The sequence below is a fragment of the Aptenodytes patagonicus genome, chromosome 2 (genome assembly GCF_965638725.1).
Source record: "Aptenodytes patagonicus chromosome 2, bAptPat1.pri.cur, whole genome shotgun sequence".
NCBI lineage: Eukaryota > Metazoa > Chordata > Aves > Sphenisciformes > Spheniscidae > Aptenodytes > Aptenodytes patagonicus.
Genome location: NC_134950.1, coordinates 37,234,482 through 37,368,894, shown reverse-complemented (window position 1 = coordinate 37,368,894; position 134,413 = coordinate 37,234,482). Strand labels below are relative to the sequence as shown.

Genomic DNA, 134,413 nt, shown 5'->3' with positions numbered 1-134,413 from the left:
AAAGAAAGAAAGGTGGAAAGCGTCTGCATAAACCCAAATTAGAAGACTTTCCTATCTGTCTTTAACTGGTGTTACAGAGGCAGTCCACAAATAAATGTAAACATCACCTTATCTGTAAAGCAGCAACTCAGTTTTGTGGTATTTCAATTATAAATCTTTTTCCCAAAATGAAGAAAATAATCCTTTGGACCAGAAGTCATTTTCGGAGAATAACAGCAGGCTTGTTACTTTATTTCTGAGAAGAACAGTAGGTTAAGCAGACCGTGAGATAAAGTTTGTTTCTAAAATGAGACCTTTCAGAAGACACCGCCCGGCATCACGCTTGCCCCATCTCAAGTGATTGTATCCGAGCAGTTCAGATCTTCCCTACAGAGCTGAAAAGCACTGAGAGCTCACGAGCAGACCGTACCTGAAGACCGATAAATTCCTCCTGCCCCGCAACTCTTTGCTCTCCAGCCCCAGACGCTCGCCCTTGGCGAAGCCCTGACAAATAGGGCTCTGGATGGGACCCTGCTGAGGAATGTCCCCTCTCCAAATGGCTGTCACCTCCCGTTGCTCTCAGCGGGTCCCAGGCCGATCCCAAAGATGGTCACTGCTTCTTTTGATCTATTTTTCACCGTCCCTTTCTGTCCCCTGGCAGGACAAGGGACACATCCTCTTCAGAGGGCACCTTGGCTTCTGTCCCGCGAGGCACGAAGGATGCGGTAACTTGTGGAAGATTAGCATCTTAATGCAAGAGAGCCACACAAGAGTTCCACGGAGGGAAATGCTTAATGACACCGCTCCGCAGGAAGGGAAAATACCGTACAACGTGTCTTTAATAAAAAGTGTGACTTAGTCAGGATTCACAACCTTAATCAAACTGCAAGGAGGAGCAGCCCTCTAATTGCTGGCGTGCCTTAGGTAGACCTTCCTGTGTTTCATTAGCCTTTCTTCTGCCTTCTCTGCATTTCTGACGCTTCACTCATGATGCAACATCCCTGTAATATATTTTTTTTCTCCCAATTACTGATGAGCGCTTTGAGATTTCTCCATGGTTTTCAGACAAAACTTCTACCAATTTTCTATACCTGTCAGTGTCTTTTTGGCTGAAAACATTCAATAGCCTTATTAGAATAAAAGCAATCAAGCTTGATTTGCGTTACCCACTTTAGCAATATTAATACTAAAAGAGAAGTGAAAATACACGTTACGCTTTTATTTCCTGTTACCCTCCTCCCCCAAGAACTGGAGAAAATTATCGTCTTCTTTTTCGCTTGCTGCTATCATGTCCACTGACTAATCCAAGGAAGTGATAATAAATGCAAGTAAAAGTTTGCACACAACTTAAAATGCAGAAGAGCTTATTTCACTGAAGACTGGATGTTTACCAGGAAACGAGATGGGCTCAAATTGCCCTTGTGATTGCTTCAGATGTATACTCATTAAAGATACCATTGAAGCAATATGGAGGAGGAAATAAATTGTTTGAAAGGATAGTGCCAAGACTGGCAAATGTAAAATTTACTACACAGACATACGGAAGCTATTTTGGGAGCCACAATCACCTCTTGGAAAAATAAACACATTTCCGCAGAACAGCAATTCCGTATGTTGCACTTGGCCATCTTGACTGAAGCCAATGGGGTAATGACTTTTACAAGTGGCAAAAACCAGTCCCTTGGCAAAAGTGATCCCTAACTTCATGAAATACGGAACTATTTTGTTAAAAGAAAAACAACACTGAAATGTGTTTTTTCCTAAATCTATACCTAAACATCTATATATATAGTTGTTGCTTATAAGAAAATTTCTGCTAGGAGAAAGATAGTAAATCTACAGTACACAAACTCTGACACAAACAATCATTGACATAAAAATGCTGCTTTTGTGCTGACCGGTGGTTTTCAAAAAGAAACCAAACCTAACTGCTTCACAAAAATTTGAGACAGATTTTCAAGAAATTCTCAGTGTCATTCTGAACAAATTCTTTCCTGATTCATAGCAGTTATCTGTTTTAAACAGTATTATTCATATACGATGCAAAAGCACCATAAAGAAACCAACCACCTAAACACACAGAATATATCGTAGCTGTGACTGGGATGTATCCAGAAAGCCACGTGTGCATGTGTATACACATATACACATATACATACACAGAGTCTTTTGATAGGCTTTTCTCCTACATTTTCTTACCTTTCATTTTGCTTTTCATTTGTTATGTGGCTGTTTTTTGATTTATTTATATATATATATATTTAAAAAAATTAAATTATATATATATAAAAAAAAATCTCAAAAGCTTTCCATTTTGCAATGGGAGCATGGCAAAAGACTGTAGAAGAGCTATGGTTCGTCTCGGTAACCTGAGGTAAGGGCCATGGAAAATTCCTGTTGTGAAAATTAGCCCTCATATGGCTACGTAGGCTCTTAAGCTAAGCAGTGCCATCTTAAGGAGAGGGCTTGGTGGAATCTAGAGCCTGAGCACCGATTTGGAGAGCCCTCCGTGATTTGCAATAGAGCTGCCAGACATAGCAAATACTATGTGATTTCATAGTATAGGACCAAAAAAACCCCATGGTACACGAAAAGCACAGGGGACAGCGCTTTTCTGTTAGGAACAGGTTGCTTTTCTGGGGGTTGGGCTGGATACGTGTGAGTGAATTGCATTACTAAACGGATCTGTCCATGTACAACAAATCTGACACTAGACTCCCTGTGACCAGTGTGAACCTTCATCTTTGGCGTGATGAAGCCAACCTGATCCACTCATGGAGCATGTGCCATTTAACCACCTGGGGTCTCAGGTGCCCCCGGACTGTGGTCAAGAATTTAGAGGTCCAAGGTCTCTAAAGCCCTTTGGGTGACCCCGTTACTGGTCTTAAATATGAAACAAATTAAAATTCTTATAACTTGAAGGTGGGAAAAAATCTCTTTTGTACAGTAGGCTACAAAGAAATGTGGCTGAAAGCATATACCGAGTGAATGGCACAGCTAGAGTCCCTGTCCTAGCTAAATGCTTTGTGTGTTACACAATATTGTTTCCTAATACTTTCACAGTCGCTTCTAATGCTTTTCTGCTAATGAGCTCCAAATGCTTCACAAAGATTCAGACATTTCAAAAAATCATTACCGTTTGAGTGTATTTTTCTGTGAACCCAAGCTGAAATCCTAAAAGGAGCATTTAAGAAGTTGGCCTGGCAGTTAGTGCAACAGACAGGCACCTTGAAGGCAGCTGGCATCAAGAAGAGTGACAAAAATGAGGGCATTCAAAAGCCCTCAGCAAGTTTCAAAAATCTGTGGCCTGTGAGTCCCATTTCCTGCATCTTTAAGACATAACATGTCATCGTTCAGCATCAGAGAGCGTCCGACTGCAGGTGGGAGCATCACTGATACCAACCACTTGGTATCATACACTTTGCCAGGTGTATGAACCTGCAGTTAAATAATTTTATCCCTAGGTCATTCTTTGAGTCAGTTGCAGTGCAGAGGAGAGGTGCCTTTCCATCACCTTGCTGACAGCTAGACCCTCGACAGATGCAAAGCACTCATCTTTCTCTCTACCAAAAATGAAAACACTCCTTAACATGGAATTTCCTTGCTATGACAAAACTGAACTTCTTTTTTTTTTTTTTCAGTTTACTGCAGTTTGAAAGGTCCTATCAGTCTACTTTTATGAATATTCTTAACATAGCCTGGGCTGCAAGTTGATCAACACAAATTAAAAGGACTCTAAAATGAAAGAGAGATGGAGAATAATGTTTTACCATTGTAACAATATTTTATTAACATCACCTCTTGAGTGAGGCTGATGCACTGCACAGGAATCTGGGCTGTTTTGCTGTAAGTGGAAAGTTACCCAAGTAGGGTGTCTCTGCAGAGATGAAGGATGCAGCAAAGAGGTGGAGATTTAAAAAGCCACACCTGCTTCTCAGAAAGGATACAGCAATGTAAGAACAGGTATAGGAATTTGGAGACTTTTTTTTTAGCTTCATACTAAGTGCTTTTAGCTGCTATGTTTTTATTGTTTTTATACCCAGTATAGAATCAACTCTTCAGCATTTAGAGCACTAGAAGACCTGGGAAACCTTAGACAACTGGAAAACTAAAACCAAAACCAACACAAAACCACCTGAAGCAGTATAGCTATGTTGATTAACTTGGAATCCTAGGTAATAAATCCCATCAAATCTAAGATCTCATGTGGGGACCCAAACTGGGACCCAAGAGGGACGCAAAGAAAGGTAAAAGGAGAAACAAAGGGAAGAAGGAAGTTTGACATAGTGATAAAACATAGGTCTTTGTTAAATTCCCAGATCTACTCTGGGCAAGGTGTATTTTGACCTACTATAGGCTCCCAGTGTGTGCAAGAGGTGTAATCTCCAAGCCAATGGGACATTATGAGGCTTAACACCAGCTGTTTGTTCCATTGGTGTTAATGTACAAAGTAAGATTATATACTTGGGAACATGGAAGATTGGAACAAGAAGAAAACAGGCAAAACTATATCTAACATTCATACAATTTCTACAAGCTTTTGCTCACCTAGGACTAGAGCAGAGGGCAACTCTGTTCAGTGTGCTTTTGAACAGCAATCAGAGATCAGCTAGGATAGTCACAGTATTAAAGCAAAATAAAGATAAATAATGAAGTGGGCAAAACATCCAGCTGACATTCGAACAACATGTCTAAAATGAGTATATCCAGAAGTACCTAGTGGCTGGGGAAAAAAAAATTCCCTGTTTTTGCATTACAAGTCCTATTTTTAGATCACTGGTATTTTAAAAAGGTTTTCAAGAAGAGTGTTTTTTAAAAAACAGTCAGAATTTACAGAACGAGACCAAAACGTGAGATGACTTTGGGTGAAGGGAAAGGCTTTGGCACAGGCATCTCGGCAAGACAGCCTAGCCCAGACTCCTGGCCAGGCTCCAGCTTTGGAAGCTGTCCTCAGCCTCCTCCAAGATGACTATCGGCTCCTCTTCCTGCTCGAAGCTGTTGAGCAAGAAAGCTCTGAGTTGTCAAACTGATAACTGCTCTTTCAAGCAGAAGTGGCTGTGATTCAGTCATCGGTGAAATAACCCTCCTGATACTACAGGAGGGATACTAAAACTCCCTGAGCCCTACTGGAATTAAAAGGGCAATTATAAATACAAAGAATTTGTTTTTCTAAGCTTTTTGGTGAATATTGGTTTGTTATTCTCTTTACATTTGTGATGTCTCGTTAGTAATGACTGACCACATGCTACTGGAAATCTTTCACTACAAACAGCTATAAGGTTGTCCACAGCTTCATTTTAGTAGCATGAGCAATATTATGAAATATGTTTTTATTCCTTCATCGTGTCATCTCACTGAAACAAGAGAAAAGAGGATGTCTGAACACAACAGAAGCACTTAAAGTCATGGGACTGGCAAAGCTGAACTTGAAAGATCCCTCCTCCCCCCACGGAAGCACTGCTCTCATCATGCTAACATTTCTCCAGCATCCCTAAAAGTGAACTGGGATTTCCTCTGAGCACTGAAACTAACTCTCTCTTGCCTGTCACCCACTCTGTGTGTGTGTGTGTTTGGTTTGGGATGGGTTTTTTGTGGTTGTTTTGTTTTTGTTTTTTAAAATTTGTTTGTTTTCCAGTGGGACCAAAATGTTGCACCTGTAACGTTTTATTTTCCAAACCAAATTCAAACTTCTGGTCACCAGCACCTGTACCTCGGCACAGTCTCTCTTTCTTGACCATTCCACTAGAAAGAGTTTCCCCTCCATAACATTTCCTACATTGCTAAAACATTTCTGAAACAGCATTAATCCTTTCCACCTTCTCCAAATGATGCTGTCAGGAACCTTCTAGGGGTGTGTTTGTGAATCAAAGATAGTATTTCATAGAGAACAACAAACAGTAAAAGTCTAGCTTGCCTCTATCTTTTTAGAAACCAGTATATTCATGCAACGAATGTAACGATAATAATCAGGAGATCTGCTCCTATTCTCTTTTTCTCCCTCTCACCACTGCCTTCGCTATGAGAATGAAAGCCACACTATGATGCCTGTAACAATATCAGTGACCAAGGGCACAATTTCCCTGGTCCAGTGGTGCTGGAGGGGATCTGTGTTTTCAGGAAAATCTCTGAGACATAAAAACTACCACAATAGTTTAGTTTCCTACACATGGACTGTAAAAGAGAGAACAGCAACTGAAGTAACCATGTATCTCCGAAGCAACCAAGCTTCCATGAGAAATGATACAGGGAAAAATAATTAATCAGCAAAACAGCTAGCAAGAGACATAAAACTAGCTTTTGTACAAAGGATTTTCTGACTAAGGCCAAGTTTCTCTACTATATCTATGTAAAGAAAAACAGATCAAGACTGCCCAGTCTTTCTGATTTAAAGCATATTCTCTTTGTATTACAAAAAAGCCTTCTTCAGGGTACACCCATTGGGAATTTCCAACATTTTTGGTCATGTTGGCTGTCAAATACGCACGTAGAGCTTTGTTCATGGGAAGGACCATTTTCTGTTTCCAGGCTCAGACTCTTATTATAGCTTAGATCAAACCCTGTAATAAAACCCTCTAACAGCCGCCAGTTCTACCATACACAAATACTAAAACTTCTACTGAATCCTCTAATCGACCATCTATTCTTACTAACCCTGAGAATATTGCCAAAGGTGCATTTGTTCCTCATCATTTCATATTCCAGGCATGGCCAAAGTGTAAAATTCAGTCATCGTGTTCACCTTATAGCAGGAAAAGAACAGCCTTAACATCACAAGCAACAAATTCAGATACGTTGTTACTGTCTGAAAACTGAGTTTTGAACTAACAGACCCTCATGGTTTTGTTAGACAACCCCTGTGCAATCTTGGGAAGAGCATGGAGCAAGCACTACTAGGCGCACTTGTAAGAACGCAGAAAACAACCCCCCCTAGATCAAGCTGCCCCTGGCCCTTCCCTTCACCTCCCCAAAAAGACACAAACTCCTCCAGAGGAAGAGGACATTGCTGGGTTGTCCAGAGGCTGCACCAGGCTAGCAGGGGCTGCTGCAGCTATGCTGCTGCAAATACCTGTCATTTCTCATTTTTGCCGGAGAAGAGAACCCATGAACAGTGACAAGGCTGCTATTAAGAGAGCAATGTCGCAGTATTACAGCAGCTCTCTAGCCTGCAATCAACAGGAAGATACATCAAAAACCAAAAACCCCAAGCGAGAGCCATTGCATGAAAACAAAATGCAAAATGGCATGTAAAGAAAAATGAAAGACAAGAATGGCAGCATCATTAATTTGTAACATCACCTTTAAACTTTACTTAAGCCTTATTCATTTGGTAAGTCAAGAAAGTGCACATAGACTCTTTAGGTGGAGCTGGGATGAATACATAATGATGGTAAAGAGGTTTCTGTTAAACCATATCACATATCTGCTCCCAGATCACTGAGGTTTTTTTTTTTTATTAAGGGGCTAGATAAGGAGGCAGCAGGTGGTCATCTAACCCAGACCGATATCCACCATGTGGATACATATAGCACCCATTTGGTCATACCTACAAGATCTGAGGATTTTTAGGACTGGCGTGAGGCCACTTCCCAGTCTCAGGCTCACCAGCCCTTATACCTCTTCTCCTCCGGAGAGCCACTTCCTTCCCTGCAGCAGCCAGGGACGCCAGCCCTCCCTGCCAGCTTCTCACCACGGGACCTCGAGCTGAACAGCAGAGGACTTCTCCTTCCCATCCCTTAGCAGTTCCCTGACCAGCTGCAGAACATCCTTGCTCCTCACCCCTCCTTTCCACACTGCTCTTGCTTTTTCTCTTTCAAGCTTTGTACCTCCAACATCTCCCCACAGCAACCAGCCGCTTTCCACCTGCTGCTCCCATTTTGCTTTGTTTTATGACTGCTATTGCATAACTGGATGTATGTTCATTAGCCTGTAGCTGGTGGAGGTAACCAGACCCCCTTCTTAGCCCTTTCGGCTTCCACTCTGCAGGTGTTTGTATCCCAGCTCAGGAATCACCTAATAAGGTGGCCAGTGTCCAGGACTAATAGATTAGCTAGTATATTTTATGGGTTAAAAAAAAAAAAATAGAAAAAAAAAAATGCACCAGCAGCCTGCAGCAGCCAAAGAGAGTCATTCGCTTTCTGAACTCATTTGCTGTTGAGTAAATTATGAAATAAAATCATATTTCCAATTGCTGCCTCCAAGGGAGCAGAAGGGAATTGGAGAGAAAAGCATAGCTCTGGAGAATCAGGAAATGTGGCTACAGTTTTCAACTCTACTAGAGAAATCCTCTGACATAAGCAATATCTCACGCAGGCTGTAGGTTCAGCATTAATTAACCAGGGTACAGTGGATACACTCTGTGCAAAACCACTTTGCAATTTTCAGGTGAAAGTTGATGTAGTTGGAGGTTCATAATCAACTATGTCGCGCTTTATGCTTTTTACTTAACATTCTCTTTATCATGCACTTCGCCAAGAGACGTAGAAAAACGAAGACAGAACAGCGATAAGAACGGAAAAGAAAGACTTTTAACCTTGTAAATAAGTGCTAAGCCTTTCTAGTGACAGCAATGTTCCAGTGAAGATAAGCATCGCTCCCTCTTGTGGCTAAAACTAACTATTGCTAACTTAGCTGCACTTCAAATCTTTTCATGAAAATTCATTGAAGAAATGATTATTCGCCCAAATTTGCATCTCAATGCGCAGTCACATACATGTTCACACATGCGAAAGTATGAGTATGATAACACACCGTGCACAGAGTTCATATCGGATGTACAATTTCACCTAGTATCTCTGTGTTAAAAGGCTACCCCCCAAAAAAATTTAGCTCCCTCAAAAGGCTGATAAAGCCAGAAAAGAAAACTCACCAGGGATCCGATATGCAGAAATCTACAACTCCATACACAAAGGGCTGCAAGTGATGGAGTTTTTCATATACAAATACTGACTGAACTGTGGCCCCCTAGATAACGAAGAGTTAAACTCACAGACTAGCTTGGAAATTAAAGATGTGAAACTACTGGATTCCTTCACAAGATTAACACACACCCTTAAATCTCTTCTCAGGGTGTGCAGAATCCTATACAAGACTTTCTGTGAGCATTTCAAGACTTCGGTGGGTCCAGAGACCTCAAGAATTTAGTTTTTAATTCACCTGAATGGCCATTATAAGTCCAACATACAGTGTAATGACCCACTCCCTTACCATGTGTAAGTTACATACGAGACGTGTTATTAATGCTGTTTAATAGAGCTGTACCAATGCACTCTAATGGCTTGAAGCCCCCTCCTTCGCCCTGGTTTCCAACTTGATAGCAAATCAGGATGCCTCTCATTTTGTCTCAAGGCAGTGGACCCTTCTTTATGGAGATTTGCATAATAAACTTGCATAAACAGGTCCCCAAAGACAAAAAATAAAATAAACAGTACTCCTTTCAGTCAAGCCGCAATTGAATCAACAGAACGATGAATTATTTTCTATGCTTTCATTGCTAACAAATCACAATTTATATAAAAAGCCAAGTATATTAGAATTTTTATATGAAATACCATTGTACGATAAATCCCCCCCCCCAAAAAAAAACATTGCAGTGTGAAGATGGGAATAGAAGACTATGGAATTACTAATATTTGTGTTCTCTTTTAACTCAATAGTAAGTTAGTTGAACAAGAAAGCATTATTTCATTATACAGAATGAATAATACGGTTATTCACAGGAGTAACAGTTAACTCAGGTATTTCCAGCTGATATCAGGAAATGTTCAAATTTATCTAAAATACATAGCTACTGTTATTTGTCGCAAAGAATGGTTGGAGATGAAGAATTAAAACACCTTGAACATAGGACATACAATGTCATTTAATCCCAGACAAAAAAAAGCAAATGTGCGCTCTGGGATTTTTCCACCCCACCTTCTGTAAATCACTTTCAAATCGTTTGTTGCCCTCAAATGTCCTTGAAACAGAAAAAATAAAGAAAGCACAAAGGTGATATTTTGGGAGCAAACTGCAGCTACGTATGTCTATACTTTCCAGGAACTTGCAGCTGCTTTTTTTCCTCAGTACTGGCTACGGCTGATATCGTTCTTTTAAGAAAACTAGACCTATTCCCTACAGGAGTTTCCCCTCAGACGGCCTCCCCACCCTCCCCCATCATTAAGGAACCATAATTCAAGCTTAAATACTTTGGAAAGAAATTCATTTTCCTGCAGCAAAGGAAGACTGATGCACAAACATTAGAGCAATCTAATTTTAGATCATTCAGACAATACGCTGGATCCTTACGCGCATTTATTTAAAGCTATTTATAGTCCTCCAGTCGCTGGTGGAAGTATAGTCATCCATTGTGGAGTTACTCTGCTGTACTCCGGTTTGGGAGGAAGGGGGGAGGAGGCAATCAAGAGTCTGATTGTTCTAGGGAACACAGGTATGGAGGTGTTAGATGAAGTGTTCATTTGCAGTCTGAACGGAGACCAAAAGGTTCAGCCGCTTACCAACTCTGCTGCTGCCAAAAACCGTACGGGCACTGTAGAGTTTGGAAGTCCCAAACCACACCAAATTCAAACCACACCAAATTACAGGCCCAGATAAAAATGCCGCTCATAGCTGCAGGCATGGAAAAGGGACCGTGTGCCAGGGCGGGGGGAAAAAACCCTGAAAAAGTTTTCAGTCCTCTGGGGACACTTCTGGAGCAGTATAAATGGCTATAATGTACCTCAGAGCCTGAGTGTTGAAGTCAGCAGCTCCCTCGTAGGCATGTGACTTCCAGAACAAAGTTCTTCTTTTCGTTGTAGGCACTTGCAAGCTCATCTAAACGTTGGCACTCCACAGTCTCCAGGGCTGGGTTATCAGAAGGCCTCCCAAACCCCACGCCTTCTTCGATTCTTCTTTTTAGTTCATTTTTAAAAAAAAACGAATATAAATACCAACATATCTTCTGGCTTCCGATGAATTTTAACAATGCACCTAAGGCAACATTTCCAATGCACGCATCCAGTGGTTGAACTGTAATTCAGGCTCGGTTCCCCATGGTACCACAGAAGCCTTTGGCCCATCAGCTCAGGTGGTTCTGCTGTAAGATGAGAACATGCTGCTTCTCCAGTTCACCTTGTCTGATACATGGATCATCTTTTATCACATTTAGATGCAAGTCCTGGGGCCGTTAGCTATTCTAGAGCAGACATGCTATTTTAACTCACGGTGTCATTCAGATATCCAGGTCAAAGAACTCTGAGTTCTTTGCATGGAAAATCCAAAGCGCTACAGAACAGCATCTTGTTTTCATCACAGTGTGTCTTGAGTAGGAAAATCTGCTTTTGAAGTTATTGGTGATTTTTGACAACCTTCCCCATGAAGCTGAATCACCAGGCTATGCAGCACCCAACGCGTTTCCATTTTTCTTTAAAGCAGCAACTGCGAGGCACAGCCGATAAAATATATTTCTAGGTCACAGATCCTTAAGTCAGTGTCCTAGTATCTATGTGAGCTAAATATGATTCACTATTTAAAGAGAAACAGGTAGAAAGTTTAAAATGACTAGTTCAAGGTTCACAAAAAGACTGAGATAGATTCAGAAACAGAACTTGTCATGGTTTTCAAGTTAACGCCTTAACCGTACTATGCAGCAACTCAGTTTGGTATCAGATCTAAGTCCGCCCTTGGAAGTATTAGCAGGCTGATGTTGGGGTGGTCAAACCATGATGCTCTGAACTCCAAAAGATAGTTCCTCACTGGAAGAGAACAACTTTGCATTTTATGAAATTACCACAAACAAAGATGAGTAACTAAAAAAATGGGAAAAGGACAGAACAAGCTGGCATAACAGCTAATAAGGTAGCTCTATCTTGAAGATTTTTGTTTCTAAAAATTATGTCTTGTGATTAGTTATGACCCTTTAAGAACTACCTGATCTCCAGTGAAAGAAGTCCAAGGTACTCGCAGCAACATGGGCAGACCAGCAGCACTCCTGCCAAAAGGGGTTAATTTGTTACGCTGCCTTTTTTCAAGACCTCATGATCCCAGACCTTTGACACGTCCAGTGTTTGCTATTGAAATATTGCAGGGCTAAGGTATTATGGCCAGTTTAGCCCATACGCTTGCATACAAATGCTACTGTTGAAAAGCATTTTCCTGAATCATTTGAAAAATGTTTTAATAGCATCAGCAAGAACAACAACAGAGAACCACCACTGCACGGGCACTACGCTACAAACAAAACCAACAGGCCACTAGAGAGTGAGCACGGCCAAGGAAGACCGGGCTGCGTTCAAGATAAAGCCTTTCGCTTCCGTGTTGGCAAGTTACTGTTTATTTTCCTTGTGAGGAACTATTGTATCACTGATCAATGTCCTAAAATAAATATTTCAGTATCTCACTCTTCTAGGAATATAGTTATGCAACTCAACTAACACGTAAATGCATGCAGCAAAACCAGCTAAGATGATGTGAAACACGTATCAGAAAAATGGGGTTTAAGATTAAAAAAAAAAATCAGATCTAGAAGTGAATGAACTGTTAGGAGCTACTTCCTAATAAACTTAAAATAACATATAAGCCCCAAAATGAAGCATTTAGGTGAACTAGGAAAGGTACATAAAAGATGCACAGATAATCAGATGTACAGAACAGTTTCTGCACAAGAAAACACTAAACAGGCTGGGAACCCTCAGGCTTGAAACAGAGAGGTCTATAAAATCATGTGTAGTATGAGAGAGATGAAGAGGGAGTGATTAATCACTACTTGAGACTCACACAAGGAAATCATCAGGTTTAAAGCACAAGCCAAAAGAAATACTTTTTCCAAACAAGGCATAGTTAAATTGTGTAACTTATTGAGTGTTGTGGATGCCAAGTATTTAAATGGGTTCAAGAGGGATTATACAAATGCATGTAGAATACTTCCATTGGTGGCTATTAAAAAAAAAAAAAAAAAAAAAAGCAACAACAGTTTTGATGCAACCAAATGCTTCGTAAGTCCCTAAGCTGATGACTGCCAGAAACTGGGTGGATGAAACAGGATGACACTTCTCTCAGTCTCGTGTCCCTTCCCTAAAGGGCCATGAAGGCAAGACACTGGAGCACGTGGTCTTCTGGGTTTGTCCGGGACAGCAGCTCTTTGCAAAGGAGCCTTACAGCTGTGGAGACAAGAAGTCTGCCGGGCTCCCCTGTAAGAGGAACCTCCAGGGTTAACCATAGTTTCTCTCAGCCTTCACTGCGGCTCGTTCTCGTGGCTTCACTGACTTGTGGGGCAGCGAAGGGGAAGAGGGGAGAGTGAGAGAGCCGGAGCAGAGCGGGTCAAGAGAACTATGGCGCCATTCATGCCGCATCTAGAAACTACACCAACGTTTCCTCCACCTTCTAAAAAATTTTCCTCTAGAAAGCTTCTGAGAGTTTTCTTGACAGCACAGACAGTTTACAATGTCTGAAAGTTTTTTTTATGGCATGCTATGACCAAAATTTAAATACCAGTGCCAAGAATTAGAATGATTTACATCATTCTCTCCAGGGTGGGGCACACTCTATCCTCTATTCAGTTAGAGGCTCCTAATATCCCCCATGCTGCTGAGCTGCATTTATCGCTATAAATTAAAAGGTTTCAGTTTCAAATCTCCTAAGTTCTCGAAGCAGGGCAGGCTTAGCGGTGGGGAAATGGGGGTACGTATTCAAGTCCTGAGGGCATCAACTGCTTCCAGCACAACCACAGCTCCTGGCTCCCGCTGTATTCCTGCAGGTCTCAGTGCAGCCATTCAACTCAAAAGTGACAGCCAGAGCAAGAGGAGAGTGCTCAACATCGTACCTTCTCAGTGTAAAGCACTGCAAGCCTTGCAACCCGTTTTCAAATGCACTTCCATAGATCTGGAGCCACACAAATTGACTTTTTGCACAACGTCTGTCGCAGGTCAGCGTAGCAATACTGAGCTGATGATCAGGCCAGTCAGACACTCAACCTGTCGCTGGCAATTTAATGAATTACAAATCAAAGCACATTCACAGCTCATAACGTGATTCAGCTAGTTTGCCATCTCTTACCAGGACTACCCAAATCCAGATGTTCAGGAAAATTTTGCCCAGACTCCACCAAAGTCCCAAGACATTCCTGAAGGAGAGCCATATTTATTATTATTCTTCCAGAGCTAGATTACCCCGCACTGCAATGCTTTCCGGCATCGAAAGCAACCCTGCCGGGGCCCAGAACAGCTAAAGCCAGCGCACAATGTTTTTTTCCTGGGCAGACTAGGGTAAAATTACCCCAAATACAACAACAAAAATTAGTGTATCACACACTGTTTTCCAGTGCCACCCCGAAATTCTTTCTTCTATATAAAAGGGAGCATATGCTAAAGGATATTATTAAATAACATTTCCTTATTATTGAAGACAAAATCTATAAGCTGCAAATTTTAATTTCTATTTTCTGAGAAGTTGCTTTAACTGCTGCAGGCAAAGTTTTCATACGGCTCCTGCAGCATCTAAAGGGAGATGTCCATAAGCAACGTTCCCACAACATAAGGGTCTCCTATTGGCAGATAAAAGCTGAAATTTATTTTCAGTGCAGGAAACCATTTTATAAGCTCCTCTAACAAGAACTTTGTTTTGAAAGCATCAAAAATTGGTGGAAATAGAGAGCAGGTTTTCTGTACTCCCCCCCCCCCCCCCAAGGATTAAGCAAAGAAACCAGCATCTGCCACAGCACCGCGTACTTGCCTACAAAACTGAACACAGCCAGATGTAATCTGAGGCTTACTTTGCATTCTTAACACTGGTTTTAATCTAAGATGTCGCACTTTTGGGTTAAGATAAAGCTTTAATACTGGAGGTCTACATCCTGCTCTCTCAACTAGAAGCGAGGAAGTAGCTTCTGGCCAAATACGGACATCTTCTTCCAAGCCCTGCAGAATGTAACATGGGTTTTATTACTATGTCGCCACCAAGATCCAAAACTACAAGGAGTTGTGCCTAATTTAATTCAATGTTCTGTTTTCTGAGTTACAACAGAGATGCTCCTTAAAAGGAAACAAGTAATTTTTGCTGAAAGTGCAGCAAAAACACGGGCCTCTGGATGTATTTTTGCTGGCTACCAGACACCGAAACTCAAACACAGCTGACAAAGACTGCGCTGGCCTCTAGTGGCTGTTTTTCCCCACATCCCAAACTCATCACATGATTTGGCTCATGAGACTGCAGCTGCTCCACTTCCCATCAGTATCTGCTAGGTCATTCCAAAAGCGGCAGCAGGGCGAGATGATGATTTTGAGAGGTGCAGCAAGGGAAAGTTAAGGCAGGACTTGCTGCCATCGTCCTAGATGCCATTTACGTATCAGTATCTGCCCGTCCTCACCAGCCATGGTTGAGTTAGTTGCCTGACAGGTATACCCATTGGTAAGGTAGCTCTAGTTCTTAAAATTATGTGTTTTCCATTGATTTTCTAACACAATTTCTTTTTAAGCTACAGTTTAAGCTACGCTGTCTAACAACGACGCCAAGAACCAGATGCGTCTTCATGGAATACTAATTTTCACTTAACATTTTCTTTCAATTGAGGATTTTCAAGTTACAAATGCACATTTTAAGAATGATTAAGTAGTTCAATAGTTCTTAAAAACCAACAGTCTGATGTATCTTGAGGTGAACTGAAGACAGAGATCCTGGCGTCTGTAGTCAACCCCTCCACCACGTAGCAAGTCAAACCCATGGGAAGGTAACATTCACAGTGAAAGTTTCCTAAAAACAGTCCAACTGTCCCTAACTCGGGTAACAGTCCTCAGTCCCCTACCATCTTGCCTAGATCACCAATGGATCAGTGTATAGGTTCAATTTCAGATCGGATGAAATTTTACTCTTCCGTATCAGTGAAGCTGAAGTCTATGAAGGCTTTAAAAGTTGCTTAGCTGAAGAGTGTGGAGACGCTTGAATAGTAAGCTCCCAGGCCACAGCAGACACTGCCCAGTGCAGTTTTCGGTATTCTCCAAGTTCGTGGTTACCCTCTCAAGCTTGAAAGCACTACTCAAAGGATACAAAACACTGCACAAGCGTGGCACCAAACAAGCCCCCCCCTTCCCGAGAGGGAGGACCAATGCGGTTTCTCAAGTTAACAGAAGGTGAGGAACTCAGTCTTGAATTCCTGGTAATTTTGTGCAAGCTCCAGCTGTGGCCCGAGTTACAAGCCATTTCTCTTCAGCCTAAGATGATTTCCTGGCTCTGTGTTCATTGGGTCAAGTGAATATCCCCAAACAAAACACTGTATTTGTCTTTGACCAGTATCTCTCTGCTGCTGACGCTGCTAGACTGTAAGCAAGGCCAGATGCAATTTATATTCCTCCATTTTTGTAACAGACTATTCAAGCACAGTTTTAATTCGATACTCTTTATTATGATATCCAGGAAAACAATAACAAGGTGATTGCTTATTACAGCTTCCACAGACTGGGGCTCCAGGCCTTATTATCCCGGGTACACACGCGCGCGCGCGCACACACACACACACACAGAAGACAACCCTTGCCACAAAGAACTTACAGTCTAAATAAACAAAACAAAGATAATGATTAATCAAGGAACAAAGAGGAGGAATCACCTGCGTGAGAACACTCGATAGTTTTGGCTTGGCTTCTAGTCTGGAGTTCAAGAGTTGAAATTCCTACCCCGTTACAGTATTCTTATAACCATGGGCTGAATTTTTATCTGTTCATTACAATGCAAGATACATTCTTCAACATTTATAACCTATATAAGGAGACACAAAGCTCAAGTTCTAGACCATAATTTGTCAAGTTGTATACAGCAAAACTACAGCCTAGAGATTCAGATATCTTAAGTGCCCGGTTTCCTAAATGAGAAAGGCAATAATAGCGAACTGCAATACGAAAACCAAAACCATCCAGGAATACCAATTTCTGCTAAACCAGTCAAGACTTACTAATATATTTTTTCACTTCAGTGTATCAAATTGCCTAACACTCGTGTGTGTGGAATGAAGTAGTAACAACTGTGTTGTGCTGCATGACAATGCCTGACCTTCAATGTTAACCACAATAAATAAGGACAGAGAATGAATACTGAAAAGCTATCAAATTATAAAGCTACACTTCAGCTGCTCTCATTCTGCAAAAAGTTTCAAACACAAAAAGAAGAAAAAGGAGTTGTCATTTCTGGCACTCACATCACAGATTTGCCACCCTTGAGCTGGATAACAATAAAGTATTTGCGGAAACCTAAAATAAAAGTGACAGGACACATAGAAAGAGATTGAGAGCAAGTGTATTGGATTCAAACCTAGGCAGTATGTTGTTTTTTTTTTTTAAACCTGAAAGAAGAGTTGTTGCCTTTTGTCTTGTCAACATTAAAAGAACTTCTCTAAAAGGCAGAAAGAAGCCTACTGCAGCTGCAGCCCAGCACTCCTCACCCATCGTTCACAGAAGGGGAACTGACAGTTGTAGATGCTCATAGCAGTTCCATTTCACCCACAAAGGCACTTGCTATCTGGATGCGAGCTATATCCAAACACTACATTGCAATATATCATTGTTGTATATGATGTAGATGATGTTGTATCACGATTCATCCTGAAGAGTTTCAGTTCCTGTTAAGTGGGTTCTGATGACACCTGACGTACCCACGTGCTTATTTCTTACACGTCTGATCCAGAAACACTCCGGCACTGCTTCTATTTCAGGTCTGAAGAGCACGCCAAATTCCTTACTGTGTACAGAACGAGGCTTATCAGATCCTGAACTGAGTAGTTCAGGGAGCAGTGAGAAGAGGGGATGCCCACCAGACATCCACCGCAACAACCCACAGTATAAAAAAAACCAAACAAACAAACCACCCTAAAACCAAGCATGGGCTAATCCAGTGCTAAAGATAATCCACAACTAACAATGTGAGAAATTACAATACGAACAGATGATAACTGACGTCAGTCCTTTGAAGAGTCCTGTTCTTTTTAAAGGATCTCCTAAATTCTCCCCAAGCCTTAATTTTGCAGGACATTCTTGCACCCTGTGCAGGAAGTAACCCAAGTATTTGCATAACAAGATGACTATTACTACAGCCTCCAGGCACCAAACCACAGCCCCCTGGAATGCAGTATCTCTGTACGCGGGCTCTCCTTGGCCTGTAAACGTTGCAAGTATCACGACTGTCTCCCTCTACTTAGTGTTCAAGTCCCTTCAATACTGACATTTTCCACAGAGAACAATTAGGACAGCAATGACCAGCACTGCATAGGGAGCCTATTGAAGCTGCCAGTCTCCATCTTCTACAACGCAGGCCCAAAGGGCTGAGTCACAAATGGAACCAAACCCAAGTATGACCTAGGAATCAGCTGGTGAACTTCTTGAAAACAGGAAAACAACGTAAGAGAAACCAAACAACCCTCCCCTCCACGTACCTAGACAGGCATACAGTGCAATTCTTGCAAAGCTCTTTGGAAGACCTACTTCAAGACATAAAGGGTTCATGCGGGGGAAAAAAAAAAATCCCACACCGAAAAAGCAAAGCAGCTGTAGTTTCCTGGCTGTTAAGGAAAGTAATCGTGGTTTTTTGATCCGAGAGAAACTACTTTTTCAGAATTCCTATTTCTACACCACCAGTATCATCTTGCACTGCTTGGAAACCCCGAAACTGTGACAGATAAAGGCTATCTCAGCAGAGTAAAGCACATTGAGTATTTCCCCTTCCCCCACAATATCTGACAAAAATCCATTAACACTTAAACAGCTTGGCATGTAGGAGCTACCAGAGAGACCAGCTCCCTTCTGGTATTGATGACGGGAAGCCCTTTGATGAGATCTCCCAACTCACACTGTAATCTACTGTAATTTTCAACCAAATGCGCAGTTGAAAGGGGTAGCTGCCTTAGAGCTCGATTCACCTTTTCCCTGCATCTTTTCTTCTTGCTTATACATAAATACTTGTGTACCCCCAGGATTACTATCGGGCAACTAATCCAGCGGAAAAAACAACGAAGCAAACAAGCTAGTTTTCAGCTGCACCAGCTCCCTGCTCTAGCTCACCATGCAACCAGAAAGGCCTGTGCTAGACAAGGCAAGGGACAGAACCCCAATTTGGGCAGCAACCTACATTACTTTCAGCTTAGCGTGACCATGGAAATGCTCCCTTCCCTTTAATATCAAGTTTTGCCCCCGACAAAATCACCTCAGATGCAGTTAGTCAGAAATCTGCTAAGAGCAAAAGGACTGCAGATGTGTATTAACCCTTTTTACAGAAGTCCGATTACTTGTACCAAAGTACTCCACTGCTTATTACAATTCTGGGTGATGTAACTCCATAAACACAACTAAAATTTTCGAAGAAAAAAGCATTTAGGAAAAATATCAAATGCTTACCAATAACTACTGAATTTCTAAATGCATTATCCCAACACACAATTTACTTTCAGCATATTCTAACGTCAGTAGAAATAGCCTATGCATTTTCTCTGCACGGCAAATCCCTTGACTGGGCACGGGATGACTCAAAAAGCAGTATTTCCAAAGAGCCGCATTCATGAATAACTCTCACAGGAGAAATCAATCTTTGCAACTAGTCAAGAGGAGAAAGTGTCCAGATAAAAACAAAAACTGTGAAAATTAATTTCCGCTGCTTTGCATTCCTTGTTTGTACTTTGAAGTTACATATAATTTCCTTCATAAAATACTGGTTTTGATAGTAGATTCTGGCTCATAAACCAAACATACATTGGGGGGGGGGGGGAGGCTTGAAATCATCTGTTGTGAGTCTTGAAAAGTTCTGACAAGATGGGGCAGGGAGGAGGGGGTTTAAGAAAAAACCCAAACCCACCAAACCCTATCCACAGTCTGTATGAATTACTCAATTCAAATCCCTCCACACGGACAAAGCCTTCTCTTTGTGGGACCTGGTAACTGACCAGGATAAATTACTGCAGCCTAAGCAAAAATTATTTTATTAGGCATAGGAATATCATAATGAGCTCTTCAGTCATTTCCATTTCCAATTTTCCTGATTCCATAATTAAGAAAACATGATTAGACAACTCATCTTCCAGCTTACTGAATCCCAGATTACAAACAAAACGCCAAAATGCAGTAACGTTTGAAAATCAGTTTTAAGCAATTTTAAAAAGTTATCCAGGCAAACAATGATCTTGTGCCAAACCAAGTAATATCAAACGGGAAACGGAAGTCTCAAAATCTTCTAAATTCATGGAGGTTTCCACCCCAAGGTAAAAGTTAAAAATTACTGCTTTTGCCTCATCCCAAATGATAAATACGTATTTTTAGTTATGACATGAGACAAAAAAAAAGATACTGACTTTCAACACTATCCAAATTCTAGAACAACTGAAATTATTCTCTATTTTTGGCAGAAAGCAACAACTCCTATAAGGCAAGGATGAAGATTAAGCCATTGTGGAAACAAAAGTGATTTTTTACAAGTCCAAAGGCCAAGAACATCCGTAAGGCCCAAAGGAGGCCAAAAGCAATGTCAGTATTAACAGGCAAGAACATACTCTTTTTGAAGTTTTTGGAAGTGAACCTGAAGTTTAAATTTCAAGACTACTGTGCCAAAGAATGAGGTTTACAAGAAACAGTTTGCCTTAGGGAAACAACTATTACAACCCTCAGACTCCAGTAAGTCTTAAAGACCTCAATAAGTACCTTAAACGCTCCCTTCATAATTTGTTCCTCCACCCTTCGTGATTTTGACAGCCGCAGTACAACCAGATATCACAAGCAAACTCATTTAGAGTCAAAGTACCAGACCAGAAACTTTAAAACTTTGCCCTCTTTGGCTTAAGGTACAACTTGAGAGGAAGGCACACAGAATCTGTGAAGGTCTTTTTAGAAACATCAGACATGAAACGTGATTTTGTGCAGCGAGTATTTAATGTATGCAATTCCCTCAAGATTTCTGAGTTCCAATTTTCCAGTTTCATGGTCAGATCAGATAGATCCACAGTTTCACCACTTGAGTTTTAGTTCTTCAAATCAAGACATGGTATAGCTACTTCCACTGAAGCAGACCGGGCATATTACAGGGCATGCTGCCCCAGAGCTCTCAAGCTAAGCAAGTCCAGGTCTGTCAAGTCCACTTCAGGAGCTGTGAAGCGAGTACTCGGGAACTGTGACTGAAATTAGCCGAAACATATAGTAAATTATACTGCAATAACTCTAAATAGCACTAAACAATTGAAGAACGGATAGTTACTTGCAGTGAAGATTTTGTACTAGAAACGTTTATTCTGTACAGTAAGCAACTGAACTGTAGAAGATACAGAATGCAGATTTATTATTTTGTTGGGTATAAACTCAACTATAACAACAGTTTTTAATTAGAACTATTTTATTTATCAGCTTGATTGCTCATAATTACTCCTCTCAATCAATAAGCAGTCCAATACTTGGGTTAACTTGAAAGACTAATTTAGCAACTTCTTCTTAAGACTGAATTAAATCTCCAACTCATTATCAAGTGAAATGGGTTGCATTATACCCATTACAAAAGGGTACAGAGGAAACATTAACTGCATATTAAGCTGGAAAATTAACTGGACAAAGCTTCACATTTAATACAATTATGAAAGACAGAGAATGGAAAAATTCTTAAATTAAGATTTTTCCAGTTATAGCAAAGGGCACAATAAATCAGTTTTAAGAAGTTGTAGCTTTTAAATATTTTTTCATAAAAATATATATAGGAGAAATCAACCTATTTCCTAACAGAGGTGAAACAAAGCAAAGCAGTTAGAATAAGGGAATGTTTCTCATAACTTGATCCATTTATCTAATAAATTCCCTCTTCATGGAGCATTAAATGCCTCCTAAAACAAACACAACACCACATTGTAAGAACCTCCACCCTCTAAAATCAGACAGACAAGTTTTCAAAGAAGGTCCAACGCACACTAATTCTCCAAGATACCTACACTTTAAAAGCACAGACAGGAGTTAACACAGTGCTACTCAAATCAACTCTTTCTACGACCATACACGCTCCCTTCTATTTTTCAAGTGCTAAAGCTATATCTCAAAAAGGTTTTTTGTTCCTCGTAAGAGATTTCTAACCAACAAACAATAAGACTCTGCAACATTTCCAATTAGTTCAGTTTTGTTTTAATGACATGGGGCAATTCTTAGAGCAGACATAGTGTAGCTAGTAACTACAAAATAAAGAGGTTTATTGGTGTGGTCTTGGAATCCCAATTTGGACTGTATATTTGACTCAAGGTAATTAACTGAAAAGCCAGAGTATCTGAAAATGCATACTAAGTTTTTACTTCAATTTTGCAATATTTCTTGAAGAACTTGGAAAAAGTGAAGTTGGTAGAACAGTATATATCACCAAGATTACAAAAACTGGAGGAAATAATACATTGCGACAGTGATCCTCATTAAGTGAAGTTGTTTCATCACAATAAGTGTTTAAAAAAGTGTCAATGGTATTTAAAAAGTGTTGTATCCCACCCACCCAAGTATTTGAAGACAGATAAACCTTTTTCCTTAGTCAAAATGGCTTTTAAAAAAAGTTTCTCAAAACAACAGCAACAATCAAAAACCATGAATTGTATTTTCTTTAATCCATAACATCTCTAGTGCTGAAGGGCCATCCATGTAGAAAGCAGATTCTTTGGGGACATTAGTCAATTAACTTAATAAAACCCAGTTTTACGAGGATTTATCCTTCCTGCTACGAGGCGAGTCTGCTCCATTTGAGGTCACTGTTCCATTTATTCCATTTTCTAGAAAAAAGAAGAAAACATTTTTCAAATACAATGAGACGCTTTATATTTTATTACATTTTTGTAGGTCCTATTCAGTCTTTTAACTTCTTTTCTAATGTATCTTCTTTGTTAAACCTCCTCCTCATCATTCATAATGCAACAGTATTAATGAAGCTTTTACAAAGTGCAAAATTTAAAGTTTACTACGATAAAGTCCGGTTTCCTGACATAGCCACTGAAATGTGTGCACTATATACATCTAGACTGAAAATGAAGACCAGCTATAATATTTTAGATGATATTCTCTTAAAAATTAAAATACTCAACTTGTAGATGAGACTGTCCTGTGAAATTTTGGAGACACACAGTATACACACAGTTCCCCGGTACAGGTCTTTATTGTTTGTCCCACCTATTTCATATTTTAATTCTTGCTAAAATTACACTCCTTTGCTTACCTTTACAAGCTTTTCATATATATAGGAAATCTTTATACACACACACACACACAATTTTAAGTATATACTTTAACATACAGAATTCATTTATGTTCTGATGAAGAAATTTACGTAGATAAGATGGACAGAAGTAAAACACTAGTTAGATTTGAGATGAGTATGTGTACATGGAAGGAGTTCAAGCACAAGACCAGGCACCTATCTGAGAATACAAAGCAAGAACGTGTTACCAGCTGCAACTCTCTACTTCTATCCCACTTCTGGGCCAACTTAAAGGTCTCAAGAGTTTTAATCTGTGTAAGTACCACAGTGACTATTTAATAGCAAAAGTTTGCCCTGGAACAGTGACCCACAATCTATGGATTTATAATGCCCACAACTTAGAGTAAAATGGAGCAACATGATACCATTGTGAATTAGAAGTATCCCCTTTATTCAGTGTCACCCCAGCCCAAGGAAGCAGAGATGTTGCCTGACAGTAACCATATTTGTAAAACAGATCTGAAGAACAGAGTGCATAGCCAGCTATAATGCTTGCTGCTTAACATCGGTGCTCTGACTTACAGTATCATTCTGACTTCAAGCAACCGTTGCAGTTTTTTTTTTAATACAAATAACTGGTTAAATTAATGTTTTCCATCTGCAGATGTGTTGCAGATCACCACAGAGTGTGGCCAATCCGCAAAAACAACTGTTGAACTCCCTCTCTCCCCCACCCAAATGCTCCCATTTATGCAAACAAGCAACTTAAAAAAAAAAATCATAAACATACATGAGAATGAGACCAGACACAGGCCCAATTAGTGACACAGGAATAGTCAAAGTCTATCCAACATATTTGGTTGTAAATGACACACTGTTTTAAGCCTACGTAAGGTGGTCTTTGGATACTTTTCAAAAAGTTTGTGTTATTCTGAAATCAAGAAGCTTACAAACAATGAGCTAGACCCAAGCCAGCTAATTGAAATCATATTTTCTTAAACAGTTAAGTCAAACCGAGTGAAAGTAAAACAAAGAACAAGAATCAGCATGTGTCTGGGTACCCACCCACATCACCAGGAGGATTTTCCTACTGTCATTTCTTGCTTTTGGCATAGTCTAGAAGTAACGCATTTTATTGTGCCCTGGCTCCCAAAAATCCATCCAACCACAAAAAAAAAAAAGAGAAGAAAAGAAAAAAAATAGACTGTTTTAAACAGTTTAATTGCATATATTACTCTTTCCAAAACAGTGTCTTGCTGCATCCTGTGTGAGTGTTCTGAACAGATAACATTACAGGAATCTTCAAAACAGAAGAATCTGAAGCAACACTAACCTTTTGGATTTTAAAGTTCTTTTCTTTCCATTTAAAATAAGCTGGAAAATTCCCCAGTCTTTAAGACAGGCATAGCTCAATTATTTTGTAATTAAACCACAAGTCCAATTAACTGCCTTTTTCACTATTTGTTTACCACTTGCAAGTCTCCACTGAAGTTGGGTGAAAACCAGCAAATTCACCAAATTACATGAATGAAATAGTTTGAGAGATTTAAAAAAGCTACTACATTTTTGACTCTGATTAAAATGCCGTTTAAGTTTATGCTTTAAAAATACTTGTCATATTAGATTTAAATTAATTCCATAAAAAACATAGTAAGACACAATGAACGTGAAGGTCTGATTAAGTAGGACACCTACACAGGAAACGACCTTCACTCAAAAAAGTCCAACTGGATTTTCTGATGAAAACAGAAAACTCCAACAACACACAAAAGCCAAGTTGTGATAATTACAAATCATCAAGAGGGAGTACAGAAATACTCTAAAGCACATGATTTTAATAAAAAAGAAACCTGAAAAAAAAAAAAAAATCACTGAATTGATCTCTGACCACAAATCTCAGTTCTCAGTTCAAATGGTCCTCACATACATCACATTCAATAGATCAGAAAGTGGAACAGGTTGGCAATACATGATGGGTAGCAAAGGATCATGCTGAAATAAGCTTTTGAAATGACTCAAGCAGTTTCAAAAAAGTGCAGAAGTTATTCAAGCTAGCAATTAAATACACAGAAATTTTACTGTTGGTACAACAGAAATACTGAAGTGTGGGGATTTTTTTTTTTTTTTTTTTCTTCAACGGAGCACATAGTTTTCCTTGAAGGAAAAAGCATTCAGGTCATCTTTCATGCCCTTTCCATAAAAAGAGTGTGACATAATCAAGAAGTCAAACCTGGAGTCATCAGTTCATTTCCAAATGCTTCTACACAGGTTTAGAGTAGTAAGTAGTTATTACCTCCCCTTAAAAGAAGTATCAAAATTATATTTTTAGTAAAAACAGTCCAATATAAGCTTATTTACTGGATCATGAAACCATCTCCTTGCCCTAAAACCTCGGAGTTTAGTGGCAATGAAAAATAAGCTTGAAATTAATTGCAAGAAAGATTTGGAAGTAATTGATTATGTGAACAGATCTAAAAATGTGTCTGTTCCCTTTCTGTAAGGGAACAAAACATAAGCAGGACATATTTTGCTCAAGTAGTAAAATTAGACATAATAAAAATCTCATGTTGCATTAACTAAAGAAATGGCAATTCCTTCATTCAGTCAATTAGAAGAGAAAAATCAAACAATTAATATATAGTGAATTTTAATAGAAAAACCCCAAACAAAAAAGCAACCCACAACAATATTCACCAATACTGTTTTTGTAACTGAGCCATCTCACTTGCAAGAGAAACATAAAATGTTTCTTTAGCAATAATATTAAAAAAAGGTTCTCCATTACCTAAAGTTGTTTTTGAGAAGTCAAGGCAACAAGAAAACTGAAAATACAAACCTCTTTCTTTTCTGGAGGTCTTTCCTTTAGGTGTTACAAACTTCTTTTTCACTGACTGAGGCTGAGAAGAAGAATGCTCTCTCCACCTCCGAAGCTGGAAATTAATGAACTTCCACATCATAAATGCTTGAGCCATGCAGATGGAGGCCAGCACACTGATTCTAGAAACAAAACAAAGGTAAAGGTTTACCAGTAAGTTTATCTCATTATTCAAATAGAAAAGGAAAGTACACCACCACCTCAGGTATTTTTTCGTATGTCATAAACTGCCTTTTTACTCAGTCTCCTCAAACATATTAGAGGATTCCTTCCAGATAACATGAATTTGTAAAAGTTCAAGGTTTGGTGGGGTTTTTTTGTGTGAGTTTCCCTCCCTCCTCCTAGTAACACCCATTTTATAAGCCATGCAAGAGTTAGCTCATACGGGGTGACAGGGCTTAGCACAGCTGAACAAAACTAGATATACAGTCAGAGTGAAGTCTTTGCCCCTCCATCAAAACTGGGAAGTACTAGATTTCTTTCCTGCCTTCTCCTTTCTCAGTATTACTCTCAAGGTATCAGGTAGTAACAGCTGAAAATGGTTTAAGAGGGTCTTGCAGTTCTGAGTATCAGTTCTGCAGGGTAATGCTGACACTGGCAATGTTTTACTAACTTCCTTTTCTGGATTTAATTCATAAAAAGTCTTCAACCAGGACCAAAGATGCTCTGGGCATAATGCCTTGACCTCTATAGATAAACGCGCTGCAATTGTATCTAGAATTCAATTCACTAACTCTAAAACATTTGAAAGTAATCTCTGTAATTGGATACTCCTTTTAATTCTGTTTTTTTCTGACAAAAATGAGTTACAGATTTCTCAGCTGTAGACTGTAAATTCTTCAAATAATTTCACTGTGCCTTACAAGTTTGTTACAGAAGCTATTCCTATTGATCCTATTGGTTGCATGAAAACACCTGACCATTCAGAATTACTAGCATTAATACCATACCGTTTATATTGTGTATTTAACACAGGTTTACAGCTCGTGCTTAAAAACCGTTCCAAGTTTACTATACCTAACAGCCAGGATATTAAAGTTTCCAGTACTGAAATTCAGCTGCTGATCTTCTGCTCTTGCCAATCCAAAGCCAAAAGTGAGGACTGAGAGAATCAAGGTGAGAAGCCTTCCCAAAACAAAAAGAACTGCCCACAGTGAAAATCTACAAAGAAAAACATCATAAACACTAAATGAATTTTCTGTTCACAAGTACTAACAATGCAAATGTTTACTCTTCACCACGTCAATTCATTTGAAATTTAAGAACTTACCTAAATTAATTATTTTGCACCTATCCTAGTCTTGTATTTCTAGTACTCACAGAAGACAAAAAGCAAGAAAAGCCCTGCCTCTCAATCTTTTTCTACAAACCACAAGTATGTTCTGAAAACTAATTTCAACTCAATGGACAGTGCTTTCCATTACTATTAGAACATAAGCATGTCATTAGTTCCTATAGAACTGGCTGTATTAGCAACCTATGTTGTTCCTTTCTCTACTTTTTTTTTTTTTTTTTGTATTAGTACATAGTGTAAGATTTTATTTCATTTTATACCGCTACTAACATTTACTTAAATGGGCGAGTAAGGTAAGAAAATAGTTGTTTTAGGGAGATAAATACTACAGCTAGTCTGGAGAACTGTGGCCTCTAAGGAAACACTGTTTGAACTTCCTTGTAATTTTGGTTTCTGGTTAGTTAAATGTACAAGGCTTTGAGACAGAAATTACATTAATTTAAAAGATAAAGACTACTTACCCTTTCTGGTATCTTTCATCACTGAAGTAGAAAAGACGGGATATGTGGAAAAGAAATTCAACAAAGTAATGCAATACCAGAAGAACAAGTCCAAGATGTGTCAGACTATCAAAACAAACAAAACAAACATTCAGACATTTTGTTAGATGTTTAAGACAGCCAATGAAGCCAGCAAAAGCTTACAATTGACTTACTTCAGGAGATAGGCTCCAGCGATATGAAAGAGATAAAGTCCAATGTAGACAATCTGGCGAAAGATATCTTCCTATTAGAAAGAAAAAAGTAATTATGCGTTATACACAACGTTATACATTATTGTCCAATGTTATATATTATTACAAACTATCCCCTACTCTCAGAAATTCTTCTTGGTTTATCAGCTACCTTAACGTGGCCTGTTCTGGCACTGAATTACTCAGCCTGGATCATTTAATTCCACACATAAGATACTGAATGTTATTGATAAGTAAGCAGTAAGTTAAGACATATGCTATTGTGAGAAAACACATCAAACATCAAAAAGATGCTTTTTAAAAGGGCCTTTTTTTATTTGATATGACTACTGTGAATTTGTACTAGCTATTACAATGCTTATTTCTTATGTATTATTGTATCATCAGATAACTTCCTACAGTTCCGCGTGTTTGCTGCCCATCAGATTCTGTCAGGTTGCTACAGAAATGAAGTAACAGTCTATGAACCAAAATGAAAAGGTTTCCAAGTGTTGACATCTATTTTAAAAATTCAAGATCATCCAAGATTCTGGCACGCTGTTGCTGGCAAATACAGAGAATAACGTTATTAACTAGTCATGCTACGCCACATGGTCACACTTCAAGTTAGCCAGCCCCATTCAATTGAACAGTCCATGGAGACGAAATAATAAAGAGGAAGAGACATGAATTCAAGTATAGACACAGCACATGGAAAGCAGAAGGTGCCATCTGTGAACAGAAGAATCACTGAAGTATGCTAGATCACAATAAAAATCTGTCTTGAAGTGGCATGCAGAGTACATTCAGTTGTGCTTAAGAAATTCCTACTTTTTGGAAAGATTCCCTAAACTTCAAGGAAGGAGCTCCAACTTTGTCTTGTACACATGTAATTATAAAAAGGCCTAAAAATTTAATCTTGTAAGGTCTATGCTATGTTATGCAATACTCCACATCACAGCCAACAAAAGCACAGAATCAAACACTTGTGACAACAGCAACCACCACACACATACACAAAGAGCAAGAAAACAGATAGATAAAGACCTACTCTAAACGATCTGAAAGAAACCAAAAAACGAGTTCTTTCAGACAAATTAGCGAGTAGGCAGTACAAATGCTCAGTTTCTCAAAGTACTACCAGGATGAGCCTTTTGCACTTTATCTTCAGAACTGATGTAACATTTAAATAGCCCATGCTGCCTGCTTAGACAAACTGTCAGAGACTGAAGGCCTACTGGAATAACGCAGATGGAGGTATACACTACTATACAGAAAGCCGAGTTAAGAACTTTTCTTGTCTACGACAGCAGTACAGACAACTAGATGTGAGTAAAAGAAGCCAGTTCCTTCCAGAGAAGGAATAAGGCAGAGAAGCCAAGATGGCAGAGGTTAAACTGTGGTGAAAGAAATATCAACTATGAACTTGCTAAAACAAATGAACTATCACTCTTAAAACTTAATGTAAAAGACAGAGGCCAAAATTCCAAGCAGTGACCTAGTAAAACACTACTATTCAATATACAGCACTTCTGCCACTTGTGACAGCTTTCTTGAAGTTATGTTAAAAAAACTCCACACTTGGATACGAAGTCAAATTCAAGAGGTATCACTAGCGCAATATGGGAACATCAGCTGCAGTGTACCTGGAAAACATCAGTGTTTATACTGTGTCTGATCAGCATGAAAACAAAGCATCTCATGGCTATTTTCCCAAGCCTCTTCTAGGCTCTTGAAGAAAGACCTATGGTTACTATCATGTATGTTTCATTTTCTTGAATAAAGCAGAACTCTGGCAGCAGAGACGCAGTCTAATCACAGAGCAACAACAGAATCACATAATGGTTTGGGTTGGAAGGGACCTTTACAGATCACCTAGTCCAACCCCTCCTGCCATGAGCAGCGACATCTTTTACTAGATCAGGCTGCTTAAAGCCCCATCCAATCTGGCCTTGAACACCTCCAGGGAGGGGGCATCCACAACTTCTCTGAGCAACCTGTTCCAGTGTCTCACCACCCTCATCATAAAGAATTTCTTCCTATCTAATCTAAATCTACCCTCTTCCAGATTAAAATCATTGCTCTTATCCTGTCACTACAGGCCCTGGTAAAAAGTCTTTCTCCATCTTTCTTGTAAGCCCCATTCAAATATTGAGAGGCCACAATAAGGTCTTCCCAGAGCCTTCTCTTCAGGCTGAACAACCCCAACTCTCTCAGGCTTTCTTCATAGGAAAGGTGTTCCAGCCCTCTGATCATTTTCGTGGCCCTCCTCTGGACCTGCTCTAACAGGTCCATGCCTTTCTTGTGCTGGGGACCCCAGGTCTGGACGCAGTACTTCAGGTGGGGGTCTCACCAGAGCAGAGTAGAGGGGCAGAATCCCCTCCCTCGACCTGCTGGCCACGCTTCTTTTGATGCGGCCCAGGATACAACTGGCTTTCTGGGCTGCGAGCGCACATTGCTGGCTCATGTCCAGCTTTTCATCCACCAGTACCCCCAAGTCCTTCTCAGCAGGGCTGCTCTCAACCCCTTCATCCCTCAGCCTGTATTGATGTTGGGGATTCCCATGACCCAGGTGCAGGACCTTGGACTTGGCCTCGTAGAACTTCACGAGGTTCACACGAGCCCACTCCTTAAGCCTGTCAAGGTCCCTCTGGATCGCATCCCTTCCCTCAAGCAAATCAACCGCGCCACTCAGCTTGGTGTCATCTGCAAACTCGCTGAAGGTGCACTCAATCCCACTGTCTATGTCACTGAAGATACTAAATAGCATTGGTCCCAGTACAGACCCTTGAAGAACACCACTTGTTACTGGTTTCCACTTGGACACTGAGCCACTGACTGTAACTCTTTGGAAGCAGCCATCCAGACAGCTCCTTATCCACCTAACAGTCCATCCATCAAATCCCTCTCTCTCCAATTTAGAGGTAAGAATGCTGTGGGGGACCATATCAAAAGCCTTAACAGAAGTTCAGGTAGGTGACATGAGTATCTCTTCCCTCATCCACTGATGCAGTCACTCCACCGTAGAAGGCCACTAAATTGGTTAAGCATAATTTGCCGTTGGTGAAACCACGTTGAAGAGTTTAAAACATGAGAGTTTAAAAAAAGAAACTGCATATGCAAAATGAGCCTGAGCAAAAACATGCGAAGAGACTACTTAAAAATTGGTCCAGGAAGGCAAAAAGTGTGCTACAGAAAAATCTACAGTAAACCGAGCATTTTGAGAACACCAGAGAAAGCTCTTAGGGGGAAAAGGATGCTGTTAACAATTGAGCATTGAAAAATCTCACTATACAACTAACCAGAACTTCTGCTGAGGACAGTGGTATTTAAATCAAATCCCAGAGTTTAATATTCCTTGGATTCATCAAATTATTCACTGCTTATATTCCACACCTGCATCATGATTCATGAAGCAATTCTAGATTTCAATGAGACTATTCAGACTACTAATTACAAGAAACAAACAAACAAAAAAGTTTGAAAAGAAAATCTCACGTTCATTTCTCAAGGGAAAATTCTTTCAGTAGATGAGAAACACTAGTAATTTTTATTTACACAACAGATATACAGCAATTTTACTGCAGTTAGAAATACAGCATTTAACTGAAAAGAAAAAGCCTACCTTCTCACATGAACATTAGAGCACCCAAAATTCCATTAGGAAAAATGGGTGACACAAATAAGAACAGGGTAGGAAATCTAGGGTAACACATTACTCTGGAAGTCCAAAAGAAATTAACTATTCCACTGTTCAAGTCACTTTGTTTAGAGTTCTTTTGATTTACATTTTGAACTTACCTTTTTAGTTTTCTGGAAGTACAATTCTGGAATAGCATGAAACCAGTATGCCAACTGTAAGATGTAGAAAAACTTCATTTGAAACCTGTACAATACAGCAAGAATTGAAGAATATTACTTTTTATTAATGAACTTAAAACATTTCAGAAACTTCCTAGTGAACACATTTAATTACTATCTCTAAAGAAAGAAAAATATAGATCCTTCAAGCCAGCCAACTCAGATTCTTTAAAAAACAAAATCATTAAGATAAAGCAAGCTTGCAAAAACTTAGTTCTTTAAATAATAGCCTACAGAAAGAGAACTCTGTATGCTACAAATTGACAGAGAATCAAGTTCCTCCATAAATAGGAGCAAAAATACATTAGTGACTAATGTAGTTTTACAGACTACTTATTCTACACAGATTGTATGTGACACACCCTAAGTTTAAAACACTCCCTCCTCTCCCCAACAATCCTCTAAGGAAGAGGCCTTACGGAATCAGAGTGTGCGGATAGTCCCTCCACAGAGAGGTTGGATCCGATATATAGTTCTCCTAAAAAAACCCAAACAAACAAAACAAAAAAACCAGTAAGCCTTCAAAGATGCTACTTCCTAGTCAGAAATAATGAATGAACATGCACACATATACATAAATACATACATGTATGTATACAAACATGCACACATCGACACACACAAGTAAAAGCTGCAGATCAATATACTTCCTTTTACAAAAAAACCCCAGAAAACAAAAGATAGCTGTATTGGCTTAGAAAAATAAAAAGTAACCAAACAAACCAAGCATTCATTCAAGATAGTGCCCTTATGAGATGGAGGTTATTTCAGCCTCACTACAGGCATAAGTCTTCCCTTGTAAACTGCTGACAAGCTTTGAGCTTAACTAAATGAAGTTTTCTCAGGAGCCATTATGTTAAGGAAAAAAGAAATCCATACTCTTCCCCTTTTTTGAAACTAAGCTCATACACATACAGCCACTAGCAAAGAGCACGTCATCTGAAAGCACACACTCACCTGAGCCTGCAACAATCTGTCCACACACCCATTCCCTAGGCTGCCAGAATGCTATGTATGACACTTTTTTAACATTTATTTTACACTAATAAGCCAACACAAAAACTACAGAGAATGAAGTACCACACTAGAGTTAAAGTTTTACCTTATTCAGTTGACAGTAAATCAAATTAACTCAGACTGAGCAACAGTAACACTATTGGACTTTATACTCAGTGATGACTACGACCTACACAGAACCCCTAAACTTGTCCCCGCTTTAGTATTAAAAACAGCTAAAAACAGAAAAATAAACCGAAAACTTATTTATCATCATCATAAGTGAAGTTTTTGAAATCTCCTAATACAAACAGAAGAGAAATCATACTTACACACACAAGAATGCTTGTTCCCCAAACACAGGAGAAAAGGTAGAATGCACTAAGTTGCCCAGACTCATTGAACTTGCTATGCTTTGTTTTTGAAAAGTGCATTTTCCTGTTAATTTTCTGAAATGAAAGTCCGTTGTTATTTCTATGCTGTAGTACTTAACATTTATCTGTTAACTGCATTAGAACATCTAGAAGTTTCAATGTATGTTTTAACAGTTAAAAGCTTTAATGCAAAAGTTTACTTTTAAGTTAATAGTCTTAAAGTCTAATTAAAACCTGACAATTATCTTGATGAAAGGAATTAATATCTTGTACTTACATCCAGTACGTACTCCTGAATTATAGCATGTATGATTATTGCTACAAGCATGTAAAAGAAAATCGTAGCCAAGTCTTTGATGCCATAGTGATAGAGAGAGATTGTTTCTGAAGATTGTTCTTCTAAAAGACAAACAGAATTAACTGTTAGGCACCAATACAGTTTAGTGGCTAGTAAGTTTGTTTCTCAAAGTAAAACCTTTCAGACAGAAGTCGTTTGTAGTCAGCTGAACAAATAGAAGTCAAATTAAACTGCCATCATGAGCTAGGTCACTAGATTGTTTACAGTCATCTTCTCCATCACATCACAAACTAAATTTGATTCTGGAAAGGTGTACTATAAAAATGAAAACTTAAGTGCACTTACGAAGCTTACCCAAATGCACTGAAAGGGGACTATAAAATTACGTTGAACTACCACCCCGCTTTGACTAGTAAAGATTGTCACTTGCAAAACCAGAGTAAGAATTAATGTGAACTTAGCTACCAGTCAGATGGTCTTTTAGCACTGATGATGAATCCAGCAGAACAGAAACACTGTCCCTAACATAATTAATTAAAATGGAGTTTTACTAAAAATAAAGTGACGTCCTTGAAAATTGCTTATTATCTATTCAAATTGAGAAATTCACTCACCCTCAATCTAGAAAGTATGGCATACTAATAACGTCTGAATACACTGTCTCATAACTAACCTCCTGCAAGACACATACCTGTGGCAGGAATGGTAACATTATACTGAAGTGTAACAAAAATGACAGCTGCTTTTGCTGTAATCTGAAAGAGAAAAAACGAAAGTGCTATAAATTCTCACTGAAATAAACTATATTAAACTGAAAACACTTAGTTTTAGCACCCTTCCCCAGCACATTTGTCCCCTCCCATAAAACTGATCAACTCGCATTATCACACCACTTCACCTGACTTTCCAAAGGCAGAACACGTTGTGTGATCTCTATAGGTTTGTTTACAGAATACCCAATCTCCTGAATGAAATATCCTCGAAAGTGATACTTACAAATAGTCTTTCCTACAAGATGAAAACGAAAACACATGCTGCAATTCTTTTCCAGTCCATACTGTATTATTACATTAGCAGAATGTTCAATATCATGTAATCCCTAGACCCCGTTGCATGCAGCAATGGCCGAGAATAAACTTCATTTAAAACTACTTTTTAATTTGACAAAATATGAAGGTCAGTATCATATTCGTAAATCTGTGGGTGACTGGGAAAATGTGGACAGAAAAGGAGAAAAGGCATAAAGAACGTTGAACCATTTCAGGCCAGCTGCATACCAACTCAATACAATTAGCATTCTTTTGACCCTGGGGATCCTTTGGCAAGAAGTGTAAAACAAAAGAAATGAAATTTAGCAGTAGTGGTGTTACCCCTTTATGATGGACAGTAAGAAAAAGCAGAATGAGTAAGTGTGTGTGTGTGTGTGTAATTTGTTCTAAAGGCTTTTTTTGGGGGGGTGGGGTGGTGGTGGTAGTACTATAAAAAACCCAATAAATAAGCAGGAGCACAAGTTCCTATCTGTCAATAAGCATAAATTAATTTTCAACTTTAACACATCTTTGTTGAATCCCAGCACAAATCAACATGTCTTAACAGAGAGGGAAAAATAACCATGCTGATAGTTTCTCATTGCTGTAAAAATCTAGCATCCTTGTTGCATTTACAGGACCGACAAAAAACAAACAAACAAAAAACCCCAAAAAACCAAACTCCTTTATGAATCTTGGAAGGACACTGAGTATCTGAAGATAATTATTAGGTTACTACCAGCATTTATTTCACAAGAAATAAGATTTATTTATTTTTAAAACTAGCACTTTGTAAACAAGTCTTAGATTTTCTAGGAATCCCTGAATACACAGTGGACTGTTCACTCCATGTAACTTCAGGGAATTCTGTAGTTCGCCTGAATTAGTGAAGTTGCCTAGGGCTCCCTACTCATCAAGGGAGCCATCAGAGGACAATTCAAAACCTTAGTCCATTCTGAACTGCCCTTTGAAGGCTCTGTCAGCTACTCACAAAGTCCTAATTCAGTTGCCCAAGCCAGGCAGTATTAACACCTTACCATACCAACATTAACCACAGCGGGTGATTTCCAAGACCTATATCAAAGCCTTAAAAAAAATGCAACAATCTTCTCAGCCAACATCTGTACCGACAAAGGCATATAGCTCTTCTATGCTGGGGTAGAAAACACCCTGGATTAAAAAAATACGGAAACAAAAGACTTCAGCACATCCAATCCCCCCAAAACTTCCAACCCTACCAGTAACACTGTAAATACGGTAAGCCAGAAGCAGACATAAAAGGTAATGCTTTAAGTCCATCTCTTTAACCTCAGTCCCCAGAACACCACGATATAAGGACTGTCTTAGTGATTTTTGATAGTAAACCCAAACATAACAGCTTTCTTGGTCTACCCTGGGTTTTTTTTTTCCATATGTTTTTTTTCCCAACTCCACTGGCCTCTAGTGCTGAGCAGTATCAACAGCTGGATAAAGTTATTCTGAAAACCATCCATAAAATAAAAAGGCCCACAACTCTAAACAAACGGCTAAAATACTGAAAAGCCAGAAACATTTAGCCAACAAAAAATGGAAGTTACTTTGACGGGACACAACTGAGAACATTTTGGAAGTCACACAGGTAAACTACCTTTTTTTCAGTTCTCTCAGAAGGTAACCAAGAAGAGCCAAAAAGGCATACTTTAGATCAGCAGCCAAGCTCACAGTTTTGCGGTCCCCACGCACCCCTCCACCAGAGTTTAGTAACTTTTCAAATCGTTCAGGAAGAGCTTCAATTACCGCATCCAACACGGGGGCCCAACCACAGCGCCTGGCCTGCAAGCGCGCCGGAGCAGCAGGGCTGGCGGGGCCGGCCCTCAGTCAGACCCGAGGCCGAGCTCCCTTCGACCGCTGTCAAACCCGGCCGCAGCCGGCCCCGTCTCCGACGGGGGAAGAGGATGAGACGGGGGAAGAGGATGAGGCGGGGGAAGAGGATGAGGCGGGGGTAACTTCGGCGCCAGCCGAGAAACCCGGATCAGACAGACCCGACCCCCCCCCCCGCGGGCTAACGGCTCCTCAAACGGCTTTTAGCACCGGGCAGCCCCGTGAGGCGCCGCGCGGCCCCGGGCTCCGCGGGGGGGTGGGAAGGGGAGCCCGCCGTGCGCCCCCCCGCGAGCGGCGGCTGTATGTACACGTCACCGCTTGTTTCCCTTCCCCGCGCGGGGGGCGGGCGCCGCGCGGCCTGACGGGAGCCGTAGTGCCGGCGGGGCCCAGCTGGGCCGCGCACACAAAGAGCGGGGGATCGTCTGTCGCGGCTGGGCCTCGCCGCCCCCCCCCCCCCCGCGGTGCGAGCGCGGCCGCACACTCCTCCCCCGGCTGCCGCGCTCCGAATGCCACGTAACCCCGCCGCCAGCAGGAACTCCCCGCCGCCGCGGGAGGAAACGCGCCTCCCCTCTCCCTGTCCCCTCACGGCGGCGGCGCCGCGCGGCGGGTCGGGGGTGGGGGGGGCGCGGCGGGGCACGGCCTCCCCTCACAGGCGGCGAGTGGAGACGGGAGCCGGGTCCTGGCGGCAGCTACAGGCTGCGCCTCTCCGGGCCGAGAAGGGGGAAGAGGGCGTTCCCCGAGGGGCCGGGCCCGGGGAAGCGAGGATGAGCCGCGGGGAGGGCGCCCGCGTCGGCTCCTCCGGCCGTGTGGCGGGGCGGGGGATCGGCTCCTCTCCCCGCGCACAGCGGGGGCGGGAGGGCCGGGGGCCGCGCGGCCCGAGCAGGCGCGCCGGGAGGTGCCCGCGCTGGCTGAGGGGCAGTCGCAGCGACCTGCCGCCCACCCGCCCAGCCTCCCCCGGAGCATCGGGACCCCCGCGCCCTCCCCGCCCAGCACCGAGAGCCCCCGGCGGAGGTGGGAGAAGCGGGACGAAGCCCCCGGGGCGGGGGCGCCGGTGCCGCCTCACCTCGAACATGAGCCCCAGCAGGAAGATCATGGCCATGCAAGACACGATGTCCGCATGGTTCTGCACGATGAACTCGTGGCTCAGCACCGGCGGGTTCTTGTTGCTCTTCTTGCGGATCGCCATGGCGGGCAGGGAGCTGCGCGCCGCCGCCGCCTCCCCGCTGCCAGCACAGCTCCTCTCGCCGCGGCCAGGAAGAGGCGGAGGGGGAGGAGGCGGCCGCGCAGCCGAGGAATGGCAGCCGCCGCTTCGCTTCACCCCGCCCCGGCCGCAGGGAGCAACCCCGGCCGCCGCCAGCAGCGCCCCTGCCGGCCGGCGGGCGGGGCGCCTCCCGCCCGCCCCGGGGCCGGCGAGGGGCAGCGCCCGGCAGTTCAAACCGACCAACGGCGGCGCGCCCCGCGCCTCCCCGCCCGCGGGAGGCTGCCCCGGGTGGCGGTGCGGGCCGGGGCCCGTCCGCAGAGCCGAGCTGTGCCGTGCCGCCTCGGGCAGCGGTGCTGCGTGCCCGGCAGCGCCGCCCGGCTACTCGCTGGCGGTAGCCCGGAGCCCGCGTTGGGCACCGGCTCAGCTCCCCTCTCCCACCGAGGCGGCGGCGACAGAAAATGGCCGTGGGTCCCGCCGGGGTCGGGGAGGAGGCGGCCGCGCTCCGGGACAAGCGGGGCCCGCGCCCTCCCGGGCAGCGGCCGGTCAGAGCGGGCTGCCCCCGCTGCGGTGCGTACCCGCAGAGCCGGGCCAGACTCCGCTCCCCCCCGACACCCTCCCGCCATCCAGGTTCACCTGTGATTTCTTTCCCCTCCCCCTAGGGCTCCGGCTAAGTTTTGTTGTCAGCCCTCCGCCGACTGGAAGCTGGGCACCCGGAGGACGCGATTAGGCAGCCGCGCTCACTGGGTTCGTTACGGTTGCGGCTGAGGCGCAGCTGCAAGGTACAGCTTTCACTGTGCTGGCAGCAGGCTCCGACCATCCCGTCTGCTTCCATTATAGCGTATAGCCAGAAATAACATACGTTGTCCAAGTAACAGTAGCAAGGAATCCAAGGACATGAAAGCAGACGGGAAGAAAAGCTAACCGGGAAGCACAGAAGGAAGAGACATTGAAAGGGAGGCTAGATGTGGATTAAAAACCCAACCCAATCACAGAAGGCTGTGATTACCAGGTTAAAACAGGTGAATGAAGAGGTCTGAGAAATCAACACTGATGCAGAAAACATCCAGCCCGGATTGAGCTGTCCTTCAAACCCCCTAAAATTCATGCTACTTTTATTTATTAAAGCTTCTGGCCGACAGATACTCCCAATGGATACATGGAGAAGGAAGATCAAGAAAAGGAGTAATTTATGGCTGAAGTTCAGCGTTGTCAGAATGCCTTTTGCTGCCAGCAGCTAACGAGTACAGGGTTAGGGGCTAAGATGCAACTATTCGGTACGGCTTTGCCTTGCCAGAATGGAGAGTGTGCACCAAATACATTGGATGAACTGTTTTTAATAGGTCCGTTTCTTCCTACTATGTGGAGCAGTGAGTGACTCATGGAGCAGACCGATTAGCGTATGACCAGATTTTTCAACTGTGAAACACCTTCATCAGCTGTGAAGATGCTCAGAGGTTTTGTATGAATTTATTAAATCAGGAGACAGGGTTACTTGGTATCTGGAGATGATCTGGGGTACTTAAAAATACAGAAAAGGCTACAGAAATTTTTCCCTTCACAGTTGGAGATTACTTTTTTAAATAGAAAAGTTTAAACAGAACAAGCATTCTTATTTCAGTCCCAAGGTGTTTTATATCTTAGAAATCTCTTCATCCCCTGGCCACACCAGTATTTTGTAACTCTAAAGAACAACGTTATTTCAACAGTAACAATGTGAAAGTATATCCCCGATTGCATACCATGTAGTCATGGATGTAACATACTGCACCCCTGAAGTACCATGGGTTGGGATAAAAATTAGAATAATCCTTTTTGCAATGTAGCCTTGCATCTATTTCTTACCTCAGCCTTAAAGGAAATCAAGTCATCTCATCTCCACAGAACATAACAAATGGGACTTAACTGGGGCAAGACATCCTTTTCTCAAGCTATAATCAGCAAGCGCCTCGGGTGTCTGGCTGGAAGTCCTCTCATACGGGCACAGAGCTCCTTGGTTTCAACTTGGTTTTGTGTCTGTCCTGATGATACAGGGTGAGCTGCTATACTGAAACGGAAAACAAGGCAACCTCATCTGAACGGCTTCCACGCCTTCCTTTTATCGGAGTTACCTCTTTGCCACATGATGTTTCTTACGGCTCTTTCGGCAATGTGGGATGATCTGAAACACCCGAGACTGTCAGCCCCCAGTCTGCTTCTTGCCAATGGGTTGCTGGTCTATGTTTGCAGGTTTCTTTCCAGGTGTCCGTATTTTGAAATACTAGGCCTCAAAACGATCACATCATTTAGGAAGGAAGTTCCCCACAGTCTGAAATGGGGTAAGCTTCTGGCATCTTCTCGCAGAAGCCACCCCTGTGGCCCCCCTGCTACCAAAACCTTGCTGTGCAAACCCAATACACCGTTTCAGGTGGCGAGACTGTGGAGGATGTGATAGCAAGCGTATTGCTGCACCCGCAGTAACAGACAGAAACAGAACAATGCCCTTCCCATTTGGGAACCTTTCCTGAATTCACTTGTCATCAAACATCCTTAAAGATATAACCAAGAACAGCATTTTAAATGAAATGTAAATAAGCAGGTTAGCAAGAACCAGAACGGAAAACCCCCCAAAAGGTTATAACTACCATCAAACTTCTTTCCTGGGTCTTAAACCTAATAAATGATGCTGCCTCACAGGACAGGAAGGCTGGAAACGCAATTTGTGCTTCTTCCAGCTTCTGTCCCCAGCTGTTTAGAAAGTTAATGCATTGAACGACATTTGCCCTTCTAGTTTGATGGGACAGAAATTGCCCCTTCTCCTGTTTTTATTCTTAACTTTTAATGCATTCCGCACAGACGAATGTATTCGATACAAGGGTTGTAAACAGGCTAATCCCCATTTTTATATGTACGTGGCATATAGCTTACATTACCATTCTATTTTTAAATAAACAAACACTCCTTCTGACTTACAGTCTCGTAATCAACAAAGAGTCTTAAGACTTTTACAACATGTCATAGCTGATATAAGTATCCTTTATTGTATATACATCTTAGTAACGGTGCAATCTCTCCTTTTAATATTGCAGAGACACCATACCCGATCATTAATGACAAGTCTGGTTAAACTGCAATTTCCCTCATTTTTTGAGAATGTCAGGCATTTGCTGCGGCACAGCAGGGAATGTGGAATTCTCCGATTTGTATCCCCTCACTTTCCTCGCTGCCTGCAAGTTCCAATGATGCTTTAACTGAATTCTAAAGCCATTCCCGTGTATTTAAAATGAAGTGTAGTAAAACAAGAAAATGGTTCAGTGACATTTTGCCTGCCAGTAGATTTCTTCTTTAGCTCAGAAAGTTAACGAGGTATCACCTCTTCATACCAGTTTCCTGCTGGCGTCGGTTCTCGGACCTCATGACAGAAAATTGTCTGATTTCACCGATCCTTCTGTTTTTCTGAAGCAAAATGACATCATTCAGAGCATGTGAATGAAGTTTTTAAAAAAGAAAACAGCGATAATTACCTTTTTATTCCTAACAATGGAAAAGGTAACTATAAATTCATGAAGTAGCTACAGGAAAACAATAATTATTAATGGCAAGAAGTACGTGTGAAGGCTTCTGAGTAATTATGAAGAGAGAAACAATCCAAAAGGAATTGAAAAAAATATCATTTGTGGGAGGAGGGGAAAAAAAAAAACCAAAACAGTGGCTGAAATGGAAAAATGCAAGTAAACAGAAAATATAAAAAGGAAGAAAAACTAGGAGACCTGGAAAAGACCCCAAAATGGCACGGCACAGAAAGTTAGAAGTGAGCAAGAGGCATGATGTGGCCAAAAACCAGATCAATGACGTTTGCCAAAAGCATCATTTTGTGGAGCAGAAAGTTATTGTTTCCCCTCTTCAGGGGTCTGGTTACTACTTCAGAATATGGTTTCAGTTTTGGATTGCGAGTATTTTTGTATTGGATTTGGCTCAGCTGATCAGAACAAATGCCATCAACTTCATAAAATAATTATAATTATTAAGACATGCATATGCATGTTTCACAAATGAAGGTACGGGATTGAACGGTGAAAGGTTTTCAAGGATTTTCAAGGACATATATTTGTCTTCGGTACTTTCAAACATCTCGTATCTGATTTTTTTTTTTTTTAAGGTTGAGCCAGCATTAAAAGAAGTCCATAAATAATAAAAACTTCACACACTGAATACACAAAGTAATGCAAATATTTAGACGCTATTCTGAAAGTTTAAGCTACACAGAGACCTGAACTTGCAGTTTAAATTAATCTTCAAACATTGTACTTATACACTAGACAGTATCTTACAATCAAATACAACCTTTAGTTAAAATATTTGTAGTTTAAATGGATTTAACAACAAAACTTGAAGCTTGTTAGTTACAAAGTGATAGACAAACTTAAGTTCATGTGGTGTGTAATACATATCTCAATTTATACAGCTTTTTAATCACATTCTTGCAGAATCTTATAAGATAAGGAATTTAAGAGTCTGCTCCAACTCTGTGCATTTTTTGACATTGATCAGTTAAAATTAATGAATCCTTTGGATGAATTCCATAGAAATGGTGTTTCCACCAGAAAACAGAGAAGTCTGGAATTACTTTCAGCGTTCGTTAAAACCTATTGCAGTGAGCAACCAGCAAAGATGCGCACTGGCAGCTAAATTAGAAAAGGAATATAAACCCCAGTATTTATGTCTGTTAACAAAAATAACTTGGTTTTTAAAATGTACAGATAACTTACTAGAAAATCACTTTTTGAAAAGTACAAGCAAATGAAAACAGGCTTAGAATAACATCTTTTCTAGTCTTTTTACTAGAGATTTTTTATAGATCTAATTTATTCAGTTTATAATATTGCTTTATAATATTGTAATATTAAGTTTATAAGACCTTGCTATTTGTCTTCTGCCACTGATGATAAAGCTGGGTATTTTATAACAGAGGTAACATTCATTTCTTCACAGTCATTCCATTTTATTAACTCAGTACCTATCAGGTTATTTTTAAAATTCCCATAAAGTAGAATATGAAAAACATTAGTTAACTGACTGTAACATTGCTTTAAAATCATGTTACCACTTTAAAAAAAAAAAAAAAGAATTAGTTTTTATTTCACATATCGTCTGAGCTCATCATTATATATTTTTTCATGCAGCAACTGTGCAGATTAAAAATATTCTTGAGCAATCTTGCAGAACTTATAAATTGTTTCTCCATCTGAAGTTGGGAGACCCCTCGTGTACTGTTAAGAAAAAAAGACCAAATTAATCACAAACTAACACTTAGATGCTATATAGAAACATTGGACTATCTCAAACTTAACCTGTACATGCATATGTATGTCTGTACATGCCATTTTTTATTAAAACTATTGGAATAGTTTCCTTCGGGCCAGTGTTGAGTTTTAATGGAAGGTGATAAACATTAACTGTTTCACTATGTAACCTAGCAATATCAAGAATGACTAATAAAAAAGGGGTTAATAATCCTACAGTTATTTAAAGTTCAGAATATTGAAATTTCTAGATATTAAAAAGTTTGAGGTAGCAGAGCACTTGTTGCATTTTCTGAAATTTATGAACTTCAGAGAAAAAAAATCTGTGCTGCTAAATTAAGAACAGTCAAATTATTTTTATCTCTTCATCAGCTGTGTCTTAAAAATGTGAAACAATGACCAAGTTATTTAGATCCAAACATGGGAGAAAACTTATATGCGCATATTGTGGCATGCTCCTGTATACAAGACATTATCTTTCTGTTTAAAGTGAGAAAAGCAAACCTGTAAAGGCAGTATCACTCCTAACGGAAGTTATATACCAACATAAACTGTAAGCCCTAGAATGACGTAGTGAATTGATGACTGCAGCAGACAGCATATGGCCATAATTGGCACGGAGCAGCTCTCTTGTAACGTTGTAATATGTCTGTCACATTCATTACCGATACTGACAACATGTTTCTTCAGAAAAATACTTTGTGAAAATTAAGCAGACAGTGTTATGACTGCAACTCAAGTCTTCCATAATGAGAACAAAACTTGAAATACTGCAACTCAGACTATGTGGAAAGGACATCATATCAAAACCAAACGAACAAGTAACATGAGTATGCAAACATTTGTATGCTACATGCTCAGAAGCAACAGAATCAATCTGCCTTAACAGATGTCCTTAATTTGAACTGAAAAACTGACAAAGGTCACATGATGTTAAGCGTTTATCATGGATCTGGGTCTAAGCTTGGATTTAAAAATTTAACCACTCTTTCCATGCTGCAGAGATCAGCGCAGAAAAACCCCAAGTGTTCTGATGAGGTTGCTTTCCTCCTTCTCTGTGAGCATAAATTGAAGATCAAAAACCAAACCAATCCAACAACCTTTAGAGGGCACTTCTTGTGCTTCATTGAAAGCGGGAGCACACAGCTGAATCAAGGACCTCCAACTGGAGAAGAGTCACAACAATTCTTCTGATTAGTATCTCCTCTAGTTATTTAAACTTTCCAGTAATTTCCAGCAGTTGCTACTTTGTGAACAGTTATCTGACTGAAGCTCCGTATCTGCTGTCTCTTCAAAATTCAAAGGTGATTTCTGAGGAAAGCTGAGCTATTTTTGACCAGTAAGCATGAAAAGCGTGTTTTGGGAAAAAAAAAAAACCAAAAAACTCCAACAAAAAATCTGGCTTAAGAGATGAAATTCACTAGCTTAGTCAGACAAATTAATTCCTGGACATTTAAGATGCATACACACAGTCTTCTGTAGGGAAGACTGCAAGTCTACCTTTAAAGAGAAAGTTAATTTATCCACTACTTCATCTAATCAGAAAATGCTGTTGCTTGAGCTACTTTGGCAGTGAAAGGGAAGGGACAAATAGTCAACAGCATCTGATACCCCAGAGGAATCTTGTGGAGCCAAACCGGAGAAACGTATAGGTCAATAATGTACATTAATAACCAAGAATTGCGATCACATTTAAAAGCTGGTGCAGTATCATGTTGGTAAGCTTCCATGGCATTCTGCACAAAATATGCTTAAAGACATCATTTTCTGAACTTCAGTGATGACAGTATTCACATGACTCTAGTCTATTTTCTTTGAATGACAAAGCTGAAGTCTCAATTGTTCAAACGATTAGTACTTAGTAGCTGATTTATCATGAAAATAAACAGAAGTTCTAACTTGGAAAAAACCTGCTAATTTCATGTTGTTATTCAGGTTGGTAAATGCTGAAAATTTCAAACAAACAGTTTTAAATATTCATGTAATTATTTACTTAGAAGTAGACAGTCCTGGGTGCAGTTAAGTAACGTACAGAAAGAAATATTTTCCTTAGCTTCTGACTGAATAATGTTTCCAAATGTGCATACCATTACAGAAATAGAATACTTCACCTTGTTCACTAAAAGTAAAGGCAAAATGTAAAAACAGTAAACTAAATGTAGTTGCTCTACTTAAGTACTGTACTAATCAGAAATTGTAAAAATTTACACTGCGTGATCGTAACCATCTCTAGAACACATATATACAACAATACACATTTAGGAAAGGCAGAAACATAAAATGTAATCCTAATAAAATGCTATGCACATGCATATTTAGATAGGAATTTTGGAAAATACACAAAAGTATAAATGCTAGCATTACGAATGTATTCCATGGTATCTTTTAAATAAAAATCTAAGGGTATATGCATTGCAGTAATCTGTGCTCTAAGCATGTCACAAATACTTTATAAAATATTTTCTGTAAGTTTGGAAATACTGTATAACCATAGGCTTTTTCTATATAGTCCTACTTCAAATTGTCTGAAGGACAGCTACTACAACTAATTGCAATTTTTTTTCCCCAGGAAACAATGCCCTAAAATATAATGAGAAACAGTACATAGAAAATCAAAATGAAAATGACCCTCCTTCCACCCCGCCATCCACAACTTACACACTTTTCCTTCTTTTTCCAACTTCTTCAAGTGGACTAGGAGGTTAATTTCTGCTGCTAGAAGTAAATTTTCAGGGATCTCCTAATGGGAACACAAATGTGCATTTTGTATTTGTTTAAACATGTCCCAATTATTTTTTCAATATACGGAACTCATGGTTTATTAACATAGATTTTCCTCTTCTGAACTGCCATGATGAACATTCAGTTAGTTATATAATGACAACAAACTGAAATGAGTAAATCAATTTTACCAGTTAAACTAGTAGCCTAATTACACATTTTTGTTTACTTTGCTCATTTTTTGCTTTATCCATTTGTATTATGCAAACTCCGGCCAACACTAAGACAACTGTGCTCTTCTGAGCTTGGACTGCACTGGGTTGTCAGTGTAGCTGAGCATTTTTAAAGACAAATGTAAAGATGCATTTCTCCACAGATACCTATCACTTCCATTCCATGACAATATTTGCATGGGTTTAAATATCCTGTAACAATTAGTATCTGTAAATGAGTAAACAATTTAAAAATATAACAGCTTTAGGAGGGCAAAACGTCTCTGAAAATTTTCCAATGCTTATTAGGTAAAAAACAATAACATTTCTCAAAATCCCCCTCTCCAGCACTATCTTCCTAGAAGTAAAGCCTTCTTTTTGAAAATTAAAAAGTTCTTCTCCAAATAACACGAGTCTGGCAGGAAAATTCACTAGAAAACTAGCTCAATACATTGTGAATCTTTAAAAAGCTTTGAAAGATTACACTTTTTTTTTTTAAATATGAAAGCTTTAGTAGTACTGAAAAAATTCTTATCATATAGTGACAGGACAAGTGGTTTGCGATTTACAAAAACATGTGAATGGATGTATACTTAAAAACTGTAGCTGTTTGGGCAGGAAAACTGCAGGAGTCCATATATGAATTCTGAACAAGCAGAAATCTTTTCTTTTTTTTTTTCTTTTAAAAAGCCACCATAGTCTTACTCAAATACTTAAATTGTTACATACAGTTTTATGAACATAATCTCAATTTTCTTTAGTTTGATCTAAAAACTTTTAATCAACAATTACCTTGTATACTATTTTTACAAGCTCCGAGGATGTATATAATTTTCCAGCATTCTTCTGGAAAACATTTAGAATTTGCTGTTCACGTGCAATTCGGTGAGAAATGTAGCCTCGGATTCTAGCATTCGCATCACGTACTACTGGGCCATGACCTAAATCAAAACACATGTACCAGAGCACTATTACTTAAATTTGGAATTAAGTATGCTATTGAATAATTGAATCATTCTTATGTAAACTCTGGCAGACTTAAAAGTCATAAGAAAGGAGCAGCACCTGTACGTACCACCCTGTCAGAGTATCCTTGATGTTAAAATGTAATACTCTCTTTGCATGTTTTTTGGTTTGGGTCTTTTTGGTTTTTTTTTCATATAAATAGGCCAAAATTAAGTTTGAATGTCTGCATCACAGTCTGCAATTGAAAAGCATTAAGATGGAAAGGAAGAATAAGGATCTGAAAAGTCTGAATGGGGAAAGGGGATACTTCACATGGAATAAGGAAAGCAAGGAAAGACTACTTTAGGCTATTAAAAAAAAAAAATAAAAAAAAAAGGAAAGGAGTTCACCGCTGAACAGATTTGAAAGATGATACTCAGATTATTATGTCACCTCTGTCTGCCTGTCTCACTCTCCCCAAAGGATATTGACACTGATGATTTAAACTGATACTGGTCTTTGAACAGCAGCAGCTGAGGCAAAGGACTCATGTACTACTGTCCTGTTGTGGGGCTATCTAGCAAACACAGAGGGCGAGAGAAGTAACATCTTTAACTGTGACAGATAAATTTTCCAGGATCTTCAGAACTCACTCACACACTGTACTTTATCCCCCGAAGAACATACTTTCATAAGTATGATCAAAAAAAACTTAATGGAAGACAAATCAGTGAGTCAATCCGAACGTGTCAGGGCAGGAAAAAGCAATGCACAAGGAAGTTTATATGTGGATCATTTTATGTCTGGCTGGTTAATAAACAAAACACACATGTTTTTTCCTGGACTTATTGTGGCAGATCAGAAACGTTCAACTTACTGAAAGGTCTTTGAATCAAATTAGAAAAAGGCTTAATTGGTAAAGCACTAACCTTTGTGGAAAAATCAAATACTGCCTCATGATATACTAAAATTACAGATGAAATGAAAATATTTTTCAGATGTGAGAGTTACCTGCGCAGAAATTAAACTTCGTATTTTACCTATAGAGAAATTTACTTGCATGAATATTTGTCACATGCTTTTTATAGCAAGGTTTCCTATTTCTTTGCGTGTATACCTCACCTGAAGTAGCAGCAGCAACTTCCAGCTCTGCCAGTCTAAACTCCAAGTAATTTATAAAATGAGTAGAACAGAAACTACTGTAAAAAATAGCTTTCTTTTAGAAGTTATTTGGTATCATCCAAAACAGACAGTTTCTTTTGAGGTTCTCTGACTATTTTAAAAAATCATCATATTCCTTTCTTGTACTTTTGGGTGAACTGACTAAATGGGTTTTTAGTTTTAAGGCTTTGTAAATTAGAGCTTATTTTGCCTGAGGACAGGCAGCTTATAGAAAAAGAGCAACTAATTTTTCATGTTTTGAATATCTGTGAAATAAAAAAGTGTCAAAGGAATCTATCCTTCAGCAAGTCAAAATATTTATGCATATCTCAACTTATACACTCACTTCAGCAGTTTTGAAATTACTAAATATTCATTGAAGCTTACCTTGTGTAAAGACAGTATTATAAATAAAAGATATGTAACACGTAAATATAAAACTATACTGTCACATGCACATATATTTAATGATTTCAAACATTTAATCTGAAGCTATTGTTCCTTACAAAATAAATTACAAATATAACAGTACCTCTAGTAAATATGTTACCATTTATAAAACCAGAAGTTTAGATTTAGAAAAGACACATTAAGATATACAGAGCAGAGACTATAATGGCAACTGTCCACTCTCTTGCATTCTCTAATGACAGAAGTCACATTAAAGTATTCAAAATTAAGGCCTGCACATGGAATCACAAGGCTGTCTTAAAACCAGTCCCTGCTCTTCCAAGTGATTTCATTGACTTAGACTACAAGACCAATGTCAGTACCTGGAATGGAACCCACATTTTGCAAAGTTAAAGGCATTTCATGTCCATTACATCATCTGATCCATAGCCATTGTGTGTGCATATACATACATTAAAGTGATGTCAGAAAGCTTGGAACTAGATTCAGATGTGGATCTTTCCCATCCATAATTTTTCAGGGACAGCAACACAGTTAACTTCACCAATAAGTAAATCAATATCTGCATAAATGTAAAATGTTTCTGAGCATGTGAAATATATCTCTCAAAGTATGACCGTCTTTCCAATAATTCAGACTTCATATCAGACAGCTTCATATTATTTCAGACCTCCGTATAGCCCAGATGATCAGAAACAGTAAGTTTCTATTCTCATAACACCCTGTGAAGTAATACAGATTCTCTTACTTTACACATGAGAAATAAAAGCACAAAGGATAAAACTGAAGAAAATAATTGGCTCATGAAATCTTGCACCGATTCCTAACTCCAGTACCATTCTTTTCTATATTATCAAGGAACATGGTTTATTATTACAGGATAGGGAGCCCTCTGCTGACTAAAACACCCTTTTCTGGTCCCAAGGATTCTCATCAACTATTGGCTGTAAATAGACTATCACGAGCATTCAGCCTGAAGTCATTTCCACATTAAAGTAAAAAAGAAACATAGAAGGGGAAGGATTGGCAAAATTCAGCTACTCACACCTACCCAGCAGTCAGCTTGTCACAAAAATTCATGCTCCCCTACATCTAATTCTGAGGCTGCAATGTGAGTGCTAAAGCATGGATGGGGAACAGAGAAACAGTTCAAGAATTATGAATACCTAAAACTGCAATAAAGTCAAAGTACTGAGCTTATATAGAATGTATTGCTAAAGCAAACTACCTTTGGCTATAGTTACCATTTTACTGTAGTACATACCAATAGTATAAACAATTGTTCTGATTGGGCAATAGTTATCTTTTACACAATTGCACATACATTTTGTGATGCATGGATAAAAAAAGAAAGTTAGTTCCAAACCATCTCAATACTTAGCTACTCATCACTGAAAATGCGTAATATCCGACTGGCTTCCTAACTGCAAGTACAGCATGAACATACTTAAAACAGTGTAGCAAACAGTTCCAGATAAACGGGACAAATACTCAACCTTGGTGAACGTGTGATCTCGGTAAATAACGGTTAAGGAGAGAGTGAAATACAACAGATAAAATTGATAAACCTAATAGAATTTGGCATATATGCGGTTTTGGAAGGCAGAAATTCAATTAGAGGAACAGACTGTGTTTTGTAGGTATTTAAGAAATAAAGTAGAACATTTGATTGATCAATAGATTGAGATTCTGGAGGCTAAAATATTCTTAGTTTTACCAGTCATTAAGTCAATAACTATGAGCAAGTCACTATTTCTGTCTACGTCATCCTCCACATTCATGGAATATCTATAATGATATTTTTCTTAAATAGCATTTTTATGATTGGATCTTAAAGCACTTAAAGAGCACCTACTTCAAAAGAAGCATATTTTAAGACTGAACACAAAAGAGATTTGGTTATGCAGGCTAAACATAGATGGTTAATGGAGAAAGACAGAACTGAGAATGTAGCCACAGTCGCTCAGAATGACAAGTTGAAGATGAAACAGAAAAAGTCAGAAAAAATCCTGAGAGGTAGCTCTGAAAAAAGCAAATGAGAAGCTTAAACCTTAGTTACATAATGAATTCTTAAAATCCAGACTTGTCAAACAGAGATGTAGTTTATATGAAAAGTAAATGCATTCCCAAGGTTTGGAGGAGACAGAAGAAAAAAGTTAAAGCAAAGTCACAGACTGAATGAATTGGCAACTTATTTTTAGAACATGATGTTTGGCCTCTTGGCTCTTGTACAAATTTAAGCTAAGTCATTAACTAAGACAACTATTTGACAGTTCTGCAGCTTTCCAAGATTAATTTGTGATTAATCTGTGCTGCAAAGGACAGATGTCTCTCTCAAAAAACATTACTCACAGTGGCAGTGTATGTGGGGATGCAAAGGACCAAAGAACAACTATTATTTTTTCTTCCAGGGTAACATTAAGGTGCATGGATAGAGTAATATAAGAAAACCAAATCTGCCGTATGATTCCAACAGTGAAAGATTCTGGCCTCTGTAGGCTTTGGGCACAGAAGCACAGGATTCACCCTCAAACAGAGAAATCTCACGAAAGAAATATATCTATCACTGAAAAATTTTCAAGTCTTGCAAACCACCACGCCATAAAGTCATCTTAGCTTAGCACTGGACATACATTAAGTAATGAACTTGAATTGTTACATTAGTAATAGCGTTCGATTGCAGTAAGTGTTCTCAAATTCTTAGAGGAGATATTTAAAAATTATATAGTAAAACAGAGCAGTTAAAAATAGAACCACTTACCTGGATATATTAAATCTAGTTTCATTTGTAACAACCTTTTCAAAGTTTTCATGTAATCATACAGGTCTTCAATTACTGTTGTTCCTTCCCCTAAAACACAGTCACCAGAAAATAGAGCATTTTCTTCTTCTAGATGTAAAGCCATATGATCATCAGTGTGTCCAGGCGTATATAAAACTCTGTTTAAAGAACAACAACAAAAAAGCGTAAGTTTTTCATACAGCATATATGCTTCATTTTCAGAAGCTAGAAACAAATAATGATAAAATCATACACTTACAAAGCAGCCCACAACAAGAACCAGAAAAAAATAGACCAAAAAAGGCTGAAATGTCGATGTAAACAGGGTATCACTTCGTCTAATCCCAGTCCATTTTCTTATACCATGTAGAGAACACAGATCGTCATCTCTAACATGCTTTTACTTACATGACACAGCACAATAAAAGTGCCTTAAGGGAGCTGGCTAGTCATGTAGAATTTGTGTTATAGAGGGCTTTACTCCGAAGCTTTAAAAAAGAAAAATTGACATGTTATGTCCCGATTGAAATGTGTGAAGTTCTTGACATACACCTTGCACTTAGCAAAAGAGGGTAAGGATGATGTTGCCAATTCTTTTAGAAATTAACTGTAAACTTCTGGGCCCAACTCAGATAAAGTTCTGTCTCCTGAAATTTGTTTTTCCCTGAAAGCCCCATGACAGTGGAGCGGAGCTCTCAAATACAACAAGGAATCATGGTCTTTTAGCTGTTCTATGTGCAGGTCATTAAACATTTGAATGGTACGGATTTAGGACCCAACAACTTGAATGAGTACTGCATTAGAATACAGCAAAGGGCGAACGGACAGTTGATATGTATATAGTAACCTGAGCTGCTAAGGAGCTGCACTGCAGTGTCCTTTCAACTACAATTTTTGAAAGGCAGAAGGCCTCATGCTAAGGCTGGTTCAAACTGAAAGTACACAACTCAGACCAGCATCACTGCTGAAATTCATAAGAATCTTCTTGTTAATGGCAGATGCATCAAAGCAGTGATCAGGAACTGACAGAGCTGGTGCCAAGCATGGTGTACAGGCCAATGCTAAACAGCACCCAGCCATGTCAGTGCAGGGCTGGGGTGCCAGAAGCACAGCACCATCTGATGCAATGACTTCCAGCTCTTACTGAATACTGATTTCAGCAGAAAGCCGGTGAGCCATTGCCCTGTGGAGGCAACGTAAAATTCAAGCTGGTGGGTTGCATCTTGCCTTTGTAGGAAGTGGTATCCTCCAGTTCCTGATGAAACTTTACCTGGAAGCTTAACCACTAACATGGAAAAACAAAGGAAAAAGAACTCAACTCTCCCTGGCACATCTTGAAAACCTGAAGGTTGCTAACTAAAATTTAACATGCAGATACTCCTATTTTGGAACCAGTGGTGGATCTAAGAGTATCCTTAAAGTGCTTACTAAACTAACCAGGTGAGAATACCTGCTTTTAACCAAGCATAAAGTTTGGCTGCATTACCCCAAACTTCACAATGTGCCGCCCCTGTCTTACTTGGATTCAAATTTAACAAGTTGTTTTCCATCTCTAAATTGATTTTGTCCAAACATGGGCCACTTAGGGTAGTGATAGGTCTTCAATATTCAATATTAATATTCTCCATGTTTGCGTTTTTTTTCCTCACTAACAAAATAAAATGCTTTTGGTCAAATATATCCTTTATTTTTACGTTTTTTTCTTCCAATCAGCCAGCTGGCATATTCTACAAGTGGGTTATAATTCACATCTAAACTGAGGAAAACAAGCAAAATTTGTCCTTAGAAGAGTAATGCCTTGTTAATGAAAGAGCTCTGGAAACAGAATGGTCAGATTTTGTGTGTGTGTGTGTGTGTGTGTGGCAGAGTGGCTTTCTGTTTCAGACTCATTCATGCTAACAAGACAGGCAATATGCTCTCTGGGAAGAAGCCCTCCCAGATTGGCACCCTACAAGAACCTGACAGGTTAAAGGTTTAAAATTTAACATTTTAAGTATTCAATGTTTTAGTGTCTCCTTGGGAAATATTTTTAAAGTAAAAAGAAAGGCACATTAAATAATCCATTCAGACTACCATAAACTTCCCCAAAAGTATCAATTTTAATAATAAACTACTTATCTAAGAGTGATGAGAAAGTATGTAAAATCCTATTTGATTTTCCTGGAGGAAATATTTTTCAAGGAAAATGTTCTTAATTTCTCTGCTGAGGCCAAAAACCAAAGGCTAATTCCCGATAATCTTCATTCATAAAAACAATTTCTTTGTATAAACATACCCTGCTGGATCATGATAGGAAATCTACATGCGTAAGTGTTGAAAAGATTAGATGTATGGATTGCCAATCATTAGAAGTTAGGATACCTATATGTGTCAGAGTTCTGAAGAAAAAGGTGATCCAGCAAACTTGCAGAAATTGGTGTTTACCTGAGCGTGGCTCCCTCTGTCTGTACCACATCTCCCTCTCTAAGATAAAAATATTTATGTCCTCCTTCTATTATTTCTTCATGGTGAGGGACACGAGGAAGCTTACAGATGCGATATTCAGAGTCTATTTAAAGAAAGCAAAGAAAAAGGTGTTTTGAATTTGTCACTAACAAAGCTAATTCCACAGAAAGGCTACTTTCTGAACAAGTACTATTAATTATTACACAGTATGAATACAAAACTAGAAACAAGAAATTCTGTACAGTAACTTTATGTTTATAAAGCAACCTTATTCCAGAGCCACAAACACTGAATAGTGAAAGCCACTGAATCTGAATACTGTACTCTGTATCAGCAGCAATTTTGAAGATGAAAAACCACAAGTGAAATTAATAAAGAAATGTCAGCAATTATTATATTTTACAAGTGTTCCTTCTTGACTCATCAAGAGCCAAAACCTCCAAGTTTCTAGAACAACACTAAGATTTCTGTGCTCACGTTCTGCATTATGATTCATAAAAGCACTATTCAACATTTGCCTAACACTGGATGGAGGCTTTTTGATCTGCAACTTCCCTCAGCGTCTATCGTTCTGAGCTGTGCATGAACTGTGAATGCCTTGGCTGGAACAGCTATGGATAGCAACCCAGAAAGGTATTTATATCCCTTGCTAGTCTTTACAACCATGCTCATGGGTTGACAAGACCAAAATCCTCACAAAGACACCAATGTTGTTTTCAGTAGTGCCCAGGCTTCTTTGCAGATAAGCACCTGGCAACTTTACAAAATCTGAAAAAGCCTGTGACAAAGCTTGTGACAAAGCCCAATAATGCTAAGAACCGTATGATGCATATTGCTTGTTCTCTTCCCAGATACTGGGAAATGTCTCTTACCATTTATCAACGTGAAATACAAATTTTTAGATCAGAACTTACCTGCAGACTGCCCTACCCTCTTCGCCCTCATGATCTGAGGCCTACGAATTTGTCAGCAATTACTAATGGTCTGCTGTAAGGAATCTCAAAGTTGTGCAAGCTTCTTTTTCAGAGATTAAGTTATTTATTGTTTTTACACAAGCGAAAATAATGGTCAATTTGTCACTACTGTCAACGTAGAAAGGACTGACTATCAAGTTTTTCTCATATCTCTTAATATCATGTAAACTTGCTGATGGCAATCTAGGTTCTCATTATTCACACATAAGAAAAATTCACTATAAAGATATGCACAGGTATTGAAGCAAAACTGTAGTACTACAACTACAATATTCAGATTATTCATTGCTCTCATTCTACACGCTGCCACAGTATCATGAAATTACATGTAGTTTATATGGAGATTCCAGAAGAATAATCCAGCTGATTTGCACAGAAGCACTCAGTAAAAGTTTTTTCTTGCCACGTAGCTAACATTTTCAACAATATCCAAAATCTCTGGCCTACCATTAGGGATGTTTTTGCAGATATCAGGTATTCCACCACTATGATCATGATGCCAGTGTGTCACTAAAATTTCTTGAATTGAGATGTTGAACTCTGAAAGCGCCTGCTTTAAACAGCCAATATATTCAGGAGTAGCTGGCTCCCCAGTGTCAATAAGGACTCTTCTACATATGGACAGAAAAAAAAAAACCCAAGAGAGGGGGAAAAAAAACCAGTGAGAGAATTTAGAGTGCTCATGTGACAGTTAAATAAGAAACAGTTAAAAAAGAACCCAGCATTGCATGGAAATATGGTAATAATGGCTGTCTCCGTATTCCAGAGGCCACCATCTCTTCCCTCCACGATATTCTACCCCCGTAGCGTAACAATTTACAAAGGGGGATAAATAATAAATTTAGTCCACAGGCTTGCAACTCCCGGACAAGTCGCTGGAGCTACCGCTTAGTACCGCCGGGGAGCTGAGAGGCCTGAGGCGAGGCACCCACCCGCGTACCTCAGGGAATTCCCCGCCTCAGCCGAACAGTCGCCCGGCCGAGGGTCCACACCCCACCTGCCCAAGCCGCCTCCGGGCACCCGTCCCGAAAACTTAATGCTGTATTTTTTAAAAATTTTTTCTTTTTTTTTTTTTTACCCTAATTAAGGGATTTCGGAACAGCCCGGTAGCCGCCTTTCGAGCCGGAGGCAGCGCACAGGCCCCAAGCAGGGCGGGGGAAGGGGCCGGGGACGGGGCGGCGGCGGCCGCCGCCGCCGCCCCGTCCCCGGCCCCTTCCCCCGCCCCCGAGCAGGGTCGTTACCTGAGCCCGGTGCCCACCAGGTAGGTGTTGGTGCCCTGCAGAGTCATGGGCCCCGGGTTGCAGCCCAGCACCCGCACCACCCGCGACGAAAGCCGCTCGATGCGCGGCAGCAGCGACACCATCTCTGCAACAGCACCCCGCAAATCTCCCCCTACCCGCCTCCGCTCCCCTCACACCACCACCGAAGGGCGAGGGCGGGAAGGCGGAAGCCACTAGTCCCCCTGCTCCGCCTCCCGGCGGAGCCCGGACGCGGGGCCTTCCGCCCGGCCGGGAGGCGGACCGGCTGGGAGGTGTCTCGGCTGCCGCCCTGAGAGAGGCGGTTCCTCCCGGCCCGCGGCCACCGCGGGGCACCGGCGGGTTTTCGCTTAAAACTGGGCCTCTAGGAACAAACACTGTGGTAATTCAGTGCAATAAAGGCGATGTTCTCTTTTGAGGGGTCGGTGCCTCACTGCTGACTGGTGAGAGTCAGGTCTGGGCTCTGCTGGCTTCTTCCAAAAGCTGGGAGGAATTTGTGGTAGTGACAGCTGCATCTTCTGTATATTCTGAGAACATTCTCACTTACAGGATATATAGGAGCTATATATGCTCCTGTATGGCATATAGGAACTATCTAGGACTCCGCATTTTTAAGAAAATTGGGGAGCTACTGGAGAGAGTCCCAGCAAATGGCCACTAAAGTGATGAAGGGACTGGAGCATCTCTCCTATGGGAAAGGCTGAGAGGGCTGGGACTGTCCAGCCAGGCTCAGGGAGCTCTCATCAATGTATATAAATGCCTGAAGGGAGGATGCATGGAGGACGGAGCCAGGCTCTGTCACAGGGCCATTGCCTCTGGTCCTGTCATGGGGCCCAGTGCCAGGACCAGAGGCAATGGGCGCAAACTGAAACAGAGGAAGTTCCCTCTGAACATCAGGAAGCGCTTTTTCAGTGTGAGGGTGACCGAGCACTGGCACAGGTTGCCCAGGGAGGTTATGGAGTCTCCGTCCTTGGAGCTATTCAAAAGCCAGTTGGATATGGTCCTGGGCAGCCTGCTCTAGGTGGCCCTGCTTGAGCAGGGGGGTTGGCCCAGAAGACCTCCAGAGGTCACGTCCAACCTCAGCTGTTCTGTGATTTTGTGAAATTTTGTCACTGTTGTCCAAGTAGTAATACTGTGTTTGCAAACAGCATTCATTCTAGAGCCTGCAAGGTGCTGAAATTCACCTGTTTGGCTTTGTAGTGTCCCCTCTGAAAAGCCCTGATTAATTGCCTTTCAACTGGCATTGTTAGAGAAATTAGAGCAGACTTGTTCTCTCCTTAAAGTACCTGTAAATGAAGAATAAAGATAATTTAACCTGAGATTAAAGCAGGTAATATTACTGTGGGCAGCTTTACCAATATTAGAATTTCAAATGTTATCTGATTGTTTTATACCTATATAAGATTTTATATATTACCTGTAACAAATAAATGTAAATTTATAAGATGATCATAGCAATACTGTGCTGGTTTCAGCTGGGATAGAGTTAATTTTCTTCCCGTAGCTGGTACAGTGCTGTGTTTTGGATTTAGGATGAGAATAATGTTGATAACACACCGATGTTTTAGTTGTTGCTAAGCAGTGCTTACACTAGTCAAGGACTTTTCAGCTTCCCATGCCCTGCCAGCGAGAAGCTGGGAGGGGGCACAGCCAGGACAGCTGACCCAAACTGGCCAAAGGGGTATTCCATACCATGTGACATCATGCTCAGTATATAAACTGGGTGGAGTTGGCTGAGGGGTGGTGATCGCTGCTTGGGGACTGGCTGGGCATTGGTGGGTGGTGAGCAATTGCAATGTGCATCACTTGTTTTGTATATTCTATTATTATTATTATCCCTTCCTTTTCTGGTTTTTTTTTCCCCCGATTCTCTCCCCCATCCCACTGGTAGTGGGGGAGTGAGCAAACAGCTGTGTGGTGTTTAGCTGCCTGCTGGGTTAAACCACAACAAATACAAAGCACAAAAAAGTGTTTGGTTGTAACATTTTTTGCTTAAATGGTTTTTCATTATATGAAAATAGAGTTGCAACCCTTATATGTGATCTGGGGCCAGTTCTAGGATTTGCGTGGGCAAACAGAACAGATTCCCACTGTCTTCTGAAGGGGCAGAAATCCCCAAACTTTATCGTGATAGGCAAACTTCCAAAAGACTTGTTAGATACAAACAACTCGGAGTACAGCATGGAACTGAAAAACAAAACTTTGTGGCTTCAACAGAACTTTGTAACTTCATGAAACTTCAAAGTTTAAATTTTTTTGTTTGCTTAAACACTAATGTGGGCAAGTAATACATGCAATACATGCCGGGAGATGAGCTATTAAAGGCTTCAACATACTAACAAAGGTCTGCATCTTGCCATGCATGACAAGCTGTTCCCCATTCTAACACTATGTCTCTTTCCTTCTTCCCCCATTGCTGGTTCTCAGCCTGCCACAGATCCACCTGATGCGTTTGGCTTCCTGGGCAGCATGAGGCAGAGGATGGAACGAAGCAGGGAGGCCATTCTGAGGTATGCCCTGCTACCTGCCTAGCCATAGAATCATAGAATCATTGAGGTTGGAAAAGACCTCTAAGATCATCGAGTCCAACCGTCAACCCAACACCACCATGCCCACTAAACCATGTCCCTAAGCGCCTCATCTACACGTCTTTTAAAAACCTCCAGGGATGGGGACTCCACCACTTCCCTGGGCAGCCTGTTCCAATGTTTCACCACTCTTTCAGTAAAGAAATTTTTCCTTACATCCAATCTAAACCTCCCCTGCCGCAACTTGAGGCCATTTCCTCTCGTCCTATCACTTGTTACTTCGGAGAAAAGACCAACACCCACCTCGCTACAACCTCCTTTCAGGTAGTTGTAGAGAGCGATGAGGTCTCCCCTCAGCCTCCTTTTCTCCAGGCTGAACAGTCCCAGTTCCCTCAGCCGCTCCTCATAAGGCTTGTTCTCCAGACCCCTCACCAGCCTCGTTGCCCTTCTCTGGACACGCTCCAGCACCTCGACGTCCTTCTTGTAGTGAGGGGCCCAAAACTGAACACAGTAGTCGAGGTGCGGCCTAACCAGTGCCGAGTACAGGGGCACAATCACTTCCCTACTCCTACTGGCCACACTATTTCTGATACAAGCCAGGATGCCATTGGCCTTCTTGGCCGCCTGGGCACACTGCCGGCTCATGTTCAGCCGGCTGTCGACCAACACCCCCAGGTCCTTCTCTGCTGGGCAGCTTTCCAGCCACTCTTCCCCAAGCCTGTAGCGCTGCATGGGGTTGTTGTGGCCGAAGTGCAGGACCCGGCACTTGTCCTTGTTGAACCTCATACAGTTGGCCTGGGCCCATCGATCCAGCCTGTCCAGGTCCCTCTGCAGAGCCTTCCTACCCTCGAGCAGATCAACACTCCCACCCAACTTGGTGTCGTCTGCAAACTTACTGAGGGTGCACTCAATCCCCTCATCCAGATCATCAATAAAGATATTAAACAAGACCGGCCCCAGTACTGAGCCCTGGGGAACACCGCTCGTGACCGGCCGCCAACTGGATGTAACTCCATTCACCACAACTCTCTGGGCCCGGCCATCCAGCCAGTTTTTGACCCAGCGCAGAGTGCACCTGTCTAAGCCGTGAGCCGCCAGCTTCTCTAGGAGAATGCTGTGGGAGACAGTGTCAAAGGCCTTGCTGAAGTCCAGGTAGACCACATCCACAGCCTTTCCCTCATCCACTAGGCGGGTCACCTGGTCATAGAAGGAGATCAGGTTGGTCAAGCAGTGCCATGCTGCACTTGCTAGTGTTGACTCACAACTCCAGATTTTCAGCTGGCCTCCAAGGTCAGAGAACAAATGGTGCCTTTCAGCTGCCTGGTCAGACAGCAGCGCTGCATCTTCATTGTCCGGGGACCAACAACATGCTTGCCTGTAGGCTGTTTCATCAGTGCTAATTTAGCTACAGTTAGTACACTTGAAGTGCTAGCTAACCCTTCAGTTACACAAACAGTATGCATTACCTTGCAGTCACCCATTCAGCCAAACAGTTTGCTTTATGATACACAAGAGGCTTGCCTGGCAGTACTTTGTGCAGGCCTATATTATGCAGCAATTAAAAAAATCTACTCCTGGGCATGGACTTCGATTGCAACTGTTAATTGCCAGGCATCACAAAAGCCACAGACAGAACCTGTGCCACAGTACAGATACTGGCCATCCCTGTATTTGGGCCTTCAAGCCAATTTCTTTGATTTATCTGAAAAATCAAAGCTTTACTTATTTGAGATATAAAACCATCACATTGATTTTTTTTATTTTCAAGCTCATCAAAGCATGAACTACAGACAACAGAAAGGATGTTTCAGGTCAAAGGAAAGAAGCCTTTTTGTGTGCAGGTATGCTGCTGAAGTAAGCAAGACACCCCTATACACAATATTCCAGTTTCTTCCCATATTACTTTCCTGCCTATTGTTTTATAAGAAACTGTGACTAGACCGGAACTTACCTAATCATGAGGTACCCTATTATACTGATTTTGTAGCACACGTGTATACTTATTTGGTGGTACATTCAACCCATTTTCAGTCCTTAGATAAAGCTTAGTTGCTGTGTCATTAGAAGAAGGCACCACCTAAGCAAAGGCAAGTTGTGTATTTCAGTCGTTTCCTATTTCTAAGAAAATTCTGAAAGTTTAGAGATTTCTGAAATGATATACCTGAAGTTTTACATGCCATTGATAACTCAGAAATAGTAAGGTGCCAGTTATTTTTAACATCACAAGACTTTTTTTTTCTAAATTAAGAATTGTTTGGAGAACTGTAGACTTGTTCCGTGGGGAATACCTATTACTACTATTACTGTCCTGTAGTAAAAATAAATTTTCTAATATTAGGCAGGAGCTGTGAATCTGTTTCGTCTGTAGGTGGCAGCAGTGGGTACCTTTAGGGAACGAAGTGCAGGTTCATCTGCTATCATCTTCGTTTCCTGCACAAGCCTACCGATTTAAAAAGTCTGTTATTTCTCTTGTAATACAGGGGTTATAGGCACGTCGTGAAAGTCTTGCTATTATACTCTCTAATGTGGTACAAGCAAATATGAGTGTATAGCCTTAAGTTCTTTTGGTTCACTGACTGTTTTATGTTGTTAAGACAAAATTTTGAAGGGAAAAATATTCTGAAGCAGGGAATGTTAGACTACCAATAAAAAAAAAAAAAAAAAAAAAGCTGAGTTTCAATAAACCTAAAGGGAGATTGTTGGTGATATACAGTGTGATATTTGATGGCATATTAATTTTCTACAACTATGAGATGCATAAAATGCAATTTGGTATTTTTGAAAATCCCACAAGGTCACTGTTAGTATTTTTAGTGCTCAAGAAACCTTTGAGTACTGGCAGTTGGCTTTCTTCCCCAATTTAAGCATAATTGTTGAGGATAAATGCGTCTCCACTGTGGCTGTGTAGTAGACTAAGAGATCTAAGCACAAGCATGTAATTCTGTGATAATTAGACAGAATCAATTAAATAGAATTATTCATACATAGAAAATATTCATACATAGAAAATTTCTTGAGATACTTATCTTTATAGACATTGGTATGTGAAAGTCTTGTTGAGAGGATTTTTGGTTAGTTGGTTTTTGTGTTATTTTAATACAATTCTAGCTGCTATTTATAAAATATATTTTAAGTAAGATAGACCGCAAGATTCCCACATTAAGAGGCAGCATTGTGTAGAAAATGTAGAAAGCCAGATCAGCTGGTTTGTAGTAGATTACGTGGAATGAGGAAGGGACTGGGGCATCTCTCCCATGAGGAAAGGCTAAGAGGGCTGGGACTGTTCAGCCAGGAGAAGAGAAGGCTCAGGGGGATCTCATCAATGTGTACAAATACCTGAAGGGAGGATACAAAGAGGACGGAGCCTCTTTTCAGTGCCAAAAAAGGAGCTCTTTTCAGTGGTGCCCAGTGCCAGGACCAGAGGCAATGTGTACAAACTGAAACACAGGAGGTTCCTTCTGAACATCAGGAAACACTTTTTCAGTGTGAGGGTGACCAAGCACTGGCACAGGTTGCCCAGGGAGGTTGTGGAGTCTCCCTCCCTGGAGCTATTCAAAAGCCATCTGGATATGGTCCTGGGCAGCCTGCTCTGGGTGGCCCTGCTTGAGCAGGGGGGCTTGGACCAGATGACCTCCAGTGGCCCCTTCCAGCCTCAGCTGTTCTGCGACTTTGTGAGATTCTCCTAAAAATCTGTATGTTAATGCTGCTCAGAACATAAATATTCCATGTGAGTTCAACTTTTGGGTTCACTGGACAGGTATCCAGGGGTTCTGCTGCAGCAGGGTACCAAGTAGCAGCGGTGGTAGAAAATGGCTGACAGCTTTACAAGTATATTGGAGTAATTCATGAAGAAGCAGAGGAAGCTATTACACTGAGGGGAAGTAATCGGCCAATACACTCTTTCAAGCCATGCATTTTCTTCTGTAACTTCCATTAATACCAATAGCAAAAACATTCATTGACTGCAAAGCTTAAGTATCAAACATAAAGAGAGACTTACACAATGAATCTTGAGAAATCCTGGGGTTTTTCAGGTCGGCGTTTCATCCTGTTTATTTCTATGCTAGTCCTAGTGAGGACCTTAGTTTCTGATGTCTGGAATAAGTCGACTGTTCCAAAGATAAAATATCCAATGTCCTGTTAATACTAATCACAGCAGAGAAAAAAGGTCCTTCCTACCCCATTTGGAAGCAAATAACAAGATGTGTACCAAATACCATAGGAGTTTTGTCACAACTTAGGGATGTGCTTTCTTCAACGGCAAGTCTAACTAGAAAACAAATAAATCAGCCAGCCAGTAATTTAGCTCGTGAGCTGCTTGATTTAAACTCCAAGAATCAGATACACAAACCTTGTCTCTCTCTCTGTGCTATAGAGTTTTTGTCATTTTTTAATAATAACAAAGGTCACAGCAATGAGTTTGTGACTTGGCTGATTTAAGATGCCTTCCTTTAAAGCTGTAGGAGCTTAGTCACTATTTGGGCAAATAGCTTGCAAAGCCTATTACAAATAGGCTGAGGTGGAGCTATAAGAATTTAAAACTATATACCAAACTCAGTATATAATGTATTTATTGCTCTGCTGCTAAATTATGTATATTTTTATAATTCAGGGAGAACATATCTCAGATGACCAAAATTTTTCATACATAAAGGAATGATATTAATCATTGGCTAAGATCAATAGAGATTTTTTAGGATTTAAAAGAAATCTGTGTTGTACTGGAGGGCAGTTGCTTTTCAAATCTGGCCCAGATCCATGGAGAGGGGCAGTCTTGGTAAAAGCTGCTAAATGTAGACAGTCTAGTCCACAGTCAGTTTGCCACAGCCTCATCTTGTCTGCAGCTGCTCTTGCAGTCTCATCCATCGAGGTCCCAGTGAAGTGAAGGTTGTGAAGAACCAGTGGTCCATTCCATTCCAGTGGATTTTATGCAAGTGGAACAATCAAGTCAGGGGAATGCAAGACAGGATGGGCATGGTGAATCACTCTTGTTTTTCTCGGCAAAGATTACATAGGTTTATGCTGGCATCAGATGTTCAATTTTCTGCAAAAGCACACAGTAGCTTAGTCAACGTTGAAAGAAATATTGTCCACAAAAGCTATATTCTAACAGAGTGCTTGTATTCATTTGATCAGTTATAGGACAGAACAGGTGTCATTGTAATTGCTGAGCTGCTGCTTCTCTGAAGTCACCAGGATTTTATCATGGAGCAATATACAACTACATTTTTAATTAGTGCATTCATGATGCTCACAGCATTATGAGGAGTTTGTTGGGCATGCACGCAGTGGGCCTGTTAGCTTTGAATCATCACCGAGATGATTCTGCACAGGCAGAAAGGCCTCGGCTGCATTTATTTAGAAGGCCTTTATGGATAATGCGTTGCCCCACTGATGTCCTAAGGTGTTTTCCCAATGTGTTGTCTTACAGGAATGAACCACGTGCAATTGAACCAGGAATTCTGCAGTACTGCTTTGGATTCAGACACTGTTTTTTTAGCTTTGGAAAATTAACTTGATCTGTTGATTCTGTTCTTCAAGTGATGACATGAAAATAATGGTATTTCAAGCACCGCAAGAACTGCTTAGGATTAAGGTGTTTCTAACTATACGGGGGAAGCAGGAAGGAGCACAAGGAAAGGCAAGCACTGATACTATGTTCGCTATGAAGACACTGATAGGATTGTATCTTCTGTCCTAAGAGCTAGAAAAACTATAGACTGCTCTGGCTGAGGGTGTGCATCATCCTGTGCAGCACAGTCATAGAGGCTGAACCACAACACCTGCTCCTTATACCCTGCAGCTCTTTTAAACATGCATAAAAATTGTATGCTGAGTGCAGATAGCTCAGCTGGAGCAGACTGTTGCAAACACGTGTAGTTTTACCAGAGGAAAACAATTTTAATCACTTGTCCCTGGACACGTGCAGTCTCTTCATGTATCATTGCACAGAAAAGTTTTTTGTACATATTTTAAAGTGTGTTGTACTACAGTTCTCAACTATAGCCAGAAAGATTGTTCTTTTTTCATAAATCTTTGAGATATATAAATGTGTATGCAAATAAATAAATGAATATATATAAACATATACACATAAACACACACATATATATGTGTGTGTTTCCATATTCCAACATATTCCAAACATGTATATGTTTCCATAAATATCTATTGGCTTTTGCTCAACAGGTCTAACAAACTAAAGTCTAAGTTTGAACATGCATACACAGATATATAAGCATACAGAGGGAAAGGGGTATTTTTTTTTTTTTTACTTTTATGGAGTAAAGTGTGAAATTAATTTATTGAAGGGAATTTTATAATATATTAAACTTAGTAATAAATATAGACAGGGACCTCTAAACCGATTTTTTAGAATAGAATTTTTATAATATATTCATAAGAATGACAGTTCTTGACAGGTAGCAAATCATTAACTGTGTCACATGGTTTCCATATGATTTTAGTTTCAGTTTGTGTAAGCCCTTTGACTTTTCTTGGATTGCAAGGCTTGTAAAGGTATGGATGGGAAACCTGCGAATATACAAATCTACAATTTTTTGAAGTGAAAAATCTCTACCCATGGCCCGTATTAAGGTAAGTCTGCATTTTGTAATAGTATTTTAAATGTATTGTGAGAACCGAAGGGCTTGCTAATCACATTTTATTGTTTCTGCTTTATCACAAAGTGATTCTGTAAATGTTTGTTTTTAGAGCAGGCTTATATTTATGTTGGCTGACAGATGCTTTACTCTTCTTGCTCCTGCCATGTTAGATCTCATATGTTTAATAAGACCAGGGACAATATAATTCTGAGTGATACAAGACACTCTCTCCTGTGGCACTTAATTGTACCCCACCTGGTACATTAGACCATGGTGCTCTTTGGAGTGCTATCATGCATAAAATATAGGGGATATTAAGGGCTGAGATCTTCAACAGAGATTTCATGTGCACCTGTGAGCAGGCATTTGTGTTTGGGCTTGGAATTAAGACATTGGACATGTGGGAATACAGATTCGTGAGTCTGATGATAGATTTTTTTAGGTTACCATGAGGAAAATGTAAACCCTTTGTCTTACCAGCCATTCCAAGGCTCTTTCAAGACTAGATTCCTTATTCAAGATAATTACGAGACTGTGAGCAAGCTGACATGCTTGATAATGTGTGGCTCCTCATTTATCTCAGCTTACCTGATGGCTTCATATACCACCAAGATGTCTAGACAGGTCTGCAGACTGCCGGTATGGCAGCAGTTTGGACAGTATGCGTGTCAGAAGTACAAATCACCTGGCTCACAGCTACTCTTCATGCTGTTGTTTCAGAGGAGTCTGAACATAGCCTGTAAAACTTCCTTTCTTATTGGGGATAATATGATAATGAGATAATTCCTCTTTGTGAGGTGCTCAGATACAAAAGGAAGGGAGGTTGTAAAGAGGGAGGAATTCAGTTACCCTATTTATTCATTTCAGGTACAAAATTAGAGGCTACTCCTTGCCACTCAAATGTCCAGTACAGTATTACTCATTAGATGTGAAACTTGGTATACTGCCTACTTCGGCCATAAATTGCCTATCCAAACAACTTTCTGTTTGGATCCAGTTATTGACTTACCTTTCACTGTTGTGTTTCCTGCAACAGTAAAATAGTGAACCTGTTCAGGTCTTTTGGGTTTTTTCTGAGTCTGTTCTAAAAACCGTGCATAATGTTCTTGTCACAAAAAAGGATACAGCTTGACAAAGGTGGTACATCAAGTTGCAGAATGACACGATGCTCTTATATAGAGTAAATACAGTTTGCTTCGGAATTTTTTTCAATGAATCCTAGTAATAAACTCTTAAGTTGGTTCATACACAAATTTTCAGATATGAAACATTTGTAAACACAAAGTTCAGTTTATGCTGGACTTTGTACTGAAGTCCACTTCCCTGAATCTGACTGTGAATTGGATATAAATTCCATTAGTGATTTGAAAGAGATTACTGGTATTTTATTGGAGAGGATAGGAAAGAACAGTGAAAGGATTCCAGCTATCCCAGCTGTAAGATCACCTGATCTCTCTGACCTCTTCTGGGCCAGGACATGAAACCTAAGTAGGAGATAGAACAAGAGGCTAGAAATAGCTAAGGCATAGACCTGAAAAAATAATGTTTAGACACCCAGCACCTTTTTAGGCTGTTATGTTCCCACTTATCTTCATTAGGAAATTAAGAGCTTAAGTTCTCTTTTTTGGATTTGTACCTGGGTCACAGCATAGACTAGCCCAGCCAACACAAGCGAAGAATAGTCATTACCTTTCAAAAGCTTTGTTCGTGGGATATTAACCAATTGTCTCATTTCATTCCTGTGTGGCAGCGTGCCTAAACTCACAAAAATCCAAAGGAGACCTGCCTCCACATGCCTTTCCCCTGCCCCGAGTTCCCTGGCACAGCTGTTCCCTGTGTATTGTCTGCTGCTGTTCGGCGGTGGCAGCAGCCCAAACCTGGTGCTTTGGCACGTCCCCCCTCCCATCCTTTGGAATTGCTGCCAGCAACTTTTTCCTAAGATATGAAAATGAAATAAGGGACTTTGACATTTTAATGTTTATAGCTTTGCAGAGGTGGAAATGAATGAGACAAACAATGTGCTGCCTTACAGCTTTTCTGTTTCACCTGGCAAATACCACAGATCTACAGACGAAAGATGTGTAAGGACTACTCAAAGAGGTCACAAGAATCCTTGCAATGTTAGGCAACGTAAACGTAGTTTGGACTGCAAATTAATTCTATTTGTAGTAGACAATGTGGTTAGGTCATCTGCGTGTAGCTACTACTCACACAGCTTGGGAGACATTTCCCAAAGAGGTGTAGACTGGTTCAGGTCTGGCTCCTTACAAGTCTCTTTAACAGGAGAGCTGCAATCCTCTTCAGCACTTGCTTGCTGCATATGGAAAAACAAGCAGAAATTATAAAACTGCTAGACGTATGCACACAAATGCAGTAACTGTTGGAAATGACATAATGATGTGTACTCTGATACAATGGTGTGTACTCAAGACGAGTTTTCTCAGTGTTTTGTGCTGGGCACAGTTAAGGGAGAATAGCTCAGAAGTTAAGAAAGTTCTGGGAAGGAATCAATCTTTTTTTCCATAAATATGTTTTAAAAACTAGTGGAGGTAAGCTTGTTTCTTAGTATTTTGCAACTGTTAGGAATTATCTCAACAGCTGCTTGGTAAGTGGAGTGTCACTGTGGTTGGGAGAGTGGGTGACCTCAGCAGGTTCAGAGGTGCAGCTTCTCTTGGGCTGATTGTTCAGATATTTCAGTACATTCTGCATTTTGTACTTGCTTGTTTAAATATTTGTGTGAATTGCTGTATGGTACGTTAAGAAAAAATATTGTTACTGCTGATCTTCCTTTTTTCTTCTTCTTTTTAGGAACCAGTAATGAAGAATGACTCCATCAATTAAAAAGACAATTTACATTTATCTTTTCCAGAACAGACATGTATCAGTGTAGTTAATTTAATATTTAAATCAAGAATCCAGACAAATGCAAGCCCCTTTGCCCTAACAAAAAAGCATAACCCAGCTTTCCTTTGTATAAAGCACTATAAGCAGGTGGTATCATCAGGAAAAAGACTCCGTTGTAGGAAAGCATTTAGATTAATTCTGACTTTCCTTTACGTGAAGTGAGGAGAGAATGACAAGAGTGACAGTCTAATGCATGATGAAATTTACTAAGCAGAATTTTATTTTTTTAGTTGGTGGAATTATAATTTATGTAGTTGATATTGGAGTGGACTTCTGGGTAGCTAGTAAATATTTCTGTCAAGGACAATACGGTTGGGGTATACTGATACTGTGTTTTAGAGGTCTTTCATCATTAATAACTCAGGTATTCAGTTATGAGTGGTTTAAAAATGACTGGGAAGGTACTGATACTGGGAAGCTGAAATGGATTTTTCTAGTTCATCTCTTTCAGTGTGGAATTTTTATAAGGTAGGCACATTTTAAAATTTATTTTAAAATGACAAATCTTATTGCTTTAAGACAGTTTATTAAGAAATACTTAATATGGCTTCAGGGACAAAACCGCTTCTGGCCTTAGCAATTATTGCTCCATGTAAGCAAATGGATTTTTGTCTGCTTATGCCAGGGGTAAATTATGTCAGGTTTTGATGGAAATGTAGATCTTCTTTCATTTTACCTGTAAGTAATAATTTTTATCATTCGCAGGCTAACTCTATTTGATTCATCAGCCTTTTGATAGGGCATATTTAATAAAAAGGCTTGCTTTACAGAGCAATACTGTTGTAATTGATAAGTGTAAGTTTTTAAAGTCATGTTAAGAAGGGAATTCATTTGATTACACTAAGCAGGTGAGACAGCTGAAGAAAGAGGTAATTTTTGAACCCGAGAGTCTAAACATATGTAGAAAACCCACCAAGATTCAGGAGAGACACGAATAGTTGAATAGTTAGTAAGAATACTTGCAGCAGTACTTCCTGCAGGGACTGAGTTAATGGTGACAGGAACCTTTGTTTGCCGAAAGGCACATGTCCAGGAATAGTTTAAGATGCCATATGCTTAACATTCTATGGTGGCTTTGCTATAAAATTATCATTATCGTTTTAGAAATCATTTGTGCCAAGATTTTACTTCCATTTTAAAACTGAGGTGAAAGATGTTGGCGAAAAGTCCTGAATTTTAATTTTTTGGGTATGCAACATGCGAGAAACATGAGTGAATATAGACTTATCGGAGACACTTAATAAAATACTTATTTAAAATACCTCCTTTAACTTCCTATACTAATCTATGGACAGCGATGAAAGATATATTTATGCCAATGTAAAAATTCCCCTCGCATGTTTTATTCACCTGATGTTATCATGGATTAAGGAAAATGATGGAGCTTTTACATGTCACAATTAACTTTTGCCTCTCAATATTTTTTTCCTTTTGTCTGTCAGCTTTACTTTCCTGCTCCTCCTCCTCTTACAATCCTGAAGTTTTAGAATTCACAGAGGAGTATTTACTGACAGGTTTAACTTTTCTGGTGTCAGGTATTAGAAAAACTTAGAAATACTACATTTTGAAGAAAAAGAAAATCCTTCTTCAGTTTTTCTGGATGGTTTCTTATTCACTAACCAGATCCATGGACATGGGTTGGTTCATGTGACATATACCAAGACCTGGCCACAGGGACTCTACCAGGTTCTGCCTTTTAGAGGGGATGTCTCAGGGCCCACTGCGGCACTCTTCTTTTTGTCTGTCCCCAAGGCTTTTCATCTTCAGGTGTGGCTGGGAGCACCATTCTTGTGCTTGTGACTTACAAACCTGCCCCTCTGAGTTTGTTTCTTCCAAAGGCAATTAAAGCCATGACCCCTCTCTCTGATAACTGATGATAAATGTTAAGCCGGTAATTGCAGTGTAGAATGGCAGAAGCCGCTTTTTCAATGTCTGGCCCAAAACCTCCCGTCTTCCCCTTTCTCTTCCATGACCTCATTCTCTGTAATCTGTTCAGGACTGTAATTCTGGTTTCACCTTTGGCTTGGTTTTACACTCCCAGGTTGCCCCTAAAATTTCCTGCTGATTAGTGCCTATCTCTAAGACCTCACCTTTCAACACAGACTATCAGAATTCAGATCCAAGCTCCGATCGTCTACAACTCTAGATACTGTAATCTTGACTCAGTGCTTGTATCTATTCAAAATGCTGCTTTTACGGGCAAATCTTTATGGATTACCTTAACTCTAAGGTAATGAAACTCTTGGATTTACCTGAACTCATACCCTTTCCAATGAATACCTTTTACCATGAATTTCTATAATTTTCAAAGCTTCCTTCCCAGAATTAGCCCCATCTTCTCTGTGTGGCTTATTATCTAGTAAACATAATTTTGCCCTTTGCACTGACAGTGTTGTCAACTTGGTCACCTGTTCTTTATTGCACAAATGATATTTTCTCCTATGCTGCCACTTACGCCTGGAAAAAGTTTCCAAGCTGGTATGTATAAATTACAAAGTTCTTTCAGCCACTCCTCAAAATTCAGCAGTGTGATAATGCATACTGTGAGGTATAAACTGGTAACAGCAAGCTGACATCTGTGCTTGTACCTTTATGATCAACTATTATATACTTCCTATTATATGTGTTTTCTTAGGTGTATCCATGTACAACTCCCTCCTGTCCTTCTTAGTCATCTGATTTATCTGGTTAATTTAGACAATGAGTCTCTCAGGCTTATCTCTGTAGTCAATGGATAAAAATAGGTTTTGTCAGGAGTCGGGTCATACTTGTTAAGGTGACCTCCTCCAGAAGGTCATTTGGGGCAAGAACCTATATTCTCCATTCACTACAGAGGAAAATAGGGGCCTAGCCAGTAAATACGACTTGGCCAGTGAATTTAGGATGCCTGAAATTATAAGATGTGAATACACTTTACCAAATTATCTTCCTTCATTTCTTCCTTTCTTTCTTCCCTTCTTCCCTCTCTCATATGTCTTTTACACCTCTTGCTCTGTCTTTGAAACAGGGAACTTCATTATGTTATGTTTGTACAGTGCACAGCACAATGGGAATCAGTCCGGTTATGTTATCACACAGCCAATGCTAAGTAATAAATATGGAAATAATATGTGTGTGTACACTTATGCACATATATATATTAAAAATAGAGAAAAAAGAAATTAAAATTATTTCATATCTAATCAGGCTTTAGTTTATTTTAATGGAAAGAATGTAGACCTGTAATAATATTTCGTATGAAATGTTACTCTCTGCAAGGAGCAAAATGAAGTTGGTAAAGTATATATTAGCTGTACTGACTAAAATTATTTTCAGCCTGACCCATTTAAATGGGTCACACAGATGTTGGTAGAATTGAGAACAGGCTGCGGCATAACAGTCAACATTAAGACAATAACACAGACAGTGAATGTGGAAAAAGGGGACATTTCCCTGGGGCACCATATGAATTCTGGAGTCCACTGATGTGTAGCAGTTTGCAGCATCAGTCAAGGACACCTGAGAAAGACTAAATTTTAACAATTAATAACCTTCACTGTCAGAATAGAAGGCTATACAGGCAGCAGCCGTTGTGATATTGGCAGCTGCTGTTGTGCCTCTTGATGCTTGAAGGTAGGCTTGAGATGCCCTGCATCTTTGAACAGGAGCAGATGAAAAAGATTTTTTTTGAGAGATGAATTCTAAATCCATGAGACATTAGAGTAAATGTGCGTGCTTTGCTGAACCTGGGATTATTTCATTACATGTTTTTAAAAGGTGATGAGAAAAATTCAGTGAAGATGTTCAGTTTATACTGGTACAGATTTAGCACCTGTTAAGTCACACCCAAACCAAGAATGGATGAAAAATGAGGACTGAAGCTGGTAACATGCCTCTAGCAATTTATGTGCATAACAAGAAGGTCCACAGGACAAAACAAATAGAAAGGTATTTAAGATACCAAGTGAGTGAGGTACAGAGAGTCAATTAAAAGTGGAAAGTTTGTAATGCTACTTTAAGTGAGTTAGAGGTTACAAAATAATAGGTGCTTGATCACATTTTCTTAATATAAATTTACTGTCCTAAGTATTGACTTAGTTGCATCAGTTTCATGGACTTAACCAAGCCTTTCGACACTTAGAGGATTAAGTTTAACATGCAGCAGAGAATAATTTTCCTTTGATTAAGGATTTATACGATGCTGCAAACTGTGACTGCGTGACCAGAATTTAGAAGGGACAATCATTGCTGCCAGGTCTCTCTCACACCCTCCCTGCATGAATTTCTAAATGGCACCCCAATCTTTATCAGTGTAGTTTGATGAGGTGGGACGTGAAGCGTAGTACTGGGATTGTGGTGGAAAGTCCTCAGTGGAAAACTGAGGGGAAGCAGGTGACATGGAAGCACTGGCAAGGCAGTTTGCCTGTCACATGTGAAGGCTGTGAAGCAACAAAAACAAGTAGCTGTCACCTCTGTGAATTCCCAGTCATGCTTGGAGAGCCAAAGCCTTCTTAATTTTACAGGAGACCAGAAGCAAACTTCATCCCTTATGAAATGATCATGAAAATGTAGGAGCGTCTCAAGAACAGAGAGACAGTGGAGCTGTGTTTCAATGAGTATTTATAATAAGTAGGAGTCCTATCATCTGTGTTTTCCACAAAGCAACGCTACAAAGGCGGAAACCTTTCTTTTTCCTATCAAAGTGAAAATGATATTTAGAAACACTGATAATTCTTTACTGTTCACATATGACAATTCCAGTTGTAAAGAAATTGTGATTTTTTACTCTGTTGGCTTCCAAGTAGCTTATATACCTTGGATTAATGAAAAAAAAAATCCTCTTTAATGAGTTTAGAGGGACAAAAAGTAAATGGCAAGCCTGCATTTGTTCGTATCGATGACACACTACCCATACCCGTTTCACCTTCAGTTTAAGTGGTACGTCTGCTTAAATTACATAACCAATCCAATCCTTTCAATTAATGTATTTTTATTCCAGTTGAAGTAGCTTTTTAAGAGCCTTTTTTTCAGTTTATGAAGATTGAAACATGGAGCTGCTATGGCAATAGATATATTAATATAGGAATATAATTATGACAGGTTCATAGCAGACAAGGCGTTTAGGTGAGCCGTGGGCATGATAAAGGAGAAAATTTGAGTCTGATCTATCCCTGAGCACCGACTGAACTTCGCCCTTGGCTGTGAATGCGGTTGTCCAATGTTAGGCCTAAAAGTTGGCTTTGGGCCCTTCCTAAACTGTCTGAATATTGCACGCCAAATGGGCAGATGGGAATGGGAGTGTAAGCTGAAGATACTCTTAAAGGATAAAAGATTTGTCACAGTGAACTACAGTGAGTGACATAGGCATGTGGAGCTCAGGGAATACCACCTCGCTCAATATATAGTCAATGAGCAATGGAAGTATTTGGACTTTTCTAGAAAAAACAACGTATTTTATACAGTATTCAAAGTCAGAAGGGGACTAACTGAAATCGCTACAACTAGTGAAAAATACTATAGCATACCATCTTATAACAATATAAACCTAGTATACCATACTCAGAAGGAATATGTTTCTGAAAACTGACAAGTGATTTTAGGTGTGCATCCAACTGAAATATTCCTTTTACAACGTCTGGTTCTTGCCTTGCGTATCATCTGCCTTCTCAGCGTGAGCTCTGCAGCTCGAAATTTGTGTAGCTTGTTTCCACTTCTTGCTGCTTGGACAAACACAGGCTCTGGTGAATGAGTCCATGGACAACTAACAGATCGGTCAACCCAACTGTTTTTTCTTGAAAACATTGCAAACTCTCCAGACGTTTACATCTCGGATGCAAGAACCAGATGTTTTGGAATCCCAATTGTTTTATAAACTCAAAAAGCTGTAGATGCCTTGCCAAACAGTTCAGTTCTTTGCTTATGAGTGATTATTCAGAGAGCAGTAAGATAAATACACAAAAACATAAAAGTAGAAAACAGTTTCCTCTGGGAGTAAATAATGGACCTAGAGCCAGCTCGCAGAATCAGTGTATGGCCTGAATGGCAGGGCTGCAGTCTATGAATCTCTGCCAGGAGAGGAGCAAAGGATCCTCCCGTAAGGCTCCTCAGTAGTAACATACCTGCTCCACACCTACTACTGATGCTTTCAGGTTGCAATTCTCACTTGTATGGTCGACATGCTTTAACATACTGGGGAATAAGTCATGATTCCTCTAGCATGCACTTAACCCAGGACCTGCAAATCCTGGCTGTCTCACTTGTAGCTATGGAAGAACCCCTGACGCTGTCTTCCCTGTGGTCAAAGGATTTGGTCTTTAAAGGTGGTGAAGGTGTTAAACTTTTCACACCTGGAGGAGCCAGGAATTCTTCCTAGCTCCCTTTGGAGCACAGTCCCCTTCTGCTTACAATGTCATATTGGGACGAGATGATTCTGTGAGATCTGGGTGTCTAATGATCTCCTGCCCGCTCTTTTCTAAGTAAAGGAAATGCAGTTGCATGTGTTGCATGGGGTCCGTAGTGTGTATGATTCTGTGGACAATCAGGGAATCAGGAACCTGTGGCACTTCAGCATGAATCTGGAAATCATCTCAGATGCAGCCTTAGCAAATGGAAGTAGGAGGCAAGCTAAGGCATAGGACCTTGCCTTTCTCAGCCTGCATGTTAGCAGGCTTGTACAACTGTGTAAGATAACCAAGCGATGGTCTGTGGTGTTCTGCTTGATTTCTCAAGAAAATAGATCTGAATGAGTGACGTAACCTTTGTAATCCAGGTGACTAAATTCTTCTGTTGAGGGGGAAGGCCTTTACAGTGTTTACAATGTTAGAAAAATTGGCTCAATAACAGTTTTCTTGAAAAAGGACTGCTTTTGCTCTCCTTGCCTGCCAGTTATAGTCAAAATGGGTTCATTGGAGAAGAATATTGGAAGCTCAAGACATCTGGGAACTGAATAGGCAGAAATAGGCTTGAAAGTGATGTCTGAAGGCTGTTAAGTTCAAAATCCTGTTTATGAGCAAACACACAGGATTTATATACCTATAAAGCCAAGAACTTCATATAAGTGAAATTGTAACAGTTGATTCCAAGAATCGTTATTAGTCTAGATTTGTTTATTACAGGAAAAGAAAGAATACTTCTATGCATCAAAAGTTTCAGTAATAATAATACGGTTAAAATTGTTACACACATATTTCTTGGTTGCTATCCCTTTTTCTTGTGTTTTTCTCACCTTTCCTCTGCTCCTGTGGGTCTTAAGGTCAGCAGTTTCATTCTGGTGCGTGGGGGGAGTTACCTGTGTCTGGAGTCTTGCTGGGAGGAACATGATGTTCATGTTGATGTTTTCTTCTTCTTCACTCTTAGGATCCACTTTGGGTCTTTTTTGTATGTTTGCTAACACACTTTTAGACTTTGCTTTCTCTTCATTTCTCTGCAGCTTCACATTACATCCAAACTTAGTATCTATGGTGCCTTTTACGCATGTTAGATACTATTTCTTTTTTCTCTTTGTAACCCCTAAAACTGGTTTCATCCAGCGCCAGGTCTGCATTTCTACAACTGACCATTGGTGATTTGTTTATAGCCGTGGTGTCTCCAGTGTCAAGCCATCACTTATCATCCTATGCGTGCACTCTTCTACACTGCATCCGGTGTCTCCGCATCTCAGGACCTCTGCTATCATACCAGGACTATATTTCTCTATTCTACGTCATCATGTCTGTCATAAATATCTCATTCAATATAGAATATCTTCTTGTTTCTGTTACCTATATAAAACTATGGCTGTACCACACAAAAATAAACAAAAGTAAACCAAATTAGCCATCTGGTCAATTGGAAGAAATCACCAATTTTTCCAAAGAAAATCCAAGCTAAACCAAGTAAAACAAAGTCACAGACAGGTCATGAAAACTTCGAACAGCAAGCCTGACAAGCCTCAGTCCTGAGGCCTTGCACAGCTTATGCCGCATTACTAGCAATGACAGTGCCTATTATGGTGCTGCAGAGTTACAAGGCTTAGTCTACAATTCGCACAGCCAGTGTTACTGACCACTTGAAATCAAGTAAACAGCAGAAGGGAGCAAGCATTGCTTTGCTTCAAGACAGGATTTACAGGCATACTTACCAGGATACTTCTCCTTGCTTTCATTTGTTAACTGGTTCCAAAAGATTCTTTGCTGCTGAACAGTTCAACTGGAAAGACTGGTCTTCAGCTGTGAAAACCTCTTCTTCTAGAATTGCCCCATTTCATCTATTACAGCATTACCCACCTTGCTTGGCCTCCAAAGAACTACTGCAATGAGTCACAACATTCACCAGGGCTGTGTATGTGTGTGTGAGTTCATTAGGGACAGTGGAAATACTATAATTTCCAGAAGCTGGAGCTCTGGTCCTACATCAGGTTGTAGCTACCATCCTGTTTTCCCAAACACAGCTGTAAAGATTACCATGTACAATAGCTGGTTCCTCCCTTAATTATCAAAATGGTTTTTGATTAAAACTTAAGCATTCTCTCCCCTCTGAAGTGCTATGTCCACCTCCAGGCCTGAAGCAAAAGTCTTGAAAATGGGAGTAAGAGCTAGGTTTTATTTATGTCTAAGCAAAGCATTAGAGATATCCTGAACAGAAAAGGTTCTTTACCACATAGAATGTACACCAGTCGTGACTAACTAATTCCATGTATCTTTGAATTTACTGCTCTTTTAGAGGAAGTGTTCATTTAGGCTTAACTGAAAATAAACCAGAACTGTTCTAAAAGTCATTCAGGTGCACTCATTTGCCAAGGCAAATGGCTTCTTCATGTAAAACCACTCAGATTATTAATAGGACCTGTCAACCCAGGTATCCATGTGTCTTGAAAATCATTTTCTGAAACGAAAGTCTTCCTGAGTATTTGGAAAATAACACTGTAGTGATTTTTTTTTACATCTGTTGTATGTTTGCAATTCATCAGATATTATCCTTGGGGCTTATGGATCTATATTATACTTATATAGATGTGGATGTTCTCAGCTGATATTCGCTAATACCCTTAAAGGGATACAAAGAAAGTGAATGAGTATCTCAAAGAGAAACTGAGGAGAGATGCTAAGGGAATTGTGAGAAATGTGGTACTTTTAAAGCAATAAGAACCTAACAAAACAAAGCTTGTAATCTTTATTCAGGCAAGTCTCATTCTCTTCTAGTAGTTTTTACATTGCATCGGTATCACTGGGCTTAAATGATTATCTGATATCACTGATACCAGACAGATATCGGACAAAATTTTATCTTAGTAGAAAGTGCTGGATTACATTCAAAGATAAAATGTGAATGGAGAATGAAATGGGAAAAATTGTTGTTAGGCTGTATCATTTTATTGAGTTGCGCTTCTAAAAAACGCTGTCTAATCAAGTCTCCTTTTTTTGTAGGTATTGGTTTGCTTTGAAGTATGGCTGCCAAGCTGCATTTAAACAAAAAAGTAGTGGAGATGCATCAGAAACAGACTATCCCAACTTCATTCAAAAACAAGCTGTTGATGCAGTGGCTGATATTAACATGCTCAGGGTATTCAAGACTTTTCTTGAGACCACACCACAGCTTTTTGTCCAGATTTACATCCTCATGGAACATGGCAAAAATAATTTCTGTCAATGTGAGTCTGTCTTTCTCCTTAATTTGCAAGTTGAGTATCTTACCTAAAAAGACAACTCGTGATTGGATAACATTTTAAACATACCTTGGAAAACATACACTCCACTGTATAATTACTCTGCATTTAGTTAGAATTTCCGTCTAGTAGATGGTCCGTTCTGCTAAATCCATAAGGATGATTTCACTATAACAGGTCATAATATCTAATAGAAACATAATGATACATCACTTGAAAATAAGCTATTGAATACAATTCATATATAATTTGCAGAGCAGTTTGTTTTGTGTGCTTTTGCTTACAGTTTGTTTTAAAACTGCTAACTGGGCATCTGGAAATCAGTGATATATTTACAGCAGCCCTGTGAGCTGTCACTACCACCATCCACATTACAGATGAGGGACAGAATCAGAAAAAACTAAGGATATGCCAGCATTGCAGAATGCAATGCAATGAAGAGATACAGGTTCAACTCTCAGAAGCAAGACAGTAGCTGTACCATTTCCAGCTCTAAAACTAGCAGGATTATTGGCCAGACATTGACTTACTCAGGTTTGGAATTTACCTAACCAAATGGAGAGACCTGCACTGCTGTCTAGTGCTCCTTCATAGTCCATGGAGTCAATAGGTACTCAGACAAAACGATCCACGTGAAGGGTCAAGCCTTAGTTATAGATTTCAACATTATAGACACCCTAGAGTCAATATCAGTTGCTGAAACTTAAATTTTTATGGGCTATTTGCAATACTTTGGGAATTTCTAAGCCATCAGTGTATGGAGATGGCAAATACAACACACAACTTAGGTAAGACGATTAACTGCCAGAGGCCAGGCAGGATAACATAGGCATACCAAACAGCATTAGATGCCTAGATTTAAGTAACTAAACTGAGCCTTAAGATTCAGGTGACTCATTCAGGAGCACAGAGGACATATAAAATTGGTATAAAGAAAGCGTTAAGAAAGCATGAACTTGTCCAAAAGTTCATTCAGAAATTATGATGTAAAATAAGTATCTTTTTCTTTGGTCTAACATTTTTCCTTGTGTTTTGTTTAGATGCTGCCATTATTACGTCTTTTTGCAGTATCTCCTTTTCAACAGTTGATTATCAGATATCATTACGAAAATCTCTGCCTGATAAAGATGAATTTCGTGTGCTTCCCAAGCTAGTGTATGTCTTCTATAAACTGCTTACCATCACTTCTTGGATACTCAGTATTTCACTGATCACTCTACTAAATGTTAGAAGTTCTGTAGTTCTTCTGATATTTCTTTGGATCTGTGGCTTCGCCTGGACTTTGAAACAACATACGACATTTTGCAAATCTAAGAAAATGGAATATCTGTACAGAACTGTTGTTGGAATCATTCTAATTTTTACCTTTTTTAACATAAAGGGGAGAAAAACAAAAGTTTGCATTTCTATTTATTATGCTACTCACACTATTATAACTCTAGGTATTTTGTTTGTATATATGTTCTGGAAACCTTCCATTATCAAGGAAATACATTTTACAATTGTAAGCATCCTAACTATTCTTAGTCTGCTGTTAGGTATTATTTTTCTTGTTGTTTATTATAGACTTTTTCATCCCACTGCTTATTGCAGACCACAGGCATGTTCAGATGAAGTTGATGGGCAGGCAGGACAAAAAGATAGAGTGGAAACTGGTAGATTTCAAAATTTCATAATGCAATGAACAGTATAGATTTTTTTGTGTGGACTTCAAAGCAAATACTTGCTGGACAGTCTGTTTCTCTGTCATTGTTTCTTGTGTATCACCACTGAGTAGTACATAATGGACCAGAGTTATTGGCTCTGAATAACTATTGTTTTCTGTGATGCTGTACAAAGCCTTTATAACATGGATATTTCTCTATGTGCTGGTCAAAGTTACTTTTGAAAAAGAAGCAATTTAATCTATCCATCCAACACAATCTGCTGTTTTCATTTTCAGCAACGCAAATAAACCACAGGAAAAGCTAAAAGTTAATCAAATGAAAGCTAGCATTAAAAACATGTTCTATTCATTTATGCTGATTCTGTTAAAAAAGGCTTGCTTTTTTTTCTTGCTGGAAGGAAAGAGGAGTGCATTTGAAATAATTGAGGGCAGTGATCAGTTATCTGCTTCCCGTTAGCGTAAGAGCTGCAGTTCTTCTTTAGATGAGCATAGTTACAAACTGTACTGCCTTCTCCCTAAATATCCCCCGAAGAAGAACAGCTTTGATTTATGGCTCAATCACTGTCTTGCCACAAGGAAATCTGGGGAGTTATTTTCAAGCATTTTATCTTCTAGGTATTTTAATGACTCCTTTATTGGTTTTGTTCTGCTAATCTTTCACACAAACTTCTGTATTTAGGGGTGATGCCAGCTTGTTGTTCTGGATTATAATAGCAGCCTGAGTGGTTTATGGATGGCAACAGGAGTCTTGCATATACAGGAAGAAGTGTCTTCCTTGAAGCTTTCTTCTCCTTTGAGCTCTAAGATGTAATGATTCATAGAATCATTAAGGTTGGAAAAGACCTCTAAGATCATTGAGTCCAACCGTCGACCCAACACCACCATGCCCACTAAACCATGTCCCTAAGCGCCTCATCTACACATCTTTTAAATACTTCCAGAGATGGGGACTCCACCACTTCCCTGGGCAGCCTCTTCCAATGTTTCACCACTCTTTCAGTAAAGAAATTTTTCCTCATGTCCAATCTAAACCTCCCCTGGTGCAACGTGAGGCCATTTCCTCTCGTCCTATCACTAGTTACTTGGGAAAATGCTTTAAATGCTGGTTTCCACTGAAATAGGAGGCTATGTAAGGTGTGCAGTGGTGCAGCTTCTTTGCCACTAGAGAAAAGAGAAGCAGCTGTTCTGATGCATTGCACTCACAGGGGCTGGGAAATGATGGAATAACCAGCTTGTCCATCAAGATTTTTTGGCAGAAGGCAGAGTGAAATTAGACAACATTTCAGTCCTGTGTTCAAATGCTAAATCAACAACAAAGGAAATAAGGTTGATAGCCACAGCTTCTTCAGAAATAAGATCGAAGGGGAAGTCTCTCAGAGCTGCTGTGTTTTAAATCTGAATTGTGAAAACTGGGGTTCTTTCTCTCCCCTCTGTCCTGGTTTCGGCTGGGATAGAGTTAATTTTCTTCCTGTAGCTGGTACAGTGCTGTGTTTTGGATTTAGGATGAGAATAATGTTGATAACACACCGATGTTTTAGTTGTTGCTAAGCAGTGCTTACACTAGTCAAGGACTTTTCAGCCCCTCGTGCCCTGCCAGCAAGAAGCTGGGAGGGGGCACAGCCAGGACAGCTGACCCAAACTGGCCAAAGGGATATTCCATACCATGTGACGTCATGCTCAGTACATAAATTGGGGGAAAGCTGGCCGGGGGGGCCGCTGCTCGGGGACTGGCTGGGCATCAATTGGCGGGTGGTGAGCAATTGCATTGTGCATCACTTGCTTTCTATATTCTTCTTCTTAGTATTATTATTATTATTATTAGTAGTATTTTATTTTATTTCAATTATTAAACTGTTTTTATCTCAACCCATGAGTTTTCTCACTTTTACTCTTCCGATTCTCTCCCCCATCCCACCGGGGCGGGGGGGAGCGAGCAAGCGGCTGTGTGGTGCTCAGTTGCCGACTGAGGTTAAACCATGACACCCTCCTTTCCCCTTCCAATAATTCACATTTGCAGTTAGGGTAGCCACAGGCAAAGGGAGGAAACAGGGTTTGAGAAAAGAGACTAGAGATAAGAAAAACTGATAAACTTTGCCAGGAACCAAATCTGTTAGCATTATTGATTGACAACAAACTTCCCTGAAACTTTGGGGGAAGGGCTGACGCTTTGGCTGATAATTAGGGTGTTGAAGAGCTGTGCCTTGCGCCTTTTGTGTCAAGTCCATGGACTGCAGACTGCCTTTTTCTTGTTACCCTTCCAGCCATAGCAGAGCTCAGGGAAGTTTCTAAATTTTCATAGTTCTTCTTAACAGGCCAACCACTTACATCTCCTTAATCCTATTCAAGGAAATTAACTTCTAGGTACATAGCTTGGACTGAATGGTCTGCCTTTCTGAGGATACGCATGAAAAAATGGTGTAGTAAGAAGAGTTTACGTCTAAAATCCTAATTTCCACTTAGGGGTAACTAGAACGTGGGTCCAGAAGTTAAGACATAAAAAACCACAATCCATGAGACTTAAGCACTAGTTTTCCTAAAATGAATATATAAAACAGTACCTTCACTTCTCTCTACTCTGGAAAAGAGATTTCCGGATTTGTTTGCCCTGGAATGGCTGCTTAGGTAAGAGAAAAAGCCCAAAGTTCTATCCTGCTTCATGCACCATGATTGCCCTAAGTTCTGTTTCCTTTATCTACAGAGTATTACTGGTGATGGTGCCCTTGGCAGCAAAATGCATGTCTGGTCTTAGACTGAATGTACTCTTATTTTGCTATGAAAAAATAGGATCCTAAATAGTGAAGACTATCCCTATATTGCTTCCCACACTTTTATTGTTTGTTCATCTGAAATCCTGAGAAGGGAATAGGGTAAGGTAGGGTGGAAAAAGGAGAATATTATCTCATCTTGCAGAAAATAACAAAATTTTGTCTAACCATTATTTGGAAGAAGACCTCAAACTTTGTACGTTATCTGAGAAGCAGATCTCTGGGGAAATACGAGCTTCTGAGATGTCCTAATGTGGGAGCTTCAGCCCTGAGGCCTCCAGGTTGTCTGCCTGCTGCCAGATACCAGAAATCTGGAGCCTGAGTTGCTCTGGAGGAAGGTTAATTTCTTGTGAAACAAAAAAATTTGTCTTGGTGATTTTTTTTTCCTTTCAGTGAACTGGTAAATTCCAAATAAAAGTATTTCATTGCCATCTCTCTGGCCAACTCCTAACACTCATTTTCTTTCATGGGAGAAAAGCTGAATGTTGTGCTGCCTTCTGTTGTTCTCCTTATGTCTCCTCGTTCCCTCTTCTGTGTCACTGAGAAGAATGTTATACTGAAGTTGAGTTGGTAAGGAAGGCATCTAGGTGGCTATTTATATCACACTAACTCAAATACACACCAAACCCAACTACCCAAGTTTCAATCCTTATTTTATGATCGTCAGTCCTAGTGGATATAAATTCGGCCACATCCTAAAACTGGGAAATGATCCTTTGGGAAATCATGCAGATTCTTTTCATAAAGCTTAGACAGATCTTCGGTGTCCTGCCACAGATATTGTAAACGTCTCCATTTTGCTGTCATCAGTCAGAGGTCCTCAAGAGATGGGAATTCCTCTTAGCTTGTCCCCTGTAGACTTTTATTTATTTATTTTCAGCTTGAACCTCCTCCCTTTCTTCTTGACCTTGAGTTCAAGATTTTCACTTGATTCCCTTCATCTTCATAGTTATGAAAATGGCTTCTCATTCATTTGGTCATTCTAACTCAGAATCACTGGAGCAGGGAGGACAAGGAAGCACATGAATTGACTCTAGACACATTTCACATCATCAGTGACCACTTTAGACAAAACAAACAAAGCCCCACTTCACCTAGGTGTAAAGTTCAAACAATAGACTTCGTACATATCCTTTCTGTTCCCCGACTACTCTTAAAATTCAGCTGCCACTCAGTTCATGCATTGTGCCTGACCTTGTCATTTTAATCTAACTGCAAATTGAAAACAAATGTTTTTTTTTTCTTTTTTGTTAAGTATGTCCATTACATCTTACAAGAAGTATTTTAATAAGTTAAATAAAAATAATAAACAATTTCTTCCTGTTTTGACTACTGTCAGACCTGGGTAAGAGGGACAACATTCAACAGAATTGTTTTAATTATCCTATTAATATTCAACGTGCCATTTGATGGCATGGGTGAGCTCACCTGATGTACCACAGATAGCACTGATTTATGAAGCCATAATTGGGTTTCCAATAAACATTTGTCAAAATAATGTATTCATTCAAACCAAAGCCTTCTTTATTTATTCATATAAAAGAGCACTTAACTTTCAACAAAGAATTGCCTGCCATCAAAAACACTCCATAAACGGAGGAAATTTATGAAGACACAGTACCAGAGGGTGATCGGTGGAAGACTAAAGTTCACTTTAACCCTTCAGAGTGCCGATTTCCACCTCTTGCTTCTTACTGGTACTATACATATTTCTTTCTAAAAGCCCCAAGCCCAAACATTAACCTTTGTATATTTAGACATTAAAGTACCAGCTCTTTTTTCTACAATGGAGTCTTACATCTCAAAGATGGTTTCAAAACTAACATCTCTCGTTTTTATTATGCAGTGTAGAAGCGTGCACACAGCTCAAAGGTAGCTGTTTTTAGGCTTACCTACATTCTGCCCACAGTTTTCACCGCGTGTATATTCTTCCAAAAAAAGATAAGCTTCGAGAGGTTAAACAACTTGTCTTGTCTGAACCTGAGGCAATACATATACTTGTCATTCATTCCAGCTGAAGAATTTTCCTGTTCTACCTCTTTGTGCCTTCTCTACTTCCTAGGACTTTAGTTTCATTTTACAGATTTTTAATAGAAGAATAGCAAAGTAGATGGGCTGTACAATCAATATTTGAATGGAGTGCAGATAACCCCTTGGAATCCATCTTCATCAAAAATTTTTCTTCTTTTACCTCCAATTAGCTAACATATAACAAATACAAGTCACACTGAAGATTCCCGCTATGCGAGTCTTACATTTGTTAGCTTAGTAAAATGTAGACCTTGGTGGGATAGGGAATGATGCTTCAAGCTTACCTTAGCCTGCTAACGCCTGTTGAAACTCCAAACTGCACTGGCCTTCCTATGATTGTATGTTGGTTTCCATACGTGTTTCTATTTTTAGCATACTGTTTTTATTTCTGACAGTGAACACAGCTGTAAATAACAGAGCAGAATGAGAAAGGATAGGAAGGGTTTCAAGTGCACATTCATGCCTCAGAAACTCTAGTGTGATTTTGCTAATCTCAACACAAAATTTTCATCATCATTACCATTATTGTTACTGCTACTGGCACTTTGTCCAGGTGTCTAGGATGACAATACTTAGAAGAATATATATCTGTTGCAACCAGAATGCAACAAAAAGTTGGTAGTAAAGTTCTGTCATGCTTTGTCTGCTCAATATTTGTAAGTGATCTTAAGTCTCTCTGATTAAGCACAGGTATTTTTTAATGGGAACCTACAAATATCTTGGGAAAGAGATGGTTACCCATTTTGTTCTGTGGGGAGTAGGTCAACTGCTGAAAATCAAGGGCTAAACGTCCCTGGACAGTTCCTGGCTGCTGTGAGAAAGTAAATGACAAAGCTACATGTTTGAAGGTCACTTGCAAAGATGAAGGTATGAAGATAGAGAGGAAGGCATAGCAAATAGAGATAGTGGGAGCTGGTGTTTTTCAGCCATTTTCCACACAGCCTGCTTGACACATTTTGTCAAACTTGAAGTGTGTTATACTGTAGTAGAGCAGAAAGGGACCTCAAACATAATTTTGTAGTTTGTCCTACAGCAGGACCACTGTGCTTGTGCCATGCCTGGCAGAAGTTTTCTAAGTGGTTCTGAAAAACACAATGTCCCGGGTAATCTCCCCCAGATCTACAGTCTTGTCAGTCAGAAGCCTCATATGTCCAGCCTCTTTACCGCAATCTGAGCCCTTTGTTGTCCTCCCTGCCTTGCAGAGCAGATGGTTTCCTTCTGTGAAGCAGTATTTTACATATTTGAAGATCATTATCATGTTCTCAGACTTCTCTGAGTGCCAAGCACATGAAACCACTTAATCATGTATGTCTTGTCTTCTAGACTGATGATCCTTCCTGCTGCTTTCTCTTCCAGTTGACCACGTCCTCCTTGAAGTGCAGGACCGATATCTTTATGCAGTACTCTAGCTACTGCTGAGTGTATCAGATGGTTTACTTATTGTGTCCATTATAGCCTATAGTCCATAGGCTATAATCCTATTTTTATGTCATAATTACAGGTTTTGTCTTTTTTTTTTTTTTATGATGTCATGACTTTCAGTGACTCATGTTCAGTGCACTGTAGCACAAATATTTTTGTGCAGAAGCATTGTCTTATCTGTTCTTCCCCCTTTGGGTGTTTGGTTTTCACTGTAAGATGAAGCTCAGCTCCTGCCTTCTTTAGGGCCTTGCTTCCTTCAGAGATTTGTTTCTGTGAATACTCAGACCACGGTCTAGAAAACAGCTTCTCCTCTTCAGTGGCAAATGTTTAGTCATTGGAATTTGGCTGGGTAGTCACATAAAAGTTTGAGAGACTTCAGGAAAACACCATTGGCTTTTTATAATTTTGCTATGCCTATATTTGGGGTTTTCCAAAACTATGTCCTACATGAAGATGTGCATCTTCAGGGAACATTGCATTATTCAACTGAGAGAAGAAATGCATTTGCCTGGTTGAAGTTATGCTGTGGGGGGATACATGCCACCGCCACGATGGAGAATGCGTGCTGTTGATAGCTTTGTAAACCATCAGGTCTTTGTTATACTGTTTGAATTGGATGAAAAGGCAGAGTGAGAAGGAAGTATTTTTGTAATCTGGGCTCTGGAAAATGGAGTCATACAATAGGTACAATAACGCAGAAAGATTACCTACTACAGGTCTCTTTCAAGTTGTTTTGGGCTGTGTTTGGCTGGGCTATAGTCATTCCTAAACTGAGATTTAAAAGGAAAAGTCCTAGTCACCTGTCAGTTGCTTTTGTCAGCACTGCAAAGCGGCAAAACAGTACCTCACATAGCTCTGTGCTGCTTTGCCACAATCACTAGTGTGTGGCAGCATTATCTGAGTAGTATTGGTGCCCTTACTTGTAGGTTGGTATTTATCTCAGTTTTCTGCCATACACAATTAATTCAAATTGGATGTTAAATTGTATAGGGTCCTCTACGATCAACGGAGGGAAAAAAAAAAAAAAATCACACCCAGAGGACTGTCATCTTGTCTACCCTGTCACCTATTTAGGATGTGATGAATCTTCCTTTAGAGGGGCCCTTTCCCATTGACTACAGAAGGAACATTGACAGGATGCAGTTTAGGTACGTAAAATTAGGTGATATAACTGACCTGTATTACTATAGCATAGTAATTCTATCACATGTAGCAGAACCCCAGTAAATTATCAGTAAGAATCTTTCTTCAGATTGTCTATATAGGCAGCATAGGGATATTAGTTGGCTATTTCAACCACTGAAAAGCTAAAAACTGGATGGTGGGAATGCATCTTCTTTCTCCTATAGATATGGACTTCTCTGAGATGCTGAGATACTTTGAATCTCATTTGCTTCTTCTGCATAATGGCTTACATTTAGCATTTCAGACTGCCTTATTAAAGCCTTTGGACCATTTCTGAACAGCACGTTGAAATAAGTAACCTTCCTCTGAAACTTAGTATTAATGTCTTCAGTGTAGTAAGCAACCATCTTAAGTATTTTAAAGTTAAATGCATATCAACTTTTATTAGGTTTTGCTCAGGTGCAAATTGCTGATATAACCCTATAACATTTTCTCACATGAGAAAAGTTACTTAGGAAAGGAACTTAGCCCTGGTGAATTCTCCCTGGGTTCTCTACCATGGCATCGACTACATGATCTTAACTGAGTGTGACCTTACAGTCTGCAAAGCTGAATGGCACAGTAACATAAACACAAGGGAAAACAGGCTAGGCCATGCAACATGGAAGAAGCCCCTTATAAACAACTTCTTAAATGACATTATCAGAATGGGCATAGGCTAATGAGCTTGTGCTTTGGCAAACAGTTATCGTAATCAACAGCTTTTTAAAAAAGCATAATGTAAGCGAAGTTATTTTTCAAGTTGCATGTCCATTTCTACTGTGTTCTGTTAAACAGCCTGGGGAATTTTATAAAAAGAAGTAAGCATGGCAGTTTCAAACAAGAATGACTATTGTGTGAAAAAATGAATATAAAATTATAACTAGTGATTTAATGTCTATAATTATAATCAGACTTGAACAACAATTGTAACTATCAGTAACTAATTTATGCCTTTCTTTGAAAAAAAGAAATGAAAACCTAAAAAACCTTCTCTCACTTATGTTCTCCCAGCCAAAGAAATAATGTTTACATGTATGTATTTAGAAGTATAATTAAAGCAGCTGGGTGTGGCCTTCCTCAGTCAGAAAGAAAAACAAAACACAAAAAACAGAAGGGTTTTTTTGTTGTTGTTGTTTTTCTTTTTTTGCTAATGAGGGATTGTGCATGGGAGAATAGAAACGAATAACTTGCAGGCCTTGTCATGGGCAATAATTGTTTTCACTCCACCAAAGTGGGCTGGACCTCTGAGGCTCAGCAGTTAAACTCCACACATAAGGTGGGTGGCCCCTTGTTTGCTGGTTAATGGCTACTTATGCTTGGGTGTTTTGAGAAAGGATGGAGTGAGTTTTCAGCTCAACCGCTTAGGAAGAAAGCAACAGAATCCCACTAAAATACTAAGTGTTCCACTTCCAGCTTCCTTTTATCAATAAATTGTGCAAACGTGTGACTGTCAAAGCAATGATTTATTTGCTGTTTACAAAGTCCCAACAATATTGTGTCAGTGGTATCTTATGTATGTCTCAGACAGCCATACACCAAGCCAAGAATTCTACATGATTTAAGACCTCCATCTGAATTTTTGTTTTAAAAAAGGGTTTTCTTAGCAGTAGATTACAGAGAATCTGTGGTTACTGATACAGTTTACTGTAGCTGATCTCAGGAAGTTGATGGGTGTTGCTCAGGGGCATAAATTGATCAATTCAATATGATACCATGCCAAAAAAAAAAAAAAAAAAAGACTGTTTAATAAATTTTAGAAGACTGGATTCTCCTACCACCTACTGAGCTCTAGAAGCAGGTTCTCAGCAAGTGCAATTCACTATCATCCTCTGGCTGCTCTATCATCTAGCAGCCAGAGCACAGCTTGAAAAGACAGCACATACAACATCCATCTTCTATCATGGTATATCTTGATATCACAAGCAATTAGAAAATAATTTCAGAAGAGACTTGCCCATACCTCGTCCCTCTCACTCCTTCATTTTCTATTAAGGCCTATCTGGTCCTTCTTCAGGAGTTAGCTCTGCTGCTGCTGTTCACTGATAAGCACCTTTGCATGACACCCAGGCAGTCTACGCATGGAGAGGCCAAATGGATATTCAAAGGATTTTGGATACAACCTAAGTGGGACCAAGGTGTGGGGGAGGGAGGAAGAAGAGGCAGATTAGTCCCTGCCCTGTTCCAGCATAGAGCCCCTTTTTCAGCTCAGTGTCCCCTAGTTCCCCGCTCATGCCTGTGGAGAGGGCAGGAGCCCAGCTCCTGTGCAAGAGGAAAGGGGCAGAGCCTGGCTGTGCAGCCAGAGAAGTGCCCCGAAGTGAGGCTCTTCTGCTGCACCTCACCCCTGCTGCTCATCTAAAGATAATTTGAGTGTGCATGGTTCCCTCGCTTCTGCTGGCCTGATTATTGTACATACATGGACTACATTTCCACATCTTTTTCCTTTGTGTGTCAGTGTCCCATCCACATGCCATAACGCCATGCAGCCTCCCCTCTTCTTTCAGATGAGGAATGTTGTATAGTCCACCCTCTCTCTATACCAGAAGCTCTGTAACATCTTTTTCAGGAACTTTTTTCCAGTGTCTTTTCCACCCATCCTTCCTATCTAAGGGCGTCTGTCGATCTCCCATTTCAGCCATTTTACTGCTTCTGTGCATTCAGCCTCATTTTCCCAGGTCGTCCCGCTCCTTCATGCTTTTATGTGCTTTCTCAATACTCCAATGCCATTGCTGTACTTCTGGCCCTGACATAATTTTGTTACTCACTTATGACTTCTCTTTCTGTCCAGCTGTGTCACAATCACAGAACAGCTGAGGTTGGAAGGGACCTCTGCAGGTCATCTGGTCCAACCCTCTGGCTCAAGCAGGGCCACCTAGAGCCAGCTGGGGTGTTAGTAAGATGAGATAGAAAGACATAATATGTTGGAATGTGCTAGTTAGTTCTGCTGACCCTTCTTTGATCTATAATCAATTGCAAATGTGTTTGAATTAGTGGCTTATCTGAACAGATGCAAAGGTCTTCATTTGCCGTTCCACCTTCTTTCATATCCATCCAGATTTCCCCCAGCTAAAAGGGTTATCCTCTATCATCTGAACTTCAGGGAACAGTCAGCTGTGACATTCAGAAGTTAGTATACTACATCTGGACAGACAGAAGTGACGTCAAGTCATCTGCAGGTCAGCAAACAAGACAAAAATAGGAACATTTAAAAAACCCTAATTTTGACAGTGATAATCTTGAAAGGGTACTGGTAATAAGTGAAGAGGAAATATTTCCAGACAGAAATGTGGCTTCCAAGCCAGGAATATTGCTGTATGTTGCAGCTGTAACAGGACTGCATTTGGGGAATTTCTGTAACTATAGAAAAGCAGCAATCAAAAGTCTTTGAAAAAAAAAAATCATTCCTATCACATAGTATCTTGAATAACCAGTGAAAATAAGGTAAGAAATGCAATTCCTGTCTATATTTCATTATTGACAGAGGTTATCACATGATAAATATAGTTATAGTTTGGAGTTTTGGGCTGGGAGAACCTGAAAAAAGAAGCACATAATGAAAAGCCCCCAGATCCTGAAATAGCATTACAACACATGAGCAGGCCACAGTACTTAGCGTTTCTAGGTAAAATTAACATAACATGGACCCAATTGCCAGAAAGAGCTGTAGCTTTTACAAGGCTTTCAACACCTAAATATTAATAGAAAAGCCTGATGTAGTCTTCCTCGTTTATATGGTTTGTGAAAAATCTCAGCCTACATATTGTTCCAATACCACAGGACTCTTCCTAAGATTGCTGTTCCTGCAACTTCCTAAAGAGTGTGGTTGAATAGTCACATCTTCATTGTTTGTGGGTGTCCACATGAGCTGCAGACTGACCATGCTGCAAAGGCAGGGGCACAGGGACCGACTCTAAAGCTCCTGTGAAGGGAGGCATTGAGAAGTGTACTGCAGAGAGCTGCTTAGTGAGCACCTTGGACCCAGAGAGTTTGTTAGTGTGTATAAGGTGCTGTGTAAAAGTGAGTAAAGGCCTCTGGGCTTCAGCCAAAATAGCCCCACAGTGCTTCACTGGTCCATGCGGATGGACTGGTTTGGGTCAGTAACTCCAGGACTACAGAGTCTGACATCTCTTCTTTTTAACTTAACCGTATGGTCCTATAGCCTGGCTTATATATGTCCATATAATCTGCATTTATTTAATCTTAAGTATTTTACCCCTCTTACTCTAGGCAATATAGCTGACTGCAAAAAAAGCATCTCTGCCAGTGATGTCTTCTCATGTAGCAAACAGAGCAAACATGATACTAACAAAAATAGCAAGAAGCACCACAAAATATTCATATATATATAATGAAAACAGATGGTTGTTGCTGTGCTGGGAGGAGCAGTACTGTTTACTGTATAAGCAGCCATAAGTGTGTGGGCTGCTTTTCATTTTCCTAATCCTTCCTTGACATCCTTGATCTGTTGCCTACCAACTAATCTACTTCATACATAAACTATTAATCAGCAGTTCTAGCATTCATCATGCAGTTGATTGTCTTTACCTAGGCACTATTTTCATTTGGAAAACAGTTTCCATTAGAAACACATTCTTAGCAGAATTACTAAAAAGACTTTGCAGTCTTTCAAATAGGCATCAGGGCATGGTATGATCATTTACTTGCATGGTAATAATGTCAGAAGTTCAGTTTGTGAAGAAAGCATTCTCCATTTTGGAGATTTAATTGCCTAAGTGATTCTTAAAGAAAGGAATGTAAAACAGGGACAAAAATAATTTCACAGACTGAATTTTTCTAAGCAACATTTTGTATCACTCCATTCTACTCCCTACTCCCCCTCTAACCGTCAAGGTTTTCTTTTCTTTTTCCCTTGGCTTACAAAGATGGGAGGCTGACAATGCCAGCGGTAGAATTTCTCTTTTTATCCACAAAAATTTACAACACAGGTAATGGCGTGTTTTCAACCCACCCTGTCCTATCAAGTCAGGCTCTTTGTTTAACCAGTGTCAGCCTGAAAAAGGTCAGGTAGCAGGAACTTGAACATTAAAATCTTTTAGAAAAGTTGTCACGTGGAAAAAGTGCCATCAGTGTTACTTATGTCAGTTAGAACGTGGGATAAGGAATTGTTAGCTTCTTTTGTTTTCATTCTGTGGTTAAACTGCCCCAGCTCCCCCAGATGAGAACTTCAGTGGAGCTAGCAAGCAGCCAGAGAAGTTCTAGTGAGGTACGCAACTCGTGGGCTTGAGCACATCTGTAGCTAAGCAGTGAAGGTTAGGTACATAAATACAGGCTGAGGGTTTGGATTTACCTGAAGAATTATAATTATCCTAGGATTATGTAGGAATCTCTGGATTATTAGAGAAGACTATTTCAGTCCCCTATTACCCAAGACTTGGCCCAACAGATCAAGTGTTGATCAGTTTTTTGTTTGAATGGGATAATAATTTAAGTGATGGCAGTTTAAGTTGTTTAAAATTCCTTGTGTTACTGAGTAAATCACTTGCTTTGGTACATGAACTGTAGGCCTGGCCTCTCTAAGCCAGAAGAGCTGCAGTTGAACTCCAAACTGAGATAACATTTTGTTTCTCAACACGTTTGTGAAGGGATTGTTTTTACAGCAATGTTATGCCATTCTACAACTCCGCAATGTACTGACCTCAAATACTGTACGCAGTTCTTATTTCCCCATCTTAGAAAAAGAATGTAGTATGATTACAAAAGATACCTATAGGGAGACAAGCACGATCAAAGCTATTTCACAACCTTCACAGAAAGGAACAAATTATATCAGAACTCTTCAGACTAGAGCGAACTGAATGGTGATATATTACAGGTCTACAAAATTGCTGTTGACACAGAAAAGGAAATAATCACTCCCTATTTACTTATCTTAGTGATATAAGAAGGGGGCATCAAATAAAACAGATGTGCCATTTTCAAAAGGAGAGACTTTTGTACGCTATGAAAGATCTTGCCATAGATACAGTGGATGTTAAGAAATTGTGCAAGTTTACTCAGCCACTGGGGGGAGGGGGGGAACAAACAAACAAACCCCCACAGAATAAAAATTATTTGAGGGCTATTAAATATAGACACAATTTTACCACAAGCTTGTCCAGCAGTGATAAAAGCAGTGACTTTTATCACAAGTTCCTCACCAGCAGTCTAAAAGATGCTTACCTCCAGTCCAGTACAAGCACAGGGGATGGAAGAACAGAACCTGGAGACGGAGCACTGCCGCTGGTAGTGGGTTTTTCACATAATGCAGCTATTGGAATTTATCATCCAGAATCTTTGGCATGCTGTCAGTGCTGCAGCGTGACAGGAAACTGCATGTGCAGAGATCCACATCTTGATAAGCATCCAGGTCTACTTTGTTATTGATTACTTTAAGCTTCTAATAAGAATGGATCGCTAGCAGCACCCTAGCTACATTAAGGACAGATGAGTAACCACCTAGCACACTGTCAGTGTAAAAATGACAAAACAAGAAACAAATGGGAAACACAGTGGTTTGAACACTTCAGTTCCAGTTGCTGAATCTAACTTTCTTGGTATCGTATTAGGGAGACAGAAATTAAACAGAGCAACAGAGGAGCAACGATGACTACTCTTGCTCTCCCTAGAAAACAGGCCATGATTGTCATTTGTTACATGTGTAACGAAGCCACAGTCCCACAGTACCTGAACAGGGTCCTGCTGCTGCTGCTAGCTTCAACTGACAGTCTCTGACAAGCCAAAGTAATGACTGAGGTCCAAAGTCCAGCAAGGGACACCGGTCAGGAACACTGGAGACAGGACCAGAAACAGAGCTACTGCCCAGGTCTGATGTCCATCCAGGAACTGCAGCTAGAGATAGGGTTGGAGAGAAAGCTACCTACCACACAGGCCCAGTATCTGTCCAGGAAAACCAGCTGACAGCCCAGGGCCAAACCTAAATGGGGCTCCCGAGCTCATGGGCAGAAGGTATGGTGTGGGGGTCCCAGGTGAGGCTGGGTCAGGGCAATTAAAGCCAATTTGTGTAGTCAGGGCCCTGACAGACACTAGGGAAGCATACCCAGCAGGAACGAGCTAAGCCAATGGTTTTGATTTGACAGCCTCTGGTTTGCACAGGAAATCAGAGGGAGATTTCTCAGTCTCACTGAAACCCCTGCCCATCTTGCAGGCACTCTTAAACTTCAGAAAAAGTCAAGTTTTGTCCTACTGAGGTCAGTAATAAAATTCCCATTGATTTCAGTGGGGTCAAGGCTTTACCTCGCTGTTTCTTTTCCTGAGCTGCTGTTTTGAAGTCCAACATGGTAATAAAAATAATTAGAGGAAGTGCCACAGACTCTCTTTTTCCAAGCGTTTTCTGGAAATCACGTGGATCCCTCCTATATCAGTGCATTTTATACTCCCTACTTTGACCCTTGTGTCAGGCTAATGGCTTTCTGATTAAGAGTCAGATAAACCTGCTCCAGAGCACATCAATATCACTCCCTTTCGGCCAGAGGTCTGGGTCAGCGATGTGAGCATGAAATATGCCTTTCCTCCTGACCTGCTGATGGAAAAATGTTGTGCTACTGTAGGGCTTGCCGGTCTGAGTTGTGACAAAAAGACAGCCTAGCAAATGAACCAGGAGTGGGGTCCTTCCCATGGTAATTCTTTATCCTCAAATTGTTTGACCATCTTTAGCATGAAGTTTTACTGCCAATACTTTTACCCCATCTGTTTCTGGAAATGGATGAATACTGTTAGTGTCTTCTTGTCACAGACCCGAGGATTTGTGGTTGTTTATTTTTGCTTGAGAAGAATAAATACACTGGGACAGTGTGACTAGTAACATGCCAAGAGTTTAAACACATGAAATGCATAAGTTAGTGCTTTCAATGTTTTTCTTCTCTGAGGGTCATCATTGTTCGGTGTTCAGCAAGTAACTGCTCCCAAGATTATCCTCTGCTCTGCTCTCAGTGTCCCGTGTACTCAGGCAGTCAGAAGTATGTGGCCATCTGTCTTGTAGCTAGGAACTATGAACTGACACAATGCGTGGGATTTAGGTGTCTGCCTAAATTTAGCAGTGAATGCATATGTGCACTAGCTGTCTAGTCCATAAACTTAGAGCTCCTTAGGGAGCTCTTCAACTGACTATCCAGTACAGATGGGATTCAGTTGCCTAATCATGTATGTCTAGTGGCCTTTTTGATGCACCTGGCGACCATTTGCTGCCCTTGAAGGGCAAAGATTTTCTGTAGGTCTTGTGCCCAGCCTCCCCTGGTTCTGTCCTGAGTATCCTAGAGCATCTCAAACAGCTCTAGACATCTCTCTTTAGGAGAGCAAATGCCTCTTTTGTTTATTTATCTTAGGATAAGGTGAATTTTTCTCTTGGCTTCATTGACTGTATTGACCAGGTCTCCATTGATTACTCTGGAAGTTTAAGATGACCTTGGCTCACAGTAGACACTGAAATTCTGGTGACTTGCTGTCTGAAACCTATTCCTTGTGCCCCTACATAAGAGTTCCTCAATCTTCAGGATCACAATTAGTATTTCTCAACATGCCCCGGTTTAAGGACTACTTATTTGGGTCAGTTTGCCCCTCTAATCACAGTATATAGTGGTGCTGGTGTTCTCACATGGGGTCTTAAAAGGGATTTAAGATGTGGAGGAACTTGCACTGACAAAACACAATAAACATTGATTTCATATATCTTGTGAATTTTCCTTTAAAACAAACACACTGATCCAGGAGGTTTTGTTCATGCATTTGGCAACTTGCTCAGTAGCAGCCTTTGGAAGACCTGTTGTGACACAGAAGAAAATAATTTTTCCTAATTGGGATTATTTGTTAATTCAATCATTGTGTTTGCTTATAAATGCCAAAACCTCATTGAGCCTTAATTTCGCTAGAAGACCTTTCTATTACGATATTATAATATCTAATATAATATTATTCGTATATTATACAATATTTTGCAGTATCTTCACAGTAGCAGCCTTATGTTAATAGATGTTATTAGTCCTTCGAAGTTGTATAAGGAGGAGGAAAGGGAGGTGATTCGAGACAGCCAGCATGGCTTCACCAAGGGCAAGTCCTGCCTGACCAACCTAGTGGCCTTCTATGATGGAGTGACTACATCAGTGGACAAGGGAAGGGCTACAGATGTCGTCTATCTGGACCTCTGTAAGGCCTTTGACATGGTCCCCCACAACATCCTTTTCTCTAAACTGGAGGGGTATGGATTTGATGGGTGGACTGTCCGGTGGGTGAGGAATTGGTTGGATGGTCACATCCAGAGGGTAGTGGTCAACGGCTCAATGTCCAGATTGGTGACGAGTGGTGTTCCACAGGGGTCCGTATTGGGACTGGTACTGTTTAATATCTTCATCAATGACATCATAGACAGTGGGATCAAGTGCACCCTCAGCAAGTTTGCAGATGACACCAAGCTGAGTGGTGCGGTCGACATGCCAGGGGGACGGGATGCCATCCAGAGGGACGTGGACAAGCTGGAGAAGTGGGCCTGTGTGAACCTCATGAGGTTTAACAAGGCCAAGTGCAAGGTCCTGCACCTGGGTCGGGGCAAGCCCCGGTATCACTACAGGCTGAGGGATGAAGGGATTGAGAGCAGCCCTGCCAAGAAGGACTTGGGGGTACTGGTGGATGAAAAGCTGGACATAAGCCAGCAATGTGCACTCACAGACCAGGAGGCCAACCGTATCCTTGGCTGCATCAAAAGAAGCGTGGCCAGCAGGTCGAGGGAGGGGATTCTGCCCCTCTGCTCTGCTCTGCTGAGACCCCACCTGGAGTACTGCGTCCAGCTCTGGAGCCCTCAGCGTAAGAAAGACACGGACCTGTTGGAGCGGGTCCAGAAGAGGGCCACGAAAATGATCAGGGGGATGGAACACCTCTCCTATGAAGAAAGGCTGAGAGAGTTGGGGTTGTTCAGCCTGGAGAAGAGAAGGCTTCGGGGACACCTTATTGCAGCCTATCAGTACTTCAAGGGGGCTTATAAAAAAGATGACGGCAGACTTTTTAGCAGGGCCTGTTGTGACAGGACAAGGGGGAATGGCTTTAAACTAAAGGGGGGTAGATTGAGACTAGCTATAAGGAAGAAATTTTTTACGCTGAGGGTGGTGAAGCACTGGCACAGGTTGCCCAGAGAGGCGGTGGATGCCCCATCCCTGGAAACATTCCAGGTCAGGTTGGACGGGGCTCTGAGCAACCTGATCTAGTTGAAGATGTCCCTGCCCACGGCAGGGGGGTTGGACTAGCTGACCTTTAGAGGTCCCTTCCAATCCAACCTATTCTATGATTCTATGATTCTATGATAACTCTGTCAGTGTGTTGCTCTGTATAGTTTATTTGTGCTAATTTGTGAAGTGCGGGGGAATTAGTGGTAGTTGCACAATCTCTGTATGTATCAGACGGTGTTCAGCTCTGAGACTCTTGAGGAGTTAATGATTTTGGGTAGAACAAAGGAAAGACTCCTCTCCTGCTTTCCACTGAGAAGACATGAAACTGCTCCCTGACCACAAAAAGGAGACAGAATTGCATTAATAATCTCCTCCTCAGATTAGCTAATAGCTCTGTTAACAAACAGCAAGCTAGATTTATATCTGTATACTGTTGTTACTCTACAGATCAACAGAGTTTTGCAGTCTTGCAGAGGAGACCTCAGCTTTTAGGTTCTATCTTTATTTCGTTTTTCCCTTCCAAAGAAGAGAGTTGACACACAGGGAGCAAGACTTCATTGTATGTGTATTTATATATGTCAATTAAGTTTTTTTAAAAAAATGTATGCTATGGCACTTTATTGTTTGGAAAATGACAGATGATATTAATATCAAAGATCTCACAGCAATGCACGTACCTAGGGGACAGAGGCTAAGCTTTGGTGTGTAAATCTAATTTGATCATTTCCTGACTTGTGCTTGGCTGATGCTAACCCATTTGCTTTCTCATAAAGTTAGTATTTATAGAGAGCATGTACAAACATAGACTATATTTCATTCAATTTTTGTTTTAGTTTTTTTGTATTCTAGTGCATCTGTTTCTACTGAAATCCTTTTGGCATAATTGATTCATGCTAAAAAAAAAATTAAATATCTTATTTTTCTTCATCCATTAAGAAATCTAATCTTTGCTTATACCCTCCAGACTTACTAAACTAGAGCAAATAAAAGCATTTCAATGGCTGTATGAAAGCTGCTTGTTTGCATGCCTTTTGGGGAGGCAGCAGTGGAATCATTTGCAGATATCAGCATCTGTGGTGATTTTAGCAAGACAGCCTTTTAGTAACAGTCTTTTAAAACTAAAATAGACTTGACTTTCAAGAAAAGACAGACACTGTTGGTTGCTTTTGGTGTTGTATGACACCTGGAATGTTTTGTATGTTTTTTACCAATTTTACATCCCATTTCTGCCTGTTCAGCAATGAGCTAGTCAGAACCACTCCTACCATTTTAGTGCTGCAATAGCTATTGGAATGGTTACTGCATGCCCTCTGCTCCCTTCTCCAGCTCCAGGAGGGAATTTCCACTAGAAATGGAGGATCAGGCCTCATTTTCTACCCTTTTTGTCTGCTTTGTCTGCTTCCTTTTTGACACAGGACTAATTCTGCTTGAGCTTTAAGCCAACTGTCTGATAGAGGGTATTGGACCTTCCTATAGTTTTATGAGTAAAAGGTTTCTAGGGTTTTTTTCTAATTTTTTCTAATTTCTGTGCAATTCATGAGAAGCGCTGAAGTAGGAGATACACACCTAGCATCCAAACAAGGCCTGTATTATACTTCTACAACATCTGGAATAACTCCCCTGACTTCACTGGAGTTCAGCCTCTTAGCCTTTTGGTGCCCAAATTCTCCCTTTGGAGGTACATATTAGTTTCTTCTTAACTCCTTAGAGAAATCACTTGCAAGCTCATGACAGCTAATTCTAACCCTAATATTTTGTATTAGAATTTTGGACAGCAATTGTGAAGGAATAGTATCAAAAGCCGTGATTCAGATGGTAAGGGTTAGCTCTTGCATATGGTTGAGGGGGAAGACCAAGGCGTAAGTAAATGTTTTCCTTTTGGACAGTAGCAGGCATGAGTCCCTCCCTAGCACTCAGCCTCTCCTACCTTTTCAACTGATGTTCTTTCTTCACTCCATACGCAAGCATGTGCTTTGCTAAGTTGAGCAATGCATTTAAATGCTCGGTGGCGCTGCAACCTAAAAAAGCAACTTAGCTTCTACACGCATATAAAAAAAAATAATTGTCTGATTTGTTTCAAAGCAGAAATGGTTAACTGGAAAAACACAGCCCAGCACCACAGGCTCTCTATGTGCAAGAGCTTTAATGACCCCCAACTTTTAAAAATTTGTCAGACATAAAAGCAGTACTAATCCGATTAGTAACTGTGATTGAGTAAATCTACTGTAAAAATGGACCGTGCCCTGTTTTGAACATGATACCATGCTGGTCATTTGAGAACTGCCACTGTGAAACATAAAAGTCTCTTTGATGGAATATTTATTTCATGAGTTAAAAAAAAGGGATAATATAGTATTGTTTGTTTTCAAAATCACTTGTAAAATTTTATTAGCCAAGGAGCCAATATTCAAAACAGTCAAGAAAGACTTGTGCTGTGCAGTAAGACAGAGATGAAAGCTCATCAGAGAGGAAATCAAGTGGTTAAGTCCAAGAATTGCTTGCTCTACTTCTTTTAGCTGCAGTGCCCTGTAGGAATAAAAGGAAGACAACTATTTTGGAAAACCATATTTGCTAAGTTGAAAAAGTCAGCACTCTGTTGTGTGGCCTTGGAAACTCTCATTGAGCTTTCCATCTGCCCTCCAGAATATTTCTGCATGTCACTTTGGCAGTCACAGCTACTAATTTTAAAGCAGAGAAGCGTCTTCATTCCTTGGGGCTCACATGCACTGCAATTAGTCTTATTATAAAATGCCAAAAAATCTCTGGCAGCTAAAATAAAGTCCAGGGAAATGTCCACACCACTGATGAATGAGTTCATTGAAAAGAAGTAGGGGTGAGCATGAGCCACGACATTTGGATCTCGACCCAGGTCCGGAAAACCTGAGGACTGTGATTTGGCTAGGTCCACTATATATATAGTAGGAGATCAGCAGCGGCATTTGTATCCAGATTTCATTAACTATTTATTTTAAGTGCATTCACATATACGCACACGCATGGTTTACAATTGTTCTCCAAACTTCAAAAAGAACAATAAATAATATTGCTTATAAAACGTCTCATTTTTCATTCGCCCACATGTAGCGGTATTTCCTTGCTGGTCAGAGTGTCTAAGAGGTTGTCTTGAGTCAGGAATGCTTGTCCAACCCCTCTTGCTCTAACACTAATGTTCTATTTACCTAATTAAATATTAGCACAAGCTGTTTGCATGGTGGAACATGCCAGCTACAGAGAGAGAAAAAACCCATTTTCCTAAGTCAGAAAGTGTATTTTTCAGACATGAGATGCAATTTATCACCCCAGCTGAAACGGTTTTCATTTTTTAAAGAAAAATGAATTCAGCTTGTAATGAAGGGCTTTCATTTTGTTCACAAAAGTGAAAAAACCCACCCATTTTTAGTATATATGGAAAGCTTCATTTGTCCTGCAACAAGTCTCTCGCTTCATGTTCAGTTTGTCTGCATTTTTGTACAGAAGGAAACATTTTAGACTGTATGCAGAAGAGGTTGTCAGGACATCACTCCTGCTTTTCCCTCCATGCCAGGGCATTCGCAGTTGCAGGGGACTGGAGCCCAGACCTCCCTCTGCTCCCACAGTCCTGGACCTGCACCTTTCGGTGCCCAGGGAAGTTTCCGAACCACCGCGATGCAAGACAGTAATTCCCATCGGGAAGCGAGGATGTGCCCCGCTCCTTACACGGAGCCATGGAGGAACCGTGGTGATGCTGAGGGACCTGTGCCAGCAGGGCAGCTTGGAGGACCCACACATGGCAGGAGACCAAGGGGCACTGGGCAGGGGCAGCCGCAGACCCCATCGCCCCCAGCCATGCTGCTGCCCTCTCTCTTTGGGAAGCCAGCTTCAAATTGCGCCCATGCCTGCAAGATCTCGCCATAAACCGGTTTGCTCCTGGATCCAGACAGCTATTGAGCACGTGTGAGAGAAATCCCAGGTGCAAAGTCCTGACATGTTGGGAAGGGGAGCGGGGAAAGCCCCGAGCGTTGCCAGTGTTCACAAGTGAGGCTTTAAACTCCGGCTGTGGGACAACCCTCTGCAATGAGTTTTGCTGAACACTCGCTGTTAAATCTACATTTCTTTGAACAAAGTTCCGGAACTGACAACTTAAAAATGGTTGAAACAACATTTTTCGATGATTCACTTGTAATAAATACAGACGATTTGAAATTTCCCCTCCATAGGCTGTGCTTTGCTCATTGAGGAGAAAGAAAAATAGACATTTTCAACCATTTTAACCTATGATTCAAGCTCTTCATATTCGTACATAACTACATGTGTTTGAGCATGTATAGATACATACATACATTTTAAAGATCTTTTCAAAGAGCATGCCTACTAATAAAGACATATCTGTGAAAATTAAATAGGAGGCTAAAGGATATTTTTTCCAGGCTGGAGTAAAGTTTCTAAAGGGTAAATACCAGTCGTCTTTGTTCCAGCCCCCTGGTCCCAACCCCAACAACCTGCATTTGTGGCATATGTTTTTTTCTAGTTTGAATCTTAACTGCATTTTTGCCAACCGTTCAACAGGTGCAAACTCTAAAGACAAAAATAACTGTGTCACCAGAATGGTTTATTTTGATAATTTTCCTCATCAGATCCTGCTGTAATAGAGGCGCTGTAGAGATGCTCAGCTTATGAATATGAAGTAAGGTAAAAAGTCATTTCCTAGGGCTGAAAGAATGGGTCATAAAAAGACAGATTAGTGCCTGAAAGGGTTTGCACGCTGTTCCTCAAGACCACAGGTAAAAATCTAGTACAATTACTTTCTTTTAAACATCATATGATCCACTCTCTATAAAAAACCAAAGGAAACAGTGACCATAGCATACACCTATTGAGATTCTAAAACGAATCTTTGCTCTTCAGATAGTTAATTTATGACATAAATTCTCTATTGAGCAATTGTACACATGCACAAGGACATGGAGTAATAATTATACAGTATTTTAGTGCATGGTAACTACAGTGGAGTCAAGTCTGGAAATCTTAATGAGACTGCAAAATAGTCCCAGTAACTTCTGATATCCATGAAACATTATGTCCTAAAAAAAGGGGCACAAATCAGGCCTGTTAAAACATAAGATGGATTTTCTCACCAACGTTTTACTTCCTGACACAAACTGAACTTGGTCCACTATTCTTTTACACTTCCAGCATATTCTATTCTAGTATATTTCAAAATCAGACTATTTGCTAGAAAAAGCCCTGTTTCTATTGAAACACAGGAATTGTATATTTTCATCCTTCTGAACTAGGAAATCCCAAATGTATGGTGTCCCAGGCTGCTTGTTAGGGATGATAGTGTGTGTAGAGCGAGCCATGAACAACTCTTTGTTTCATTTCCAAACAGTTTTATAAATAGAGCTCGCTTACGATCTCATAAACTTCATTCGATCCCGAGGCCTTTCTGCGTAGCTTCATTTACACACACACAAATTGAGCATTTAAGAGGTTTACTTTAGTTTGATAATGATCTATTAGGACTGATTATAAAATAAAAAAAAAAAAATCAGGTATCTAGTACAAATATTCTTTCACATAAACAACACATCACCTCATTTCACTGCGGCCTCATTTCTGGATGGGGTATCAAGTTCATAACATTATTCTAGGGCAAAGTGACTTGCTCTTGTAACAGTGTTTTGGAGCTTGTACTCTTTAAAAAATACAGAGCACCAGATCTTGAGCTTTTCTGGGGAAGATCCTTCTCAACAGAGGCCATAGGTGTAAATCAGATGAGATTTTACATGTAGGTATGTACGTGTGCATATATGTGTGTGTGGGGAACAGAGGTGGAAGGACGGTATTAGCAGTGGGGACTTAGACCACCCTGGTCATTTAAAAACTGCATTCAGCATGTCACTGGTTATTATTTAGGCTTCTTTGTTTTCAGGTTGTAATATATCTCGGATACCAATTCCTGATCCCTTGCCCACATTCTTGTCTTTTAAATTCCTTCCTAGGCTTCTGTCTTACAAAATGTTATGCATCTTCCTAAGCTTACATGTGAAGCGAATGGCATTCCCTCTAGCGTGACCCTGGCTTCATGACCGTGGCTTGGAGGGTGCCCTGTGCGGAGCGGTGGAGGGAGTGGTTGTGACCACTGCCATGGCGTTGCTGTTCCCCAGCAAGATGAGTTGGGCTGGGGAGAGAAATTGGGGATGAATAGATTGAGGACGATTCTGGTTGCTGCCTTACACTACCAGCATCTGAGGTTATCCAGCAGAGTCAGAGAGGGGGAGGTAAGAGGAACATACCAAATAGGAATAAGTATATCCCAGACACTTCATCTGCTGTCACTGCCAGTGCTGCCACCCAGAAAAGGGCTGCCATAGTGGTGGTGGCTTAAAGTGGCTGGAAGGAGTCCAAGGGAGCAGGGAAATTTACTGGGCAAGAGAAGCAGTGCTGCAACGAAGAAAGGAGGAAGGACTTCTGGAAAACCTCTCTCTCCTGCCAAATATCACTTTATTGCTCTGTTTCTCTATTACTTTTCTGCTACGCTTCTCTGTGACCAGTATCCCAAAGCTATTCTCCAGCAAAGGAACAAAAGGAAAGTCTGGTCACCCGCCAGTGTCACAGTGCACCCTCCAGGCACTGAGCAGGTGGTGGAACTGGACTATGCTTAATCCATAGCATGGTAGACTAAGGATGTAAGTGAGTCCAGGTACGTAGAGAGAGGCAATAACTTGATATATCTCTTCATGTTATCAAGAAGAGGAAGAACGAGGTCCACAAATTCTTTTTCATATCTGAAGAAGGGCTTACATGCCTGAAAGTTTGTTGCTTCATTTGCTAATTCTATCAACCAGTCTAATAGTGAAAATATTGACTTCTTTTTAAACTGTGCCTCACATTTAATATACACTGACAGTCCAATATCAGCAACACCTGAAGTGCCAAAAAAAAATATATGCCATATTACATCCTCTCAAGTGAAAAATACAAATGAGCGCGTAACCATTTTACTCATCTCTCTGTGACTGGTAGCAGAGCAGACCTCAATGACTGGTTTTGCTCTGGAGAGTCCATGAGACCAGCTACCTAACTGAAATAACTGGAGACAACACAGACACAACGATTTTAGTTTTCATGCCAAATCCAGATCATTTTTAAAGCCCCAACTAACTTTTTTTTTTACCAAGCTTTCGGCTCACAATTTATTTCAGGTACGATACTGCAGTCTTCCGGTGCTGCAAGGAACCCGTGAAAGTATTACCTTGATCGGGTTCATCCGTGGATAGACGGCTGTATGTATTTATAACCAGCACAAATAATTATGGCTGAGAATATGCAGGCGGAAAAAGTAAAACGGAAGGGTAAAAATAGTTTAAGAATCATGTCTAGATTCACTTCTTTTTTATTCTGAAGAGCTTTACTTCCAGACAGGCATTCCCAGAGGAAGCTGCAATGGTTTACTGTTAAAAAATGCCCGATTCTTTGTTAGCTGTTTACATTTGATGAGATCTACAATATCCTTACATGTAACATCAAAGGCTGAGTCGGTCCCTGCGTTCAGTTTGTTCCCACACTTGAAATGAATACCTTCTGAAGAAAGTTATATTTTACTGCTGCCAAAGGAGCCAACCCACTAATACAGCAACGGGACTCCACTGCGGATAAATATGTGGTCGAGCCCCAGCATTGTTTTCTGATTAATCTACAGTGATCATTAGCTCTAAATATCACTATTATCTATCCTAAATATCTCCTGATTTCTTATTTGCTGAAATCCAAGTTAGCTGATCATCAGTTTAAGCACAGGAAAGTTTCCCACGGCATTCTTTTTGCAGGAGGAGAATGATGGAAGAAGTATGGGAAGTTTTTAGGTTTTGTTCTTCTTTTGGGTAGTAACCACTTTTTTTGTCATTGTGTATTTCTGCAAGGACCGTATTACTGCTTGGAGTACTGAAAAGACATTTTAACGAGGGAGAATAACAAAAAAACCAGCAGAGATGAAAACTGTAAATTGACCAACACTGACGTTAAAGATGTCTCCTCAGTACATTACACAGAGATTATAAATGACAAAAGCATGTAAGGCCAGGTATTTACCTTATTTTCTGATTCCACTCTGTAAATTCATCCCTGCTGGGCAATTGGAGTCTCAGTTCATAAACCAGCACTATCTTAAGTTCTCTGCTGATCCAGCTGATTTGGTCTTACATATTTCCTTCTCGGCGGCCGAATACCACCCTCAGTGTACCCCATGTATACCGTTTACTGTATTTACACTCCAAGCCAACACACAGCTATACTAAGCCACACAGCCATGCTAAAGCACCAAGCCTGCAGAGACCTCCAGCCCACCCGATGCGGGAAACTCCTCATCCAGAGCTGCCGAAGTCCTTGGGGCTTTTATCAATCGGTTTGCTATTCAGCTTTGAGAGCCGATTCAGCCGTGCCGGAGCCGCTAGCCCTGCGGCAACATACAGAATTGTATACAGGCCCATTTTACCCTTTACAGTCTAGTCTCGGTATGTTTTGAGTGAAGGTGACGCTTTGGGGTTGGGGGGGGGTTTTCCTCTCTCTCTCCCCCCGACGTGGGGGGGGGCGGGTTCCGCCGGCAGGTGGCGCTGCCCCCCCACGGAACCCGCCGCCGGCGCCCGCCGCCGCCCCGCGCCCCGCCGGGGGCTCCGGGCTGCGCGGCGCGGAGCTGCGCGCTGCCGCCCGCGGGAGGGGTGGGTGCGCGGCCGGCTGCGCCCTGCGGCAACCCCGGCGGCCTCTCCCGCGGGGGTTTTGGTCAGTGCTTCCTCAAGTGACCTCGGTGGGACCAGCCGGGGCATCTGCCTTTGTTTCCCCTTTGTTGCAGCCCATTTCCATATGCACCTCGCCCGAGTCCAGAGCTAGGCATTAGGCCGATTTATTATTTTTTTTTGGTTTTTAAAGAATGTATTTTATGCTTTAGCAGTTAATACAGCTGCTCACATATCAGACTGAATCCGACACAGTTGATGCAACTAAGTTTTTTTTATCTTTTAAAGAATGTGTAGACTTCATTTACAAAAATGCCCTCTACATAGAAGTGAGAAAATAACAGCAGGCTGTGTGCTGATTTTTTACAGAAATAATCTCTAGTGTGGCAACATTTTCATATTTCTGGAAGTTGTTACCTGACACTTTAAAAGAAAAAAAAGACCGGTAATTCTCAGGTATTCCTATTTTCAGAATTAAGATATTCAGCATTTTCTGAAAATTAAGCATATGGTGTCTCAAACTGAGAATGCCAAATTACTGGTTACTTTTGAAAAACTAAGCCTACAAGTGCTGAACCTTTTACTGCCACTGTATTCACTGATAAAAATAAAGTAGCTCATATTGCCATCTGAAATATTTTGGCCTTCAGAGCAGACGCAATTATGCTGTCTCATGAGTTCATAGCCAAGTCAACAGTATTTGTTCGAACCCTTGCTTTATGCTGGCTAAGCCTCAAAAGATCTGTGTTTAGGTTGAAGTGTGAACAACCACCCAACTGGAGAACGACGTAAGAAGCGACGTTCAGACTTGGTTTCAGATTCAAACATCTTCAGAGCTCAAGGACGAAGAAGAAAAGAAAGGGGATTTGGACATGGTTTTGATTCATCCCTTTGTACATATGGGGCCCGCAGAGATTTTTGGATCGGAATCCAAGTATCTATGAAATGCGGGAACTTTCAGATCCAGGCTCTTGGTTTGGTTTGGATCTACCTCTCTGCTTTGATCTGTTTGGGTGTTTACTTGAAGATTGTCCAACCTGTCCACATATTTTTGAATTTGGAAAACTGAGCTGGAAATGTGACCAACTGCCTTTTTTTTTTGTGGTATTTGACAATTTCAATTCTCAACTGAAACGGGCATGTTTCCAAACTTCTAGCACTTTGCTCACAATTAGTGTTGTGTTAATGCAGATGTTACTTATAGTCATGATGCTCAGTCATTTTTCAGGTACGTATGTTCAATAGTGGCATACAAAGTTAATTTTAAAAAACCCTCCCTGAATTAAATCTGTGTAGCAAATCTCCGCAGATAGCAAACTGCACTTTCTGATGTCAAAGGGCAGGTAGTTTAGCATCTTTCTTTTGGACTTGCGGAGTAAGTACTGAAAAGCTTTCTGGGAACTTTTCCACGTTACCAAAGCTACATACCTCTCACGAAGTGGTTGAATGATGAGTACAATAAGTCAAAGATAGTAGCTAGAAATATAAGAATCAGGGTCACAGCTTATTTTCTTCTAAAACAAAATAAATTGCTTGACGCTTCAGGGTGAAGAGCTTTAAATTTACTGAGTGGATTTGCTTGAGCTGACAGTCTTTGAAGAGCTTGACCTGTAACTTGTATGCTCCTGTTCCACTGCCAGCCCAGCCCCGTAACTCACCCCGAGAGAGAGTGACAGCCTCACCTATAAAATTATGTCCTCTCCTCACCGGCGAGCTCAGGATTAGCCTCCTTGAAAAAGTTAACCAAGGTCTGAAGGTATCACATGGCTGCCCGGTACAGCAGTGGTGATGTTTGTGGAACCATTCACCGTCTCAGGGCTAATCTCCGGGATAATTTAGATTAACCTTACAGATCTCTGGAAACCCCATTCCCCGTGATGGACTGTCCCTATTATATCCAGTCTCAATCTTAAAGGTTTAACCCAAGCTGACATCACAATGTTATATCAAAAGCCTTAAACTGATATATATCTAAATAACCCTCCAACCCTCCTCAATTAGACTTTACCTTTAGCTCTAAAGTCTTTTCACCCCCTCACAAAAACACCGTATCTACTGTGAATAATGCTAACCAGAGAAAGCAGGACATCTTGATGTCTTCTGCTGTTTACTTTGTCACAAGACGGATCGCTGTGGCAAATAGATGGGTTGTATCAAAGAGCTGCCCCCCCTCACGTTTGGGAAGGTTTTGAAATCGAGCAGCCCGGGGTGGGAAGGGAGTGGGATTTTTCACCTTAGCAAAGGTACCTCAGGGGCAGGCTCTGGCTTCTGGCATGGGAAACCAAATTATTCTCTGTTAGTAAAAGTATTTCTAGCCATCATTACAACTTTGACTGTGGAGTACATGGCCAAAGACCCCTAGAAGCATAGAGAAACATGAACTAAAAGCGTAATTCCAGTCTGAAGCTGGAGTAAAAGAAATAAATCATACTATGTAGAATTATTAAAAAAAAGATTAGCCTGTTAAAAATTATGCAAACAGCTTTTTTTTTTTTTTTTTTTTTTTTTTGGAAAAGGTGCTCTGCTGCAGGGAGAAAGGTGTTTGTGTCTCAGGGATTTTTGCAGAGCCGCCAGAGTAATTCTCACGATGCGCTTCCTGCCGAGGTGGCTGCCACCAGCTGCACTGACCAGCCCTTGGGTCCCTCCCCAGCACAAGGCATGGCAGAAGGACACTACAGTGAAGAAGCCCAGCACGGTCTCGGCCTGTGCTGATCCTGCAGGGTCTGGGGCCCGGAGAGCCTCTTCTTGCCTCTAGACTTATTTCTAATGGCTCACCTGACCTGACCTGCACCACCTGAGCCTTCTCACTTCCCCTTGAGTATTCACCACCAACAGACTCGGGACAAAGAAGTCTGGGCAGAGTCATCCAGCTGCTTTCTGCTATGCATATAGAAAATGTCAGGTTAAATAAAATTCTCTGAGGTGGAGGAAGGTGACTGGGTGAGGTGTAATCATCTTTTTAGGCAGGTAAAAGAGGTGCCTCCCCCCCCCCTTTTTTTATGCATGTGTTAGACTGGACCACACTATAGAAAAGACTGAATCCCTCTGAAAACAAAAGATTACCCAACTCCTTGGCACTGTTCAAGCTGTTCCTGCTCTCCCTGGGTCATGGCAGATAAGTTTTTACATTTTGGTAATTTTGAACAGGTTGAAGACCAGTTATAGAATAAAGAAAAAATTATGAACCTGAGAAAGGCAGGTCAACCATCATTTTTTTCAGCAACTGTGAAAGTTTTAACTTCCAGCCTGCATTTCAAGTTCTAGTGTCAATGATGTAGCAATAAAAGCAGCTGCAAAATAATGATGCAAAGAGGCCATGTGTCTTATGGTTTATGTACAAGACAGAAGCTGTCAGAACACTGAAGGCTATAACTGTCTGGGAGGCACCAGCTTTGGGAGAACATTTTTTTCAGTTTCCATGTTGGTTATGCCCCGGGGAGTACTTAACGGGATTGTTTCTCTGGTCTCTATGATTTCACAATTATGCAATCTACCTCCGGGGATACGATCTCTTCACTCAAAAATAAAACAAAGATCTTAATAAAAATGAGTACAAAGGTACAATAGGAAAATGGATTTAAGGAGAAAACATGGAAATTTCCAAGCATTCCTACAAAGGTAGCTAAACTAAGTCACACGTTTCTTCTACTTAAATATAGAGCAAAAGGTGAAGTACACAGTGATGTGACCCCAAGTCCTGGTAAAGCTATTCTGGTGGCCCAAAGCAGGTTTCAGCGTAACCATGGAGGATTTCTGGGGGAAAATCCTCCAATGTAGGGATGATCAACTCTTTTTGTCTGTGCCCCATCAATCCCAAGGAGCACTGATCTGTGCTTTAGGAATCCTCCAAGTAGTATAACTTCCCTGTGATGTTCTCCTTAGATGTGCCTACTTTGACTATGGTAATATGACCTGGGAAGAAAGCTCATGTGTTAGCCCTTTAAATAAGTCCATCCACTGATAGGCTCAAAGAGGAATAGGTGCAAGTCCATGTAAAAAGAAGTGGTTTGGATGGTTGGCTTATTTTTATAACCCACAGATTTGCTGATGCGGTGTTTGACCATACACCCTACATGTAGCTGGCTCATCCTCCACTTCATCCTGTCACTGTCCGTTACCAGAAACAAACCATCGATGAACAACTCCCACTGTTCACCAGGATACTGCATCTGAGCTGGCGTTAGCTCTAGCTGACGTCTTCCCGTACCAATGCAAAACAGTTGGAAAACTCTAAGGGAGCAGCTACAGATTCCTTCAAATAAATTGCTCTGAAGTTTTGTCTTTTTGGCCTGCGGTTAGCTCATGATCTGGGAAGCAAAAACTCAGGTCAGCTCCTGCTCTCAGCTCTTGCACCTAGCAGATGCTTTCAGGGCAAATGGAGACCCAAATTCTCCCTCTGTCCAATGGTTGTCCACTGGACAACCGCTGTCTAATTACGTATCAGCTGTTTGAGGGACTGGGTGGCCTGCTCCTTCATTCAGACACCAGGTGACTTAATGGTGCTAAATAAAAGGCCCTTTAAAAGTTAAAATCACTTTAGTGCACATGTTTCATAGAGCTGCAGAATATACTGAAAACAATGAACACAAAAAAAAATCACACAGCATTTTCTCCCATGTGCACGCACACACATCCCAGTTAATGTAAAACAATATGAAGTCTTAAAAAAAAATCACACAGCGTTTTCTCCCATGTGCACGCACACACATCCCAGTTAATGTAAAACAATATGAAGTCTTAAAAAAAAATCACACAGCGTTTTCTCCCATGTGCATGCACACACATCCCAGTTATGTAAAACAATATGAAGTCTTACAGTGTGAAACGGCATAGGAAGAGATTGTAGCAGAGTCTTTCTCAGTGTGTTTTTTTCCATATCAAAAGGGGAGGTTTGTTCAAAGGTATGGCGTACAACTGGCAGGAATCAGGCAAGACCCCAGGATCTGTGCAAGATGAATGATCTGAACGGATAATGAGGTTGTTTCCTCCTGCTCCTATATAAAAATAGCCTTATTTCAGGAAGTGCTGACCACTTTTCTTTCCTCATGTTTCAAATTCAGCTCCCAACAATACAGGTACTAAAAATCGGCTAGCCACTTAAAAAAAAAAGTCTATTTAGTCTAGGTATGGTTGTAAATAAAGTGACAAATTCGACAGTCAGTGTAACTGACTTTGTTCCTAACTGCACTTACAAGCATCCTTCCCACCGCCTGCCCCAGGGATCCTCACTGCGGTGCAAGTGATCTCACAGCCATTTCCTTCAGTCTGTGGTGGATTTGGCCTAAATTTCAACTACATTTCTGTTTTTTTGTTCTGGAATCACTAATAGTGAGTCAAAGAATCAGTTCAAATGCCGTGATTTATGTGAGAGTTAAATGCCACTGAAAGGCAGAGTAACTGCTTCTCAAGACTGATTGCTGTTGCGATGTTTGGTGTTTTTCTTAAAAGTCCCAGGGAGAGTTTCATGACAATTCAGTTACTTTGAATTTAAAATAAACCCCAACAAATTTATAGGTCCTCAAAAATTGTGAAGGAAACATTAAAAGAGAGGCTTTTTAATGGCTTAGAAGCCAAAGAACCGAATCTTTAAGCCCAAAACCTGAATATTTAGCATTTGAATGAGGATTTAAAACCCATTGCTGGTTTTAAGGTAACGATTTATGAATGAGTCCTTTGGTGATGCTGAACAAAGCCCTGGGCCTTCAGGCTGTATATCCTCTGTGTTTGCTTTGGCCTTCGGGAAGAACGGTTTTACTCAAGAGTTTAAAGGCTGGGAAGGGCTTCATCTCATCTGACTTTGGTGATTAGATAGATATCTATGTCTAACATAGATGCCCCCATTGTAGTAGTCAACCTGAATCATTACTGAGTGACTGCAGCCTACTGCCAGCTGGGAGGAGCTGTTGGAAAAGTGTCCTCATGGTGTACAAGAGGAAAGGGCTCGTAACAACCACGTACCTGCAAGCTAAAGCCCTGGCACAAGGACAGAAAGCAGTTAAGGTAGGATGCTCAATGAATAGGGTCAATAGGGCTACCAGGATGAATGGCTTGCACACTGGGGCTACAACTTCCAAGGTGGGCACATGGCTCACAGGGGCATCCTGGGGACAAACTGTGGCCATCGCAGATGCTAAGCGGGTGTGTTTGGGGTGGCCGTGATCCCGAGGGCAAGCTGTGGCAGGGCCTGCAAATGATCTAGGAGATTCACTGCCTGCACTGGCAGCAAAACTGCTCTGGGGAACAGGCCCTCAAAACATTGCAAAGCTGTATCCTTTGAGTCAAATGCAGGAAGAACCAAAGCTGGCAAGGATGGGGAAAGGACCAGCAACTCCAAGCTGGATGCTGTAACGCAAAGGAGCTGGAACTCCTGAAGAGTTATTTTGTACCTGCTGGGGTGAAAAGGAGTAGTTTGGTTTGCGTTGGTTTCATAAAGCAGGCCCCAGGAGGGAGATTCCTGCGTTGAGTCACCTGTTGTGTGGTGTGCGAGTACGTCTGGGCCTCACCGGAGGGAAATCCAAGGCATGGCAGCAGATGCTGCCTGGGGCAGGAGTGACGCACCATCAGCACTCATACACCAGCAGCTAGAGGAGTGCGGTTCTGCAACAGGACTTTTGTGTTCCTTAAACTTAGGCTGCTTGCACAGCCTCTCTTCATTGGGTGAGAAGCAAGGAGAAACAGCTCAGATCAACTGCAGTCAAGGCTGTTGCAAAATCATTTACTGTCTGCCATTAACAGTTTAGAGTAAATGAAAAATTGGTTTTGTTAAAAAACACACTTTATGTTTTGACCCAAGTCACATAAACCAGATACGGCTGTAGAGTATGAAACAGTCCAAGCTAAAGTGGTGAATCCAGCTAACTGTTATTTGCAGGTCACGTCACCCATGTGTTTTGAGTGCTCAGATGGCGTAAAAGGCTGTAACTCTCTGAACTAAAGCATTTCACCATAATTGATTAATCTTTTGGCACAGACCTTTTTAAGTGTTTTATTCTCTGGGTGCTATTTTTCACATTTTGTCTCCTTATTAAAAACTGCAGACATCCAATCAGCTCTCAGAAACAATGACCTATGACTCATGTAACCATTGACAGACTGTTTTGGAACAACTCACAAAAAGCTGAAATGCATTAAACTATTCAGCTAATACATAAATAGAATACAGGGTCAGTTTGCAAGCCGTTTGTTAATAGACTAAAGGGCTCCCTTCCCACAAAAATAATTTAAAACATGATTTATCCAGCTTCTTCCAGAACAATTCATTCTTTCCAGAGTCTCCTCGATGCCAGTTACAGATGTAAAGGCTAGCCTGGCTATAGCTGTCAAGGACAACCTTTTTGCAGGTTTTGGATCATTTCTGGTTCCTTATATGTTGGCACAAGCCTAGATGGCTATGGTAACCTGGCCTGCGGATAAATTTCAAGACTCTTCTTTATTCTTTCTATGGGTTCAACAGTGGAGTCCCCTTAATGTTGAAGTGTTGGGCATTTTCTGTCTATACAGGAGTTTCTGAAGAGTTGTGGTTATCCTGGTTGAGCAAGCTGATAAAGTAGAGAGGAAGTTCTTCACCTAAATAGACTAAATGCTGAGGCTGTGATCGAGAAGTTGGCCAAAGGATGGGATTTGACTGGAAGAGGATGGGAGATTACTTTCTCCACATTTGGTTATGTTAGAAAATCTTTTGTTGTTCTGAGTAGGCGCCAGGTCTCACTGTAGAAAGGTGGAAATGCCAACTAACTGCTAAACTAGTTGGTCCCCCCATTTTCCCTTGAGTGCAATTAAGAATATCTAGACATCAAGCTGTACAGCAGGAGATGAGAGGTTAATCTAGTCCAGTATTCTGTTTTCAGTCCAATGGCAAATGCTTACAGAAATGTAAAAGAATAGAGCAAATAGATAGTGATAAGTCCAGTGCCTGTTTGCAGCTCAGGGTTGTCCTCATCCAGAGAAACTATCTGGTTTTCTGATAGCCCTCAATGGAGTTTTTTTCTCTGAGTTTTTACAGTCAGTGCTTAAACTCATGTAACTTCTCAGCGCCCATTATGTTCTAGGGTTTTACTAGGGATAGGGTTAAGCTTCTTCTATTCATTTTGAACATAATTCCAGATAATTTTAATTGATGCCACCTACTTTTAGTATACTGTGCGACAGCAAACAGTCGCTCCCCATTCAACTTCATACCACACAAGATTTTACAGATTGCATCTTTACTGCCTTGATTGCCTCTTCTTCAGACTAAGCATTTTAGTCTGTGCTGAAGACATCTGATCAGTCATATATATCTTTCCATCTCAAATTCTAATATAGACATTATGTCTCATTGCTGGTGCATGTAGCTGAATGTGCCAAAAGACATTAGTCTCTGTAAGTTTGAGTTATTGGGACTATCTGATAAAGCTGGCTGCCAAACCAAAAACTTACTTGTCAGATTTCTGGATCTGTCTGTGGATCCCCAAGCCTGCAACGCTCCCAGCCTCTCTGCAGCAGCAGAGTCCTGTGATGCAGCCCGGGCTGGTTCCCTCTGCACCAGGTCACACACATTGTACTGGCACTCTCCTGCTCGCTCATTTACCTCTCTTCATTCACTCCGCTGCATTTTCAGCCAAAATGGGAGCCAAACGTAACACTGCACCTGCCTGTCTGCAGTATGCAAATTCTTTTAACCATTACTGACCCCTCTCATGTCCTGCCCTGGCAGCCGCCAGGCTGGCAGAGAGCGTGGGCTCTGGTAGCACTCCCTGACCGCTTGCTGCGGAGAAACCCCCTGTTCAGCAGCAGGCTAGGGTTCGGTCAGCTGTGTTGCCTTGTGGCTTCTCTTGAATAATTTCCACACTGGTGAGAGCCAGTAGGCTGCTGGCAGACCCAGCCTGGGGGGCCGTGGGTAATCCAAAGTGCAGATGTGGTTAGGTGCAAACTGCAGCACACTTCATAGAGGACGGACGTGACCGGATGGGGGAATACACACGTGGTGTTATGTCACTGAGTACAGCTGGGTTTGACCTGCTACATGGGCATAATCTTGCATATAATTACATGAATTCTTTCTGGTCTTACAAGGCTTTTCTTTCAAAGGTCAATCATGTTGTCCAGATATGTTTTTCTAATGCTTTAATATTTAATTGTGATATTATAGAACTATGAAGGGTACAATACTGGATTACCTATCAGCATCCATTCTAAATGACCCATATTGTATAAAGCAATATATTTTGAAATGAAATATAAGTCTAAAAGAAGCAAACAGCTTTTTAAATGAATACATTACCTTTCTGTTTTAAAAGGTAAAGGAAGCTATGAAGATTCATTATTTTTCACACATGGTTGTGCTTTAAAAGGCATCAGATGGACAGAGCTAAGTTTCACAGCCAGAAGAAAATCACTGGCATCCTCTATAAATCAAGCTTTCCTTTCTTTTACTCTCCTGAGCCAGGTGCTCCAAAGGGTTACCACTAGAAGTTAAATCTTTCCAATGGGGAAAAATAACAGTGCATAAAAACATGTAACTTGCAAAAAGAGAGACTAGGTAAAACTTTGTGCCTTTGAAAACATATGAAACAAAACCAGAGTTAGTGCTTTTCTAATGAACTGGAAGTATGAGCTTCCTGGGACCGCAGAGGTCACTTCGCAGCTTCTTAGTCGAGACGGAGGATCTCTGAAAACTTCCTGGAAAGAAAATAAGAAAAAAAGAAATGGAAGAGTGTATTTTTGAATGACAGTGGTAAAACTGAATTCATTAGTGAGGTCATCTAGTCACTGTGGGTGTCAACATGGCTATAGCTGCGCTCACCTACAACACCCCTAAATTTGGTTGGTGTGAAATCTGGATGCAAAAAAGTACCGTCATTTCTCATCCCAGAGATATAACCTGCTATTTTTCAGCATATGAAAAAGCGCTAGTCACTTACCAATCATAAACATTGCATATAGCCTCAGTCCTAAAGAGTTACCTGTCTACGGTAAGATGGGGGAAGTAGGAGTACTAACTGTAGGCATTTACAGTGACATTAGAAAGGCATTGGAGGCTACTTATGACTACCTCTAAATAAGTTTGATTAGATATACCTGTAAATATACATATATTAAATTAATGTATTTATTATGTCTACATATACGTACATATAAAAATGTGTCTTGTAAAATATGTAGAGACTTATATACCCACCACCCCCAACCCTAAATTCTAAGGGTTATCAATTCTAAAAATCAAAGGTATCCCATTTGGTTTTATAAGTTAGGAAATGACACAGTGTAACAGAGGGGCTATAGTTAATCCTCCGTTTGAATCTTTGAGTCCTGACATGAGGTAAATCTCTTTCTAAACAGACTCTGGAAGGAAAATAAATGGGAGACATCTTCCTTATGGGAAGGCTTTAGGACAAGCTAAAAAACATGTCCCAGGGCTTGTTTAGATACAGATGATCCTCCTTTGAGTGGGAGGAAGGAGGCAGACTAAATAATGGCTCATAGTCAGATCTAGCTCTAATTTCTAACTCTATGAGAAGAACAGCAATACTGTGTTGGATACTCTTCCATAAAGCCTGGCCGCTCCTCCCCAGAACTGATAAAACAGTTCAGAGAAGGCGATAGATAGGTTATGTACGGCTGTAGGAATTTCTGTCATTCTTTGCTATGGTATCATAGTATTACACTAATGGAGAAGGTAATGCACCAAAACACATTGAGTTTTGCTCGCCTTCAGCGTAATTAATGTTTGTTTTGTTATTCCTTAATAAGTGGAGCAAACAGATTTCTTATCATCAGTGTGCATTGGTCCTGAAACAACTGAAATGAAATGTCCTACATAATCATCAACAGAATCAACTCACATGCTGCCTTTGAAATGAGGATGCAGTGGGTAGTCAGATGAGGGAAGGCATAACAACCTGAAATGAATCCTGTTTTGATTTTGCCAGTTTTAATAAGGAACTGGATTAGACTATTTCTCTGTATTTTCTGATTACTTTTGATGACATGGGAAAATCATTGTAGATTTTATCTACCCATCTGCTTCTTTCATTGATGAGTAGTTAGAGAAGGAAATTTTTCTAACCCACAAACCATACTCCCCATGACTTTGTTATACCAGCCAGGGTATACAGAAATTCCATAGGCATTTTCTGAAAACTGAGCCTTCTGAAAGGATTCCCTGGTAGAAAACACAAGATCTTCATAGAACCCTTCACTGTGGGGCTGTTTAGAAAATAGGTGCCTGCGAATACCCACCTAAGCTAGATCAGTGAGCCAAAATAAAGTGGATCAAACAGCAGCGGCAATCGAATGCCTCGATTAACTTCTTTTGTCTGGCTTCTTGGGGAAGTTAATAAATGTGTCAGAAGAAATATGCAGTGAATGGATGAGATCCGTAGCCAAACATGTGGCAGTCATATACTTATAAAAGTATGAAATAAAAGATCAGCCACTTGCATATCAGCCCTGTGATAAGATTATTCTCAAGAAATGCTTCAAAATCAGTTAAGAACTAGTTGAATGGTGACTGAAATGTATCTCATAGCCAGTCAAAATATTCACTATTGTAATGTAAAATAGATAGGGATCCAAAACAATTCTTGAAGAAATTAATGGAACATATAGAGCATTGGCTATATTTTTGCATGACAAGCCTCCCTTTGAGAAGACACAATTTTCACCTGAAATTCTGCTGTGAACACAAACTGTCTGTAGAGATACAAATCCCATTTTATTGTTGCAAAAATAAATTTGAAATTTAAAATGAGCAGAATACACAGATCCATGGAAACCTGCTATCCTCCTGCTGATGTAACCTGGCAGAACTAGAACTAGAAGTACCCACCACAGCAGCCTGTGTCATCAGTTTCAGTGTCATGGTTTGCAGGGAGGTCATAAATTAGGTGTATATAATTGTCTTAATGTTTTCTGCAGGAGAAGAGAGAGGAGGCGGCTGACTTGTTAGCTGATAGCGTTATACATAAAGCTATGCTATGGCCTAAAAATTCTTTCCAAACTATTGTTATTATCTGTAAGGAAATCTGCAGCACAGTTTGCTGGAGCTCAGTAGACACAGTGGGAACATATTTAACACTGAACTGTTACCAGGGTGTCATGGAGTGAAGCAACAGCAACTTCTTTATCTGCAAAAGCAATTAGATAGCAGTCTCACAAATGAATTGGTTGCTGAGTGGTGCTCAGAGGAACACGCTGCTTTCTCTTCACACCTGCCCTGTGTGGCATCTGACAAACAGTAGTGAGCTATTAGCAGTTATTGACATTTGTCAACTATCTGGTTTTCTAGCAGGAAAACGGAAATGGCAGCAATCATGCCCAATTTAGTTTCTCATGATGTCAGGACTTGGTGGACTCACACACACATCAAGAAGCATCCAGAAAAGGTTTACAGATGTGTGGAAGGCAGTCAGCTATGACAGTGACGTTGCCAATGTTGCACATGGATCAACTAACGATTAAGATATCAAAAGCGATCACCGTAGCTTACTGACAGCGAGCTCAATTGTTTGCACCTGTTTCCCCTGCATTACACATGAGTCTGGAATGGATTACCCTGCCTTGTGCTAGACACATTTCACCTTTCCACACCATGATGTACTCCAGCAACATCTCTGCTAAGGATCATACAACTCACTTTACCATAAGGACCAGGAAAAAGAATGAGACAATTTGCTGCCTGTTTTCTCTTTGGTGAAAGATTTCAATTGCTACAGGGATTTAACAAGAACTTATTGGCTTAAACAAGAACTTATTGCTTCTCCTCTGCAGAATTCAGGTACTGACTGAAAGCCATATTGTCAGACATCATCCTGACCACTTAAATCCAGAAACAGACATGGGCTTGGTCTCCCATGCATTAAAATTACCTCTTCTTCTTATCATAGTTTTTGTAAAGGAATTCTGAATACTTTATGGTCAGATGTGTAGCACAGGGGAGCTTCTGATCAACCACTTTTGATTAAACTAACTCTGGTACCGATAGAATTAAAGATACAGCAGCCCAGATCTTCTCCTCAAGGGGAGCCCGGAGCCCCAGAAATTTCGCAGCATCAAAATTTCCCCGGACTTGGCTTCCGGGGTTACCCAAACTAGTTAAATCTAAGCTACCACGGGTATGTCTGGCCATGCTGTCATCTGCCCCCTGTTGTGATATAGCTGCAGGTTTCATATGGGATTGCGGGCAAACTGCTAGGATCAGGCAGCTGGAAGTGCGCACAGATTTTTTCAGGAATTATAGTGTGTAATTATCAGCCAGGAATTATGGCTGATTTGTCCAGAAGTTCTTATCAAAAGTACATTGTTGGTAGAGGGCTGATGAGAAGACTGGGTTTGGTGGTCTAAATTATTGGTTTTAACAATAATTGTCAATTCAGAAATGGTTTTCTGTGAAAACAGGCTAAATTTATAAAGAATATTCAGAACAAATAGTCCAGCTGTGTGTCGTGTACCAAATGTAGGAGCTGACATGTGCCAGTTAGTAATGTAGCTCTTGCATGAAGTCAGCAATGAAAAGACATAAACCAAGCCCAAAGCATCTCACAATTAATGGATCAGAAGTATCACATTATTTTCCTGTGTAGCACCAAAGCAAATAACTTAATGGAATTTCTAATAATTTCCATTTTTTTCTACTGCATGATGTTGCCACCTGTCACAGACTTGTACATGTGTGTAATTAGTTATTGCTTCATTTTAGGAGGTATGAAAGAAAATAAAATTCCAACCTTAGGGCATTTTAGGTTTTGCTTTACCAATACATTTAGCTTACTGTGATTAACACGCACTTCTATTCCATTTCTTTACTTTGCAATGTTTTGTCTTCATTTTCCATGTAAACTAATGCAGATTCTCAGTAAGACATGATAGGACAACATAGGCATGTTCCCAAAATGAGAAAAGTCTGTATATGTTAGATCATTTGGACATAATGATATCTAATAATGTGATATCTATTATATATATATATTATGTAATATATAATATATAATATATATTATTATAGATATCACACTGTTACTAAAGACTAAATTATAAACATGTAAAAACTATAGATAATATGCAAGTGTTCAGGAACAATCTTAGATATACGGGTAGCATATTTAAGTCCATTGGGCTTGTTTCATTGTGTTAATTTTGCAAAGAAGCTGAAAGAACTAAATAAGCAAATACTTTCAACAGCTCATGGTTAAAATCCAACATTGGATCTGACGTTTTCTGAAGAAGCATTTGCAGTCAGAACTTGATCCTGTTAGGTGGAAAATTGTAGATCCCACAGGAGAGGGATGGGACATCCAAATGACAGGACATTCAAATGAAAAACCAATTATTCTTTACTTGTGCTCTTGTGGCTTTCTAGTGCATAAATATCAACACAGGCGTTCTTTGAACACATAGGGAACACAATATCAGCTTTGAAAACAGATCAGCTCTTCTTAGACTGAGCTTCATCTCTTGTTAGGCTGGTTTTTTTTCATCATGCATGCTATAAATATCACGGTTAGCAAGCACCATTCTCCATTGCTCTGGCTGGTGTTCACATCAGTTTGGCCTGATGGACAAGGCCCTGCCCTTGGACTCAGAGGAGCTGGATGCTATTCCTGTCTTTGCTGGAGACTGGCTGGTATTTTATCACTATAGATCACTGTTTTCCAACCTATAAATTGAAGATAAAACTATTAGTCTACTACATAAGAGGGAAAGAACTGATGAAATGCCTTACAAAGGTCTGTAATTACTTCTGTCAACATTTACAGAATCACAGAATGGCTGAGGTTGGAAATGACCTCTAGAGATGATCTGGTCCAATCCCCCTGCTCAAGCAGGGACACCTAGAGCAGGCTGTGCAGGATTGTGTCCAGATGGCTTTTGAATAGCTCCAAGGATGAAGACTCCACGACCTCTCTGGGCAACCTGTGCTCAATCACCCTCACAGTGAAAAAGTGTTTCCTGATGTTCAGAGGGGACCTCCTGTGGTTCAGTTTGTGCCCATTGCCTCTGGTCCTGGTACTGGACAGCCACTGGAAAGAGCCTGGCTCCATCCTCTCTGCACCCTCCCTTCAGGTATTTATGTACATTGATAAGATCCCCCTGAGCCTTCTCTTCTTCAGGCTGAACAGATCCAGCTCTCTGTCTCCTCATAGGAGAGATGCTCCAGCCCCTTCATGATTTTTGTGGCCTTGTGCCTCACTCTCTCTGGTGAGTCGATATCTTTATTGTACTGGTGAGCCCAGAACTGGAGCCAGCATACCAGAGGAGTCTTACCAGTGCTGAGTAGAGAGGAAGGGTCACCTCTCTTGACCTGCTGGGAACTTTCTGCCTAAAGCATCTCAGGAGGCTTTTGGTTGCCTTTTCCATGAGGACATGCTACTGCCTCGTGTTGAATTTGGTGTCCACCCGGACCCCCAGGTCCTTTTCTGCAAAGCTGCTTTCCAGCCAGTTGGCCCCCAGCATGTACTGGTGCCTGGGGTTGTTCCTCCCCAGGTGCAGGACTTTGCACTTCTCCTTGTTGAAATGCATGAGATTCCTGTCAGGCCAATTGTCCAGCCTGTCAGGGTCCCTCTGAGTGGTGACATCTGGTTATTAGTTCATTTTTGTGCTTTACTATGTATTGCTCTTTTTCAAAATGAAACCAAGAATTCTTTTCTGTTCCATATAATGAAAGTTTAAACAAATTAGCAGCAAATTAAAAATTTAGCAGTTTTCTTTGTGTAACTCCCTATTCAGACATGTCACAGCATTTTCTTAGAAATTATTCCTCATATATGAGAGTCATTAAAGTAACCCTCTGTAATCTGTGGAGCACTGAAATTTTTTGGGAATAGAGCAATAGCTAATTATGGTCAAAGCATATTCTGTAGATCATGTTGATAATCTAACATGCCCCTGAGTTTATTTTATTAAAATCTGTCATGGTTTAACCCCAGCCGGCAACTAAGCACCACACAGCTGCTCGCTCACTCAGGATGGGGGAGAGAATCGGAAGGGTAAAAGTGAGAAAACTCGTGGGTTGAGATAAAGACAGTTTAATAGCTGAAGAAAAAGCTGCGCACGCAAGCAAAGCAAACCAAGGAATTCATTCACTGCTTCCCATCGGCAGGCAGGTGTTCAGCCATCTCCAGGAAAGCAGGGCTCCATCACACTGAACCGTTACTTGGGAAGACAAACACCATCACTCCAAACATCCCCCCCTTCCTTCTTCTTCCCCCAGCTTTATATGCTGAGCATGACGTCATATGGTGTGGAATATCCCTTTGGCCAGTTGGGGTCAGCTGTCCTGGCTGTGCCCCCTCCCAACTTCTTGTGCACCCCCAGCCTACTCGCTGGTGGGGTGGGGTGAGAAGCAGGAAAGGCCTTGGCTCTGTGTCAGCACTGCTCAGCAGTAACGAAAACATCCCTCTGTTATCAACACTGTTTCTAGCAGAAATCCAAAACATAGCCCCATACTAGCTACTGTGAAGAAAATTAACTCTACCTCAGCCAAAACCAGCACAAAATCCTGTTCCTTTTTTTTTAGATTAGAAATCACCATGAATTAGAAAAAGGCACCTTAAGGAACAAAAAGTACCCATTTTACTTGTGTTGTAAGCTGTCCCTGGACTGGAAAGGCTTAATTCTGATGTCATACGTAGACTCCAGTGCAGAAGTCTGCACATGCCACCTTGTGAAATCAGCTACTCTGTCTGAGTGAGCAAGAGGTATTTTACAAGATTCTCTGGCATATGTAAAAATCGGGAAACAGATCAACTTAGCTTATTTTCCCTTTAAGGCAAGTAATTTGGATAACTTTTAAATAATACTAATAAGCATTAAATATTCAGTGTTTCTTACGATTTTGTTATTGTTTTTATTTCTGTTTAACCTATAAGATGCTGGCCAGAGCCAGGGTTGTCCGAAAGACAGACAACAGTTGGACTGCAATGGATATTGCCAAGAAAGTCAACCACGTATTCAGAGTTTGGGCTGTTTGTTCCAGGCACACATGGTTTAGAGCAACCAAGAATGCCACATGGAAAACTGGAGAATGTTCTCGGTAAGAACATCAGAATTACAGTAATTAGAAAGCAGCAAAGTAGTATAGGAGTCTTTTTGCATTTCTGTATTTTATAATCAAATCAAATAAATTTTTGGGTGTATTTTTTCTGATCTATTTATTTTTGTGTGTATTAAAACAAAGCTCATATTTTAAAGGACATTACAAAAGATATCATTTAAAGATCTCTCAAATCCAAAACAAACTCTTAGCATATATGGTATCACAGCACCTAGCCCTTGTCCCTTAGGAATAAAATAAGCCAATAGGAAACTTCTATAAGGTTTTCTTTGTTTTAAAAAAGTAATTTATATGCAACGGCTGCTGATCGTTACCTAAAGTCATTATTTCACAAACATTAGTAAAGTAAGTAAGTGGGTCACAGAAATGGGACAGACATTAACTGAAGTATATGGTCAGATTACACAGATAAAGTGACATGTAAGAAGGCCCCAGACTATTGGGCCATAGTTCTAGGAAATATTTTTTTACAATTTAGAAAGATGAACCCACTATTAGTATATAAAGAATTCCCTTTATGCCATGCCACCAGTAAAACAGAAGGAAAAATGCACTATCCAAGTTGAAGTACATTTATTTGTACGTTAAGTATTAGACTAGAATCTGGGCCACTAGCTTTCATACAGGCAAAATTAGTGGTTAAGTCAATGACTTTAAAGAGGATTAAGAGAGTAAAAGCTTGCATGACAGTCTAGCTAGCTGTCCAAAATTAAAACTGTATGTATAATTTTTGTATAGATATATTTTTAAATTGCATATATATATATATATAAAGATAATGGAAAATGGATGACCCTCCTCACAGAGAAATGCATCGTACAGCATCAGAGAAAGGAAAACATTAATAGTCTCCCTTACAAATGTGTCTTACAGAACATTTTCTTACAGTGATAGGGGAAGGGAATAATGCAGATCTGACAAGAACAAAATTTTTTTTTAAGAGCTGTTGTGGACACTTTAACAGATCAAAGTATTTGCAATGCATAAAGCATTTATTGGTCCTTTATACTCAGAAACTACATGTCATTCACTATCATTATTATTAATAATTAACAGAATCAAGATCTTCCCCATTAATTTAATTTTTGAGGTGAAACAGAAGGTACCACACCATGCTGGCAAACTGGTATGGCTCAGCAGTGCAGCTAATAGCTAAAGCACAATCTAACATGATTACGTAGAACCTAGCAGAAAGGGAAAAGAAAAGCAAGAAACTGTTACAAATATCTCATGAGATCTGTGCAAGAGACCCTGGGATTCAAGGGCCACACTTAAATCCTGGGTAAGCTCTTACCTTTCATTACATGGAGTAGGATGGAGTTCCAAAGTTTAGCTGTTTGCTGTGCATGTACACCTATATACCTTTTGTCTGCTTTAAACCTGCCACCGAGTAATTTATTTCATTTGATGCCTCTTAGACTGTGGTTAGGAAGAGACAACGAGCAGTTGATCTGTATCTGTCATGCCACTCTTCATTTTGCAGACCTCTATCACAGCCTCCCTCGGATGTCTTTTCCAGGCTGAAAAGTCCTCGCCGTTTCCTGCCTGAGCACTTTCCTGTCCCTTTGATCATCCCTGTTGCTTTTCTCTGAAACTTTTTGCGTTCTACCTTATCCTTTGTGAGAAGGGGGATCTGAGTTGCACAACATTGAAGAGGTGGGCAGACTCCATGCAGCTGTGTGATAATGAGCAGACCTTGCTGCCCCTCATGTACGAGTACATTGTGTGACAGGGTACAGAGCCCTGGGAACTCCCCTGGTGACCTTCTTTGCTGTGAAAGTGACTTTTTAGTCCTAACTTCTGCTTCTATTACCCACTCTTGCTTATGCAAATGTTTGGTCACTGATTCAAAGTACTGTAATAGTTTTCTGAGCCATGACTTCGCTTTACAAAAGCTGTGCTCACTCTTCTCTGGTACCTCTCATCCCAGGATTTTCTGATGCTGACTGAGCACAGAAAGCGGTAGGTGACACCTCCCAGGAACGTGCCCAAAAGCATCCTGGCCCAGATGCAGAGCATTTGCCTCTTAAATAGGCAAAGCTGGAGATGGGGTTTAGCTCTCCACAGAAGATAAGACTTGAAAGAAATGTAGGAAGACAAATTTTCCAAAAATGGCTGTTGCCAAATTTACTGTATAAAGACATTGAGTTTATATAAATTACAATTTAGATATATAACGGTTGTAACACTCACACATATTTGTTTATATATGCACACTATCTAAAGAATATATGAAAAAAAAAGTCAACCAGGCCTACAAAACCCATGTGTTACAAGTAGTTGTGGAAGTGTAACTGAAACCATAGTCCTGCAAAATTTATACTTTCCTTTTGAACCCCCAAACCCTTGGACTTTGTACTCGTTTCCATTTATTTTCTGTAAGTTTTCTAAAATGAGATCCAGATTATATGAATGAAGTTTCCCTTGCTATAGCTGGATATCTATTTCATACACGGGCAACTGAGGCAGAAAAAGAGCAAATTAATTACTGAAGGTCACACAGGCCATGCAGAGCAGCAGGCGTGGAAGAGAGTTCATGTTTTCAGGCTCAGGTTAATGCTAAGCACAGGACCATGCCGCTTCCCCAAGTTAGGGCTAATTTCATCTACAATATCGGTAACAAAGGGGACAAAGACATTTCAAAAGGGTGATTATTTCTCTCCAGTCCTATTCAAACTAGCTTTGTGAGTACAATCTCATGATTGTGAACATTCACAGTGCTTCACTGCTTCTGAGGAAAAAAATGTTGTTTGCCTCAGGGCTATTTGAGCCGAAAGAGAAATGTCTCACAGTGTTAGGGAACAGTCTATCTTAGTCAAATGAATCACTCATATACAGCCATAAGCAGTACAGATGTGTTGTAATCACTGCTTAATAATTGCTTTCAGATCAAATAATGTTCAAGAGATTACCGCATCTGTAAGATGCTCTGAAGAAAAGTACAGGACATTTTGTACAGACTGATTTAGAAAAGCAGGCTGTTATCTATAGGGACAGCAACTTTGTGTTATGTTACTGATGGACAGCAAGGCAGAATCTACATTTTAAGCACAAGAGGTATATAAATCATCTCAGTGCTTTCATGATTGTAATCTTATTAGTTAAGCCTTCCTTCAACATGGTCTTTGATTTAGAAAGCACCTGTAAAGCTGTTTGTGCTTTCTGTGGATCCTCCCCTATGCCTCCTGGATGATGTTTATCATTCTGCACATGTGTGCTATGAGCATTGGTTGAATTATTTCCCCTGATTGTCTGAAAGTGTCTCATCACGGTCCAGAATCAAATTAAGCATACTGCATGCGCTCATTTCTGTGAGACTCATGTTGAGTTTGGGGACTAACCAGCTAAGAAAGCATCCACACAATAACCAGAGGATCAGTGCGTTTCAGCTCTGTGACCGTTTGTTTTGTTTTGTTTTTCTTCCCCTCTCCCCCCCTGCTCTTGAGGAACAGGTGGTATTTATCTAAGCAGCCTGCACTGGGCAGCTGGCTGATGGGTCCCTCCAGCTGGACATCTCTACATTTAGTTCAACCACACCTGCTTCAGATAGCAAACAAGAAGTGTTTTTATCTTCTGTATCTGGAGGAAAAAGGGGGGGCTGTGTGAGATGAGATGAGATGAGGTGGGGGGGGAGGAAGAGGAGGATGAAAAATCCTGGACCAATCATACCTCTTTCAGCTGTAATATTTTGTGATGTTTGCAGAGCCCATCTGGTCTTGTACCAGAGAAAAAAGAGTGAAGTTCAAGGGCTTTTTCTTTTGCTCTGTTACACTACTCTCTTTAACACAGTTATTTCATTATCTCTTGCTATCATTTGATCAGATTTATCTTCCATTAAAACTTCCTTTCCCTTGAAGTAGACAGTGACATGAGAATGCATGCCTTTTCAAGCTTTTATTGTTCTGAATTAAGAAATGGTAGAATAGTCTCATGAAAGATTAATGACTTCCCGTAAGCATCTTTGTACCTGAGGACAAGCAATTACAAAAATATGTCCAAAAGAAAACAAGAAAGGATATTAGACTGTATTGGCCAGGTATTTCTTGGCAGACAGCAAGCTTAGCTTGTTACACTGCCAGCATATTTAGAGCAAAGGCAACTTCTGTCTTGACCCCATGTATCATATTTTGTTTTGTACATTAGTAGCAATGTTGTTCTTGCCAGAAAAACTGACACTCTACAGGTATTTTTCTTGGTGCTTCATTGTACTTAAGTTTCCGTTTATGTGCTAGTACCTGTTTCTGAGGGGTAGCTGTCCGCTCAAAACTAACACTTAAGGACTGAGAACAAAATATATATATTTTCAGAAGCTATTTCATGCTTATGTATTCTTGTTTTCTTTCCTATCTTATCTTTTTCTTTTTTTTTTTTTTTCCTTCTGCAGGGATTTTTCATGAAGTTTGCTTTGGACTCACAAAGAGAGTAAAGCCAAGAATCTTTAAGATTGCCTAAATTTGAAATAGTCTGTACTCTAATATTCTAACTACTGAAGTGAACATTCATCATTTGATAGGCTTTCTGTCACAGCCTTTGAGAGAGGTTGGAAACCAAAGAGCCTCCCGTTTCTCTACAATGAGCACCAACACTGCAGCATGGACTGATTGCAACTTCTCTGTTTATCCCACTGATATGTTGCAATTAAATGGAAATACTGATGGCAAAATATGGTGAAGGATCAGAGTTAAATGTACAAAAGCCAGCAGAGTGGAGGCTCTTTACCACATTCTGACCTTGGCCCACCATCTCGGGAAGGGCAGTGCAGATGCCCGTGGGATCACCTCTGTGACCGCCAGGTAAAGCATTTAGTGCGCGCAGCCTTTGCGTCTTGCTTTGTTGGAATTGGTGGACTGTAGGGACTCCTGTAAAATCCCCGCTGGAGGGTCAGCTTGTAATGACACTGGACCTACTTCCGAAAGCTAAAGGGTGATCCTACAGCCTGCCTAAAATGTGGGATTTGACTGGGTTTAGCCATGATGCACTTGGTTTCCCTGTCTAGATCCTCAACACTATGGTTATTTTAGCATAGATGGCTAATCTGTGTAAAATTACCAAATTTCATCCTTTTCCCAGTAAGCCAGTAAATCAGGATTTACGGATTCTGAGAGCTCAGCTGGGAACCCGGACAAGCACATTCCTTGGGGACCCACGTTTCATTAAGTCTGAGATTCTTCAGTGAACTGTACTATAAAATCTCTCCTTTGAAGAAGGTGCTATTTCATGCCTGCAGATGGGTGTAATACAACCTACACAACCTCTTTTTTGTAAATGTATAAGAATATACTGTTCATATAGGACCAGTATAGTACAGTCTATTTCAACATCAAAGCAGTTTTAGTAGTGAGTGGACCAGATGTGAAAAGCCTGTTACTCAGGAGAGAGTAAAGGTGCGTTACGATCACTTTTGTAATATCAGCATAACAAACCAAGATGAGCAAAAGCAGTACAAGTAAAAGTGCATTATTCATTTTTATTCAACTAGAGTTCCTTAAGTAAAAACATAACCTGCCTTAATGTACTCTAGAGCAACAAGCAACATTGGTAGTAAAACTATCTTTTGTTTCAATGGATGAGTTTTTTGTTTCAGCCAATTGCTCTGCAGTTGCACTGCTAAAATCTGAGACTGAAGGGTACGTATCTTTGAAAATACAGCAGGCGCATGGGGATACATCAGCTTCTTAAATACGAAAGAAGTAATAGCTACTCTGCTATGGTCACAAGAGAATACTTATACTTCATCAAGAACTTCTCATGAGATTTTCTCCTGACCTGTGAAGGCTACATTGGATGGGCTCACTGCATGTTAAAAAAAAAAAAAAGAAAAAAGCATAAATCTATTTTTACAAGTGACACCTTAACTTATACTATATAAACCTGCCTAAAGCGGAAGAACTGGGTTAACCAGAGGGACTATGGTACACTGCTGAAAGTGACAGGCCTAAATGAGGCAAAAAGAATAAATGGCAATGAAATTAAAAAAATGAGAAAAGGGGGGAAAAAGTCCTTATAAATGCTGAAATATGTGAAAATTAAATCACCATTTTGACCCTAGTTATGGACCAATTATTTTGACCAATAATAATTCCTACATAGGATGGCCCTATAAAAACTGCCATTGTTCCTAGCTGGGTTAGCCACTTTTCCCACCGCCAGTTTTCTGCAATGAAATTATGTGAATAGGAACTTTTTTGCTTTAGAATGAGGTCATGCAGTCATCACCCACAATTGTCAGCACAGTAAGGCAGACATGCAGGAGACTACAAAATTAAGAGCGGTGAGCAGAAGATGGCGTAGTCAAGGCAGAAGCAACCCGTGCAGTCAAACGTTCAGGTGGGAGAGCAATTGCAGGACATGAGACCTTGGCTAGCTTAGAGAATACACCCTTACGCAACAGTATATTGACTTCAGCGTGCTGGATTTGCAGTTGTTACTTACCTTGGTGGTCTGCGAAATACGCTGAGAGCTCGTGGCGTGTCAGCTACCCCAAAAGAGTGGGAGTGCTGCTGAAAGAAATTCCTACTTCTCTAACTTCATACCATGTCTTTGTAAAATATGCATGGACTAAGTTCCCACTAATCCTAATTTTTGAAGCAAAATGGCAAATATTACTAAATGTTACAGTAAGTGAAGAACACAGTTTTCAGGACTCTGAGAAAACTCACAGAAAATCTGTTCTTATATAGTGCTTTTCTTTTTATGTGATCTTATTGCCTTCTGTTTTATTCTCAACTCCAGATAACTCACTTATTGTATTTTGTTTGGCAGTATCAAATCTGGTTTGTTTAGTGCTGCCTGTTCCTCACTGCAGTTATCATAATTTTCACAACTGTTGAGGGTTTTGGTTTTTTTTTTTTAATATCTGTTACTGGCAGGAAAAACTCTAAGCCAAATCAATTCTCTTCCCCTTGAGTTCAAAACCTATTGCCTGAAGAACTTTAATGATACTGGATAGGATAATTTTCCATACCACTGTTGGTGTATCAAAAATCTTCTGTGAAAGTGAATGCAGAAGTGAACTGCAGTATACACGGCAAACACTAGGAACTGCTCTTCTTTATGTGAGATCATTCCAAGAAAGCTGGGACAAGCCTGAGCCAGTTATTGTCTTATCCATTTTGATGTCAGGTGAAAGGAAGATTAGCATGAATAAATACATTAAAAATGTGAATGTTTAAAGTTACTGTTTGCAGAGAAAGCATGAAAGTGTCTTCAGTTTCTAATTTCTACATGCATCGTTCCTGTTATGGAGGCGTGGCACACTCCAGCCAGTAGCCCTGATTGACTAAATACTCATATTGAGCCTTGACTGACTGCATGTAGGTCTTTCAACAATGCAATTTAACGTTCTGACCTAACATTTAATGTATTAATCCTAATTTTATGTTGATACTAAGACTCTCCGCTGTATTAAATCAACCTAGGTTAATTCCGAATTACGTCTCTCCCACCCACTATCAATAGGTCCACTGTTTGGTTCCCCAGAGCTGACCACCCACTTTTATGAAAATCTGCAGCGAATTAGAAAATCTGTCATTGCTGGAGGAGCCGGACAGCTAGGATATGGCCTGTCATTCCTTCCATACAATACACACCCTTTGTCTTCTATCTCTTAAACTAACCTGACATAACTTAGCCTCCCGGTCAATGGTATCTTTATTCTCTTCCAAGGAATGCTTCGTTCACCAGCGTTATTAAGAAATTTCTGGGCAATGTTTAGTGGCTGCACAATCATCCAAGGTTCTATTAAAAAGCCATCTGGGTAATTAATAGCACATTTGTTCTCAGCCTCCTCCCAATTTGTCCATTAGTGGAATAAAAGCACAGGACAAAGGGTAATGTGGTTCAGTTATATTTTACAAGAATTCTTCAGGAAGTTGAAAACACATGATAGTTTTCCAAAGATACATACATTTATGGGCACTCTACGAGAGCAGCAAAACTGCACAAGCCAGGGGCTCTTAATCAGGCTTCTCCCCTGTTGATAGTAGATTGACTATTGACTGCGCGCTGCCTTGCATTGACGCTCTCCAGCCTGAGATGAGGAGGGGGTGTGAATGGTCTCCTTCATCTCAATTCAATTACAGCTGATAAAACCAATTCCAAGATCCACGTCAGGGCACCACATCAAAAACAGCGCGAATGACTTTTATACTCTTTCACCTGATATTTGAAGGCTTTTCTGAGGTTTCTTTTTAATGTCTCGTCTTGAAGGCGGGATTACAGCCTCAGGCTGCGCTCTCTGAGGTTGTTTTATTCTTTCCCTTTCATTTGCCCTTTCTTTTTCTTCTCCCTTGAAAGCACCTGAAGAAGAAACATTTTAAGATTTCAGAAGTTTGTTGTTAAAATTAAGAAATACTCTACTTGAGCTTGGATTTTTAGTCCTTTTATTCTTTTTTTAACTCCTGTAAGGAGTTTTGTGCCTGTTGGCATAGAGAAAAGCCAAGTCTGCATCTTTTAAACTACTGTGAAATGAACTATTGCTAAATAGCTTCGCTTCAGCAGCAGGGATCTCTCTTGTACCACAGACAATTAAAACTAATGTTTGCATGTACTCAGTTATAATTGGGTGTAGGGCCAGAGCTGGTGTAAACTCAGTGATGAGCTCAATAGGACTGTGATGATTTACACCATGAGTGGATCTGGCCTCTCGAGAAAGTGAGGCTGAAATTCATCAGCCAGTCAGATTTTTCATATAAACTATGTTGCAGAAAAGTTGGATTGTGAATGAAATGTGATTTTTCATTAAAAAAGCATCTGCTTTCTGTGGGAATTTTTGTTTCTTGGGGTTGAAAAATGAAATTTCTGAAAACCAAGGCTTGTTTATTTACCTGTATTGCTTCAGAGACTCATAGGGATTATATTTCTGTTGTTTTATTTGTCTTAGTGGGCTGTGCACTGCAGGGAAAAATGCAACTCCCCAATGAATCATGATATGACATTGTCATGGTTCACCATCTCATGGAGATCGCAGCACAGATTCAGGAGCCTGTCTAGACAGCATGTTGTGTTCACGCTTTACGCATGCAGTCTGGTGTACAGAGCGCTATGACAGTGTTTCGGAAACCACCAGCCTCCACTTTTCTTGATCTTGATTTTAATTTTCTTGAGGTGAGGGTGCTGGTTTGGGTTTTTTTGGGTTTTATTTTAGCAGATTCCCTGGTAGGTACAGCCACTCAGTGTCCTTTGAGCTTTCTTGGATCACTGGATCATGCTTTGCTTTGTTACTGGTTCTTTGTTTTCCACACTGACAGCAACTTTCCTTTGTCTTGTATTTTAGCAGATAATTACGGATCAATAACAAGCAGTGTGTGAAATTACCATTTTCACCATATCTGGTGAATTGTTGCAGCTAATGGGATTTCCACCTGGGTGACAAGGAGTCATTCTTCGTAATTCTTTTCTCCAGACAGCAAACAGAGCTTTTTATTAATATGATTTTGTTTGCAAAACAGTTTTCCATTGAAAAGTGGAAAAACTTTCCTGTTTTCTATTCAGCTCTAGACTAGGAGATAAAAGACTAAGTCCCATAGACAGCTTTTTCCCACCTTCGTGGAGCGTGTTGGGATTTCAGCCTGGATTTCAGCCAAAGCAAAGAGAGTGTAGAGCACAGAAGCAACACAACACACACACGGTGGGTTTTTAATTTACTTTGCTCTCCAAAGCTTCCCCCTGCTGCTTGTGTGAAGGAGCTCTTTCCACAGCAGTATAAATATTTGTTGACACTTCACAGCCTCAAGTGCCTGTAAGAACATTGCATTTATAAAGTAAGTGCTCTGTAAATACTCGAAGGACTTAAGGTCGGTATGTCTAACTGTGCAGCACCCATATTTAAATTTTGTTTGTATGCTGTAGGCCTACCGACTTAAGTAGTGCTCTCAGTAAAGGTCACCAAAGCCCTTCAAGTTTTTCATTCTTAGAGTAATCTCATTAAAATTAACGATGTGCTTGTAATTCCACAGATTCCGATGGACCTGCAGCTGCCTTGCTATTGCCACACCAGCCAGCAGGCTTGCCAATCTTTTTTGACATGGCACGATTTCTCCTACACAAAATGTTCCTTAGTGTCTCGGTTCTGCACATCACACTGATACATTCCTTAGTGCCATACTGGGTAACAGTGCCTCTGTGGGTAATATTTCTCTTGCCCATGCTGTAGAAAGCATAGCAACTTACCCCACGTGTGGCCCTGGGAACCTGAGCATATTCTCTAACTTCTTTGTGTGAGAGCACAGAAATCGGGGAGCACATACATGCTGCTTCATACGTCCTAAATGAAAAGGGGCAGGAAGACCACGTGGAAGAAGAAAGGACGACAGTACCAATGAATTGGGTTGAAAGTCTAAAATCATTCAGGTGGAAGGCACATGTGATAGAAAAACAGTTCAGAAAGATTTCCACCACAGTCCCCCAGCTCACAGCTTCCACGGATCCCAGCCATCACGTTCACAACCTCGGGACCGTTCTGGGCAGTCCCTCCAGAGCTGCCAATGGCACTCCATCATCAGTTGCACATGCCCCTCTTTATGTCTAAGTTAGCCTGCACAGGAGAAGACTATCGTCTTAGAATAATATTTAGGTCTACATTCATGTATGCTATTGGGGTAAAAATCCCCTGAATCTCTGAATCCTGAAGTGATGCTGGTTGTACCTGGTGCTTTCACAAAATGACTGAACCCATTTTGTCTAAAGATTTGCATGCTATTATTTTTGTTCACACTTTCTCTTTGGATTTTGCTTCTTCACTGGCTCTCATATGAAGGCTTCCCTCCAAGAGATGTGCAGAAATGTTTTGTCATAGGGCTCAACTGAACTGCACCAAATAATTTTAAGACCTGTTTTAGACCCTTGTGCAAAGTGTACTGGTAATTAAACATTAGATAACTTCTCCAGCTTGCTCTACAAGCTCAGACAGAAGACTTTTTAGAGAAACTGGAATTCCTCTGGGTCAGAGGCGAGGCAGGCTGTATTTCAGTGAGAAGAGTTGGGCATTTTTTGTATGTCTTGGCTGAGCTGCCTTGAAGAAATTGGCTCGCTTGCGCCTGAGGTTTTTAACTGAACTCAGGAACTTTTGATTGCATGGATGCATTAGGTACAAGACAAAAATGACTGATTTTGCAGATCACGTAGCAGGAAGTTTTCATTCAGTGCCTGCTGTATTTTAGTTGCACCATCCTTTTTCACAATAATAGAGAATTTTGTGGGTTTTTTTGTTTGTGAGACTATGTGTGTACTGGAAGAAGACTGACTGACCCTAAACTACTTATATAGGATATTTTTGTCCCATTGACTGTCTGACAAATGAAGGGTGCCTTCTATAAAACTTAAAAGCAGTGCAAGCTGAACTGTTTCTGACCTGTACTTGACCTATTCAGCTTCATCTGCTCCTGACAGACTTTTCAACAGTGAGCTCACAAAACTCTCTTTTTTTTGCATTACTCTTGGATAAAGCCATTAAGCTATTTTTTTTCTTCACTGTTTTAATTTCATTGAGCTTTGTGTATCACTATTTCTGCTCGCTTTTTACTCCCCAGCTTCAACTTGTAAGAAACCCACTTTAATTACTACTGGTAGCAGAATGCATTTCCAAATGATGTGAGTATGTTGAGAGCTTTCTGCACATGGAAGAATAGGACAATTTAGGAAAAAGCCTCCCAGACACTTCATCAAAACATATATTCTAGCTGAATATATGCAAAGAAATCTGCATATGGTGAGCTTAAAATGCTCCCTGGGGTTCTCAGTCATGTGTTAGAGGTGGTCGAACTGAGAAGGAAAAAAAATCCCACAGTTTCCTCTCTTATGCTTTTCTTCTTGTATCTCTCAAAACAGTTTTTCATAGTCAACATAATTTCATTTTAAGTAGTTCCATTTTTAGTATTTTGAGTCCAGTTTTCTGACATATTAAGTATATCCTGTGAGGTGCTGAATATGTACTGAAAGCAGTAGGAGTAGGATTTAAACACTAAGCATTTCCTGGAAAGCTTTCCAGTGGCAGCAGAAGTATAAGTAATGTTGAAGTCTTTTTTC

The 134,413-nt window shown here is 40.5% G+C and overlaps 3 protein-coding genes across 7 annotated transcripts; 1 reads left to right on the top strand and 2 right to left on the bottom strand.

Annotated features, from left to right (window-relative positions):
* Nucleotides 1-22,057: 22,057 nt before the first annotated feature.
* On the bottom strand, nucleotides 22,058-37,667 carry TRAM1 (translocation associated membrane protein 1). Of its 3 annotated transcripts, none has more exons than XM_076329570.1 (11): nucleotides 37,444-37,667; nucleotides 34,184-34,247; nucleotides 33,472-33,593; nucleotides 33,153-33,269; nucleotides 32,244-32,302; nucleotides 31,765-31,849; nucleotides 27,946-28,016; nucleotides 27,752-27,856; nucleotides 27,014-27,157; nucleotides 25,958-26,118; nucleotides 22,058-22,699 (listed from the first exon to the last, which is right to left on the bottom strand). In XM_076329570.1, exons 1-11 carry the CDS (start codon nucleotides 37,564-37,566, stop codon nucleotides 22,626-22,628), a joined length of 1,125 nt encoding a protein of 374 aa, XP_076185685.1. In that variant the 5' UTR covers nucleotides 37,567-37,667; the 3' UTR covers nucleotides 22,058-22,625. The 3 variants fall into 3 exon arrangements, with proteins under 3 accessions (XP_076185685.1, XP_076185687.1, XP_076185686.1); XM_076329572.1 differs by lacking the exon at nucleotides 37,444-37,667 and adding an exon at nucleotides 36,297-36,341; XM_076329571.1 differs by lacking the exon at nucleotides 37,444-37,667 and adding an exon at nucleotides 36,148-36,231.
* Nucleotides 37,668-40,575: 2,908 nt separating this feature from the next.
* LACTB2 (lactamase beta 2) lies at nucleotides 40,576-55,993 on the bottom strand. Of its 3 annotated transcripts, none has more exons than XM_076329568.1 (7): nucleotides 55,753-55,993; nucleotides 54,959-55,122; nucleotides 53,517-53,640; nucleotides 51,072-51,250; nucleotides 46,586-46,734; nucleotides 45,519-45,600; nucleotides 40,576-42,827 (listed from the first exon to the last, which is right to left on the bottom strand). In XM_076329568.1, exons 1-7 carry the CDS (start codon nucleotides 55,872-55,874, stop codon nucleotides 42,784-42,786), a joined length of 864 nt encoding a protein of 287 aa, XP_076185683.1. In that variant the 5' UTR covers nucleotides 55,875-55,993; the 3' UTR covers nucleotides 40,576-42,783. The 3 variants fall into 3 exon arrangements, with proteins under 3 accessions (XP_076185683.1, XP_076185684.1, XP_076185682.1); XM_076329569.1 differs by having other exon boundaries at nucleotides 45,523-45,600; XM_076329567.1 differs by lacking the exon at nucleotides 40,576-42,827 and having other exon boundaries at nucleotides 42,835-45,600.
* Nucleotides 55,994-67,997: 12,004 nt separating this feature from the next.
* Nucleotides 67,998-79,110, top strand: XKR9 (XK related 9). Its single transcript, XM_076332192.1, has 3 exons — nucleotides 67,998-68,272; nucleotides 77,188-77,411; nucleotides 78,467-79,110. Exons 1-3 carry the CDS (start codon nucleotides 67,998-68,000, stop codon nucleotides 79,108-79,110), a joined length of 1,143 nt encoding a protein of 380 aa, XP_076188307.1.
* The last annotated feature ends 55,303 nt before the right edge of the window (nucleotides 79,111-134,413 follow it).

Coding starts and splice junctions, on each gene's coding strand:
- XKR9 (XM_076332192.1), top strand. CDS start 67,998: ATGATGAAATTTACTAAGCAGAATTTTATTTTTTTAGTTGGTGGAATT. Junction 68,273..77,187: donor CAGTGTGGAATTTTTATAAG/GTAGGCACATTT, acceptor CTTTTTTTGTAG/GTATTGGTTTGCTTTGAAGT. Junction 77,412..78,466: donor CAAAAATAATTTCTGTCAAT/GTGAGTCTGTCT, acceptor TGTTTTGTTTAG/ATGCTGCCATTATTACGTCT.
- TRAM1 (XM_076329570.1), bottom strand. CDS start 37,566: ATGGCGATCCGCAAGAAGAGCAACAAGAACCCGCCGGTGCTGAGCCAC. Junction 34,248..37,443: donor TGCTGGGGCTCATGTTCGAG/GTGAGGCGGCAC, acceptor TTTCTCTTTCAG/ATTACAGCAAAAGCAGCTGT. Junction 33,270..33,471: donor TTCAGGAGTACGTACTGGAT/GTAAGTACAAGA, acceptor CTTTCATTTCAG/AAAATTAACAGGAAAATGCA.
- LACTB2 (XM_076329567.1), bottom strand. CDS start 55,874: ATGGTGTCGCTGCTGCCGCGCATCGAGCGGCTTTCGTCGCGGGTGGTG. Junction 55,123..55,752: donor CTGGTGGGCACCGGGCTCAG/GTAACGACCCTG, acceptor GTCCATATGTAG/AAGAGTCCTTATTGACACTG. Junction 53,641..54,958: donor CTGCAAAAACATCCCTAATG/GTAGGCCAGAGA, acceptor TTCTTTAAATAG/ACTCTGAATATCGCATCTGT.